At 49.3% G+C, this 137,208-nt stretch overlaps 6 protein-coding genes across 9 annotated transcripts; 3 read left to right on the forward strand and 3 right to left on the reverse strand.

Moving 5' to 3' along the window:
- The first annotated feature begins 1,544 nt into the window (after positions 1 to 1,544).
- Positions 1,545 to 72,209, forward strand: WDTC1 (WD and tetratricopeptide repeats 1). Of its 3 annotated transcripts, XM_065877464.1 has the most exons (16): positions 1,545 to 1,759; positions 20,223 to 20,370; positions 21,768 to 21,851; positions 52,778 to 52,824; positions 53,268 to 53,379; positions 56,154 to 56,341; positions 58,768 to 58,950; positions 60,089 to 60,183; positions 60,516 to 60,631; positions 61,961 to 62,036; positions 62,620 to 62,728; positions 63,523 to 63,696; positions 66,848 to 67,083; positions 68,500 to 68,680; positions 69,621 to 69,813; positions 71,244 to 72,209. In XM_065877464.1, exons 2-16 carry the CDS (start codon positions 20,323 to 20,325, stop codon positions 71,439 to 71,441), a joined length of 2,040 nt encoding a protein of 679 aa, XP_065733536.1. In that variant the 5' UTR covers positions 1,545 to 1,759; positions 20,223 to 20,322; the 3' UTR covers positions 71,442 to 72,209. The 3 variants fall into 3 exon arrangements, with proteins under 3 accessions (XP_065733536.1, XP_065733546.1, XP_065733557.1); XM_065877474.1 differs by lacking the exon at positions 1,545 to 1,759 and having other exon boundaries at positions 20,323 to 20,370; positions 62,623 to 62,728; positions 71,244 to 71,441; XM_065877485.1 differs by lacking the exon at positions 1,545 to 1,759 and having other exon boundaries at positions 20,323 to 20,370; positions 69,679 to 69,813; positions 71,244 to 71,313.
- Positions 72,210 to 81,889: 9,680 nt separating this feature from the next.
- Positions 81,890 to 92,890, forward strand: TMEM222 (transmembrane protein 222). The gene is made up of 6 exons (XM_065893190.1): positions 81,890 to 82,089; positions 88,380 to 88,464; positions 89,764 to 89,795; positions 91,291 to 91,387; positions 91,472 to 91,602; positions 92,803 to 92,890. Exons 1-6 carry the CDS (start codon positions 81,890 to 81,892, stop codon positions 92,888 to 92,890), a joined length of 633 nt encoding a protein of 210 aa, XP_065749262.1.
- A 4,626-nt stretch (positions 92,891 to 97,516) lies between these two features.
- On the forward strand, positions 97,517 to 105,924 carry SYTL1 (synaptotagmin like 1). 2 transcript variants are annotated; one of them, XM_065885385.1, is made up of 15 exons: positions 97,517 to 97,601; positions 99,762 to 99,990; positions 100,973 to 101,121; positions 101,344 to 101,416; positions 101,498 to 101,543; positions 101,954 to 102,023; positions 102,269 to 102,369; positions 102,524 to 102,637; positions 102,875 to 103,041; positions 103,314 to 103,410; positions 103,752 to 103,910; positions 104,186 to 104,264; positions 104,388 to 104,487; positions 105,280 to 105,485; positions 105,693 to 105,924. In XM_065885385.1, exons 2-15 carry the CDS (start codon positions 99,800 to 99,802, stop codon positions 105,830 to 105,832), a joined length of 1,692 nt encoding a protein of 563 aa, XP_065741457.1. In that variant the 5' UTR covers positions 97,517 to 97,601; positions 99,762 to 99,799; the 3' UTR covers positions 105,833 to 105,924. The 2 variants fall into 2 exon arrangements, with proteins under 2 accessions (XP_065741457.1, XP_065741464.1); XM_065885392.1 differs by lacking the exon at positions 97,517 to 97,601 and having other exon boundaries at positions 99,800 to 99,990; positions 101,990 to 102,023.
- A 383-nt stretch (positions 105,925 to 106,307) lies between these two features.
- Positions 106,308 to 117,434, reverse strand: MAP3K6 (mitogen-activated protein kinase kinase kinase 6). The gene is made up of 29 exons (XM_065874864.1): positions 117,092 to 117,434; positions 115,577 to 115,716; positions 115,465 to 115,488; positions 115,006 to 115,196; positions 114,721 to 114,889; positions 114,230 to 114,336; positions 113,637 to 113,807; positions 113,424 to 113,536; positions 112,868 to 113,027; positions 112,499 to 112,661; positions 112,315 to 112,422; positions 112,144 to 112,193; positions 111,959 to 112,054; positions 111,719 to 111,806; positions 111,504 to 111,637; positions 110,973 to 111,100; positions 110,599 to 110,735; positions 110,173 to 110,278; positions 109,527 to 109,684; positions 109,231 to 109,423; positions 108,987 to 109,125; positions 108,496 to 108,685; positions 108,181 to 108,357; positions 107,800 to 107,905; positions 107,358 to 107,526; positions 107,155 to 107,267; positions 106,988 to 107,061; positions 106,621 to 106,697; positions 106,308 to 106,398 (listed from the first exon to the last, which is right to left on the reverse strand). The coding sequence occupies exons 1-29, from the start codon at positions 117,432 to 117,434 to the stop codon at positions 106,308 to 106,310; spliced, it is 3,915 nt and encodes a 1,304-aa protein (XP_065730936.1).
- Positions 117,435 to 119,565: 2,131 nt separating this feature from the next.
- On the reverse strand, positions 119,566 to 124,312 carry FCN3 (ficolin 3). The gene is given in 9 exon segments (XM_065876354.1): positions 119,566 to 119,798; positions 119,989 to 119,993; positions 120,841 to 120,973; positions 121,080 to 121,209; positions 122,324 to 122,448; positions 122,671 to 122,703; positions 122,933 to 122,977; positions 123,324 to 123,419; positions 124,207 to 124,312. Coding segments are annotated over 9 exon segments (906 nt in total).
- A 3,414-nt stretch (positions 124,313 to 127,726) lies between these two features.
- CD164L2 (CD164 molecule like 2) lies at positions 127,727 to 130,819 on the reverse strand. The gene is made up of 5 exons (XM_065894434.1): positions 130,732 to 130,819; positions 130,141 to 130,308; positions 129,969 to 130,040; positions 129,432 to 129,480; positions 127,727 to 127,871 (listed from the first exon to the last, which is right to left on the reverse strand). Exons 1-5 carry the CDS (start codon positions 130,817 to 130,819, stop codon positions 127,727 to 127,729), a joined length of 522 nt encoding a protein of 173 aa, XP_065750506.1.
- Positions 130,820 to 137,208: the final 6,389 nt, after the last annotated feature.

Genomic DNA, 137,208 nt, shown 5'->3' on the forward strand with positions numbered 1-137,208 from the left:
AAGCTAAGTACGTGTATACAGTTCTTACTGAGGGTAGGTGCTGCCTGGTTCTCACTGGAGGGACAGGTAATGTTCAAAAGCTCAGACTCTAGGGCTATCCTGGTGGCGCAGTGGTTGAGAGTCCGCCTGCCGATGCAGGGGACACGGGTTCGTGCCCCGGTCTGGGAACGTCCCACATGTCGCGGAGCGGCTAGGCCCGTGAGCCATGGCCGCTGAGCCTGCGCGTCCGGAGCCTGCGTGTCCGGCCCGCGTACCGCAAAAAAAAAAAAAAAAAAAAAAAGCTCAGACTCTAGAGTCAGGCAGATGTGGGTTTGAATCTCAAATTGGTTCCTTATCAGCTATGTGACCCTGGGCAAGTTGCTTTTTAACTCTTTTATGCCTCAGCTTCCTCTACAGCAAAAATAGACATAGTAATATTAGAGTACCTATCTAAGGAACTCTACTCAGCACAGGACTGACATAGTAAGTACACGCTCAACAAAAGCAAATTATGATTATCTGACAGATGACACCCTGTGGGTGAGCGACAAGTTTCCATTCTCAAAAGATGACCATGTCTTCCTTTTCTGACTCAAGGCTCCTCATGGGTGGGGCCTGGTCTCTTCCTACAGAAGTTAGGCATGATAACTCCCTTGTGACCTTGGGAACTTCCTTAGAGAGGAATTGTCTCCTGCATCAGCCTTGGGACCGCACAAGGCTGGAACGGGCTCTCTTTTTCAGAGGTGGGACCAGCAGTCTCAGATGGAACTTTCTCCCAACAAACTGAGTGTTCCCAGAGTGTGTGTGTGTGTGGCTGGCTCCCCTCCAGGCCACCCGGTGTAGACTGATTATCTTTTATGCTCTTCCTTCAGGCCGGGAAGCCAAGAGTGAGGAATGTACCACTTCAGCAGCCCCCCAGAGCAGGAAGAAGTAAGGTGAGACTTGGCTCTGGGGTGACCCTGGGGCCCCAGCCTGAAGAGTCCCCAATTAAGGGGCTCTGAGGGAGTCTTGAGGAGGCTCTTAGGAGACTGTGTCGGACTCTGGGGGCAATGGGTGAGGGGAGTGTCCCAGAAGCGACAGGAGGGAGCATTTTACGCGCACATAGGGTGGAAGGTGCGTCCGGGTAACTAATGGCAACTGGGCGGGGTGAGCCCGCGCTGCGGGAGCTCTTCGACGGAGAAAAACTACGACTCCCAGGTTGCTCCAGGCTTAGCCCGGCTTTTCCGCCCGCCCACTGGCTGCCGGTCTGGCGAGCGGCGAAGCGGATTGGCCGCGGCCATGCGGGGCTCCCCGACTAGCAGGTTAGTGGGCGCCGCCGGCAGCAGACGTTGACCAGGAGCGGGGGGTGGAGGGGCCCCTGATCGCCATTCTGGAAACGGCCGGGCGCTGTCTCTGTAGCGTAGCCGCTGGCTGTGAGGCGCGGGGCGGGGGCGGAGACTGCGTGGCGCAGGCGCGGTGCTGGGCTTCTCCTGGGTCCCCAGACAGCTGGAGGAGATAAACAGAGGAGGAGGAGGGAGGGGAGTGCGTGTGTGAGAGCGCGCGAGGGAGTGTGAGTGTGTGTGAGCGCGGGTGTGAGGCGGTGCGCAGGGGCGGGCGGAGGCGCTGTCCGGCCCCGGCCAGGCGCCAGGCAGGGAGCATGGGAAGGGGCTAGAGCTGCCCGGGCCCTCCAGCCCCCTCCCCGGGATCCGCGCCCCCCCTCCGGGGAGAGGGGCCGGGCCCCCCGGACGGACATGGGCTCCTGAAGTTGCGCCGCCACCGGTCCTGGGAAGAGGCCTGACAGGTACGGGTAGCCGCCGCCCCCTGCTCTCCGCTGGCGCCGAGGCGAGGACCGGCTCCGGCAGCCTCGGCACACGGGCCGCCAGCTCTGGGCCGGCCCCAGCCCTGCCGGCCCGGGGGCCTGGACCCGTCCGCCTAAGGGCTCCGGGGTGTCCCGAGAAGGGGCAGGCCTCGCCGGGTCGGAGGGCAGAGTGGGCCGGGGGCGGGGTGGGGACGGAGGGCTGGCAGGGACGTGGAGGGAAGGCTCTGGGAGTTTGGGGAGGCTCTTCCGAGGGAGAGGTGGAAGTCGTCCCATCACGGGACTTTTTTGCGGAGTTTTTGTTTGACATCTGATCTGGCGCGGGTCTCAGGAAGAAGGGGGCAGGTGGAAGTGTCGGGAGGGCAACGTTGACCTGACCTGCTCTCTCTTAGTTTCCATCTGTGTGTGTGTGTGTGTGTGTGTATGTGTGTCCGTCCCCGTGTCCAGTCCAGGCTTCTGGCAGCCGCAGATGCCTTCAGTGGCCCATCCTGGCACCAAACTGAACTCTGCCGAGGTATTTCCACCAGGCGACTGTAGCGCCCGTACAAAGGGCCTTTACTTGGGAACTGGCTATTCAGTACCCACTTCAAAGGGCAAATGGGAAGTGTGGAGTAGGAGAGAGACTGCGACCCAGCAGGATCCAATTCTCGTTGCTGAAAGCTGCAGTGAGACGCCCCCTTGCCAGCCAGGTTGAATTCGCATAGTGCCCTCTGGCTCTCTCTTCTGCAGGTGTACTACTAGGGTCTCTAGAAAAGAGGCATCGGGATTTATGACTAATGTCTAACAACCTAATTTGACTATTTCCTCCAAAGGCCTTTCCTTCTATGACTTTCTTTAACTTCCTGAGGTAGTGGTAAAGCAACTTTAAAAAGTTTTCCTCTCAAGTTAGTGAGTTTAAAAGCCTGGTAGTGTGGATGTAGCTTCCCCATTCTTCCCAAAGATGGGGTGGATGATCAGGGCAAAGTGGCAGTTAAGTCTTCCCTTTTAATAAAGCCTGAAACAGTTTTGAGAAGAAGATTATTATTCTGAGGTCACCTCCTGACTCAAAGGCATTATGAAATCCCCACCTAGGGCACAGGTATGCCCCGTGGCCTCACTAAGCTTTTCTGTACATTGCAGTCCTCCTTGAGTGGCCAGTCTGTGTTCACTAAGTTGAAGGAACTACTAAAGGATATTTTTGGTTTGAATTCTGGCTGCTGCTTCTTTGTAATTATATTTTTAAAGGGATTGAATTGAATCTTGGCTATTGAGCATAGTGATAACCAGATCCTCTATCACAGGCCAAGGAGTAATTAGTAGGGCTCCTTTGGGCCGAGTCTAAGACTAACAATGGATTTTTTCATTGCAGTTTGTTGTATTTCATCGGCAGGTGGGAAACAACCTTTTCTGCCATAGTTTGTGATCATGCTGCTTAATTCTGGAGTCCAGCTGTCCTTCCCTCTTAACCTCTTTGGGGACACTTATGTTCAAGTCACATCCCACTTTGTAGAAGCAGTGCTTTGGGTCAACTCTGAAGAGTAACTGAACAACAATTCATATTTCTGCCTGGGACTCCTTCCCTTGGGGTCACTGAAGGAAAGAGAATATGTATAGTGATTGTGGTGATGGTGTTAACGTTGACGATTTGCCAGTTTTAAAGTTGTGAAACAGCTGACAGTTTTTCTAGCTGGTAAGAACTCATGGGACATCCTATGGAGGGTATTTTCACGCATGTGGGCTTCAGAATCTGGAAGGATACAACTGAAGAAGCCCTCTGCTAAAATCTGTGGCTCTTGAGGGGCCAACTGCTGGGAAGACCCAAAAGTGTGACTTTAATTATTCTTCAATTATTTTTATTTTTCTTCTCTCCTTTTTGAATTAAGGAGTATAGCCCACGTGTGCAGTCCTGGGTCTCAGAGAGGGAGTCATAGACAACGTGTAATGTGGTGATACTTAACCTTTTCTTTTGGGCCACTGGTTTAATGATCCATTCTATTTCCTTTCTTCTTTTATCCTCACCTTTCCAGATTCTCCACTGCATCTTTGGGCTGCCAAACCCATATAATTCTTAGGCTGTGCTTTCTTCTCAGCTGTCTAATAAGCTCTTCAAAAACCCAAGCCCTGACAATTGCCATCAGAAACCAGTCCCTTGGTGTTACATTTAATTCTGGCTAATTTACTTTGAGGGATATTTACTAACTGGAATACATCCTAAAAAGTGACTGACATTTATTGAGGGCCTGGTATATGTCACGCTCTGTGCTAGGTAGTGTTCTTACTTTATCTAATTTAACCTTCATGACTACCATGTGAAGTGAAAGTTTTTCCTATTATACGTATGAAGACACAGGTTCAGAGAGGTAAAATAACTTGCTTAAGGTCACACAGCTAGTAAGTGAAAGGATCAGAATTCAGACCCAGGTCTGTCTCCTCAGGGACTGTGACACTTGAGCAAGGGCTGAAAGGACCAAAGCTAAGAGCCTGGGGGAACACATACTTGAAGAACTGTCTTTGGAAAAGGAACTGGACTTTCTCTGTGTGATTCTGCAAGGCAGCACTAGGATCAAAGGATGGAAATTCCAAGAGGGTAGATGTTGGCTTGACAGGAGAGAATTTGGCTTTCTAAAAACACAATGGGCTGCCTTGTGGGGGAGTGAGTTACCCATCATTGGAGGTATTCAAGCAGAGGCTTTGCCACTTCTTATCAAGGATATGGTAGAGGAGTTCATACTTATGTAGTTAAATTGAACTGAGGTTTTTTTTCAGTATTTTAAACTCTGTTATTATATTAAATTCTTGTCATTTTGATCTGTAAAAATCTAATATGTATTGAATACCTACTTTGTGCCTGGCACTTGCTGAACACTTTTCCTACAATATTTCATTTAATCTTCAGAAGTCCCCTGAGGTAAGTATTATCACTATTTCCACTTTACAAATGAGGAAACTGAGGGTCCAGAAAGTTGAAAAATATGCTGGAGGTTACACAGCTAGTAGTAGTAGGGCTGATATTTGAACCTATGTCTGCACCTTCTTAGCTGTGTAACCTAGAGTAAAGCACATGTTCTCTCTGAGCTATACTTTCCTCATATGTGAAATGAGCACCTACATTACAGTGGGTATATAAGGACTAAATGATGTAATACATGCTTTTCACTAGATCTCATCTTTTGCCCCCAAGAGCCTGGGTTTGGGGGTAAAGGGGTGCCACTTTGGTTTCTTCAGGTTGAATTCAGGCCTGACTGAAACCCTGAGAGTCCTGGGGTTCATTCTTGGTGCTATTAGTAACAGCTGCTGACTCCACAAAGGGCTTTGTGGCATTAGTAACTAATACCTTAAAAACTTGAGGCCTGAATAAGAGGAGTATTCAGCCAACAGGTTGGAGTATTGGAGGCAGTGTCAGAAGCTGTGTGGAAAGAAAATTCTCACCCTATTGTAGAATCAGATTCAGGGATCACTGTTTGCATTTTTATATTTAATGTCTTATTTTAGGGTGAACAAGGTCACAACTGCTAGAGCTGTGACAGAGCGGGATGCCAAGAATAATAACCCTTAATCCTCCCTGTAGCCATCTGGGGAGGTATTAACCCCATTTTCTTGGGGAAGGGAGCAGAGCAGGATCAGTCCTTGCCCAGGTAGCTATCTACAAGCTCTCTAGAGACAGTGTTAGGATCAGGACCTTGGTAAAATTTTGTCCTTGTTCATAACCCCCAGATTCTGTTTTCGGAAAGCATAAAACTGTGCTTATTCCTGAACCTTTTAGAGAGCCTTTATCAGAATGGGAGGCAGGCGTTTCTGGTCAGGGAGCTTCATCAGTTGAGGCCTGAGTGTTTGGGTGCCAGTGGCTTACCTGGTTCCCTCTTGAGTCAGACATCTGGATGTAACACAGCTGCAAATGAATCAGAAAGGAAGCATTTCCAAATTGATTGGCTTAGTTTTCCTTGACCTTTCTGCTAGGAGTAAAGCTAGGGGGCAAAACTTAAAAGGCTCCCCTTGAAAAGGTACTTTGAGTTGTGGCAGGATTTGGAAAGCTGCAAGTTAAAGGCAAAATGCAAGACTGTGGATGCTCTTGAATACATTGAGAAAGGATAGCATTATCAGAATATGCCTCCATTTCTCTTTCTGTTCCCTTCCATTACCTTAAAGTAATTGTGGCCCTAGGAGAAGGCAGATAAATTATCTATGATCACTGAAAAGTAAAGCTCTGAAAACATCAGGAAAATTTTTCACAAAACCCAAATTGCGATACAGAACCATACAGGCAGAGAAGACATCCAGGTGAGTTTTCATCCAGAGCCTCCCACAAGTGAAGCATTTCTTAGGATGGCCTTCCACAGAGAAAGCTTCAGTCAGCCCCATATGGAATCATTTAAGCCAGGAGCCTCAAAGATGGCAGAGAACTTTTCCAAAGATGCTTTGCCGATGGGCTTGTCCTACCATCCACACCTTTCTCAGATGATGTCCTTGTGCCAACTTAGTCCATGACCCTGAAATGCAATCTTTAAATTTGTGTTTGAGACCAGCAGAGTCAAGGTGATTTTGATTCCTTAGCCTAACCCTAAGAAACGGTAAGAGACAAAGTTTCTATTGGGGAAGACTGCTTGGATGTGGTCTGATTAAAGATAATAGTAGTAACTCTTTTTTAGTGGCCAACAGCCTGGGTCCTGGAGTTAAGCTATCTAGTTTGACTCTTCATTTAATTACTGTAACTTTGGGCAAGTTAACTTCTCCATGCCTCAGATCCTTCATCTATAAAATGAGGATAATAGTAGTACCTGTCTCACAGGGCTGTTATGAGGAGTCTGTCAGATAACACTTGTAAAATGTTTAGAATGTTCAATAAATATTATTTACTATGCTCAGTGTCAGGCATTTTACATATGTGGCTCTTCCATTCCTCATCAGTCTGTGAAGGTAGGCTTTATCATCCCTGTTTTGTTTTTTTTTTCCGGTACAAGGGCCTCTCACTGTTGTGGCCTCTCCCGTTGCGGAGCACAGGCTCCGGACGCGCAGGCTCAGCGGCCATGGCTCAGGGGCCCAGCCGCTCCGTGCGTGGCATGTGGAATTTTCCCGGACCGGGGCACAAACCCGTGTCCCCTGCATCGGCAGGCGGACTCTCAACCACTGCGCCACCAGGGAAGCCCAATCCCTGTTTTTCTTTTAATTAATTAATTATTTATTTATTTTTGGCTGCTCCAGGTCTTAGTTGTGGCAAGCGAGATCTTCGTTGCAGCATGTTTAGTTGAGGCATGCGGGATCTTTAGTTCTGGCATGCAGACTCTTAGTTGAGGCAAGCGAGATCTTCGTTGCAGCATGTTTAGTTGAGGCATGCGGGATCTTTAGTTCTGGCATGCAGACTCTTAGTTGAGGCATACATGTGGGATCTAGTTCCCCGACCAGGGATCAAACCTGGGCCCCCTGCATTGGCAGCGTGGAGTCTTACCCATTGGACCACCAGGGAAGTCCCATCATCTCTGTTTTATAGATTGGGAAACTGAGGTTTAGAAATGCTGTCACACAGAAAGTAGGTGGCAGAACTGGATTGAACTTTAGGTCTGTCGGACTCCACAGCCCAACTCTTTTTATTTTATTATACTAGTTCCAATTACCTTTATGCATTGGAAGTGCTTTTTTTTTTTTCCTATAGGATTGCTTCAGTAGGAAAACCATCGCAAATAGAGTGAAGGGAAACTTGCATACATCTTTTGCATAATTCAGAATGTTGAAAGGGGGTCAGCTGTCACTCAATGGGAGCACCTCCCTGCAGTGGTAGGCAGCAAGTCCAGAGGAAAGAGAATACAGATGACTTGGGTTCCATCTCCACTCTACTGCTGCCTAGCAGTGTGTCCTTAGAATTATGGGATAAGGGCATTGGAACGGGTTTTGCAGCTCATCTCAGAGTCTACCTCTCATTTTACAGATGGGTAAATAGGCTGAGGGAATGAAATGTCATACTCAGAGTCACACAGCCAGTTAGAGGCAGATCTTGGCCTGGAGCACAAGACCCTAATCCTGGTTTAGTGCTTCTTCCTCAGTACCACATAGCATTGTGCTTCAGTTCTCCTTTGTTAAATGGGGATGATAATAACTTTCGAGCTTCCTCACAAGATTGTTGTGAGGTTCAAATGAAAAGCATGAACAAAAGCATTCTGATAGGGATAAAATACTGTTTGTATGCAAGGTAGTCATGCTGTTATTCATTCAGCCAGTATTTATTGGTACCTGCTAAGCCCACATCACTCCTTGGGGACCCAGGAGGATCAATAGATGAATCAGATGAAGAGCTGGCCCTCAGGATGCTTTTAGTCTTTTAAGGAAGAGAAGCCACATAAATAACTACTGTTCAAGTTAGGAGACAGATGAAGGAAAGGGTGAGAACTAAATTTTCTTTTCATAAGTTGTCATTTTGAGGTCGAGAAAAGAAGAAGGTGTTTTGGGACTTTTCCTCCTTTACAATTGAGATATAATTTACTTACCATAAAACCTACCCTCTTAATGTGTGCAAATCTACGCTTTTTATTATATTTACAAAGTTGTGCAACCATCACCAATATCTAATTCTGGAACATTTTCATCACCCCCCAAAAGAAACCCATACCCTTTAGCTATCACTGCCTACCCCCAATCATCCCATCTTCTCCCTCAACACTAGACAACCACTGATCTACTTTCTGTCTCTATAGCTTTTTCTATTCTTGACATTTCATATAAATGGATTCATACAATATGTGGCCTTTTGGGACTGGCTTCTTTCCCTTAACACAATGCTTTCAAGTTTCATCCATGTTATGGATGAATCAGTACTTCATTCCTTTTTTCATTCCTTAATTCCTTGATTCAGCATGAATCAGTACTTCATTCCTTTTTATGGAAGAATAATATTCCATATATGGATATACCATATTTTATTTATCCATTGATGGACATTTCAGTTGTTTCTACTTTGGGGATATTATAAACAATGCTGCTATGAGTGTTCATGTACAAGTTTTCATGCGGACATAGGTTTTCATTTCTCTTGGAGTAGATACCTAGGAGTAAAATTTCTGGGTCATATGGTCACTCTAAGTTTAACTTTTTGAGAGGCGGCTTTTCTTAAATGATTTTTTCTTATTGAAAATAATACTGTCACTCACACTTAGTATTTACAGTGTGCCAGTTATCCCATGTAATCCTCACAACAGCCCTGAGGTAGGTACAACCATTATCTCTGTGTAACAGTTGAAAAAACAGCCAGTGTTTCTTGAATTATCATGTGCCAGGTATTGTGCTAAGTGTTTTACAATGCATTACCTCATTAATGCTCCCAATAACCCTGTGAGATAGATATTATTACATATACCTATATAGCAGGTAAAAACAAAAATAAAACCAAAAACCCAGGAGCTTAAAAGTAAACAGTTTGGGGGCTTCCCTGGTGGCGCACTGGTTGAGAGTCCGCCTGCCGATGCAGGGGACACGGGTTCGTGCCCCGGTCTGGGAAGATCCCACATGCCGCGGAGCGGCTAGGCCCGTGAGCCATGGCCGCCGAGCCTGCGCATCCGGAGCCTGTGCTCCGCAACGGGAGAGGCCACAACAGTGAGAGGCCCTTGTACCACACACACACAAAAAAAGTAAACAGTATTGCCCAAGAACGCAACCTAGTGTGTGGTTGAGCCAGATTCAAACTCAAGTTTCTTTCCATCCAAAGCTAGTTTCTAATGACTATTTCCACATTAACACAAAACAATAAAACTTAACAGTAGAATACTTGGAAAATACACAGGAACAGAAAGAAAAATATATCGCCTGTTGTCCTACCAGAGACATGACCACTGGCTAACAATTTTGGTGCATATCCTTCTTGTTATAGCATTACATATGTACATTTTTTGGTTTGTATTTCTTCCCCCAAGGCTGGGATGGCTATATATATGTCTTAAACCTAATTTTTAAACTAAAATGGTTAATGGTTTTTCCATTTCATTAAGCAGTCTTCCATGTTTTGAATGACTCTATAATAGGAAAAAAAGTGGCGTTTTTTGCCGCATCATGAGGCTCGTGGAAACTTCGTTCCCCAACCAGGAATCGAACCCGGTGCCCCGGCAGTAGAAGCGCGGAGTCCTAACCATTGGATGGCCAGGGAATTCCCGGAAAGAAAGATTTTTAAAAGGGCTTTATTAGAGAGAATTCCAAATGTATACAAAGTAGAAGAGTATAATAAACCGCCATGTACTCATCATCCTATCTCAATAACTGTCAACATCCATGGCTAACGGGCCCAGCCGCTCCGCGGCATGTGGGATCTTCCCGGACCGGGGCACGAACCCGTGTCCCCTGAATCGGCAGGCGGACTCTCAACCACTGCGCCACCAGGAAAGCCCCCCATCCTGCCATTCTTGTTTCACCTATACCTCCCCTGCTTTCCACCCACTCATTCTATTTTTTAGGTGAAATTTAGAAACATGAAAACACACTAATCTTGGTTGTATAATTTTAACAAATGGATATACCCATGTGAACATACCTCCAATATCCGTGAAATCATATTCCCATCAATATATAGAGAGCCTTCTATCACTCTAGAAAGTTCTCTGGTGTACTTTTCTTGCCAATCTCCACACACCCAGGCAACATTTCTGATTTTTTTTAAACTATACTTTGCCTGTTTTAGAACTTCATATAGATGGAATCATACAGTATGTACTTTACGTCTGGCTTCTGTTGCTCAGGATCTAAGAGATTCTTCCATGTTGTTGTCTGTATTAGTAGTTCCTTTTTTTTTTTTTTTTCTGTACGTGGGCGTCTCACTGTTGTGGCCTCTCCCGTTGCGGAGCACAGGCTCTGGAAGCGTAGGCTCAGTGGCCATGGCTCACGGACCTAGCCGCTCCGCGGCATGTGGGATCTTCCCGGACCGGGGCACGAACCCGTGTCCCCTGCATCGGCAGGCGGGCTGTCAACCACTGCGCCACCAGGGAATCCCTCCTTTTTTCTTTTATATAATAACTTTGTTGGGATATAATCCGTATGCCATATAATTCATACATTTAAAGTATACAATTCATTGGTTTTTAGTAGACTCAGATGTGCAACGATCACCACAGTCAATTTTAGAACATACTTATCACCTCAAGAAGAAACTCCAAACCACAGTGAAATACGACTTCACATCCACGAAGATGGCTATAATTAAAAAAAAAAAAAAAGTGTTGGTGAGGGTGTGGAGAAAGTGGAACCCTTATACATTGGCTGGTGAGACTGTAAAATGGTGCAGCTACTATGGAAAACCGTTTGGCGATTCCTCAGATAGTTAAACATAGAATTACCATATGACCCGGCAATTCCACTCCTAGGTATATACCCCAAAGAATTGCAAACAAGTACTCAGAGACTTGTACATGAATGTTTATAGCAGCACTATTCACAATAGATGAATGGATAAACACAATGTGGCATAGCAGTGCAATGGAATAGTACTCAACCATAAAAAGGAACGAAGTACTGATACGTGCTGCAACGTGGATGAACCTCAAAACATTATAATACGTGAAAGAGGTCAGACACAAAAAGGCCACAAATTGTAGGATTCCATTTATATGAAAAACCTAGAATAGATAAATCCATAGATACAGAAAGTAAATTAGTAGTTGCCAGGTGCTGGGGGGAGGAGGGAATAGGGAATGACTGCTTAATGGGTATGAGGTTTTCTTTTGGGTTGATGGAAATGTTTTGGAATTAGCTAGAGGGGGTGGTCCCACAACATTGTGAATGTACTAAATATCACTGAATTGTACACTTTAAATGGTTAATTTTACGTTACGTGAGTTTCAATTCAATTAAAAAAAAAGGAAACATATCCTTTAGTTATCACCCCTCTACCTCCTGTCCCCTCCAGCCCCAAGAAATCACAAATGTACTTTCTATTTCTATAGATTTGCCTATTCTGGACTTTTTATATAAATGGACTTATATGATATGTGGGCTTCTTTCACTTAGCATAATGTCTTCAAGTTTCATCCATGTTGTAGACATGTCTCAGTACTTCATTCCTTTTTCTGGCCAAATAACATTTGATTGTATGGATAAACCACCTTTTGTTTATCCATTGATCAGTTGATGGACATTTTGGTGGTTTTTACCTGTTACCTATTGTGAATAATGTTACTATGTGCATTCTTGTACACGTTTTCTTATGGAGTTTCTTTGTTTTGTTTTGTTTTGTTTTGCTTACTGGTACGCAGGCCTCTCACTGTTGTGGCCTCTCCCGTTGCGGAGCACAGGCTCCGGACGCGCAGGCTCGGCAGCCAGGGTTCACGGGCCCATCCGCTCCGCGGCATGTGGGATCTTCCCAGACGGGGGTACGAACCCGTGTGCCCTGCATCGGCAGGCGGTCTCTCAACCACTGCGCCACCAGGAACGCCCGAGTTTCTTTGTTTTTAACAAAGTCACTTTTTTTTCCTCCTGACCTTGCATTTCAAAGCTAGCAGAGGTGATAAAGACATCCTATTCTCTGTGTCCCACCATCTGCAGTGGAATCCTGAGTGTCAGCTTTGTTTCTCTGGTAGGGAATGAAATATGGAAGAAATGTTGTAACCATGCCAGTGAGTATAGATGACAGGAGTTATCAGGTCTTAGTAGAATTCAGGTTTGGTGGAAGTCTATTAAGCACCTACCACGATCCAGGTATATATTTTGTACTTTCATATATATTTCATCATTTATTCCTTACAAAGATCCATTGAAGTAGGTTAGTATCCCTATTTTACAAATGAGGAAATTGAAACTCAGAAACATTAAGTAACTTGCACAACTACGGAGCTGAAATTCAGGCCCAGGTGCCTAAGTATTTCAAGTCTGCTTCTCTTTCTGCTGCGTTAGCCAGAGCCTAAACAAGGACTATGGCACACCTGAAATGGGTGGTTCCTCATGTTTGTTTGGATATTACCAATTCAATCCTTGGTTCTAGATGAGTAATCTTCTCCAGATGTACTTTCTTCTAGGGTTTGTTAACCTTAGGCTCTTATATTACTGGTACCCTTTTCATTTTGAAGTACGAGATTAATTCCTCCACATTTAACTGTTAGTTGAATTTTATTAGCTTCCTTTGTAACTATACAAAGATGTGCCCATTGAAGAAAGTTTCCCAGTAGCCTAAGTTAAAAGTTTGTGGTTAATCATTACAAAAATGCAAATCAAAACTACAATGAGACATCATCTCACACCGGTCAGAATGGCCATCATCAAAAAATCTAGAAATAATAAATGCTGGAGAGGGTGTGGAGAAAAAGGAACATTCTTGCACTGTTGGTGGGAATGTAAATTGAATGGAGAACAGTATGGAGGTTCCTTAAAAAACTAAAAATAGGACTACCATACGACCCAGCAATCCCACTACTGGGCATATGCCCTGAGAAAACCATAATTCAAAGAGTTATGTACCAAAATGTTCATTGCAGCTCTGTTTACAGTAGCCAGGACATGGAAGCAACCTAAGTGTCCATCAACAGATGAATGGATAAAGAAGATGTGGCACATATATACAATGGAATATTACTCAGCCATAAAAAGAAACGTAATTGAGTTATTTGTAGTGAGATGGATGGACCTAGAGTCTGTCATACAGAGTGAAGTGAGTCAGAAAGAGAAAAACTACCGTATGCTAACATATATATATGGAATCTAAGAAAGAAAGAAAAAGGTCATGAAGAACCTAGCGGCAAGATGGGAATAAAGACACAGACCTACTAGAGAATGGACTTGAGGATATGGGGAGGGGGAAGGGTGGGCTGTGACAAAGTGAGAGAGTGGCATGGACATATATACACAACTAAAATAGATAGCTAGTGGGAGGTAGCCGCATAGCACAGGGAGATCAGCTCGGTGCTTTGTGACCACCTGGAGGGGTGGGATAGGGAGGGTGGGAGGGAGGGAGATGCAAGAGGGAAGAGATATGGGAACATATGTATAACTGATTCACTTTGTTATAAAGCAGAAACTAACACACCATTGTAACACAATTATACTCCAATAAAGATGTTAAAAAAAAAAGTTTGTGGAAGGGATGGTGTTAAGTTCTAGGCATTTTAGAGCTCTGGGAATAGAATACCTTTTAGAAGGTGTAACATCTGCATAGCAGCTCATATTTTCTTTATAACATTAAATCAGGGCTTCCCTGGTGGCACAGTAGTTGAGAGTGCGCCTGCTGATGCAGGGGGCACGGGTTCGTACCCCCGTCTGGGAAGATCCCACATGCCGTGGAGCGGCTGGGCCCGTGAGCCATGGCCGCTGAGCCTGCGTGTCCGGAGCCTGTGCTCTGCAAAACATTAAATCATATCTTTTCCTTTGTGCCTTAGGTATTTTTATATTTCTCATATTCCTGACTCCTAGAAGCTGGCTTCCTTCTTCCTCTTTTCCATTTAGTATCAGCTAGAGTTTGCCTGCAATATCCTGAATTACAAGTAAATGCCATTCCTAAACCTTTGTATTCTAGCTAGAGGAAGTTTTTATTGAGCTTTCACGTTCTGCCAGCAAATTAGCCCTCAGTGTTATTAGAGCTTTAAGTGTGAAAATCAGGGTTTATTCATTAACTGTGCTATCCTTAGGATGAAGAAGATACATTAAAAGTTGCTTGTTGTCTGGGAATTCCCTGGTGCTCCAGTGGTTAGGACTCGGCACTTTCACTGTGGTGGCCAGGGTTCAATTCCTGGTTGGGAAACTAAGATCCCGCAAGGCATGTGACTCAGCCAAAAAAAAAGTTGCTTGTGGTCTGTTAAAGTCCTTATTCTTCATTATTGACTTCCCAGTTGTCTGTCTAGCTCTACTGTTATATGTTTAGTTTGTTTCCCCTACTGTCATTTTTGTGCTCTCTTCTAAGATGTATGAATAAATGAGTATAAATAAAATTTAATTTATTATTCCATGTTGTTCCTTCTGAATTTACTGTCCTAGCTATTCATTTTGGTCATTTGGTTAAATTAGCCTTTTTCAGTCCCTCTTTGGAGCTCTGATTACAGTAGCCTTGGTGCCATTGATATACAATTAATGACAACTATATTGTGTGCTCTTGAAGAGTCGGGTCTGTGTTCGGCTTGTTCTTTGCTGTATTTTCAAAGTTTAGCATAGTGCCTGGCAAAATAGGCATTGAAATTTTTACCTTATGGATTCCTTTTTTTTTTTTTTTTTTTTTTTTTTAATTTGGCTGCATCAGGTCTTAGTTGAGGCATGCGAACTCTTCCTTGTGGCATGCGAACTTTCAGTTGCGGCATGTGGGATCCAGTTCCCTGACCAGGGATTGAACCCGGGCCCCCTGCATTGGGAGCACAGAGTCTTGGCCACTGGACCACCAGGGAAGTCCCCACCTTATGGATTCTTGAAGTCACTTATTTCTGTCTTTTTGCCCCTCAGCAGAACTGACTGAGCATTATGTAATTTGCATACTGCACCAGAGATAGAAATCCCCTTGATGTAGTCTTTTCTAGTGTTTAATCATATATAATATATATAACTTCCTTTTGCCAATTCCAGTCTTTCATTCGTATCATTTCATATTTATGAGTTCTTTATAGAATTGACTATTTCCTAACCTTCCTTAAAATAATGCTTTTAAAATTTGACCATGGGGCTTCCCTGGTGGCGCAGTGGTTGAGAGTCCGCCTGCCGATGCAGGGGACACAGGTTTGTGCCCCGGTCCGGGAGGATCCCACATGCCGCGGAGCAGCTGGGCCCATGAGCCATGGCCACTGAGCCTGCGCGTCCGCAGCCTCTGCTCCGCAGAGGGAGAGGCCACAACGGTAAGAGGCCCAAGTACCGCAAGAAAAAAAAAAAAATTTTTGACCATGATTAAATCTAATATTCAAATAACTTTAATTTATTGCTCTGATTATTTGTATTTGAGAGACTTTGGACTGAAGTATGAAACTAGTTATGCCCCCTGTATATTTGAGCGTATTTCTCTCCTGAGGTGAGCCTTTTAAATAATCTCTGCTTAGAAGTGTTTCCAGTTATGCTTGCCTGCCTCTAAAAGTTTGTGGAAAGGCACTGTTGCCCTTAAGAGAGGAGAGGGTGGGCTGTGCTCCAGAATGAGCCATCTTCCAGTGTGCTATCATTTCTTCTCAGGATGGGAATGGAAATGTTTACCAAAATACCAACTGAGCAGTAGTTGTGTTAAATTTGACATTTGGGGTTTTAAACCTCTGCCTACCAGTCTGATATTGTTTTAAATCCCAGTTTCCATTTTATCATTTACCTGAATTGTAGTGGTTTTTGCTAGCCTGGTTTCTCTGCTTTTACCTCCCTTGTTCCTTTTAGTATTTCCAAGCCACACACCAATATTAGCGAAAGTCCCTTGCCTTTGTTTTTTTATTTTTTTCTTTTATGTTTGGCCTCGCCATGCGGCTTGTGGGATCTTAGTTCCCCCACCAGGAATTGAACCCGTGCCCTCAGCAGTGAAAGCGCCGAGTCCTAACCGCTGGACTGCCAAGGAATTCCCTAAAGTCCCTTGCCTTTGATTCTTTGCTTTCTTAGTATAGGTACTATATCTTTCATCTCATTATTCCCTTGTGTCAAGCACAGTGCTTGGTGCTTGGTAAAAACTCAGTTTATGTTTTAAGAAAAATAATGAATGAGTAGTGACAAATTAGTTGGCTCTTTTGGGGATTCTCGTAGTGATCATTACTCTAGGAAATTACATACTGTAGTAATTTATTCATATATACTTAGTAATTAAGAGTATCCATACAGTTCTAGGTTTGAGTCCCAGCTCCACCTCCAGTTTACTAGCTGTGTGACATTGTGGAAATTGTCTCACATCTATGACTCTATTTCTTCATCTATAAAACGATAGTAGCATCTACCATACAAGCTTTTTGAACTAATCTTAGCACTAGTTGTCTCTCTCCTCAGAAGTGTATCCCCCTAGTTCTTCGCGATTTCTTGTCATTCACGGTTCAGCTTAAATGTCATCTTCTCAGAGGGCCCCTCTGTATCAGGCAGGATTTGTAGTTGTAAGCAACAGAAACCAATTCTGAAAGGATATTAGGGAAACTCACAAAATATCAGAGACGGCCACAGAGCAGGCTTGAAGAATGGGCTGCAACAAGGGAAACTGGTTAGCATCCAGGACCCACAGCCAGAATGATTCACGGAACCAGTCCATGAGGTCACTGCTGCCACTTATATAGCTTACACCACCGCCAGCTGACTGGACCTTAATGGCAATTATAGCACCTCTTCCTGCCAGCATGGACTTTCCATGATCCTCTGATTCGTTGACAGCAGATCCCAATTAAGGTCTGGGGCTCATGTGTCTGTTGGCATAGCCTGGGCCATATGCACACACTGCAGGTGTAAGGGAGCCTCAGAAAGAGAATCTTGACTCCACCATTCTCACTTCATAGTGAGAGGGCGCTCTGCCTCCCGCCAGACTCGTTAGATGGGGAGTTCCCAAAATACAGGAAGGGAGTTCACGTGCTGAGCAGCCAGAAAACTCCAAAATACACTATATCTTCTTTGACTTCAAGTCTAAAAGTAGCCCATCAATCACTCTCTGATCAACTTGTTTTATTTTCATCATAGCTCTTTTCACTACTGGATATCTTCTTATTTTATTTGTATTATTATTTGTTATCTATCCCCTCCTGCTAGAATATAGGTACCATGAGCGTAAGGAACTTGCCTATTTTGTTCACTGCTGTATCTCCTGGACCCGGAATAGTACCTGGCATATAGTAGAAGCTTCTTGTGTTCACCTGTTAAATGAATAAATTAATGAATGAATAAATATAAAGCACTTAGCACAATTCCTGGTACATAGTAAGTACATAATATTTGGCAACTTACTATTTCTTAGCAGATAAAAGTATTTATATTCTTTTCAAAATAAAATTAAAGAAAAAACTTTATACTTACATTATTTTATTTGACCTTCTCAGTAATCTTCCAAGGAAAAGGTGTTGGGAGTAAAAAATGAGCCTTTTTCTGGTGAAGCATGCATGGCCCATTCAGTGTTTGTACCAATGCTTCCTGTGCCTGTGAGTCACAGGAATGAGGGCTTACTTAGAGAGATTAAGAGACCTGACCAAGGCCACATCACTGGCCTTACTTTTTTTTTTTTTTTTTTTGCGGTACGCGGGCCTCTCACTGTTGTGGCCTCTCCCGTTGCACAGCACAGGCTCCGGACGCGCAGGCTCAGCGGCCATGGCTCACGGGCCCAGCCACTCCGCGGCACGTGGGATCTTCCTGGACCAGGGCACAAACCCGTGTCCCCTGCATCAGCAGGCGAACCCTCAACCACTGCACTACCAGGGAAGCCCACTGGTCTTACTTTATATCAGATATACTCACTGACTTTGGTGTTTTCCATTGTAATAAGCCTCACCCCATATTATTGGTGATTGTGGGGCAATTACTGTTATTGTTTTGGCTTTGACCATTATATCACAGATCAGAGCCATAAACACAATTGCAGGCCAATGCTTAATTTATGTCAGTTTGTTCAAATTCATAATTTTAATTTGATGGCCAAGGGCCCCTGGAAAAGCTATTGTGGAATTGTAGTTTTCAGATGGCATCCCTGGATGTTCTTGGTGCTTGTAGGTTTTGTGAGCCTAAATAGTGCCAGTGACTTCCATATATCCCTGTTAATGCTCCCTAAGATGCAATGCTGGGTGACTTCCACACTGTAAGGGAAGGTTCTTGCCCTTTTAAGAGCTTTTAATCCCAAAATAGACCATGGAGGCATAAGCCCTAAAGAACTCGAGCTGAATGGGAACATCTAATCAGGCAGCAAGTTTTTTATAGTCCCACTGTGTGCCTAGCACTAAAGGAAAAAAAAATCTGAGATAACATAGTGTTTATAAATAGAGTCTCCTTTTGTGGTTAAATGCCAAAAGGGAAGGAAGGCGTCTGCTCACAGCTCAGGTGGAGAAGGTTTGGTTTTCGGAGGGTGTGCTAGGAATCTGCAGGAGGCCAGCTGGAGGAAAGCCGGGGCCAGGAGATCCAGAAGTGGCCTCGGGAGGTCCTGTTGACTTGGGAGGGTTAGCAGGCCTGATGAGCCTTACGAGCCATCATTAGAGGGCCATCATGGAGAAGGAAGACTAGACCTCCTGTGTGACTTCAGAGATAGAAACAGGACCAAAAGGTGGACATAACAGGAGGCAGAACTTTCTTTTAAAACATAGTGGTTTAAAATGTAAAATAGATAGCTAGTGGGAAGCAGCCGCATAGTACAGGGAGATCAGCGGTGCTTTGTGACCACCTAGAGGGATAGGGAGGGTGGGAGGGAGGGAGACGCAAGAGGGAAGAGATATGGGGGTATATGTATATGTATAACTGACTCACTTTGTTATAAAGCAGAAACTAACACACCATCGTAAAGCAATTATACTCCAATAAAGATGTTCAAAAAAAACCCCCAAAAACAGTGGTTTATTTTTTTCTCTAGTGGTTTTTTTTTCTGATTGTAAAATAAAATTAATGTGCTTTTATAGAAAAAATTTGAAAACATCAAAAAGTAGAAGGAAAAAAATCAGTCATACTATTTATTATCCAAAGATGGCAATTGTTATTTTTTATATTTCCTTTTTTAAACATAGCTGTGATAATAGTGTTTACTGCAAAAGCAAAATATAAACATTTGACGTGATGTAAGCATTTTTCCTTCATAAGTAGCATTTCTAATGCTACATAATATCATATGGCTATACATTATTTAGCCACTCCTCTATCATTGCAAACTTGGGTGGTTTTATTTTTTTTGCTTTTACAAACTCGGTGATGAATATGTTTCAGTATGGAACTTTTTTATTTCTCATATTTTGTGCTTTCTTATGGCAAATTATCAGAAATGAGATGACTAGGTCTTTCTAACAGAGTTGTATAATAAAGGAATAGTTTGCTTAAGAAGTTCTGAGTCTGAAAGCCTACATATCAGGGTATTGAAGAAGGATTTCTTTATGTTGGACATGGTCACCATTACATTTCCTGTCCGCTCTTTGATTCTGTGACTCTGTTAGAGGGTTGAATGTTCTGTTTGTGATACTGATTTGGCTTTGGGGAGAGCCAGGCTGAAGGTCAAGGATTTTGAAGCATAATTAAAAGTTTCAGACTGGTTGCCACAGATGCATACTAAGCAAGTGAAACTTGACATCTTTCTTGCTGTATGCCTTGTTCTTACTTTGGGATGTGCTTCCGTCTTCCTTCATACTCATATCCACACACACACACCCATTTTCTAGAGAAGCACACATGACTGACTCCTTTAGTGTTTGTTCCAGTACTTCCTGTGGCTGTGAATCCTTGTCTCTCCACCCCCCAACCCCCTTCACCCTCCAGAGGTTCTTCAACACTATGGAGCAGGGCCAGCACACCATGTCATAAATCACAGGCAATAGCCAGTTTACTGGGTGGGCTGGTGGGCTATTTTAGGGGTGGAATCAGGGCCCTGAAGCCACCTTACTCCATCCTCCAAGGTTTGATGATTTTTTTCCCCCAGGTAATTAAATGTGTGTCTTGTGGACCTGGGCTTGGCTGGAATGCTCAAGGGTCCTGAAGATCCTTCTATAGCTTCCTTCTGTTGAATCCATTAAGAGAAGATGGCAAAAGTCAACATAACTAGAGACCTCATCTGTAGGCAGATAAAGGTAAGCAACCCAGACCTATGAACCAGAGCATGAGGTCCTTTTTCCCCACAGATTCATGTTATAGCTGAATAAACTGAGGACTAGAGTCTGTGACTTGCCATTAACTAATTAATGGCAGACACAGGACTAGAACCAAGGTCTCTTGACTCTGGTCTTCTTTTATCCAAGAACATGGAATCATGGAGACTCTGCTATCCAAGCACTTGTACCTGGGCTGCTGAGATTGATGGAGTCTGGTGGAGGAGGGGAGCATGTATGTGCACATCTGTGGAGGAGGCGGGGGGTGCAGCAGAAGTAAATAGAGCTTCTTCACGTTGCTCTGGCTGCTCAGCTGTACATATAACAGAACCTGGGGGAGTCTTAATCCCAGTTTAGCTTAGACTCTTTCTTCTCTTCTTTGAGGGTCTCCTATACCAAAGCCTGCACCTTTTCTCTGCAGTTTGTACCTGGAAGACACTCCAATACTGTGAGATGAATAGATGACTGGGCAGTCAAGCTCATTTAGTGAGGTAGCCCAGGCTTTGTCAGGGAAGCCCTCAGTAAAGGAGCACGGGGGTTCAATGGAGGAGATTCAACCAAGACAAGATGTGCTTTTGAAGTAAGAAGCCCAGGCTGGGCTCAGGGGCTTAATCTCACCACTGCCCTAATTAACTACCTATAAGACTTTAGTCACTTTGCCTTTCTGTGCCTCAGTTTTCTGTTGTTAAATGATAATAATGTCTGTCTGCCTGCAGGCTGATCTTGAGAATGAAATCCGAAAGAACCTGAGAAAGTTCTTTGTAAAGGTTAAGCGCCAAAAATCTTTTAAAAATTAAGTGGCATGCAGCATAAGCTGTGGTCACCATCCAGAAGGATTGGTGACACTTATGCCTTTACATGAGCCATGTACCTCGTGCACGTTAGTCTGTGTTTTGTATATTTTCCCCTGCATCCCTGAATCCTTTTGCAGCTTTGTCCATTTGTGGGGGGTTTTGTGTGTGATTTCATTAGACTGGGTGGCCCCAAGGGCAAGGACCAGTTCCTAGAGGCACAGAATCATAGAATTGGAGGGACCATGCAAGTTATTTTTCTCCTTTATATATACCCCACAATATGTGTCCTAAAGATGATGCCCACCTTCTCTAACCTATGTATGGAAACATTCCCTATTTGTTGTTTCAATTTTTTTTTTTTTTTGGTAACCCAACAATTACAACTTAGTGCTTAATTATATCCTCTCTTCTATCGATATTATTCTCTAATCCCTGCCCAAGTATACTGTAAGCTCCTGCAGGCCAATTTCTTGTTCTCTTTTCTAGCTCCTGTGGGGCCCAGCACAATGCTGCATATGTAATAGGAACATAGTAAATCATGTTAAATCGAATCAATGAATCTATGAGTTTGTTTCTGTTCCCCAGGAGCGGGGTGCCCTGAGCTTTGAGCGGCGCTACCATGTCACTGACCCCTTTATCAGACGGCTGGGCCTGGAAGCAGAGCTGCAGGTAAGAGATCCAATTTGCACCCTAGATGCAGATGACTGGCTCTCCATTCTCTGCCTGCAGAGAATCCTCTTTGCACTATTCAAGGCATAAACAGTTTTTCTCTGCAGGTCATACCTGAAGGTTACTTCTCCTTTACAGCGGTTTTATTAGGCACATAAATCTGAATCAAGATTAGTGATTGACATGGTCACACAGAAATTGTTTTATTGTCATATTATTTCCTTTGTGCTTGGAAAAAGACTATTGAATTTCATACCACTGTTTTTACTATTGGCTTGGACAGTAAAGATTCTTACCTTTGTATAGGAATTTAGAGTTTACAAAGTGTTTTCACACACACACACACTTGCATTTTAGCTTCAAAGAAATGCTGTGGGTGGTATATAGGAAATAGGTATTTAAAAAAAGGTTTAGAAAAACCAAGCACCTTGTCCAATGTTGTCCTGTCCAATCCAGGGGGAGTCAGGCCTACTGTCCAGATGTTCAGCTTTTTAGTTCTGTCTGACACAGAAACGCTCCCCAATGTTAGCTCCATTCCCTTTCCTTCCTCAGAACTGTGTTTTGAATCCAACTTTTAGCTGTCCTCTCCAACTAAGTGTCATCTGCAGGTTGAATAAGAATTCTCTTTGGTTCCTTCACGTTAATGTTTGTAAGTAATTGTGTTGATCTTAGAAAAAGACTAGAAAGAAATTCATTGCCTACTAACAGTGTTATCTCGAGTTAATGAAATTATAGATGATTGTTATTGCTTTCTTTTCATTATAAACTTTTATCCGTTATAAAATATAACTACATTAATAGTAATATGGAAAAGATAAGTAAAAATTACTTGTTATTCCCCCCTCCCTAGTATAATTACTATGTATATACTTCCTTTTATCTTTTGCATATTTTTACATAATTGTAATCATACTTTACATTGAATTTTGTATCTTTTTTATAATAATCCTCTTCTCCATGTTACCAAGTGGTATTCACAACTTTCACTTAAAATTTTTTTTCTGATTATATAAGTAGTAACTATCATAGTAGAAAATATGGAATCGACAGAAAAATATAGAGAAGAAAACAAAATCACTTTTAATTCTACCATCCAGAGATAAACATTGTTAATGTTTGGTATATTACTTTCATGTATTATGAAGCAGAATGCTAGTTAAGAGATGGGCATTAGAGCTGAATAAATTTAGTTTCAAGACCTATCTTCTCTACAGCTATATAGCCTTGTTCAAGTTACCCTTAGTTTCCTGATCTGTAAAATGGATCAATAACTGAGAATTGTTGTGATGATTAAATGAGATGATTTTTGAAGTGCTTAATACAATGCCTGGATCATATAGCTAGTTCAGTAAATAACAATTATTATTATGTCTTCCAGTTTTTTTCATGCTTATGTAATTTTTTTCTGCAGAGTGGAGCTCATACCATTTACACAGTTTGATAAACCCTTTTATACTTTTATGTCATTATTGTTTCCCCATACCTCTAAAAAGTCTTTGAAAACATGATTTTGTAAATATATTGTATTATTTATCCTTTACTCTATTTTTTTGAATTTCTTTCCATATTTCCTTGAAACATAAAGTGCATCCCTTTAGTGCAGTTGGAGGTGGGGCATGGAAGGTTTTACCTCCAAGGGGACATTTGGCAATGTCCAAACAGTTTTGGCTATGAAAACTGAAAGGGCACTACTGGCATATAATGAATAGAGTATAGGGATGCTGCTAAACATTCTACAGTCATAGTACAACAAAGAATGTGCAACAAAGAATTATGCAGTGCCCAATGCCAATAACGCCGAGGTTGAGAAACCCTGCTCTGGTGGATGCTGAGTGGACAGTTGAAGGCTGGTCTTCTCCTTTTAGCTGTGCCTCCACCCAACCCATATTGTCTCTACTATCTCTTCCTGGTTTTATAACTTTGTCCACAACAGACTTGGAAACCTCTGTGAACACAAAACAGGATTCTAGCTATTATTTCCAAAGATTTGGCACTCAAATACAAAAATATGTTAAGGTGGATGCACTGTCTGAATTTGCACTTGGCTGAAGGCCACCTTAGCCGGGACCTACGGTAACAGTGCACAGTATGAAGGAATGCCCACAGGTTTAGGTGTTAAAACAAAGACCTAGTTTGGACTTCCCTGGTGGTGCAGTGGTTAAGAATCCGCCTGCCAATGCACAGGACCCAGGTTCGAGCCCTGGTCTAGGAAGATCCCACATGCCGTGGAGCATCTAAGCCCATGTGCCACAACTACTGAGCCTGTGTTTTAGAGCCCATGAGCCACAACTACTGAGCCCATGCACGTAGAGCCCACGCTCCGCGATAAGAGAAGCCATTGCATTGAGAAGCCCGCGCACCAGTATGAAGAGTAACCCCCACTCGCCACAACTAGAGAAAGCCCGTGTGCAGCAACAAAGACCCAACAGAGACCTAGTTTAAATCCCAGCTTTGCCACCTGTGAGGCTTAGAGAAGTGAGAGCAGATGGAAAGAAGACTGGGAGAAAAATAGGTTTGTGAGAGAATCGGGGTTGGACCTGTAAAGTTTGAAAGCCTGTTGGATAGCTTTGTGGAGATGTCAGGTGGGCAGTTGATGGTCCTAATCAGGGGAGAGCTCTGGACTATAGGGAGAAATCCGGAGACTTCAGCGATCCATGGAGCCTTAGAGAACAGGGTCCAAGACCTAGCTCTGGAGGTACTCCAGCTTTCAGAAATTGATTACAAGCTAAGGAGATAAAAAAAGTTAACCACGAAAGAGAGTCAGTGAAGTAGAATGGAAACAAAACCAGGAGAGTGTAAGGAGAGTATTTCAAGAAAAGAGTGGTCAGTTCTACTCAATGCTTCTGAGAGGTTGAATAAGTGAGGACAAAACAGTGACTGTGATCTTGACTAGAGCAGTTTTATTGGAGTGGTGAGAATAGATACTAAATTGGAGGGGTTGAGAAGTGAATTGGAGGTGAAGGAGTACGACAGCAAGTAGACAACTCTCTATTTTAAAAAAATTTTTTAGAGAATTCCCTGGCAGTCCAGTGTTTAAGACTCGGCGCTTTCACTGCATGGGCCTGGGTTTGATCCCTGGTTGGGAAACTAAGATCTCACAAGCCACACGGTGTAAGAAAAAAATAAAAACTTTTTTAAAGAGGGTGATGAAAATTTATTTAGTCAGTTATTACAAACTTTTCCCCTAGATGAAAGGAAAGATAGGATGTAAGCAGTAAAAAGGGTAAACTGTTGCAGGAAGGGGGACCCCTTTCCAGGGCTCAAGATTGGGGTCTTATCTAACACTCAGGAATGAATTGTCCAAGGAGACACACATGCTGACAAAGCAAGAGACTTTGTATTGGGAAGGGGTGCCTGGGTGGAGAGCAGTAGGGTAAGGGAACCCAGGAGAACTGCTCTGCCACGTGGCTCACAGTCTCAGGTTTTATGGTGTTGGGTTAGTTTCCAGGTTGTCTCTGGCCAATCATTCTGACTCAGGGTCCTTCCTGGTGGTGTGAGCATCACTCAGGCAAGATGGGTTCCAGTGTGAAGGATTCTGGGAGGTTGGTAGGACATATGGACTGGCGTCTCCTCTCTCCTTTTGACTTCTGAATTCTTCCGGTTGGTGGTAGCTTGTTCCATGTTCTTTACCAGGATCTCCTGCTGTAAGATAACTCATGCAGCTGGTTACTATTGCCCCTGGCCAGGGTGGGTGGTTTTGGTCAGTGATTCCCCTAACAAAACTGTAAAAGATATCTTCTCTTGCTTTTCTACATCTACTTCTCACCTTTCTTTCTTCAGCTAACTACCTGGGCAGCTGACTTGCACAGATGTATCAATAGTCTCTCTTGTCATCTATCTTCTTGTTGGCTTTAACCAATGAGGAATCATTTCAGGAGATTGGAAGAAGAAGGACAGCTTTTTTTATTCCCCTCGCTGCCATCCTTCAGAATCACTTTATTTTGGTTTTGTTTTTGTTTTTGTTTTCCAGCTTTATTGAGTTGTGTAGACAGTTCTTGAAAGACCTCGTTTACAAAAGGAAGCAGAGAAATGGGGCAGTAGCTGGAGGGGCCTTTGGGATCAAAGGAGGGATTTGTAAGAATGGGAAGAGGGCTTCCCTGGTGGCGCAGTGGTTGAGAGTTTGCCTGCCGATGCAGGGGACACGGGTTCGTGCCCCAGTCCGGGAAGATCCCATATGCCACGGCGGCTGGGCCCGTGAGAGGCCCGCATACCGCAAAAAAAAAAAAAAAAAAAAACAACGGGAAGAAATACTAGAGGTTGTTTGTATGTTGATGAGAGAGAAGGTGGTTGCTGATAAAGGATTAGGACAGAATAACTGAAGGAACCACATCTTAGGGAAGGTTGGAGGGGATAGGATTTAGAGTTGAAGCAGAGGGCTTGACCTTTGATAAGTGCGAAAACATTTCTATCATTGTTACAGGGTCCAGTGGGTTTGGCAAAAAAAGAAGCATAGACTGGGATAAAAACTGGAAAGTCATTGTAATAGTCTGTAGTAGCAGTTCTCAAAGTGTGGTCTGCAGACCCCTGGGGATCCCCATGACCTCTTCAAGGGAATTCATGAGGTCAAAACTACTTTCATAGTAATACTAAGACATTATTTGCAAAACAAAACTAAAAAAAAAAAACAACTAATTCATTTAAAAATTTGCGAAAAAAAGTGGTAAAACTACTGTCATTTTAGCGTGAATCAAGGCAAGTAGCATCAAAGTCATTGAATTATTTACCCCATGCATTTGCAGTGACCCCCCCAAAAAAAAAGCCAGTCTTACTTAAAATGTCCTTGATTTTTACATCAATAAAATAATACAATAAAACTTATTAATTTAAAATTTCAACCCTTAAATACAGATCTCTTCAGTATTCTTTATTATGAGGTGGGAAGAATCCATAAAGTACTGCTGCTGCGTACTGAACTCTGGTGGTTTTCTTGAGGAAAAGCAGTTGTTCAATTGTTTTGAGTTGCAAGCTCAACTGGACATTTTTTTCATGGAACACCATCTGAAAGAATGGCTAGCAGATGAAAACTGGTTATTCAATTATGGGTATTTGGCAGACATTTTCTCTGAAATGAATGAAGTAAACTATCACTTCAAGAAGAACAACTGACAGTATTTGTTGCCAAGGATAAAATTTGAGCTTTAAAGCAAAGGAAAAAAAAAAAAAGAATATAGGAAAACTTGTATCTGCCACCATGAGCTTGATAGCCTCTCAGTACTTCTTAAAAGTCTTTTTGATGAGATCTGTAGTGATATTAACAAATGTCAACTTTATTTTGTTGTTCAAATTCAGTGAGTCCTGTTTTTTTTTAAATAAATTTATTTATTTATTTTTGGCCGCATTAGGTCTTCGTTGCTACACGCGGGTTTTCTTTAGTTGCATCCAGCGGGGGCTACTCTTCGCTGTGGTGCGTGGGCTTCTCATTGCAGTGGCTTCTCTTGTTGTGGAGCACAGGCTCTAGATGCATAGGCTTCAGTAGTTGTGGCACGCTGGCTCAGTAGTTGTTGCACACAGGCTTAGTTGCTCCACAGCACGTGGGATCTTCCCGGACCAGGGCTCGAACCCATGTCCCCTGCATTGGCAGGTGGCTTCTTAACCACTGTGCAACCAGGGAAGCCCCATAAGTCACTGTTTTGAAAACAAAGTCATACATCTGTAAAAGACCCAGGCCTAATGTAAAATCAACTAATGTTTGTTTTTGTTTTGTTTTTTTAATTTTTGGCTGCGTTGGGTCCTCGTTGCTGCACGTTGTGGTGCTCAGGCTTCTCACTGCAGTGGCTTCTCTTGTTGCAGAGCACAGGCTCAAGGCGCGCGGGCTTCAGTAGTTGTGGCACATTTGCTCGGTAGTTGTGGCTCACGGGCTGTAGAGCGCAGGCTCAGTAGTTGTGGTGCACAGGCTTAGTCGCTCCACGGCATGTGGGAATCTTCCTGGACCAGGGCTGAAACCCATGTCCCCTGCATTGGCAGGCGGATTCTTAACCACTGCACCACCAGGGAAGTCCGCAACCAATGTATTTTAATGTAGCAGGATACCAACAGCTCATTCATGTGGTTTCAGATTCCACATTGTAACATTAAGAAACCGTTACTTGTCCAGTTTTGGTGTAGTATCAAAGAAGGATACCTACAATAATCTGAAAAGGCCGTTAAAATACTGCTCCCTAGTCCAACTATAATACTTATCTTTATGAGGGTGGATTTTCTTCATGTACTTCAACCAAAATAACATCTTGCAACAAACTGAATACAAAAGTAGATATGAGAACCCAGTCATCTTCCATTAAGCTAGACAAAAGAGTTTTGCAAAAATGTAAAGCAATGCCATTCTTCTCATTAAATTCTTTTGTCTTGGAAAATATAGTTAATTTTTATTTGAAATGTGTTAGCTTATCTTTTTATTATTTGTTTAAATGAAATTAATTTTATTTTCATTAAATTAAAGTTATAATTAATAATGTTAATTTTAAATGAAGTTAATATTTCAGTTTTTATTTCTAATATGGCAGATACTGATAACCTATATTAAAAAATTCTTTGGGCTCCTCAGTAATTTTTAAAAGTGTAAAGCGGTCTTGAGACTAAAAATTTGTGAACCAGTGGTCTATAGAGCCATGAAACTGGATGACTGGATAATATCACTGGGGAAAAAAGTAGGAGGAGAGAGAAGGCCAAAGACCAAGAACCGAGGTGTTTCAGCATTTAGAGATTATCTGTTTCTTCTCTTCCTCTACCCAGAGGAGACAGAAAGAATAGCATAGAGGTGGCAAAACATGGTATTATGGAAGCCAAGGAGGAGGAAAATTCAACGATACTGATTTCTTACAATCCTGATCTCAAAAGGCTATCTCATTTCCCTCTTTCCTAGTTGGAGGTTGGAGGAGATACCTTTTTTTGACACCCTCACCCCCCCACTATAGTAATAAAAGTGCCATTATAAGCCATATCACCATGGATAAGCCCTTTAACTTCTAGGATCTATTTTCTCATCTGTAAAATAATGTACACATCCTGTTTGTGTCTTAGTTTTAAGAGGAGGAATAAATAAGTTATTTTATGTATGTAAGGTACTTAGCACGGAGCTAAGTAAAATTGTAAAAATTCATGGTACTCAAATATTAGCTACGGTTATTGTTGTCGTTATTTATAGAAAGCTTTTTAAAGTTTCCTGAGATGCTGATTTGATGGCGTCCAGCTTTTTAAAATGCTTTACGGTCATTTTCTTCCCTTGTTTTATTTCCCACGCATTGTCACATATGGACCCCATTTCGGTTAACAAGAGTTGACTTTTGGCATTAAGATGAGGTGATATAATAAGGGTTGGGGGATGGGATAAAAGAGGTAAAATCAACAGTAAAAACTCCTGCCTTTTTGTGGTTATTGATTATAATGTTTTCCTCTATATTATCTGGGGGAACTTTTTCCCTGGATTTCCTAATTTACTACTTTGTATAGTTTTGAAAAATGCAAAATGAAACTTAAAGAGAACTCCTAGAATATAGTACTAAACATTTAGTAGAGGCTCACTAAAAGCCTGTTGGTGTGATTGGCTTTTAAAATTTTCTGTATTAAAATTAGCTTAAAAGTTTAAAAAGATTGTCTACTTTCCACTCTTTTTCCCAGCCACCAAATTCACTTTCCTGGAATCAACTAACATATTCAATTTCAGTATCCTTCCAGAGAAATTTTATGCATTTTTATGCAAAATTTTATGTAAAAATTCTCACCTTTTCTCACAAATGTTAGCCTAACATATTTACTGCTTTGTACCTTACTTTTGAATTTAAAAATATACTTTCATGATTTTACCACATCAGTACATAAAGATGTTTCTTTCGTCCTTCCTTCCTCTCTTTCTTTCTTTTCTTTCCTTTCTTTCTTTCCTGCGTCAGGTCTTCCTTGCTGCACGCTGGCTTTCTCTAGTTGCAGCGAATGGGGGCTACTCCCGTTGCGGTGCACGGGCTTCTTATTGCAGTGGCTTCTCTTGTTGCGGAGCACGGGCTCTAGGTGCGTGGGCTTCAGTAGTTGTGGCACACGGGCTCTAGAGCGCAGGCTTAGTAGTTGTGGCGCACGGGCTTAGTTGCTCCGTGGCATGTGGGATCTTCCCGGACCAGGGCTCAAACCCGTGTCCCCTGCATTGGCAGGCGGATCCTTAACCACTGTGCCTTCAGGGAAGCCCAATATGTTTCTAATATCTAATTCTTTCATGGCTTCAGAGTATTGTGTTGTATGAGTGTACCATAATTTATTTAAATTTTCCCTGTTGATGGATATGTCGATTACTTACAGTCTTTTGTACGTACAGTGTTATTCCTTGCAACATTCCTTGGCATATGTGGGTGTATATTTTTAGAATAAATACCTACAAATGGAATTAGTAGTCAGAGAGTATATCCATCTGTGATTTTAATAAATATTAACAAAATTGTCTTTCATGGAGTTTGTACCAATTTATACTCTCATCACACTTCTTCAATCTTAAACATAGTGTTCAACAAACATTTGTTCTCTCCCCAGCCCCAACCTCTTCTCCCTCACATGTCCATCATTATTCTGAGAAATTTCACAGATGAGTGAAACATAATATGCCAGAGAGATCTCAACTTGACTTCCTAAGAGAAATGTAGTCTAGGCTGATACCTGAAAGATGGATGGGAGGAGCTAGGTAGATTTGGGGGAGATAGGGAGAGAAAAAAATCCTAGGCTGGGGGAATAGCATATGAGTGATGCAAGAGAGAGTAGAGGGTAATTGGTTCAAGAGAACAGATGGTCCCAGGATACAAGTGGAAGAAGGATGATAAGTGAGGTTGATGAGGTTGGGATGTTCATAATGAAGGATGTTGTAAGCTGTGTTGAAGACTGTTGATTTTATCTTAAGGGCAGTGGAGAGCTATCAGGTGGTCTTTACCATGTGAGAAATATGATCACAGTTAAGGTTTTTGTTTTTTTAATTAAAATTGGCTTCAAAATGAAGATTGCAGAAGTTTAAAATGTGGACAGCTAGACCACTTAAGAGATGGTGTCAGTGATTCCGGAAGAGGTGATTGGTTACTTGAACCTAGGTAATGGTAATTTGGATGGAGAGAAGTCAGTGAAGTTGAAAGACATTTAAGAGGTAGAATTAACAGAATTCTTAGTGACTGAATGTGGAAAGTTAGGAAAAGAGAGGAGTCAAGGATGAAAGTTAAGTTTCTATTTGGCAGGGTAAATGGTAGTATCATTCACAGAGTTAGGGAGCACTGGAGAAGGAATAAGTTTGAAGGAAAAGATGATAAGCTTGGTTATGGATGTTCTGGAGCCATAGGCCCATGTGTTGTCTAGTGCTTTCTAGGCAGGTAGTTGGAATACTTGGGTCTGAGCTTAGGAATGAGGTACACACCGGAGATGTTGATTTGGGAGCAGTGAGCAGCATATACATTGGAACAACGAAAGTGAGTTGTGATTGCCTTCGAGGAGTGTGTATAGTAGGAAGAAAGCCTAGGATAGAGCCATAAGCAACAACAGTATAAGGGCCAGGTGGACAAAGAGTTTGCAAAGGGTATCAAGAAAGAGCAACTAGAGGAGTAGGAAGGAAAACAGGGTGATGCCACAGAACCCAGAAGAAGAAAGTTTCATTGAAGACGAAGTGGTCAGCACTATCAAATACCGCTGGGGACCAAGTAAGATAAGGACTGAGAAGTATCCCTTTGATTTAGAGCAAGGAAGCCATCATGGTCACCTTGGCAAGGGCCATTTTTGTGGTATAGCTAGAAGTGGGTTGAGGAATTATTGGGAAGTGAGGAAGTAAAAATACCCAATATAGACTACTCTTTCAGTATGGCTATGAAGGGGAAGAGAACTGGAAGGCCACAGCTAGATGTGGATTTGGCATCAAGGGAGGACTTTTTAGATTAGAGAAACTTGAGCATGTTTAATCCCAAGGGGAAAGAATCAGTAGAGAAAGGGAAAGTTGAAGATACAGGAAAGCTAAAAGATCATGTGGGGAAAAAAAAAAAAAAAAAAAAAAAAAGATCATGTGGGGTTCGGATTTTGTCAGATGAAGGTTGCAAGAGAATGACTGTAGTAATGAATCATGGATTTTTAGGTGGATGAGAAGGAAGTAAAGACATGAGGTAGCATGTAAGGAGAGAACAGAGTGACTGACTGGACTTAGAGGACTTGTTGAGGATAAGAATCATTGAGGAATGATACATATTCTCTTTTTTCACTTAACTAATATATCTTGAAAATCACTCATCAGTTCATAGAGTTCTTTTTTTTTTTTTGGCCTCACTGCACAGCTTGTGGGATCTTAGTTCCCTGACCAGGGATAGAACCCAGGCCCACAGCAGTGAAAGCGCTGAGTCCTAACCACTGGACCGCCAGGGAATTCTCCACAGAGTTCTTTTTCACAGCTGCATAGTAGTCTCGTGTGTTAATAAAACAAGATTAATCAGTGAATCTCCCATGTATGGGCTCTTAGAGTTATTTCTAATAGTTTGTAATTACAACGTCATAATGAATAACCTTGTACATATGTATTTTAGTATTGCTAGAGATATATCTTCAGCGTAAAAACCTAGAAGTGGGAGTGCTGGCCAAAGAGTAAATGTATATATGTGGTTTTGTTAGATATTGCCAAATTTCCCTCCGTGGGAGTTGCACCATTTTGCCTTCCTGGTAGCAGTGCCTGAGAGTGCCTGTTTCTCCACAGCTCACCGACAGACTAGGGGGTTAAGCTTTTGAATTTTTTTACCATTCTAAAAGATGAAAAATGGTATCTCAGTAGAGTTTTAAATTACATTTCTCTTATGAGTGAAATAGAATATCTTTTTCATATATTTAAGGGCTGTTTTAATATAATTTTGCCAAGTTTGGTGTAACAAAGGAGGGAGAGTAAGAATTTTTATATGTACCTGCATATTTTTACAAACACAAGCATAGAATGGATAAGCAGAAACTAATGAAGTTGGTCACCTCTAGGGGACAGAAGGCATAAAGTGGAGAGGTAGAGAAAAGGGAATAACCCTTCTGGACCTTTTTGTAGAGTTTTTAATTTTATAACCACTTTGAGGTTTTACACATTCAAAAAGTAAAATTAAGTCAGCAGAGATGGGGAAAGGGCTGCCAACTAACTCAAGTAATTTTCGACACAGTACTTTGCCTATAAATATTCTTTGTATATATTTTAAAGACAAGCTAAAGAAATCTTGATTGAACTCTAGTTAGTAAACTTGTCATTTGTAGAGGTATTCCTATAGCAATTCTGTAACTATCAGTATTTTGTGTGTGTTGTAGGATTGAGCAAATGAGTAAATATATCAGTGTTGTTGGGATAAATTTATCAGTTAATATATAATAAATATATTTATAATATTGATATAATATACCAATGATGTTCCCTTCTCACTATGGGAGAAGGGAAATTCAAATATGGAATAGGCAACAGAAGAACTCTGAACCATTGGGTTGGAATTAGCAGTATCTCTGTGAATTCATGGTTGTTTGTTTGTTTTGGCTGTGCCACATGGCTTGTGGGATCTTAGTTCCCCAACCAGGGATTGAACATGGGTCCCAGCAGTGAAAGCTCTGAGTCCTAACCAGTGGACCGCCAGGGGATTCCTGAATTCATGGTTTAAAAATACATATATCTAATATAAATTTATATATTATTTCCAGCTCTGTCTTCTGAAAGGGTCCAGAAGCAATGATACCTCAATAGCCATGAGTTACTGGTTTCTAAATACCATTCCCCACTAGAAAGAACCAGGGGTCCTTGGAGGAATAACTGATTCAGGTCTGGGACAGCGAGTGTACGAGATGAGCCTACAACATCTTGTGGCAGAAGATCAACAGAAAGTAAAGAAAGAAAAATGACAGGAACATATCATAAGGACACAGAAGCCAGCTTGAAAGGCATGCTACTGGCCAAACCCATGACAATTTGAGCATCAGGATGAATAATGACAATAATGAATTAAAACCCACTGAATTAAAAAATACCTGATTTTGCACTGGTAAGAGAGAGAGGGAGAGAAAGAAGGGGTGGGGAGAGAGAAAAGCACTTCATTCTAGTAGATTGCTGACCACTAAATGAAGAAATGATAAAGTTGGAAAAAATCACCATTTTATAACTGTCACACCACATCATACCAGTAATTGATTCAGGCAAGAATAATCAATGAATGATTGAACCATTGGGTGAAAACTTGATGGTGGACAGGATGTTTGCACAATGTAGAAGTATTTCCTCACAGATAGCAAAGGGGAAAATAGTAACATTAGAGTGGAGAAACCTGGTAGATACCACCTTAACCTCAGGTGACACCTGATAGTGTGCACTGAGGAGGACACAAAATCACCTAGGTGGTATTTCTGTCAAAATGCATTATCTAAAACTAATCATGAGGAAATAATCCGACAAATCCAAACTGAGAGACATTTCTCCAGAACAGCTGACATATTCTTGAGAAATGTCAATGTCGTAAAAAACAAAGGACTGAGGAACTGTTCCAGATTAAAGGAGACTAAAAAGAAAATGGCAGCTAAATGCAGTGTGTGATCCTGGATTGGATCCTAGATCAGCAAAATCAAAGGGGTAATATTGGGACAGTGGTGAAATGTGAATATAGACTGTATATTGAATAATAATTGTGTCAGTGTCAAATTTCCTGACACTGAAATTTAAGTATGTAAAGGGTCTTGAGGTCTGTAACTTATTCTCAAATGGTTCAAGAAAAAAGTGTGTGTGTGTGTGTGTGTGTGTGTGTGTGTGTGTGTGTGTGTGTAGAGAGAGAGAGAGAGAGAGAGAAAGAAGAGAGGGGGGAGAAAAAGAAATGTTAGCAGTTAATGAAATAGGGGAAAGGTATATATGGGTGTTTTTGTACTATTCTTGTACCTTTTTATATGTTTGAAATTGTTTCAAAATAGAGAGTTAAAAATGTTCATTAAGAAAATATAAAGAAGTGTTGTGGTGGCAGCAACTGAGTAAGAGAGCCTGAAGGGAGGTTGAGATTAGAGGATTTAAGTTTAATGTTGATTAGGGTAATTCTAAGGTGTTCTGGTATATAGACCAAACCACTTCTCTGTGTTCCTTGGACACCTTTGCTGAGCATTTCACATCCCCCTTTAGTTATATGTGCTAGCTCATCTTGTCTCAGTGAGTTTTATTGCCATAACCAGACAAGAGCCAAATATCCTGGGATTTCAGTTTGTGGCCTGCAGTCCTCACTTTGGAGGCAGGTGGTACTTGCTTTCAACATCCCTAGGGTTTTCAAAGTCCACCTTAAAGTTCTAATCTCACTTTGATCCATTCTGTTTCTTCCACTTGTGGATTTCTTGGCATAGTGTTAGGCATTAACACTGAGAGGTAGAGAGAGGGAGAGGAAAGTAACCTCACTTTACAAATAAGGAGAGTAAAACAGCACTTGCAAGGTCACATAAGTGGTAAAGATAAGATTAATAAGATTTATTTCAGGGGGGACTTCCCTGGTGGCGCAATAGTTGAGAGTCCACCTGCCGATGCAGGGGACACGGGTTCGTACCCCGGTCCGGGAAGATCCCACATGCCGCGGAACGGCTGGGCCCGTGAGCCATGGCCGCTGAGCCTGCGCGTCCGGAGCCTGTGTTCCGCAGCGGGAGAGGCCACAACAGTGAGAAGTCCGCGTACTGCAAAAAAAAAAAAAAAAGAAAAGAAAAGAAAAAAGATTTATTTCAGGCCTGTCTGGCTTTAGAGTTCACATTCTTTCCACCTCAACCATGTGTCTACTTTTTTAAAGGGCTTAACAAATAGTTCTTGGCTTGGTGGGTTTATTCTCTTGCCTTATTAGTTTTCTTAATATTGTCCTTAAACGAGTTGAAAACATTATATGTCCCACCTTCACAACTGGCTTGATGGCTTTTTTGTTTCTTGTATAATTTGAGCATAAATTCACTAGAAACAAGTCATATCAAACTAGATTGGTTTTCTTTTTTAATATAATTAGTATGGTAGACCAGGGCAGTTTCATAATGTAACCTGATTCTAACAAAGACTTGTCAGAGTTTTATTACAATATCAGTTGAGAGAAGTAAATTAGATAACAAGTTCATCAAATAGCCTGTAAGAAACAGATGGAGCAGAGATCTGACTTTGTGAGAGATTTCAAGAACTATCCTTTAGATCAGGGGTCAGCAAATTATGACTTGCAGGCCAAATCCAGCTTGCCACCTGTTTGTTGACTTAGTTTTTTAAGTTCATTTTTATTTTATGTAAGTGTACAATTCAGCATTTTTTTGTTTTTTGTTTTGTTTTAGTATATTCACGAAGTTGTACAACTATCACCATTACCTAACTCCTGACATTTTCATCACCCCAAAATTGAAACCCTTTTAGCAGTTACTCCCCATCCCCTACCCCTGGCTCCACTCCTGGCAACCACTAATCTATTTTCTGTCTCTATGGATTTTCCTATTCTGGACACTTCATATAAATGTAGCTTTTTGTATCTGACTTCCTTCACTTAATATGATAATTTCAAGATTTATCTATGTTGTAGCATGAATCATACTTCATTCCTTTTTATGGCCAAATAACATTCCATTCTATAGCTATACCACATTTTGTTTATCCACTCATCAGTTAGTGGACATTTTGCTTGTTTCCACTTTTTGGCTATTATGAATACTGCTGCTATGAACAATTTGTGTAAAAAATTTTGTATGGACATATGTTGTCAGTTCTCTTAGTTATATACCTAAGAGTGGAATTGCTGTGTCATATGGCAACTCTAGGTTTAATTTTTTGAGGAACTGCCAAACTGTTTTTCTTTTTTTTTTTTTCTTTTTTGCCAAACTGTTTTTCAAAGTGGCACCACCATTTTACATTCCCACCAGAAACATACAAGGGTTCCAGTTTCTCCATACCCTTACCAATACTTATTATCTGTCTTTTTTTATTATAGTCATCCTAGTGGGTGTGATGTGGTATTTCATTGTGGTCTTGATTTGCATTTCCCTAATGACTAATGATGTTGAGCTTCTTTTCATGTGCTTATTGGCCATTTGTATATCTTCTTCTCTGGAGGAATGTCTATTCAGATCCTTTGCCCATTTTTAAATTGTTATTTATCATTTTATCATTGAGTCATAAGAGTTCTTTGTATGTTCTAGATAATAAACACTTATCAGATATGTGATTTGAAATTTTCTCTCTCATTCTGTGGGTTTTTTTCAGTTTCTTGAGAGTGCTTTTGACACACAAATTTTTAATTTTCATGAAGTTCAAATTATTTTTTTTCTTTTGTCACTTATGCTTTTGGTGTCATATTTAAGAAACCATTGCGTAATACAAGGTCACAAAAATTTACACCTGTGTTTTCTTCTAAAAGTTTTATAGTTTTAGATCTTATGTGTACATCTTTGATCCATTTTGGGTTAATTTTTATATATGGTGTCATGTAGAGGCCCAGCTTCATTCTTTTGCATGTGCATATTGTTATTACAGCACCATTTGTTGAAAAGACTATTCTTTCTTTCATTGAATTGTCTTGGCACTCTTGTCAGAAATCAGTTAACCTTACATAAATGTAAGGGTTTATTTGTGAACTTGTTACTCTATCCCATTGATCTAAATTTCTGTCCTTTATGTCAGTACCACATTGTTTTGATTACTGTAGCTTTGTAGTAATTTTTGAAATTGGGAAGTGAGTTTTCTAACTTTGTTTTCTTTTTCAAGATTGTTTTGGCTATTTTGGGTCCCTTGTATTTACATATGAGGTTTATGTTCAGCTTGTGAATTTCTTCAGAGAAGGCAGATGGGATTTTGATAGGGATTGGGTTGAATCTATAGCAGCTTATTTTTATAAATAAAATTTTATTGGAACACAGCCACACTCATTCATTTATGTATTGTCTATGGCTGCCTTAGTAATTCAACAGCAGAATTGAGTAGTTATAACAGAGACCATATGGCCTGCAAAGCCCAAAATATTTACTGTCTGGCTCTTTACAGAAAAAGTGCCAACCTCTGCTTGAGATGATGGAGTAAACTTATGCTCTGAAGCACCAGAGGGCAGAACCTGGGAGTCTTTCATTAATTCAGTCATACGTTCAAGCGTATATTGAGTGCCTACAATATGCCAGAAATGTTCTAGACTCTGGGAGATGGATATAGCAGAAAATAAGACAACACAGTTCCTGGCCTCATGAAGCTTCTTGCTATGGCCTATATGACACCCTTAGAATATTGCCTCTAGTCACCTCCCTGAGCTTATCTTGCCTTACTCAGTCCCTTTTATCACTATGTTCTAGCCACACTGGCCTTCATTCTGTATCTACAGCATACCAAGCCCGTTCCTACCTTTGTACTTTTTCTTTCCTGTGCCTGGCATGCTTTTCCTTCTCAGCATTCAAATTTCTCCTCAAACATAGCTATATCAGAGAGGCTTTCCCTGACCACTGTATCTAAAGTATAACCTGTCACCATGTTTTATTTTCTACATAGGGTTTATCACTATCTGAACTCATTTTATTGATTCCTGTGCTTATTTTTTTTCTCTCCCCCACCACTAGAGTTCTCTATCTTATTTAGCACTGTAGCCTTTGCGTGTATAAGAGTGCCTAACATATAAAAAATAAAAATAAAATCAGTCAATCAAATAAAAAGATTGAATGAATAAAGAGAATTTGCAGGGATAGACCGCAGATATAGGTCAGCATAAGGAAAAACTTTCTGACATGAGTTATGGTTGTTGACTTGCCCCACTATATTTAAACTTAGATTTTTAGCTAGAACATATAGAAGTTGAAATATATTTTAAATCATTCCTTTTCATGACTTCTAGGAGGATTTTTCCTTCCCCAGTAATCATAGTTCACATCAGGCTATACTTTAAGTCTTGAATTATCATGGTGCAAGGGAAAGAACATACTTGGATTTGATTTCCAGTTTTGCTACTCAGCTATCACAGTGCTTTACGACTATTGAATTGGTTCCCACAACAACCCTATGAGGTTATGTATATTATCTCCTTTTTTAGAGATATAAAACCTGAAGCACAGAGAGGTTAAAGAACTTGCTCAAGGAAACACAGCTTGTGAACATGAAAACACATTAACTGTCCTTTATGGACAGTTTAATGGATTTTGAAGGGTAATTATGTGAAGCAATTAGGACAGGGCCTGACACATAGTAAGCTAAGTTTTAGTTATTCTTGTTACTCTTATTGCTCCATTTAGTAATTCTAAGGCACACTAAAATTTGAGAAACCATTGAACTAAGTTAAAGAAGCAACAAAAGGATGTTATGGAAATGTCTGGGTATTCTGATCATTCTGCCTTTAAGATAACTATCAAATCATTAAGTGAATGGAGAGCAAGTGAAGAATTCTCGAGTTTTATTTGCCTTCAGGACTCACTCCATTCTGTCATATTACAACTATGTAATCTCAATACATGCTAATAAACACGTGTATTGTGAAGTTTAAATGAATTGATATACGCAACAGCTTAGCACTTACCCTGGCATTTAGTAGATGCTTAATTAATGTTTGCTGGATTTTCATCTAAATCTTCCCTGCTCAGACTCATATTCACACTGTCAAGGAGTTATAGAGAAGCACATGGCCATCTGTTTCCTCTCTTTCCGAGTTGACATTTCCTGTGGAGGGTCCACTGAACATCTCTAACTCTCATGCTCTTTGGCATTGATCTTTTCAGTGGAACTTCATTATACAAACGTTTAGGTCTGAAGTCAGTGGGTATGTTAAACATGTATGTGGTTTGGGTTGCAGTTAAGAGAGGGCCCTTACATGTATCCATGCAAACTGGGCCACAGTTATCTCCAAGCTAGACTATGTCCTCAAAGGTCGTTTAAGCTTGCTCTTAAAGCCTGATGCTCCTGTCTTCTTGGTTTTTTTGGTACCTCTCTCCTTCTTCTTTTATGGTAGACCTTAGTCTCATGTCACCATAGACATGGACCTGTCTTTGTTTATTCTACTGTCTATTCCCTTTTCTCCCAGTGCCTTATACCTAATGGGTGTGGAATAAATGAGTTGTCCGTTTGGTCAATGCTTAGGGTAACAATTTAAAAGCTGCAGAAATAACCCTTCAGAAAAAGTTAGTAAATAGGAAGGAGTCCAGTTGTTCAAGATGTATACCCTTTGTGAGTATTCTGGCCATGTGGAGGGGTCTTTGAGAGTAGGATCTGGAAGAATACACAGAGGTTGGCAAGAGAAGATACCTGAAGATGAGTTCCACGAATGGGAGCCAGCATTTACCAAAGTGTGCTAGGCACCTTGCATATATTACATCATTTGATCTCCACAGTGATCTTGTCAGGATGACATTATCATCATCTCCATTTCCCAGTGAAATATCTGAGGCTCTGGGAATCTTAAGTGACTGCCCATATACCTAGAAAGAGGCCAAGCTAGAGCTGAACCCAGACCGTTCTTTCACTTTACAATTCTGCCTCATATGTGTGACCCAGCTTCCTCTTGTAAAAGAATTGCTGTTACAATTCTGCCTCATATGCCTCATATGTGTGACCCAGCTTCCTCTTGTAAAAGAATAAATCTGGACAAAAGGATCTCCAGTCCTTTGGGTTATGCCAGGATACACATTGGTTGGCAGACTTCCTAGCTCTTTGCTTCTCTTTTCTTATTCCCTTAATGCAATGTGTCCCAACTTTTTCCCCTATCAAGAATGACTTTTATTATTTTTTTCCCTGTAGGTCCTACATTTTGATAGATTGTTGTCTCCTAAATTGTATTAATTAATAATGTTTCTTATTTTAATATACTTCTCCACACCGTGACTGCTCAGCAGAGCTCCTGAGTAGCATTGGCTATACCTAACGTTACAACACAGATTGTATATATTTCCAGTCAAATGCAAAAAATCATGACTTTCTGCCTAGTCTGGGTTGCCCAGTCACCTGTAAATGTTCTTTTCCCACTGGACTTTTTTTTTTTTTTTTTTTTTGCAGTACGCAGACCTCTCACTGTTGTGGCCTCTCCCGTTGCGGAGCACAGGCTCCGGACGCGCAGGCTCAGCGGCCACAGCTCATGGGCCCGCAGCATGTGGGATCTTCCCGGACCGGGGCACGAACCTGTGTCCCCTGCATCGGCAGGCGGACTCTCAACCACTGCGCCACCAGGGAAGCCCCCACTGGACTTTTAAAATACATCAACTCGGGACTTCCCTGGCGGTCCAGTGGTTAAGAATCTGCACTTCCAATGCAAGGGGCACGGCTTCGATCTCTGGTCAAGAAACTAAGATCCCACATACTGCATGGCACAGCCAATAAATAAATAAATAAATAATAAAATAAAATACATCAACTCACCAAAATTGGAACTGATCTAAGTGTACAACACTAAGGTAGAGATGAATATAGTTTAACCTTTGGAGGAATATTCTATAACCATTTGAAGTGATGCTTATGAGATCATAATAACATGGGGAAAGGCTAAAACCTCATCAGCTCCTCCAGAGGACAGGAGATGTGTCTGTCTGACTCAGTTGTATCTCTCTGATCCAGTACAGTACTGGCAGGCACATAGCAGGCGTTTAAGTTTTGAGGGAAATACCCCGAAATTTACAAAGCCAAAATGGAGCTTCCCTGGTGGCGCAGTGGTTAAGGATCCGCCTGCCAATGCAGGGGACACGGGTTTGAGCCCTTGTCTGGGAAGATCCCACATGCGCCACAACTACTTAGCCTGTGCTCTAGAGCCCATGTGCCACAACTACTGAAGCCTGCACGCCTACAGCCCATGCTCTGCAAAATAGAAGCCACCACAATGAGAAGCCCACGCACCGCAACGAAGAATAGCCCCTGCTCGCCACAACTAGAGAAAGCCCGCGCAGCAACGAAGACCCAACAATGCAGCCAAAAATAAAAATAAATAAATTTAAAAAATTTTTAAAGTAGATTGTAAAATAATATTTCAAAATTAATTAATTAATTAATTAATTAATTAAAAAGGCAATATGACACCATGGTTAAGAGCCAAGCTCTGGAATCTGTCAGACATGAATTCACATTCTTACTATGCTGTTTATACAGTATGGGGTATTAACCTTTTCCTCATCTGAAAAATGAGAATAGTAGTGGTGTTTCCATCACAAGGTAGTTGTAAAGTTTAACTCAAAGCATAAATGAAGGGCACAATATTGTTGCTGGTAGATGGTGAGATAGCGCTTATTATATATCAGCTACCACTATCACTATTATTATTACTCCCTTGTTTCTTCCCTCTCTTTATTGAGGTATGATATACATAAAAATAAAGTGCATAGGTCTCAAGTGTTAAGTTAGATGAGTTTTGGCACTTGAGTAACTACCACCCACGACAAGATAGAGAATACTTCCATCACCCTGGAAGTTCCCATGGTGCCCTTTCCAGTCAACACTCCTACCTCAGAGCAACCACATTTTGGCTTCTGTCTCCATAGATTAGTTTTGCCTGTTCATATACTTTCTGTAAATGGAATTATATAGTATACATATTTTTGTGTTTGGCTTCTTTTGCTTATCATAACGTTTTTTGAGTTTCATCCACGTGGTTGCATGTATCTATGGGTAGTTGCTTTTTATTTCTGAGTAGGATTACACTGTATGAATACACTACTTTTGTGTATTCATTCTCCTGTTGATGATCATTTGGGTTATTTCCAGTGTGGGGCTTTAAAAATTAAAGCATCTATGGATATTCTTATACCAGTCTTTAGATGGACAAATGTTTTCATTTCCCTTAAGTAAATACCTAAGGAATGGAATTGCTGGGTCATAGGGTAGATATAAGCTTAACTTTATATCAGACTTACAAACAGTTCTCTGAAGTGATGGCAGCAGTGAGATCTCTTTTTAATACAGGTGGGAATAAGGGTGACATTTGAGGTAATCCAGCACAGCCAGAGAAATGCTTTGGAGTCATATGGACCTGGGTTCCTATCCGGGCTCTGGTGTTTACAATTTGTGTGACCCTGGCTAAGTTACTTAATATCTCTGAGACTTGGTCTCACCTGTAAAAAGGGAGTGATAATGAGATCAGGTATATTAATAGCTAGTATTCTACCTAGCAGCGGCATGCCAAATTGGGGGCAGTAGTGCAGGCTTGTAAGGGGGTGCATGGTCTGTAAGGAATTTAAAAGCAGTTAGAAAACCACCTAAAAGTCCATTTGCTTTTTATCATTTTGCACCTACAATTCTAATCAGTGTCAGTGGTAAAATGCTTCTCCCTGCCTCCTTTTCCTCCTGTATACCATGCTACCTAGAAATTTATAGGAACTTATAATAAATAGTAACTATAATCAATATTTAATAAAGTTAAGCAGGAAGTAAGGGGTTGTAATTTTTAACTTAAGTGAGATTTGTAGCTTTTATTCCAGGTACTTTCTCTGTGCACTTTCTGTTTTCTCCAGATCCCTGGTGTGGAAGGCTCACCCTAAGTAGAAACATTTCCTGGGTTCCAGGGAGGCACACAGAGGTCTATTCCTCTTTAGGAGCCATCTGTAAACAGTCCCTCCTCTCTGTTCCTTTAAAGTTTGAGGTTTTCTCCCCTTTTTACCCAGTGTTTAATTCTGATATGTCATAGGCATATTTTCTTCCATTGTATTTGTCAACGTAATTATAGATCGTGTACCTAATCGAAGCCAGCCTTATTTATCAAGGCCAAAACAAATCCTCTTAAATAGTCTGTGCCTTGTAAATTAGCTTCCCAAACATACATTCTAACTTATGGAGCCCTTTATTAATGTTTTTTGTCAATAGTTACTTTGTATTTATGTAGAATCTGGTTTGGGCTTTCTCTCTACACTTTCTCCAACTTACCTGCCTCTGAGCTATTTTTTACTATGTAAAAATGAATCATATGTATCATATTTGTCTACCGTGGCTTGTCTTCTGTACTTTGGATGGGCTACTGATTTGAGGACAAATACAGTAATTCTGGAAGCATTAATACATTTCAGACAGTGCTTAAGAGCCTGAGCTCTTGAGTTAAAATGCTTCCTGATACCACTACTAGCTGTGCCACATTAGCCATGTCTAACATGTGTGTGGGGGGGGGTTGTTTGTTTGTTTGTTTACACCACCAAACAACTCTCTGTTACCAGGTGGGTTCCCTACGATGTAACTCAATTCTGACAGTATCTACCTGGAGATAGCATCAGATCCCACAGGTTAAGGGTTCAGTCCTACAAGGCTGCCCTGCTGTTCCCTACCCCCAACACCTACTTCAGATGGCAGTGGCAAATCCAGGTTGTCACCTGTGCTTTGGACCCACTGGCTATAGATTAGAGGTTCCAAACACCTTCTTTGGTTCAACTAATTTGCTAAAGTGACTCACAGAACTCAGAGAAACATTTTACTTACTAGATTACCGATTTATTATAAAAGGATATAATTGAGGAACAGCCAGATAAAAGAGCTGCATAGGGCAAGGTATATGGGAAGGGGTGCATAGCTTCCATGCCCTGTCTGAGCATGCCACTCTCCCCAAATCTCCACATGTGTACCAACACAGAAGCTCTCTGAACCCTGTCCTTTTTGGGTTTTCTTCACATTGGCATGGTTGATTAAATCATTGACCATTGGTGATCAGTTCAACCTCCAGCCCCTCTCCCCTCCCTGGAAGTCAGGGAGGTGGGACTGAAATTTCCCGCCCTCCAATCATATGTTTGGTTCTCCATCCTTAGGTGCTTTCCAAAAATCACTTCATTAACATAAACCTCAGGCGTTAGTTGAAAGAGGTTTGTTATGAATATCACGAAACCTTTATCACTCTTATTACTTAGGAAATTCCAAGGGTTTTAGGAACTCTGTGCCAGAAGTAAGAATGAAGACTAAATATATCTTTCTTAAGTATAAATATATATATAAATCACAGTATCACAGCAGATTACCTAACCTCTCTGAGCGTTGTTTTTCTTATCCATGAAATGAGTAATGATACCTGTTTCTTTTTTTTTTTGACATTCACATTGTATTTCTAGAATATAGATGATCATTCAAGTTAGAAGTTAGTTAATTTTTTTTAATTTTTTAATTTAATTTTATTTTTTTATACAGCAGGTCCTTATTAGTCATCCATTTTATACACATTAGTGTATACATGTCAACCAGTCGCCCAATTCAGCACACCACCACCACCACCCCCTGCCGCTTCCCCCCTTGGTGTCCATACGTTTGTTCTCTACATCTGTGTCTCAATTTTTGCCCTGCAAACCGATTCATCTGTACCATTTTTCTAGGTTTCACATATATGCGTTAATATGTGATATTTGTTTTTCTCTTTCTGACTTACGTCACTCTGTATGACAGTCCCTAGATCCATCCATGTCTCTACAAATGACCCAATTTCGTTCCTTTTTATGGCCGGGTAATATTCCATTGTATATATGTACCACATCTTTTTTATCCATTTGTCTGTCGATGGGCATTTAGGTTGCTTCCATGACCTGACTATTGTAAATAGTGCTGCAATGAACATTGGGGTGCATGTCTTTTTGAATTATGGTTTTCTCTGGGTATATGCCCAGTAGTGGGATTTCTGGGTCATATGTAATTCTATTTTTAGTTTTTTAAGGAACCTCCAAACTGTTCTCCATAGTGGCTGTATTAATTTACATTCCCACCAACAGTGTGAGAGGGTTCCCTTTTCTCCACACCCTCTCCAGCATTTGTTGTTTATACATTTTCTGATGATGCCCATCCTAACTGGTGTGAGGTGATACCTCATTGTAGTTCCGATTTGCATTTCTCTAATAATTAGTGATGTTGAGCAGCTTTTCATGTGCTTCTTGGCCATCTGTATGTCTTCTTTGGAGAAATATCTATTTAGGTTTTAATACTGAGCTGCATGAGCTGTTTACATATTTTGGAGATTAATCCTTTGTCTGTTGATTCGTTTGCAAATATTTTCTCCCATTTTGAGGGTTCTCTTTTCGTCTTGTTTATGTTTTCCTTTGCTGTGCAAAAGCTTTTAAGTTTCATTAGGTCCCATTGTTTATTTTTATTTTTATTTCCATTATTCTAGGAGGTGGATCAAAAAAGATCTTGCTGTGATTTATGTCAGAGTGTTCTTCCTAAGTTTTCCTCTAAGAGTTTTATAGTGTCCAGTCTTACATTTAGGTCTCTAATCCATTTTAAGTTTATTTTTGAGTATGGTGTTAGGGAGTGTTCTAATTTCATTCTTTTACATGTAGCTGTCCAGTTTTCCCAGCGCCATTTATTGAAGAGACTGTCTTTTCTCCATTGTATATCCTTGCCTCCTTTGTCATAGATTAGTTGACCATAGGTGCGTGGGTTTACCTCTGGGCTTTCTATCTTGTTCCATTGATCTATATTTCTGGGTTTGTGTCAGTACCATATTGTCTTGATTATTGTAGCTTTGTAGTGTAGTCTGAAGTCAGGGAGTCTGATTCCTCCAGCTCTGTTTTTTTCCCTCTAGACTGCTTTGGCTATTTGGAGTCTTTTGAGTCTCCATACAAATTTTAAGATTTTTTGTTCTAGTTCTGTAAAAAATGCCATTAATAATTTGATAGGGATTGCACTGAATCTGTAGATTGCTTTGGTTAGTATAGTCATTTTCACAATATTGATTCTTCCAATCCAAGAACATGGTATATCTCTCCATCTGTTGGTATCATCTTTAATTTCTTTCATCAGTGTTATAGTTTTCTGCATACAGGTCTTTTGTCTCCTTAGGTAGGTTTATTCCTAGGTATTTTATTCTTTCTGTTGCAGTGGTAAATGGGAGTATTTCCTTAATTTCTCTTTAAGATTTTTCATCATTAGTGTATAGGAATGCAAGAGATTTCTGTGCATTAATTTTGTATCCTGCAACTTTACAAAATTCATTGATTAGCTCTAGTAGTTTTCTGGTGACATCTTGAGGATTCTCTATGTATAGTATCATGTCATCTGCAAACAGTGACAGTTTTACTTCTTCTTTTCCAATTTGTATTCCTCTTATTTCTTTTTCTTCTCTGATTGCCATGGCTAGGACTTCCAAAACTATGTTGAATAATAGTGGTGAGAGTGGACACCCTTGTCTTGTTCCTGATCTTAGAGGAAATGCTTTCAGTTTTTCACCATTGAGAATAATGTTTGCTGTGGGTTTGTCGTATATGGCCTTTATTATGTTGAGATAGGTTCCCTCTATGCCCACTTTCTGGAGAGTTTTTAATTATAAATGGGTGTTGAATTTTGTCAAAAGCTTTTCCTGCATCTGTTGAGATGATCATGTGGTTTTTATTCTTCAATTTGTTAATATGGTGTATCACATTGATTGATTTGCATATATTGAAGAATCTTTGCGTCCCTGGGATAAATCCCACCTGATCATGGTGTATGATCCTTTTAATGTGTTGTTGGATTCTGTTTGCTAGTATTTTGTTGAGGATTTTTGCATCTCTATTCATGAGTGATATTGGTCTGTAATTTTCTTTTTTTGTAGTATCTTTGTCTGGTTTTGGTATCGGGGTGATGGTAGCCTCATAGAATGAGTTTGGGAGTGTTCCTTCCTCTGCAATTTTTTGGTAGAGTTTGAGAAGGATGGGTGTCAGCTCTTCTCTAAATGTTTGATAGAATTCACCTGTGAAGCCATCTGGTCCTGGACTTTTGTTTGTTTGAAGATTTTTAATGACAGTTGCAATTTCATTACTTGTGATTGGTCTGTTCATATTTTCTATTTCTTCCTGGTTCAGTCTTGGAAGGTTATGCCTTTCTAAGAATTTGTCCATTTCTTCCAGGTTGTCCATTTTATTGGCATAGAGTTGGGTGTAGTAGTCTCTTAGGATGCTTTGTATTTCTGTGGTGTCTGTTGTAACTTCTCCTTTTTCATTTCTGATTTTATTGATTTGAGTCCTCTCCCTCTTTTTCTTGATGAGTCTGGCTAATGGTTCATCAATTTTGCTTATCTTCTCAACGAACCAGCTCTTAGTTTTATTGATCTTTGCTATTGTTTCTATTTCATTTATTTCTGCTCTGATCTTGATGATTTCTTTCCCTCTGCTAACTTTGGGTTTTGTTTGTTCTTCTTTCTCTAGTTCCTTTAGGTGTAAGGTTAGATTGTTTATTTGAGATTTTTCTTGTTTCTTGAGGTAGGCTTGTATAGCTATAAACTTCCCTCTTAGAACTGCTTTTGCCATATCCTATAGGTTTTGGATTGTCGTGTTTTCATTGTCATTTGTCTCCAGGTATTTTCTGATTTCCTCTTTGATTTCTTCAGTGATCTCTTGGTTATTTAGTAATATATCGTTTAGCCTCCATGTGTTTGTGTTTTTTACATTTTTTTCCCTGTAATTGATTTCTAATCTCATAGCATTGTGGTCAGAAAAGATGCTTGATATGATTTCAATTTTCTTAAATTTACTGAGGCTTGATTTGTGACTCAAGATGTGATCTCTCCTGGAGAATGTTCCATGCACACTTGAGAAGAAAGTGTAATCTGCTGTTTTGGGATGGAATGTCCTATAAATATCAATTAACTCTATCTGGTCTATTGTGTCATTTAAAGCTTGTGTTTCCTTATTAATTTTCTGTCTGGATGATCTGTCCATTGGTGTAAGTGAGGTGTTAAAGTCCCCCACTATTATTGTGTTACTGTCGATTTCCTCTTTTTTTTTTTTTTTGCGGTACGCGGGCCTCTCACTGCCGTGGCCTCTCCCGTTGCGGAGCACAGGCTCCAGACGCGCAGGCCCAGTGGCCATGGCTCACGGGCCCAGCCAATCCGCGGCATGTGGGATCCCCCCAGACCGGGACATGAACCCACGTCTCCCACATCAGCAGGCGGACTCTCAACCACTGAGCCACCAAGGAAGCCCCAATTTCCTCTTTTATAGCTATTAGCAGTTACCTTATGTATTGAGGTGCTCCTATGTTGGGTGCATATACATTTATAATTATTATATCTTCTTCTTGGATTGATCCCTTGATCATTGTGTACTGTCCTTCCTTGTCTCTTGTAACATTCTTTATTTTAAAGTCTATTTTATCTGATATGAGTATTGCTACTCCAGCTTTCTTTTGATTTCCATTTGCATGGACTATCTTTTTCCATCCCCTCACTTTCAGTCTGTATGTGTGCCTAGGTCTGAAGTGGGTCTCTTGTAGACAGCACATATATGGGTCTTGTTTTTGTATCCATTCAGCAAGCCTGTGTCTTTTGGTTGGAGCATTTAATCCATTCACGTTTAAGGTAATTATCAATATGTATGTTCCTATTATCATTTTCTTAATTGTTTTGGGTTTGTTTTTGTAGGTCATGTTTCCCACTTAGAGAAGTTCCTTTAGCATTTGTTGTAGAGCTGGTTTGGTGGTGCTGAATTCTCTTAACTTTTGCTTGTCTGTAAAGTGTTTGATTTCTCCATCGAATCTGAATGAGATCCTTGCTGGGTAGAGTAATCTTGGTTGTAGGTTCTTCCCTTTCATCACTTTAAGTATATCATGCCACTCCCTTCGGGCTTGTAGAGTTTCTGCTGAGAAATCAGCTGTTAACCTTATGGGAGTTCCCTTGGGAACTCCTGGGGGAGTCGTTTTTCCCTTGCTGCTTTCAATAATTTTTCTTTGTCTTTAATTTTTGCCAATTTGATTACTATGTATCTCCTTGGGTTTATCCTGCCTGGGACTCTGCGCTTCCTGGACTTGGGTGGCTATTTCCTTTCCTATGTTAGGGAAGTTTTCGATTATAATCCTTCCAATATTTTCTATGGTCCTTTCTCTCTCTCTTCTCCTTCTGAGACCCCTATAATGCGAATGTTGTTGCATTTAATGTTGTCCCAGAGGTCTCTTAGGCTGTCTTCATTTCTTTTCATTCTTTTTTCTTTATTCTGTTCCACAGCAGTGAATTCCACCATTCTGTCTTCCAGGTCATTTATCTGTTCTTCTGCCTCAGTTATTCTGGTATTGATTCCTTCTAGTGTGTTTTTCATTTCAATTATTGTATTGTTCATCTCTGTTTGTTTGTTCTTTAATTCTTCTAGATCTTTGTTGAACATTTCTTGCATCTTCTCGATCTTTGCCTCCATTCTTTTTCCGAGGTCCTGGATCATCTTCACTATCATTATTCTGAATTCTTTTTCTGGAAGGTTGCCTATCTCCACTTAATTTAGTTGTTTTTCTGGGGTTTTATCTTGTTCCTTCATCTGGTACATAGCCCTCTGCCTTTTGATCTTGTCTATCTTTCTGTGAATCGATACCTGTTTCTTAAGATAATGGATGTAGAATGCTGTATTAGTTTTCTATTGCTACCACAACAAATTACCACAAACTTAGTGGCTTAAAGCAACACAATTTTATTATCTTACAGTTCTGTAGATTGGAAGTCTGACATGGGTCTCACCAGGCTAAAGTCTTGACAGGGCTATTCTCCTTCTGGAGGCTATAGAGTAGAATCCGTTTTCTTGCAATTCCCGCTTTCTAGAGATTGCTGTATTTCTTCGCTCGTGACCCCCTTCTTCCATCTTCAGAACTGGCAATAGCAGGTCAAGTCCCTTTCACACCTACATCTCTCTACTCTCTGCAGCCAGGAGAGGTTCACTGATTTTTTTTTTTTTTTTTTTTTTGATGTGGACCATTTTTAAAGTCTTTATTGAATTTGTTACAATATTGCTTCTGTTTTATGTTTTGGTTTTTTGGCCCCGAGGTATGTGGGATCTTAGCTCCCTGACCAAGGATCAAACCTGCACCCCCTGCATTGGAAGGCGAAGTCTTAACCACTGGGATGCCAGGGAAGTCCCAACGTTCACTGATTTTAAGGACTCGTGTGATTATATTGGGCTCACCTGGATAATCTAGGCTAAATTCCCACCTCGAGGATTTTAACCTTAATCATATCTGCAAAGTCCCTTTTGCCACCTACCATAACATATTCATGGGTTCCAGAGGATCAGGACATGGACGTTTGTAGGAGGGCCGTTGTTCTCCCTACCACAAGTGCAAGGTACTATGCCTCGCTCTTTGTAAACCCTCAGTAAGTGGCGCTCATTCAAGGCCCTTGGTACTCTGGGAAGTTGCAAACTGAAGACTTGAGCCCTGGGCACAAGTAATTTAAAGCCTGGTAGGAAAATGAGAGGGGTGAGGACAGAAATGATTCTGATCCAGAAAGAGTGACCAGAGTCATGTGTGGGGTGTCCACCAAGTGCTGTGGGAAAGTGAGAAGCCTCAGGTCAGTAAGTGGTCTGGCAAGTTTGAACAGAGTGAATGTGTCAGTAATGTATTTAAGTGCAGAACCCAGAAAGAAATGAGGATCAACTCAAATGAGAATCTTTATGGGACAACGGGTAAGAAGGAAGGAGAAGGCAGAGGAAAAGCCTCTTCTGCCTAGAGAGTCAGGGAATTAGATTTGTTCATGTCTCTTGATTGTTCCCACTAGTCCCCCTGGACTCACTTGTTCATTATGCAGCAGATATGTGCCAGGCACTGTACCTGGCCTAGAGGATATAGTGAACACAGTACACAGAGGCCACTTCCCTGCAGCTCAGTGTGGTGAAGCAAAATAGCCATGTCGACACAGAGCCATAATACAGTGTGACAGTAGGAGCCCACAGGAAGGATGTGCCTCCTTCCCAGATTTACAGGGTGGGAGAGGCATCTTGAGGGAAGTGCTGATAAACTGCGACCTGAAGAATGAGTTAATCAGGATGCTCTGGGCCACAGGTAACAGCCCAACTCAAGTGACCTTAAACAATCATGAGCAGACTGGCTCCTGACTGGAAGCCCAGGAGTAGGGTAGGCATCAGGGTTGGTTGCTCTGGTCACTTTGGCTCCATATTTCTGTGATTCCCTTGGCTGGGCTTTCCTCTCTCTGTTTATTTCACTCTCAGGCTGGCTACCCTCGTGGTCACAAGTCCAGGAGTCACATTAGGACACCCAGCATCCAGAGAAAGAAAGGCATCCCTTTCATAGACTCTCTCCTGAAAATGAGAAAACTCCTTTTCCACACACTCCCAGCAACTGGTCCCCTTGCATCCGATTGGGGTCACAGGCTCATTTCTGAGCCAGTACCTGTGTCCAAGTGAATGCCGTGTCCAATTTGGCTTAGATCTAAGTTCCTGAACCTATCACTGTGGAAAGGACAGTGAACTTACACATGGTCTGATTTGGGCTGGGCAGATAATGAAATGAAAATCAAGGTGCCATTAGGAATGAGGGAGGGTGAGGGAAAGAAAGAACAGAGTGTAGGAATGGAAGTGACTTGTTCTCTCCTTCTCCCATGTAAGACTTGTTTCTGCCACTTCATACCTTCTGCTTTCCATGGATTCTGTTTCCTCTTAATTCTAGATTTGCCATGACTTCTCTCCGCACATGCTTTCAACTTCAGCATCTGTCATTAACTGCCTCACTTCTCCATGTCTCTCAATTCAAATCCCCAAGCTTAACTTACCTCACTATACCAGGCTCCACCTACTTGGAAATAAGCTGCAGAAGATCTAAATATAAGATTTATTTTGTATACTGCTCTGCCCCCAGCATCTGAACAGTACCTGGCATGCAGTAAGTGCTCGATGAATTAAATATGTGCCAAATGAATGGAAGATCAGCCTTCTAGCTAATCGGCTGCCTTTCAGTCAGTTGCTCCTCTGCCGGATTTTCTGTGGCTGAGGGGGTGTCCCTTGAAGGGACTGTTGACATGTCCCCTCTAGTGGTAGGAGCAGAAATTTGTTTGGATATAACTTCTACTACTATTATCTGAACTTCAGTTTACTTTTCTGCAAAATAGGATCAATGAAATCTGCCCTTTATGGCTCAGAGGGGTTCAGTATCAAGTGAGATCATGAATATGAAGGTACTTTATATATTGTAAAATGCCAGGCAGTTTAATTCAATCCTGGTCACTCACATACGCCTGGAAAACACTGATGACGGAAAGGCTGTTTTACCTGTTCACTTCCACTTCCTGATGTTGAGTGATCCAGGAGAACCTCTAATTGACTCTCTTCTTGTCCCTCTCCATTTGCTCCCCCAGGGTCACTCAGGATGTGTCAACTGTCTGGAGTGGAATGAGAAAGGAGAGTAAGTATGAGCTCCGACACCTAGGGGGTGCTGGAGAATGGTATGGGGAGGTTGGGAGAAGGGGACTTTCCTTCCTCTTTGTAGATCTAAGGAAAAGAGTGGACCCAAGAGTGGAGACTGCTGCTCTGTGCTATGTACTTAAGTTTAGTTCATCATTATCAATACACAGTTAAACAATGAATCCCAGATAGATGGAAAGTTGAATGACCTTCCAAACCCTGTTTTTTTGATAAGCTATTGCATTTAAGGAATGATGAGAAATTCTCAGGACAAAATAGAAGAGAATCAATCACTGTTTACAAGATAACCTTATATTCTGTGACATCTACTGTTCTTCAAGTTCTGTGTAGCCTAAGTCCTTATCAACTGGGAAACATGGGATAGAGGAAGTGGGGGCAGGAACTTGAGGAGAGGTCAGAACTGTTCTTTCTCTCTACTTGCAGCTTGCTGGCCTCTGGTTCTGATGACCAGCACACGATTGTGTGGGACCCGCTGCACCATAAGAAGCTGCTTTCCATGCACACAGGACACACTGCAAATATCTTTTCTGTCAAGGTGAGCAGGATAAGCCACAAAGCAAGTGAATGGTGTGACTGGGCTGTGCACATGGTTGTGTTTGCATGTGTGTGTCCCATGTATACCCTGGGGTCACAGACATCTTTGTGATCTGAGCATCTGCTGGTGATTCCTGAAATTCCGTCTCTTTTCCATGCTCTGCTTCTTCTTTTAGAGCCAAGAGGCCAGCTCCAAATAAATTTATACTTATGTGAGTGGTGATGATGGGAGGTATGGTTCTGAGCATGAACTTCAGTAGCAGGCAGACCTGTGTTTGACTCCCTCATATGCTCCTTGGAAGCTGTGTGAACTGGGAAAATCAGCTGACCCTTCTGGGCCTGTTTACCCATCTGTAAAAAGGAAGTAGCTAAGGAAAATCCCCCACGTTAATGAATAAATGAGTAAATAAATAATTTAACTAAAAAAGGAAGTAGCAATCCACAGCGCTGATATTACAGTTCAATGAGATGATTGATTTAAAAAGCACCTGTCACAGGTGATTTTAGCTGTTCTACTTTTCATAGGAAATGAGTCTCTGATTGTTGGTCGAGGGGAGTTGAGCTGAGAAGAGGGGAGGCAGGGGACTTAAAGGACTTCAGACCTCTGAAGACCTGTTACGTGGAAGTGACATGAAACTTGTGCCTCTCGGTCCCAGAGAACAGACCTAGGAGTAGTGACTGTTAAGTTTTCAGAAGCCAGTGTAGGCCTGATGAAGGAAAGGATTGTCTAATGCTTAGAGATATTTGAAAAAGGTAAAATGGGCCTTCTGAGGATGTAGTAAATGTCCTAACACTGAGGTATTCCTCACTGGGCACTTTCATCTGCTAGGTTGAAGGCTGAAGGAAATGGCCTTTAAGTCTTTCCAGCTCTGAAATTCTGTAATGGATGTATGTGAGAGTGAGGCTGTCCTTTGGAAAGCCTCACTAATCTAAGAAATGTTTTCCTAATTAATATCAAGATGAATTACAAGATACCTGAAGAAGAAGATAGATTCAAGAGCTCAAAACCAACTTATTTCACTAATCAGAGCTTCTTTCCTAAGCTCGATGATTCTCATCTCCTGTTCCAGGGGCCAATCCTAGATGAATTTCTGTGATTTGAGAGACAGAACAATGCTGATTCACCTCTTGCATGATGAACAGAGACTGCTTTCCTCCCCTGAAAAGTGTTAGGTCCAGTTTAAATCTGTGGGGTCAGATCTGGGGAAGGGACCTAAGCTATCAGTTTGGCATCATAGAACACAAAATGTTGAGTTCAGAGACCAGAATTGGACAATGACCTTGATACTCCCTAATAGTAAGACCTTGGGCAAGGCACTTATATTCACAGACTCTCAGCCTCCTCTTCTGTTATAAAAAGGTATAGAAAAGGGTTCCTCTCTCTTCTGGTGATAAAACACCACAGATCTATTTATTTAACCCACGAGCTCCCCCTGGTGGCGTCTATAGTGTGGAACGAGTATGGCAGTGGCCACAAGCTCTTCCCAAGGGTTCTCCTGTTTATTTCTATTGCGCGTGGGGTATATGTTGTCTCCAGCCAGGATTAAAGACTACTAGTTGTTCCTAAAAATGATCAAATTCCATCTGTTTCATCTAGCCCTTATGCTGGTGAGCTATTAGAGAAGTGCATGTGGAAAGAGTGAATTGTTAAAGTCAAGTGGGGCTTTAGCTACTTAAATGCAGGAAAATGTCAACACCCTCTCCCTCACCACCCCCAGACCCCAGCACCCATTCAGCCTTGTTGTGGGCTGGGAGAAACTTTTCAACTAAGAAAAAAAGATAATTCAATCTTTCAAACTTAAGAAAGAAGAGAATAACTCAACTAACACCACACCCGAATATTTTTCTTCCTCAACACTAGGTGATAGAACTGTATATGTTTTAAAAATTATTAATCAAAATTATGTTTGTGGCTATTTTGACCTTGCCATATGTGATCTGGAATATTTTGTTCTCAACTTCATCAGAATGATGGGGTTGTCCTTTTGAATAATGGCCACATAAAGATGTATTCTTTTGATGCTCAGCCCTTCCCCAAGTTCTGACTTTTGAGCCATTTCCAGCACTTGCCATTATAAGGAGTGCTACTTGGAGCATTTCTGCATAGGTCCCTTTTTTCTTTTAGAATTACTACTCAGAAGTGGAAGTTTTAGGTCAAAAGATAGAAATAGTTTTTATGTTTCTTACCTATTGCCAGATTGTTCTCCAGAAATATTGGAACCAATTTAAAACACCCACTCCCTTATAACACTGAAAGTCCTTTTCATTTCAAGACTAATTTATTACTTAACCCCCAGGTTATTAAATAGCCATCATGAGGCATATAGGAGTCAGACAGACTTGAGTTTGAATTGACAGTCCTCCTGAATGCTAGTACCAAACCTCAATTTTTAATAGGGTTATTGTAAGTATTAATAAGATAAATTACCTGCTCAATGTCTAGCACATGGTAAATGCTTAGTAAGTGGTAACAGCTATGATTATCATCCATTCAGCTCTTACCTGGGGAAGAATCAGAGGAAGAGAGTTCCTTAGGTAGTCCAGCTTGGCATAGGTCAGGACCACTCTGGCAAAATAAAGGTGTACATCCTGATTTTGACCTCTAGGCCTACAGGCTGATGCTCGAGATCCAAAGTTTTCTTGGTGGATTGTCTTGGATGGGCTCGTTTTCTTATCTGATATGGAGAGGGGAAAAAGGTGCTACATCCAGGCTAGTCTCCTTCCGTGGCCTAGCCCCACCACCTGCCAACCTCTTCTTCAATCTCTCCCAAGCAGTTCCTGCCTCACGCTGGGGACCGCATCTTGATCACAGGGGCAGCTGACTCCAAGGTGCATGTCCACGACCTGACAGTAAAGGAGACGATCCACATGTTTGGAGACCACACAAACCGGGTGAAACGCATCGCCACGGCGCCCATGTGGCCCAACACATTCTGGAGCGCTGCTGAGGATGGGCTTATCCGGTGAGGGCCTGAGGCAGGGAGTGGGGCCCGTGCCTCCCCGGCTCCCACTCCATGTCGGTTCCCCCATCCTATCTACCCTACTGCTTCCTTCCACAGGCCTGGCTCCTTCCCTCCAACAGACTTACAGCCTCATTTGTCTGCCCAGCACAGTTATCAGTGAACAAACTCCACTGATTTACTTACCCTATTCTTCACCTTCCCCACTTCTTACCCTCTCCTGAGCAACATTCAAGCCCACTGGCTTTCTCACCATCTCAGATGCACCATCTGCCTCCTCTGGGCTTTCATACTTGCTGTTCCCTCTAACTGGTTTTCTCAGTCCCAGCTCTTTCTCAACTCTTTCTTACCCTAAGGAGACAGCTTAAGAGTCACCTCCCGAGAAGCACCTTCTCTGACCATCCTATCTAAAATAGATCCCCCACCATTGTTCTTTGTCTCCGTGCCCTAATTGTATCCTCTATAACTCTAATCACCCTCTATAGTTCTTTTATTTTATTTACTTGATGGTTTACTTTTTTGTCTGTGTCCCTCACTGAGTAGTAAACTCCCTCAGCATTTTGTCTGTCTTGTCCATGTCTTTCTTGTCCTTGGTTGTGTTCCTAGAGCCCAGCATAATACCTGGCACATAGAGGCACTTGATACATTTCCCTTGAACAGTCGCTCAATGGGCATATTCCTGGGAGGGGGATAGCCAGCCAGAAGTGGTTAAGTGGACTCTCCCCCTTTTCACTGGCCTATATCGTCACACCTTTGCCCCTACTTCCCTTCTTCTTAAAATGGTCTCATTGCCTTTCTTTAGCTCCTTTCTTCACATATAACCTTAGAACTTTTTCCTTATCTCCACAATCTGCTTTAATATCCTTCCTTGAGATGCTATGGGACTTTGTGCCCTCTTCCCTGTTACAGAGGAAGAGGGGTGTCTAAGTCATACATGAACTAGAACTCAGATCAAGTCAAGTCCTCCCTCTGTCACTCAGTGTCTGGGGCAAATCACTTCACCCCCCGGACCTCAGTTTCCTCATCTATAAAATGGGAATTATCATAATATCTCTTTTGTCGGCCTGAGCATTAAAGTTGAGATAGTGCCCGTAAACCTTTAGCCACAGTACTTAGCAGACACAATGCACTTGGTCGGTGGCGGGTCCAACTCTCTGTTGCGCTGGTTGACCCTGACTGACTAGACTGTGCCAGGGCAGCAGGTAGGGGCTAAGCACCTAGGGCATGGGGCAGGAGCCTAAGCACTTAGGGGCAGGCACAGCCAGGGGAGGAGTCCTAGCAGAAGGTGAACACAAGCTGGCCTTCCAGAATAGACAGGATTTGGATGGGCAAGGAAAAGCAGAGTGGACTCCCCAGCTTGAGCAGTCTGTGAAGGCATGGGTAAACGTGCCACATACAGGACACAGTTCTGAGGCTGTAACTGACCCACACTTAGAAAACTGAGTAGCAAGGTTGGAGAGGTATATGAAATCATGTCTTGAAAACCAGACTGAGTAGTTTGATAGAAGTAAACTCATGCTAAAAGTATTGAGGAATCTCTGCAATTTTTTGAGCAAGAAAGTGATGCAACAAAAACAATATTTTAGGAAGAGCAATCTGGTGAGGATGGCTTAGAAAGATAAGTGAACAATGAAGAAATTATTGGAGATGTTTAGGTGGAGGTGGGTGAGCACATGAATGATGCCCTCGCCATTCTCTGCATGTGCCTGTGTCCCAGCATCAAAGCCGTTCCCCAGTAGGAGTGTGCTGACGCTGGGTGGATGTTTTGGCCTGACCTTTACCACCCGGATGGGACTTGGGCTTGTCCTGGCAGTTGCTGTTTCTAGGTAGCTCTTAGATGATCTCCAGATTTTCTTTTCTGTCACCTCTATACTTCTTTCATCTCCTGCAAGAAACTAGGTTAAGAATAGAATTATTCTTAATCAAGGATCAGAGCAGAGGGGTTAAAATGCAGTCTTTCCAGCTCTGCACTATCTCAGCGCTGCACTTACTGCAGTGTCGTCCAGGCAAGTTATTTAGCTTCTTTGAACTTCTAGTGGTACCTAGGGATGGTGTGAGAATTTAATTAGATAATACATGTATAACACTTGGGAACAATACTGGACACAAAGCAATTTCTCACTAACTGTTAGTAGTCAGTAGTAATAGTACTTAGTAACAATAATATTGATATCTGTTTAAAAAAAAAAGGGGGGGTTAGTAGTATCTACCTTAAAGAGTTATGTTAGAATAAAACAGAATGTGTGTGAAGCCGACTACAAGTGCCTGGCACACAGTGGGCACTCAAGAAATGGGAGTAGTTTTTGACATTCTTATTATTTACAAACAGGTTCAAAGCCACTCCCAATTCCTTTGCATTTGGGCCTTGGCTTCTCCCCTGCCTTCCACCCACGGACACAACCCCCAACCCCCTGTGTCCTCTCTCACAGCCAGTATGACCTTCGGGAGAACAGCAAACACTCGGAGGTGCTGATTGACCTGACAGAGTACTGTGGCCAGCTGGTAGAGGCCAAGTGCCTCACCGTCAACCCCCAGGACAACAACTGCCTGGCAGTGGGGGCCAGCGGGCCCTTTGTGAGGCTCTATGACATTCGCATGATCCATAACCACAGGTATGAATAGCGCGGCCTCCTGTGGGCAAGGGAACCTGGAACCTGCTGCCCCTTTCCCTCATTGCCATGCCCTCTTCTTTTTGAGGTGGGTTGTTTTTGCTTTTTTTTTTACATTTTTTATTTCTTTAATGTATCTATTTTATTTATTTATTTGTGGCTGCATTGGGTCTTCGTTGCTGCGTGTGGGCTTTCTCTAGTTGTGACGAGCGGGGGCTACTCTTCGTTGCGGCACGCGGGCTTATTGCGGTGGCTTCTCTTGTTGCGGAGCACAGGCTCTAGGCATGCGGGCTCAGTAGTTGCGGCTCGCGGGCTCTAGAGCACAGGCTCAGTAGTTGTGGCGCACGGGCTTAGTTGCTTCGTGGCATGTGGGATCTTCCCAGACCAGGGCTCCAACCCATGTCCCCTGCATTGGCAGGCAGATTCTTAACCACTGTGCCACCAGGGAAGCCCTGCGGTGGGTTTTTGTAATTTTGTGATTCTTTTTTAAAAACTTTAATCCATGCTTATTTTGGAAAATATGAAAAGTATATTAAAGAAATTACCCATACTCCATTACCTGAAAGAAATCACTGTATATGGTATTTTCTGCTTGTTCTTTCACTATGAGTGTGTGTACAGAGTTATAATCTTATACATGTAATTCCTTTATTTGTACATATAATTCTACTTTATTCTTTTTTTTTTTTAAACAAAAGTAGAATATACTCAGAATCTCCACAGAAGTCCCAGACCTGAGCGGCTCCGCCAGCCTGGGTTTTCAGTGGACTCCTGGGACAAGTGCAGAAACTTCCGGCCTGCATTACTTTCATTTGTGGATTTGGGTGACCACTATTGCTCTGCACACACTGCATGACTTAGGGCGGGCCTTGAGCTTTTAGCTTCCTCATCTGTAAAATGGGAGTAATAGGGTGGCCATGAACCAAGACAAGTAGGCGGGACCTACTTATAAAGCACTATAATATATGTGTCCACAGCTGTCTAGTTGGTGGACCTTTGGCAGTGCTGAGATAAGGAAGAAAGGTACCTCCTCCTGTATCTCTCCAGGGTATACACTTGGGTTTTTCTCCAGGAAGTGTGGTATGGTCTAGCCAGGAGTACTGTTAGGCCTTATAACCTATATGGTTTGCCTTCCCACCAGAAAGAGCATGAAGCAGAGCCCTTCAGCAGGTGTGCACACCTTCTGTGACCGGCAGAAGCCCCTTCCGGATGGTGCAGCCCAGTATTACGTAGCAGGTAGGGCTCAGCCCAACTCTGGCCCTAAACTCTTGGCAGGGTGCTGATTGTCTGTGGGGCAGTGCAAGGAGGCGGCATGGCATGGTGACCCAGAGCAAGGGGTTTAGAATCAGACAGACCTGGGCTTTGATGACTGTCAGTGACCAGCTATCATATAACCTTTGGTAAATTACTTACCCTTGAGGAGTCTTAATTTCTCTTCTGTAAAATGGGGTTGTAATGACTCAGTGAGATAAAGCATATAACACAGTTGGCCCAGTTCATAGAGTAAGGGCTCAACATTGGGAGGGATTGGAAGCCTCACACTGGGGTAACAGGGCTGTCCCCTGCAGGTCACCTGCCAGTGAAGCTGCCCGACTACAACAACCGTCTGAGAGTGCTGGTCGCCACCTATGTGACCTTCAGCCCCAATGGCACGGAGCTGCTGGTCAACATGGGAGGAGAGCAGGTATGGACGGCAGCCCAACGTGGCTCTGCCCTTCCCCCTCCCACCCTCACATCCAGCAGCCAGGGCTGTGTACCCCACATCCCCTACCATGAGGCAGACAAGAAGCCTCATTGTAAATGACGTTACTGTGAAATGTGGAGGTGCCATGGCATCTTTGGAATTCCCAGAGAGGTGCCCTGGCCTTGAGTGTAAGGTTTAGAACTGACAGACTTGTCTTCAGATGCTGGCCTTTTGTTTACTAGCTGTGTACTGTGACTTTGAACAACTCTCTTCATTTTCCTGAACCTTGGTTTCCTCATCTTCTATTTTCCTAGGAGGAAATCCTGGGGCTCAGAGCATGCAGCCAGGCTGCAGTTTGGGGCCAGCTTTGGGAAGTGTTCTTTGATAACGGCAGGTTGCTAACCCTTCTGTTTACAATCTCTCAGTCAGGATATTTAGTAAGCCTTGCAAAAATTCATTTACTCTACAAAGTCACTGAGTACTTACTCTGGGGGTAGCATTATCATGAACGCGAGGGAAACAAACGTGAAATATGATCCATCCTAGGCTGATGGGAGCGACATGGCAAGTGAAACCGTTGATGACATTTAAAGTCAAGGTGTGATACAAGAGAAATGGGATGGAGACTAGGTGAGCCCCTGAGTTCAGAAGAGGGCTCTGGCTTCAGGTTGCTTAGCTGTCACCTGGCTTAATTAAAGGTAGCATAAAGATGAGTGGCGAGGCAGTCTAGCAGAGTGGTTCGGAGCCAGACAGACTCGGTTTTGGGTCCTGACTGTGCCACCTGCTGCTTTTATGGCCCTGGATAAATTAATTAAACTCTGAGCCTACATTTCTTCATCTGTTCAGGGGTTGATGATAATAGTACCTTTTCATGGGGGCGGGGGGGCGGTTCTAGGATGAAATGAAAAAAAGCCATATAAAACACTTAGCAGAGGTCCTGGAGCAAAGTAAGAATTCAATAAATAGTAAGTAATAATCGCTAATATTTACTGAGGGAAGTAACTAGCAGTGTTACTTTGGGCAAATTGCTTCTCTGCTCTGAGCCTTCAGTTTTCCCATCTATAACATGAGACCTCTGAGGACCTTGTCGACCTAATAAACATGTGATTCGAAGTAATGACAGTATTTCAGGCCATCCGCCCTAAGGGCCAGGAACTGGCGAGATTTTCCTGCCTGAGGTTTGCTCCGTGGAAACACCCCTCGTCCCTCACTGGATGGTTCCCTGCTCAGCACTCAGCTGTGTTCCTGGGAGCCACCCAGGCCTTGCTCACAGTCCAGCCACATTCTTGCCTCACAGTGTCCATTCTTTTCTTGACCCCTGCACTCTAGGTCTATTTGTTTGACCTGACTTACAAGCAGCGGCCGTACACCTTCCTCTTGCCTAGAAAATGCCACTCCTCAGGGGGTAAGTTCTCCCTTCCGGTATCCTTTAGGGCATCTCTGCTGGGGAGCATGAGTGTACAGCGCCTCTGCTGAGAAGCCTGCCACTTACCTTGTGCTGGCTGTGATCCTGCAAAAGGAGTAGATTCTCTGAAATAACACTGTACAGTAAGAAGGAAGGTAATATTAGGTCAGGTCTGTCAAAGGGGTTTGCGTCACAGCCCTTTTCACTTCCCTCCGAAAAAGCAGGTTCTTTCCGTGGCTTGGCTCTTGAGGGCCTGAAGTAATTGTCTTTCCCTTCTCGTCCTGGACCAGTCTCCTCATTGATTTCCTCCTGGGGCCTACAGTTGCTTTAGGCACCTCCTCACCCCCCACTCCATCCCCACCCCCAGCTAATGCCAAGTTGAAGTTGTGTCCCGCTTCAGCCAGCAGAGGGCGCACAGGCTTTTCTTTATGTCCTTGCCTGCTTTCTGGGAATAGACCTACCTTGGGGGGATAGCCCCACAATGGAACCATCAGACCCTGTGGTGGAAGCTGGAGGGCTGCTGAGGAGAAATAAGAACCTCCTCCTAAGCTGTTGCTGTTCCTTTCTGCCCACCCCCTCCCAGAAGTTCAGAATGGCAAGATGTCCACCAATGGTGTGTCCAACGGTGTGTCCAATGGCCTGCACCTTCACAGCAACGGCTTCCGGCTGCCAGAGAGTAGAGGACATGTCAGGTGAGGCCAGCCTGACTTTCCCAACCTTCCCAGCCCCAGTTACACCCCACTGGACTGGAGGGAGGGCATGTCCTGTAAACCTTCCTCCTGACCCCCACCCAGGCATACACCCCAGAGTCAGGGGACTGGGGCAAAGAGGCTTCTGGACTGTGGCTAGTGGTCCCAGTGCCACTTCTTCCTGGTAGGACTCCAGTCATGCTCAATCTGAAGCTCTGGTCCCTTGATACCAGTAGCTGGCGCCAGGACCCAGGGGCTAGCTCATCTTAGCACTGGGCTCCCTCCTATAAAGGGGTCCCACACAGACGGTCCTCCCCCATTATATTTTCTCCATTCATAGCATCTTCTAGCCTCTGTTCACTTCCAGGCCCTGTGCTGGGCTTTGGATACAGACGTGCCCAGATCCTCTAGCCCTTGAGAGAAACGTAATTATCTATAGAGAGATCCACGAGAGGCACTTGGATGGTAACGAGGTTCGGCTCAGCATGGAGGCTGTAGGTGTCAGCTACTTTCATGCCCAGGAGTTTGATTAAGAATTCCATTAAACCTGTCCAGGACAGCTTCATTTCTCCCTGTTTGTTTTTTTTTCCCCCCCACTGGCTCAGAGCATCTGGAATTGTGACCATTACCTATCACAATAACCCAGGCCAAGGATAGGAGTGGTACCCTCTTTTAGATGACAGTGCAGATCCCAGGGACCGGGAAAACCTGAGTGGCCTTCAGGCAGGGCTACAGACTTCCTGAGAGGCTCCTCTGGCCTTCCTTGGTTGGCCTGACTTGGCTCTGTTCCCTCACAGTCCCCAGGTAGAGCTGCCCCCATACCTGGAGCGTGTGAAACAGCAAGCCAATGAGGCTTTTGCCTGCCAGCAGTGGACCCAGGCCATCCAGCTTTACAGCAAGGCCGTGCAGAGGGCCCCTCACAACGCCATGCTCTACGGGAACCGAGCTGCTGCCTACATGAAGCGCAAGTGGTGAGTGGGCCTGATGGGAACGACCTGCTGAGGCATCCATGGAAGGTAGCAGTGACATCCTGCTGCCTCTTAGGGCTTCTTAGGCCCAGGCTTCTCCTCCCCACCTCCAGGTTAGTGGTGGGCAAGTGCCTGACTCATTAGTCAGGAAGCCTCAAACACCAAGAAAGCTCACAGTTAAGTGGAACGTGTTCACAAGTAGCTTCAACATGGTGCTTTGTTAGGAAGTGCTGTGACCACTGGAAGTAGGAATTGGGAGAATGGTTAATCCCCACTCTTGGAGAATTGCGCCTTGAATTGGACTTTGAAGGAGCAGTAGAATCTTGCTAGATGGAAATGAGGCATTTGGTGAATTCAGTTGGTATCTGTTTGAATTCAGTTGGTATCTGTTTGAAATGATTCTGCAGCTCCTTGACCTTGGGGCTTGCTTTCCTATGCTCTTGGACCGTTTGGACCAAACACAAACAAGATCCTAGACATCCAAAGCTGTCTGTGGGTCTTGCTGAGTTGTAGTGGCTGGTGGTAAGGGAGTAGTAGGTCCATCTCCTGAAGAACCCTTTATCTTTGGAGACCACCAGGGCCCCCGGCCCTTCTGCCTGCAGCACCAGCAGGCAGGCAGGCGGGCAGGCAGACCCCATCCCCCAGCCAGGGCCAGGACGGGAGATGGACAAAGCTGGGCCCACAGCCATTTCTGCTCCGTCTGGCATCCCTTGGCTCTGCCCAGACAGACAGGCCAGCTGGTGTGCCATCGTCTGGCTGCAACTAGTCAGGCCAGAGAGGGAAGCTTAAGAAACCCACCCAAGTCGGCAGGGTGGTGGATGGGGGTTCGGAACGATGCTGCCCCCACGGGCCTTAGCTCAGGCATCAGGAGCTTGCCAAGGGCTCAGATGGCAGCCAACCCCAGGAGACAACAGCTTTGGGGCCATCCTGAGGTGTGTTGCCCCTCTTTCCCAGCAGGTGGGTAGAATGCAGTGGTGTTCAATCAGGCTCTAGGCTAAGAGCTGTCTCATTCCTGCATTCTTGCTAAGAGAGACTGATGATTTCCCAATCCGTGGGTACCCTCACCATGTTCTCTGAATTCCTACTATGCACCAAGAACTAGGGACACAAAGTTCTGTCACTCTGAGTTCTTGTGCTCCGGAGTGCTCAGTCTCTGGACAGGGGATAAAGATGTGGACATGCTTCATCACCAAAGAGGCAGGAAGCAGTAAGTCTTTGAATGATCAGGTGAAGTGCTGTGGGCATCAGGAAAAGTTAGGTCACTTTAACTGGGGATCAGGGAAGCACCAGGAAGATGTGATGTCTGAATGGGCTTTCAGTGTCAGCAGGCTTAGAGGGAGACGCAAGGAGGAGGGGACTGTGGGGGAAGGACATTCCCAGGGAGATGAAATGGTGTGAACAAAGGCATGGGGGTGGGGGGCTGACTGAAGAGCTTGTTTGCAGAACAACAAATCCATTTGGCTGGAGCAGAGGGTTCGGGCTGGGACTGGCAGGAGATGAGTCTGTGAGGTAGCCTGGGGCCAGCCTGCGAAGGACTTGGAATGCAGAGCGGTGGCGTTTTGGCCTTGATTCAGTGGACCATGGGCAGCTTCTGAAGAGTTTTGAGCAGGAGAGGGCTGTGCTGAGGGCTGTCTTTTCAGGGAGATTGATCTGGCAGTAAGTCTGGATGGGTGAGCCCTGGGGCCAGTCTGCTCTCTCCCCAGCCCCACATGCCTGCCAGTGACCCCCAGAATGTCACATTCTGTCCCGGGCCAGTCTCCCCAGGGCTGCCATCTGCTCCTGGATGCAGTGGGAGCGGTCACCCTCTGGCACCTGGCTGCTCTCTGGTCTGGCTCTCTCCAGGAGCTCTGAGGGCCACCTTGCAGGCAGTAATTGGCTTTCCAAACAGCGCCTGCTCCTTCGTCACAGCCACCCGTTCTGACGCAGGCCGTGCCATCGAAGCACTCTGTCTCCTACCTGCCCCCACCCTGGCTGAGCTGCTTGCTCCTGGTCTGAGCATGGCCGCTCCAAGGACCAGATGCTTCCTCTGAGCGCTGTAGGAGGAGGGTCAGGAGGATAGCTCCCATGTTGGGCCTGCTCTGGCCTCGTGCAGGGGAGCTGTGAGCTGTGCCTTGGTGTCTGGCCTCGTGCGGGGGAGCTGTGAGCTGTGCCTTGGTGGAGGGAACGTCAGCTCTAGGGAGTGCTGCCTAGCACAGTTGGGTCCTAGGCCCACCTCAACCCAGCAGGAAAACAAAAAACAAAAAAAACCCCACAGCTCCCAAAGGAGAAAGGTGGGTCCTGTGACCCACCTGGCTCTCCAGATAAGAGGTGGGAACTGGTCTGTGGAGCTGGGGGAAGGTGTATTTTCTATTCCGGCACAGGGTGGGAGAAGGAGGGGCTTTTTCTTTGGCCCCTCCCCACCCCCCCAAAACCATTCCCACTTCCCCATATTCCTGCTTTGGGAGTTTGGAGAAGTCAGTGTGGATGATTTGGAGCTCCTGGTGTATGCCCGCCCCCCCACCCCGCCATCAGCTTCCAGAGGACTGACTCTGCCAGACTGTCAGGCCCCATCCTCCAGCCCTGGGAGGTAGAGGCCACAGCTGCTGTGGATCAGTCAGCCAGGACAGAGGGGGGTCTGGCTGAGGGCTTGCTGCCCGCTGGTCAGACCCTGAGTCCCCAGCCTGGCCCTTCTGGCTTCCCCGGAGCACAGAACTGTCCTTGAGGGCCCCCCGCCTTGGACATGGCTTTGAAGGCCAGCCGGGGGGATTTGAGGAGGTGGATAGAGGAAGGGAGAAGGAGAGCTTGGGGAGCCTGAGGCGGGCAAGATGCCAGGCCTTCTGCTGCAGAGCTGCGGGTGCCTGGGGTGAGTGGGTGCGCAGTTGCACGCTGTGTCCAGCAGAGGGCAGCCGGACACTGGTTTTGGCCTCACACCCACCTCCCACCCTCTACCTACCCTGCCAAGACCTCGGGGCTCCTGGCTTACCTCCTTAACGTAGTCTGTCTCCTGGGGAGCAAGGCCTGGGCTGAGCCAGGATTCTCTTCATCCCCAAGTACCCTTGCCCTGAGATCTCTCAACGGTGGGCTGGGGTGGACGCGTGAAGCGCAGGAGACGGAATGGGGACTCCCTGCTTGCCGCGTGGCCCCACCTCCAAGCCTCGTTGCCCTGCCTTCCCAGGGATGGTGACCACTACGATGCTCTGAGGGACTGCCTCAAGGCCATCTCCCTAAACCCATGCCATCTGAAGGCGCACTTCCGCCTGGCCCGATGCCTCTTTGAGCTCAAGTACGTGGCTGAGGCCCTGGAGTGCCTGGATGATTTCAAAGGGAAGTTCCCGGAGCAGGCCCATAGCAGCGCTTGTGACGCACTGGGACGCGACATCACGGCCGCCCTCTTCTCCAAAAATGATGGTGGTGAGTCGGCACTGAGGCGGGGTTGCTGTCACTCTATCTATTTGCGGTGCTACAATGACATTCTGGAGAGGACATAGTTCTGAGATAGGAGAGGCCTAGGCTTACGTACTGGTTGAGAAGCCACATGACTTGGAGACAGTCACTTGGTCTCTCTGAGACAAGGATTAGCAATAACATGTTTAAGGCACCTGGCGTATTCCCCTGGGACTCAGGATAGGGGTCAGCTGAGCCCAGTGTGCCTCGCAGGTCATTCTCTTCTGCTCACAGACAGGGCCTTGGCCATTCCATTGGGATCTGAATTCGGGGTAGCTGGCTGGGGTGCACTTGCTCCAGTTTGCCTGGGTGCAAAAGAAACAGCAGCACAGGGCAGTAGAAATGCCTTGGGCACAGGTGTGGAGCCTCAGTTCCAATCTCAGCTCTGCCATGTGAAACCATGTGACCTTGGGCAAAGCACAGCCTCTCCGAACCTGCTGCCTACCTGCAGAGAGCATTTGAGGCCCTGCCCAGCTCAGCTGGTGGCACTGGAGAGTAAACTAGGTAGTTGTGTGGTCTACAAACATGAGAGGGGAGCTCACTGAGGGCAGACATGGATCTTCCCTGTCTCCTTTGCAGTTTACTAACCACGGGTTGATTCGTTAGTCTGAACAGTGCCTGGCACTGTGCTGGGTCCTGGGAATATATCTGGCACAAGTCAGATGGAATTTCTGTGTTCATGAGTCTGTAGCCTAGTGAAGGAACCAAGCGATGGAGGAATAAAGAATGCCCTGCGGCCCTGCTAGGCTGCAGGTGTGGTGGGGAGGGCTTGATGGCAGCCTGGGGTTCTTGAGGAAGAGACATTCAGGCTGAGACCTTGAGGATGCAGAGGAAGAGTTAACTAGATGCAGAGTGTAGCTGTGGGAGGTGAAGAGTTCGCCCTGAAGCAGGCAGGAACAAGGCACTAAGGAGACAGGCAGGATTTTACCCAAGGCACCTAACCGATTAGTACCTCATTTGGATCCATGATAACTTGTCTGCTAGAGAGGGAGGGCTTGGACCTTACTGCCTTCAGAGCTATGGATCTATTTAGAAAAATCACCCCCTCGAGGCTCTCTTGGCAGTGCTTTACCCTCCCCTCCCTGCCTCTCGCATCCACAGAAACAGACCTTGGGTCTGTGCATCCTTGGGGCTTCCAGACGTTATTCAGGGACCTAAGCCAAGGCCCTCTTGGCATCAGAGGTCTCCTCTTGAACACTCTCAAGGCCAGGATCCAAAGATACTTCTTTCTCATAGTTGTTCCCAGTTTTCCAGGGAAGAGGTAGAGACGGGTAGCCCTACATTGCTTACTGCTTGGACCGAAAACCGGCTCAAGGGTGGGGAAAAGGCGGGGGAGGCGAGAGAGGGACAGGACTCTCACCTTTCCTTGTTCTCTGCCCTCAGACGAGAAGAAGGGAGCTGGTGGTGGTGGCAGCGGCCCCGTCCGCCTCCGCAGCACGAGCCGCAAGGACTCCATCTCAGAGGACGAGATGGTGCTGCGGGAGCGAAGCTACGACTATCAGTTCCGCTACTGTGGCCACTGCAATACCACCACAGACATCAAGGAGGCCAATTTCTTTGGCAGGTCTGAGGCCCTGAAGAGGAGGAGGGCACAGCCCAGTTGGCAGCAGGAGGTTGGGGTGGGGGTGGGGGGCATGGGGACACAATGCTTTCAGAAAAGTCTCACATCCCAGCTCTGCCTTTGTACCCTTGGGCAAATGGCTTCATCTCTGTGGGTCTCAGTTTGTTCACCTCTGAAATGAAACCGGCCCTCCCCACTCAAGGGGCCGTAACAAGGGCTAATGAGGTGACCCAGAAAGCATCCAGTGCAGCACCTGGACTCTTCCTTACCCGCACCTCCTGCTCCCCGTGCGCCCACGTGCCAGAGCTTGGGTTCTGTATCTGGTTGCTTGGAGCCTTGGGCAGGCACCCTCATAGGCTGTCAGTCTTGGCAATCTTTTGTGCCTAGAACTGTGCCCCCAGTACTGAGGGACCTAGCCCATGTCTCAGACACCATCACCCCCAACCCTCCTTTGTAGATGCTGTACTTTCTTTGGGTAGGCGAGATTCACGAATGTGAATTAAGAATCTCCGTCAAGATCCCTTCTAAATGTCGATGGTGTGTCAGGGGCAGACGTGCTGTAGGATTTCAGGGTCTGGATCCAGGAAGGCTAGGACTACTGAGGGAAGGCTTAGGCAGGAGTGTTCCCAGAGACCTAAGAGATGCACCATCTGGTCCTGGCACCCAGGGTGCTTATAATGTACTTTGGGGGAGAGTAAGTAGGAGAGACCTAGGCAGTCCCTGACCCTGAGTTTAAGAGAACAGTTGAACTGTGACACCGCTCTGCAGTGTGGAGAGAATTACCGTGTGCATGGGAGTTCCGAGTCAGGTAAAGACCCCAGAGTTCGGGGGGCCGAGCGGCTCCAGACTTCCCTGCTCTCCCTTTCCCTAAGCCATGCAGCCTCTGCTTGAGGCCACAGGGCAGTACCCCACCTGACCTCCCTGCCCTTTGCCCCCCCGCCAGCAACGCTCAATACATCGTCAGTGGCTCTGATGATGGCTCCTTCTTCATCTGGGAAAAGGAGACCACCAACCTGGTCCGCGTGCTCCAGGGGGACGAGTCCATCGTCAACTGCCTGCAGCCGCACCCCAGCTACTGCTTCTTGGCCACCAGCGGCATCGACCCCGTTGTGCGGCTGTGGAACCCCCGGCCAGAGGTGAGGGTGTGGCAGGGTGGCAGATGCCAGACAGGAAGTTAGGGATGGACCCTACACGAGGCCTCCAGCTGAGCCCATGAGCATTGGGAAGGGCAGTGAGTCACACAGAGGCTAGGAGCTGCTAGGATGAGTGAGCTCTCACCCCAGGGCCCCAGGCTGCATCAGGGTGGGAGCCAGCAAGCTCTGAAAGCTCCACATGAAGTGGGCAGTTCCAGGGGCAAGACTTGTCTCCTGCCTTCCAGAGGCATATCCTCGAGCCAGCTGGCACAGGTGAGGCTCACATATGGGAAACAGCAACCAAGGACTGGGTGCGGGAGGGCAGGGAGGGAACCAGATCAACTCCAACACCACTTCATGAGAACAGTACCTCAGAGGCTCCCTAGGTACCCTGCCCCTCGTATACCACTGCCTTGTGTCCCCCAGAAGCTGTGCGGAGGCCTGTCCCTCAGTCACACGAGAAGTATGTAGGTTTTAGAGTCTGATGGGCCTAAGTTTGAATCCTGGTCCCTCCACTTACTGCCTGAGGGACTCAACCATCTCTGATCCAGGTTTTTACCATCTGTACATTGGAATGGGAATGACATTACCACCTCAGAAGGTTGCTTTGAGGATTAAAGAAGTGATGCCTATCGTGTGTCCGGCCCACAGGGACACTTAGGACGGTGTGGTAGTCAGTGTGGGTAGTCAGGTGGGCTGGCCCCTTGCCCTCTGCCCCACCTCCTCCCCCTTCCCAGCTGGCAAAACAGAAGTCAAGAGCTGTGTCTAATTTTCTATGAATTTTAAAGAGAGAAACCCTATAGGACCCTTCCTTGGGGGGAGAGGAAAAGGAGGATAAAGGAATCCTCTTTGGGAGTGGCAACAAAAGAGTGGGGTGGGGGGAGTTATATCTGTGCTCCCACCTCAGGTATATAGTTTGTGTGCCCAGCATATCCTGGTGTGAATCCTCCCTCATTTATGTCCATGTATGCCACCCCCATATATATAACCCAACGTGGTGTGCTCCCCGTATATGTCTTGATGTGGTATGTCCTCGTCATTTTCCAGCGTGGGGTCTCCAGTGTATACCCTGCTATGTGTATTCCCCCCAGTTTATATCCCAGTGTGTTGTGTCTCCTCCAAGTGTATATTACCACGTGCCCCCCAACCCCAATATGTACAACCCCGTGTGGTGTGTCATCTCCCTCACATACAGCCTGGTGTGTGTGTGTGTGTGTGTGTGTGTGTGTGTGTGCGCGCGCACAGGCCCGTCTGTGTGTATGTTTGTCCCATACATATCCCAGGATGCATTCCCCTCTATGCGTGGACACAACATGGATATACCCATATACATCTCCTGGTATGTACCTACCCTCTCCATACGTATAGCTCAGTCTGTGTGTGTGTCTCCCCTGCACATATATCCCAGTAGTATGTGTGCCTCCCCCCCACAGAGTGAAGACCTCACAGGCCGAGTTGTGGAGGACATGGAGGGTGCTTCCCAGGCCAACCAGCGGCGCATGAATGCGGACCCGTTGGAGGTGATGCTGCTCAACATGGGCTATCGGATCACAGGCCTGAGCAGTGCGGGTGCTGGGGCCTCTGACGATGAGGACAGCTCCGAGGGCCAGGTGCAGTGCCGGCCCAGCTAGGCCCTCCTAGCCCTGTTCCCCAGCCCCTGCTACCGGCTGGGTCCTCCGCCCCTGGGCAGGAGGTCAGGGGGTTCTGTTTTGGTTTGTCTTCCCCTTCCCCCCATTTTTTCCTTTTCCCTGTTTTGTTAGTTTGGCATTGGGGGTGGGGATTGCTACAACTTGCTGGCTTTTGGACTTTTGGGCAATTGCCCCTCGACTGGCCCCAGCCCTGAGCAGAAGAGCAGGAGAAGCCCCTCCATAGGCCCACCACCACCTTGCACTTCCGTGTCCCTGGAGGGCTCCGGCCTGCCTCGAGTGGGGAGGCAAGGGCTCAAGCTGTCTTCAAGGACTGCCCTACCCTTCAGTTGGCAGCAGAAAGGGGAGTGGAATTCCCAGTCCATAAGGGCTAGCCTTGACCTGTTACCATTCTTGCTTCTGGTGGGCAAGGCTAGCTCCCTCCTGGTCTTCAGGGAAGGTTCTGAAAAAGCATAGGGTGCCCCCTTCCTTGCAGAGCCATTCTGTCAGGGTGGAAACAGAAGTAAGGATGGGAGCCCTGGAGGGGCAAGGTCAAGCCACTGCTTACTTGCAGTACAGCGTCCCTGCCCTCCTCCCAGGCACTGGCTCTGGGTCCTGCACCTGCCCTCACTGGCCACCCCTGGAGGCTTAGCCTTTCCCAAGGGCCCTGGCAGTGTGGGGCACCACACCATTCCCCACCCATCTGTGCCAGCCCTTCTGCACTCTGGAGGGCCACTCTTCCTTCGGGCGCTCTTCAGCCTCACTGTGACCTTTCTGCCAGAGCTCCCAGCCAGGCCTCCTCTTGCTGAGATGGCACTCCCTGCTAGGAGCCTTCCAGGCCCTCCGTGCCCTCCCTCCCATCCCACATGCTGAGCCGCCACAAAGACCAAAGAAGTGATGGCTTTTCTCTGTCCCCTGCTGCTCTGGGGGGAGGGGGTGGGTCTCCTGAGCCACTCGGATGGGGAAGTCCCTAACTCAGCCCCCCTCCCTCCTCAGCAGCCTGAGCTTTACACTGGATGCAGCGGTCACCCCACCACTCACCAGACCTCCCTCTTTGCCCCCTTGGCTCTCAGCTCAGGAGCTGCTCCCGTAGTTGGTTCATCCTTCCTCCCCTCTCCCTCTTCACTCCCCTCAGGGCTCACTTGGCTCCAGCTCTCCAGCTGCAGCCTCTGGGGAGAAGCAGCCTCCCTCGCTCCCTCCCTCCCTCCCTCCCTCCACCCTGACTCTGCCAGGTGCCTCCTCTCGGCCAGGCTTCAGAAAAGCCCTGTAGACAGCAGGGCCATGTTAAAAGCTTTTTCACAGTTTTGAGAAGATGAGGGGTGGGAGTGGGGGGTGGTGAGGATAGTGGTGGGGGTCTGGCACCATCTCGTCATTGCTTTAATCCCAGCAACACAGGTGGCAGCCTCTCGCCCTTCCTCTCCCCCCGTCCCTCTTCCCACCCCTCTCTTCTAGCTTGGTAATGAAGTATATTTATTGGTGAAGGAAACAGCTGCTGCTGCTTCTCCTGCTGCTGGGACTTGCTCCCCTGTCTCTTCTCCACGACCTTTCTCCAGCCGGGAGGGGAGAGCGGGAGTACTGGGGCTGGGCCCTGGGGCCCAAGGACTAGCAGGGGCCCCTTTGCTTTCCTGTGTTCGAGCCACCCGCCATTTCCTCTGTCCCTGCCTCCTGCCTGCCCAGCCTGGGCCCTGCCGTGTGGAGAGACACATAAGCCTTACTGTCCTCTGGGGGCAGGAGCCGAGCCTTTTTGTTGCTCCGCTCCCAGGAGAGTGAGGGTGACGCAATTGATTAAAACCATTTTGTTCTAGGTGTGGCTGGTGGCATTTGTGGGGTGCAAATGCGTCTTGGGATCAAAGTGAGAGTATCTCACCTCTGTAGCTCTGTGACTTTGAGTAACCACACCTCTACTGGGTAGAAGAGGGCCTGCCTTGGAGGGTCACCAGCCTAGCAGGGCCAAGTGCAGAGCCCGGCACTGGTGGCTGTGATTTGCAGTAATAATCAGCTTTCACTCTCTGGGCTGTTTTCTCATCTGTAAAATAAGGAGGTTGAAGTCTTAGCGGTTTTTCAAACTTTTAAAATCACAACCCAAACAAGAAATACATATTTCACATTGTGACCCAAGATACCCACGCTAATTTGTATGTATATACTGAACATAAGTTTTACACAGTAATACGCTTGCTACATGCAATGTGTTCTGTTTACCATTCTGTTAAGGAGAAAAGAATGCTGACTATAACCCACTACGTTGATTTCACAACCTGCAGTCTCTTGATGGGCCCTGGATTAGAGGATTTCTTAGACCAGAGGTTCCCAAACTTTCTCAGCTCACTGAACCATTAGTGTCTCAGTAGTTTTTTCAGGGACCCCCTAAGCCAAAAGAAATACCTAACATTTCAATGTGTTAGTTAAGCCCGGATCACTTAAGAAGAATTTATGTCCTACCAAGTTAGTCATTTAAAAAATTAATACATGTAAGTTAGAGGAAACTATCTTTATTTCATTCTTGAAGAAGTACAATAACTAATGGAATCTGTGTGCTGTGGGGTGCTGTAAAGCTTTGTCAGGCTTGCTAATCAGATCGGACCGCACCACCCTCATTTCCTGTCCCACATTGACCTTCATATCACAGCAACCGCTAAAAACCCAGCTTCTCAAAGATGACGTAATCAAAGGAGTGTAGTGCAATCTAATGATAAAACGCTGAACCACCTTGAGCTAGTGGTCCTCTCGGTAGCCAACAGATGCTGAGTAACTCTAAATTTGTAATATCCTACTGTGCTCCTGTGACTGCTGTGGCACCCTAAGGTGCCCTGACGCACAGTTTGGGAACTGTGGTTCAACACTGGGGGAACAACAGTTTCACTGGTGAGATTTTGTGATTATTCTGTTTGTGCATTTGGAGAGAACCAGGCTGAGGCCCGCAGGGTATACCCAGTTTAGCACCGGAGACAGAAAGGGAAGAGGTCCTGTCAGAGCACAAGGGCGATGTTCTGAAGCAGGTGCTTATCATTCCTCTGTGTTCCCAAATCGAAATCTGCAGAAGCTTCTTCAGGACATTTACGGACCAGGCAAGGAAGGGACGACGTACGAGGCCAAGGGAGTAGGGCGTAGTCTCAGGTGCCCTCATGGACCCTGAGTGATTCAGTTAAGCTGCATTGTAGAGGGTGGAGTGGCCCATGGACTCCAGGGGCAGCCAAACTGTGGAGGACTCCTGTGCTTGATGAGGGAGTGTAGGCTTGATCCTGTAAGCAAGGAGGAGCCATTGGAAGACTTTACGAGGGGCTCCATTCCATTTGGAATTGGTACTTTTTTTTTTTCGGTACACGGGCCTCTCACTGTTGTGGTCTCTCCCGTTGCGGAGCACAGGCTCCAGACGCGCAGGCTCAGCGGCCATGGCTCACGGGCCCAGCCGCTCCGCATGTGGGATCTTCCCAGACTGGGGCACGAACCCGTGTCCCCTGCATCAGCAGGGGGACTCTCAACCACTGCGCCACCAGGGAAGCCCTGGAATTGGTACTTTTTTATTAATAGACTATTTTTTTTTTAAGAGCAGTTTTAGGCTTACAGAATATTGAAAAGATAGTACAGGGAGTCCCATATACCCCTCTCTCCCTGGTTTAGTTTCTCCTATTATTAACATCTTGCATTAGTGTGGTACATTTGTTACAATTAATGAACTGATATTGATACATTATTATTAACTAAAGTCCATAGTTTACACCAGGGTTCATTCTTTGTATTGTACAGTTGTATGGGTTTTGACACACGCATAATGTCCTGTACCCACATTGTCAAAAAATAGTTGCACTGCCCTAAAAATCCCCTGTGCTCCACCTATTCAGCCCTCACCAGCACACACACACACACACACACACACACACACAAACAAAAGGGAAGAAGAAAAAAGGTACTGAGTACTTAGGAATAAACCTAGCAAAATATGTACAAGATATTTATGAGGAAAACTATAAAATTATGATGAGAAAAATCAAGGGAAATCAGAATAAGTGAAGAGATATTCCATGCTCATAAATAGGAAGACTCAATACTATTAGATGTCATTTCTTCCCAACTTGGTCCATAGCTTCAATGAAATCTCAATCAAAATCGCAACAAATTATTTTGTGACTATCAACAGACTGATTCTAACGTTTATATGGAGAGACAAAGACCCAGAATAACCAACACAAATAACAAAGAGGAAGAGCAATGTCAGAGGACTGACCCTACCCAGCCTCAAGACTTATCATAAAGCTCCAATAACCAAGACAGGGTGTCATTAGCAAAGGAACAGACAAATGAGTGGAATGAATTAGAGAACCCAGAAGTAGATCCACACAAATATGGTGAACTGATCTCTGACAGAAGAGCAGAATCAATTCAGTGGAGAAAGGAAAGTCTTTTAAAAAAAGTAGTGCTAGAAGAACTGGACATCTACATGCAAAAAATACATATATATATATATATATAAACACTGACTTTACACCATTCACAAAAATTAACTCAAAATGGATCACAGAACTAAATGTAAAACACAAATCAATAAAACTTCTAGAAGATAACATGGGAGAAAATCTAGGTGACCTTGGGTTCAGCAGTGAGTATTTAGATACAACATAAAAAGCACAACCCATGAAAAAAAAAATTGATAAATTGGACTTCATCAAAAACTTCTGCTCTACGAAATCACTGTTAAGAGAATGAAAAAGACAAGCCAAGGATTGAGAGGAAATATAAGAATTCTTACAAGTCAACAATATGAAACAAGCAACCCAATTAAAAAAAGGGCAAAAGATCTGAATAGTCACCTCACCGAAGAGGACATACAGGTGACTAACAAGCACACGGAAGATGACCAGCATTATGTCGCTAGGGAATTACAAATTAAACCAACAGTGAGATACCACCCCACACCTATTAGGATGGTGATACCAAATGCTGACAAGGATGTGAAGCAACAGGAACTCATTCAGTGCTGGGGAGGATGCAAAATGGTAACAGTCTGGCAGTTTCTTACACAGTTAGATAGTCTTATCATAGGATCCAGCAATTGCTGTACTTGGAATTTACCCGAATGAGTTGAAAATGTATGTCCATGCACAGACCTGTACATGAATGTTTACAGCAGCTTTATGAATAATTGCCAAAAACGAAGCAACCAAGAAGTCCTTCAAAAAGTGAATGGAGAAACAAATGGGTACAGCCATACAGCGGAATATTACTCAGTGAAATGAGCCATCAAGCCACAAAGCCATGGAGGAAACTCAAGTGCATATTGCTTAGTGAAAGAAGCCAATCTGAAAGCCATACTGCATGATTCCAACTATATGACATTCTAGGAAAAGCAAAACTATAGACAGTAAAAAGGTCTGTGGTGCTCCATTTTAGTGTGTTTCCACATGTGACTCAGCCCTGCTGACAGGGAGCCTGGGGCTCGGTGAGATAAGCCTGTGTAGTGAATGTGTAGCAAAACAGACATTAGAATTGCAACCCCTGTGTTTGTGGTGGGCAGGTGTGGCCCTGTGGCCCCAGGGGCCTGCTGCGGGTCTCTGTGCTAAGGAACATGCTGAAATGCATTTGCAGAACTTAAAAGGTGATGAGAGATCAGCTCAGAGGATCCCAGCCCTGGCTATACATCAGAACCACCCAGAATACTCTGAGAACTACAAATAGGGACAATGAGTTCCAAAGAGGGGCAGGAAGAGGGAATGGACTGCCTAAAACCCAAGTTATTAGAAGCAAAACCAGGACTGGATCTCTAATCTCTGATCCCTGGTCCAGTTCTTTAAGAATCTTATTTAATGTCATGATATTTTTTGGGTTCCTATTGGCCTAGCACTGGCTTAATGACAATGCATGCAACAGATTAGTCCCTGCCCTCCTGGTGCCTCCACATTATCTGGAAGATGTGGGTAGCAAATATGGGGGTTGCACACGGTCCCTGAACGTTAGATTTCACTAGAAATCTTGAGCCTTGCTCCATACATTCTGCCGTGGAGTGCCCCACTGCGTGCCAGGCTCTGTGTCTGATGGACATGATGGCAGGCGTGAGACACTCTGTTGTTCAGCCATGTTCTGCCTCCTGCACCCGAGCCACTTCTTGATATATGTATAAAATAGGTCCTGGTCCTAGTGATGCCACAGTTTGCACCTTTTTTATGATGATTTACAGAATCTCAGGTCTCGTCCTCATCGCTCTTTAATGGCCCTAAAGGGGGTCACCAGCAGAGATAGCCCAGGGTTAAGGTGCAGAACCCCAACTCTATCTAATTTATGCTTAGATCTTGGGAAAGTTCCTGAACCTTTCTGGGCTCATTTTTCTCATTGGGAAAATGGGTGCCATGATACCTGCTCTGGTTACTTCACTGCATCGTAAGAAGGCCCCACATCACAGTGAGAGGATGCGCATCAAAGTGCTTAAGTGGTTAAGAGTCCTGTGATGGTGATGAGTGGTCTGAATTGCTGTAACAGGCAACACTGAGTGTTCATATTGGGCCAGGAGCTGTTCAGCTATAGCCTATCAAATAAACTTTACAAGAACTTTGCAATCTTCGTTTCCCATTTTAGGGATGAGGAAATTGATACCCTGACAGGTTCGGTTACTTTCCTAAGGTCTGACAACCACTGACAAAGCTAAGGGTCAATACTGGGCTTGCCGGCTGGAGTTCATATGCTTAACCACCGTGCTTTACTGCCCACCTAGGTGCAGAACACTTAGATTCTGGTCCTAGCTGTGCTTTCTAATTTGTTGGGTAAGTCTGCCCACCTATAAAATGGAATGGAGACGAAAGTCATTTTGTAAAACTCTGATGTCTAAAGGGTCAGAGGGTCTGTTCTCAAATGGTTTCTTGCATTGTATCGGCCCCAGCGGTCCCCTCCCCACCACAGAAAGGTTTGGAGCCATCCAGGAAGACAGTTTAGGGCTTAATGGGGGGAATCCAATGGAGCAGAAGCAGAAAGCCTGCAGAAGAGAGGACACACACACATGCATACTGCGTCACACCCAGCAGCTCCTCCAACCTGCGCTGTGATCGCCCCAGGCTCAGCCCTGCTTCCCTGGATTACTGATTGAGGTGATTCTTCACCAGAGCCATTAAGGTGACCCATCTGTGGTCATCAGATAGCTCTGATCTCATTCCCTGAGCACTTCCTATCTACCGGGTGCCATTCTGACTACAAGGTCCAATGGATCCAGTCAGTCCCCTTCTCAAGGAGTTTGCTGTCTCCTGGGGAAGACAGACATGTAAACAGCTAATGCTAATGCAAGTACACATGAATATGCAATAGGCAGAAACAGGCTTCGTGCTCTGGGAGCAAAGAGAGAGGATTTGCTGGAAACCCTGAAAGTGGTGTAGAGAGTAGGGGAAGGGTGAGAGTAGGGGAAGGAACTCTACTGAAGGAACAGTGTGAGCAAAGACATGAGGTATGAAGTGCAGGGCTCTTTCTCTGAAGGGCAAACAGGGCAGTGAGGTTAAATCCAAGCAAGTCCCAAGGGAGAGAGAGAGATGAGGATGGAAAAGAAGGTTGGGGGTTGGGGCCAGACCATGGGGGCCTTGAATGCCAGGATGAGGAGTGAGGCGGCCTGTGGAAGGAAGTATGTGAGCCCTGGGGACTTTTACATGGGGCCAACTGTGGGGGTGTCCTGACTCATACCAAGAGAGGACGTGCCCTGAGTTCACCCTTCAAACAAGCAGCATCTTACCCTTGAAGCTTTCCCAGCTTGACTGCTTCCAGCTCTGCCATCCTTCCCTCCCCCAGCCAGTCCTATAAGTGGATCCAGATGGTCATTCCTATTTTAGGTCGGGGTGTGTGTTGGGGGAGGGGTGGCTATGAGCTCTATCAATCGTTTCCTGAGCTCTGTTAGAGGAGCTTCTTCCAGGACCCTGCTGTGATCCTCTGAGCCTGGAAGGGACTGTTAGTCTTTGATGGAGATTTCCCATCTGTCTGTGGGTGATAGGGGTGGCAGCAGCACAGGAGGCAAGGGCACAGGCCAGGGAAGCTTTAACATTGGGTAAGAGAACCTAGGTGACATGTACATGTGGGAGGGGGTCCTGTGAACGGGCTGCGAAGGGGAACAAGCCTGGGAGAGAGGCTCCAGAGGAGTCAGAGAAAGAGCTGGTTTCTCCCTCCAGGTACCTGGCCCTCCTCATGCCCCTGCTTCTGCAGCTGCCTAGGCCAAGGAGCTAGGGCTCTCTGGTCAGATCCTACTGAGCACTGTGCCTACCAACATCCATAGGTCCCTTAAAAATCTTGGGGCACTGCAAGGTAGCAGCTGACAAGCTAGGTTCCTGCTCTCAGACTGTCTATAGCTAGCATATGATACATACCAAGCTTATAACTATTTGCCATTCATTCAGTTTAGCAAATATTAAGCAAATGCTATGTGCCAGACACTACTAGGCATTGGGTTTACAAAAGTGAACAAGACAAACACAGTGTCTGCCCTCAAGGAGTTTCCAGCCTAGTAGGGGAGTCCAACAATACACAGCCACAAATGTGCTACAAAGGAAAAGAACAAGGTGTTCCAGGGGGAGATTCACAGGAGCTTTCCAATTTAGATAGGGAAGCCAAGGAAGAGCTCTCTGAGAAAGTGACATTTAATCTGCTACTTGAAGGATGAATGAACGTTACCCAGTTTTGGAGGGAGAAAGGGCATTTCAGGCAGAAGGGAACAGTGTGTGCCACGTCCATGGGGTATACAAGAGCATGGCACATGAGAGGAACTGAAAAGAGGCTGTAGGACAGTGAACAAGTTAATTTTTTAAAAAAGGGCATGATGCAGGGCCTTGTAAGCATGGTATATTTGTGTTTTATCCAAAGTACAATGGGAAACCACTGAAGGTTGTCAGATTAAATGTGGTACTTGTGTTAGTACAACCAAATTTGTGGCAGGCCCTAAGAAAGACTGACTTTGGTTGTGTATTCATCCCTACAAACAATAAATGTTTAAAGGGCACCCACCAGCCCTCTGCTAGAATTATGGGTTGACAGTGATGGCAGAGGAATGTCTAAGGTATAGACCTTCCTTGAAGACCCTCCAGAAGAGATGGGACAGCTATAGTGATTGAATCAAGATGTTATTTATTCATTCAACAAACAGGCACTGCACACTTAATCTATTCCATACATGTGCCAGATGCTGGTTGTTGCCCATCAAGGATCACACACATGGGTCACAGGAGAGGCATAAACATACTCAAAGAATTTTGAGTGGGTTAGAATCATTTTCAGCTGTGATATCTGTGAGGCCTTTATAAAACATCCAGTCGTTCTGTAAATCAGTAAACATCTAGTGGGCATCTGCTCTGCACTAGGAACAGTGCTAGCTACTGAAATTAAGGAACTTAGAGTTCCATAACAGAGATAGACATACCCCTCCAAAATGCATTAAAATATTAGGTTCTAAAAACAGAAGAGCAGGCTTTCTATAGATCAGTGTTGAGGAAGGGTAATTCAACGGAAGAAAAACCTTCCCCAAAAGGCATATCTCCCACCTTCCTCAGCGGATTTATCCATACCTCCCACTAGCATGATTTTTAGCTGCTGCCTTCCTTCTTTGTCCCCCCATTTTCCCTTCCCACACCAGCAGATTCCATTTTCTTTGTCTATCTTGGCATCCGTAAAAAAGCCCAAAGAATCTAAGATTTGAGCCTGGCTTCTTTATAGTGTGTGATCTCAGACAATTACTTTAACTTCCCTGAGCCTCAGTTTTCCCATTTGTACAATGAAGGGATCGGATCACATCTAAGGTTTGTGATTTACTCCAGCCACGGTGATATTCACACTCCTGCACACTGCTCTGCAAGGCCTTTCTTTCTTTGCACGGCTGCACGCATCCCTCCAGCCCCATCCCCGAGCCACCTGGCAAACATCAAGGCTCAGCTCAAATATCTTCAGGCAAGTTTCCCCTATTTCTGCACACACGCCACACATTGTTTTAGTCTATCCTTCCTTTACGCTACCACTACCTCGCAAGAGACCACAGAATGAAAAAGGGAGAGAGACTTGGGTTTGAGTCATGGCCACTTACCTCACCTCTTAAGCCTCAGTTTCTCACTTGTAACTTGAGGGAAATACCTAAATTCGCACGTCTGAGCGGTTTATGGGGATTAAAACAATGTATGTCAAGTCAAGTGCGTGGCACCTAAGTCGCGCTCAATAAATGGAGACTGTACCACACCTCTTAGGAGCCCTCAGCGTACTGAATTACAGAGTTCTAGGTCAGTCTCCCGCGCTAGACTGCGCGCTGCCTGAGGGCATCCCTTTCGCTGCGGTTCAGTACTAGCGCGAACCCCCGAGGCTGGCGGGCGCAGAAGGAGGTGGGCCGGGCCAAGAAGGACGCGGCTCCTATTCCCGGCGGGAAGGCCAAGCCTGGCGGACCCCACCTTCCGGAAGTGACGCCACCAAGCGACCGGCGCTGCATCAGGGGCAGGCCGGAGCGGGGCGCGCGCAGCATGGCGGAAGCGGAAGGGAGTTCGCCACTCCTGTTGCCGCCGTCGCCGCTGCCACCCCCGCCCGGGATGGCGGAAGTGGAGGCGCCGACGGCGGCCGAGACGGACAAGAAGCAGTTTGGCTGTGCTGGCGGCGGCGTCATGGACGTGGAGCGGAGCCGCTTTCCTTACTGCGTGGTGTGGACTCCCATACCGGTGCTCACGTGAGTCTCCTCCGGCGTCCGCCCGGGGACTGGGAGAGCCGGGCCCGCGTGGCGTCCTCCGGCGGCCCGGGGCCAGCCTCCTGCCCCGACACACAGCAAACCCTTCCCACGGGTCCGGGGTTCACCAGTACCCCGCCACCCGCGCGGTGCGAGCTCTGCTGGTGAATGGGACAAGCTCCCCTCCCTCATTACACCTGGTCTGATCTGAGAGAAAGACAGTTGTTGACCGCGGAAAGGTACTGAGGCTGGGAAGCTAAGGACCTGTGGGCGTACAGAAAAGGGGCCCCTAACTGGGTGTGAGAGAGACATCTTCATTCACTCACTGGCTTATTCATTCGTTAAACAAATGATTGCTGGTCACTTCCTATACGCAAGACGTCCTGCTGGGTCTGGAGGCAAGAGTGGGAGTTTGATTGGGACCACACCAACTCCTGGGATGTCGTCATTGGAAGGGCCCCCAGAGATCTGGGAGTCCAGTCCTTTGTCTCACAGATGAGGCTGAAGATCACACACCATCTCAGTTGCAAAGCGCATTTAGGTCCCAGGCTGTCTGCCTTCCAGACCAGGGTTCTTTCTATGGCATCAGCCTTTGTCAGAAGAGTAAGCAGGTGCTCCAAAACTGCTGGCGCCTTTTAGCAAGGAGCTTGGGGACGAGGGAGGGGGGAGTAGGGAGCTGGTTTGCCCTCGTGCTTCAGCCTTGACAGCTGATAATAACCACTCCTCACAGTGCTGGACAGTTGGCCAAGCTCTTTCACACCCATTTCCTCTGAATTCCACAACCACTTTCTAAGGCAGGAATTATATTCTCGGATGATGAATTTGTACCATTAAATGTCTTGATCATGTTCACATGACAGTAAGCAAAAGCATCCCAAACTCCGTTTTCTGACTCCATAACTTGCTCTCGTTCGACTACATCCTGTCCCCTCTCACCTGACGAATAGATTTGTTCCCTGTATCAAAAACAGCCAAGTGGTGTGGAGAAGGGATCATTTTTGTCCTTATATGTTGCTGATCCTAAAATGAGCTTAATTCTTGTATTATGTTAAGATACTTAAGTTGTTCTGTTTTCAAATGCTTATGCATTTGTTTAAGAACACCCAAGTCTTGGACTTCCCTGGTGGCGCAGTGGTGGCGCAGTGGTTAAGAATCTGCCTGCCGATGCAGGGGACACGGGTTCAATCCCTGGTCCGGGAAGATCCCACATGCCGTGGAGCAACTAAGCCCATGCGCCACAACTACTGAACCTGTGCTCTAGAGCCGGGAACCTAGCTACTGAGCTCACATGCCTTGAGCCCAGACTCTGCAACAAAGAGACATCACTGCAAACAAAGAGTAGCCCCCACTCACCGCAACTAAAGAAAGCCTGTGCGCAGCAACGAAGACCCGACGCGGCCAAAAATAAACAAATAAATAAGTAAGTAAATAAATGTATAATTTTAAAAAAGAACATCCAAGTCTGAGTCCTTTCAAAATAAAAATTTTAAGAAAGTGTTTTCATTGATTAATTCAGTATTCTTTTTTTTTTTTTTAATAAATTTATTTATTTTTAGCTGTGTTGGGTCTTCGTTGTGGCGCACGGGCTTCTCACTGCAATGGCTTCTCTTGTTGCGGAGCACGGGCTCTAGGTGCACAGGCTTCAGTAGTTGTGGCTCACGGGCTCCGTAGTTGTGGCACACGGGCTTAGTTGCTCCACAGCATGTGGGATCTTCCCAGACCAGGGCTCAAACCCGTGTCCCCTGCATTGGCAGGCGGATTCTTAACCACTGCGCCACCAGGGGAGTCTCTCAGTATTCTTTTTAACACACCTGCTAAGTGACTCCTATGTGCCTAGAGTAGTTCTAGGTGATAAGAATATACAGTGGTGAGTAAAGCAGGTATGATCCTTGTTCGCACAGAGTTTAAATCATGGTGGAAGGAGATAGACAGTAAACAAGTAAACTAAAAAGAACTGTTAGTGAATCGTGCTATGAAGAAAGTAAAATGTTAATGTGAGAATAACTGGGAGGGAATGTATTGGTTTTGATAAAGCCTGTCTTGTTATCCCAAGATCTCTTTGGTTTTTCCCTGTTCTCAAAAACACGTTTGTGGAGTCCTCTGCTCTTTGGAGAGCTGGTAGCAACATTGAGTGGAGGCACCACGATCCCCAGTCATCTGGGCCAGAAGCAGCACACACCCCATTTCTATGCAGATCTATTTACAGGTGTTCATAAGATGAATAAGGCCTGCTGCCCCATCAGAAGGCTCATGTTCCCATCAAAGGACTCGCCTCCAGCAGGAGAGAGAGAGACAGGTGAACTCACCATTGTAGTACATTGTGGTGATTGCTGACCTAGAATGCAGAGCTAGGAATAGATGTGGCACAAGGAACTGTCGTTCATTTTGGAGGTGGTGAGGGTGGATCAGAGAGGAGGAAACTGAATCCAGAGATCTGTCTGTCCCCTCAGAAGTGTTGATAATTCTGCATGAAAAGCCAGATAACAACTATTGCTACTACTAAAACCAGCAAAGATGGGATACTTACTCTGTTCTGGGCTCTGTTCTAAACATTTTATATTCACTGTCTCATTCAGTCCTTTTATCAGTGTAATGAAAATAGGTACTGTCATCCTCATTTTATAGATGAGGAAATAAAGGTTAGAAGCCAGTATAGGGCTTTTTCCACTGAAATAGTCTACCTGTACCAGGTAGAGCTCCAGAGTCAATAACTCATTCATTCAATAAATAGTTCTTGAGGACCTATTATGTACTAGGTCTGAGTAGACAGTAGTCCACAAAGCAGCTTTGGAGCCTGCCTTCATGGAGCTTCCAGACTGACAAATACTTTGAGAGTTTCTTCTCTGGGGCTTCCCCAGGCGCAGACTTCTGTTGTCTCCAGCCTTTATTCTACTTCCGGGGAAGCCGTGGTATGTGGAGTATTGGTCAAACCCAGACCTTCTCCCCGACCAGATGAAAGGAATTGAGGGTGGGAGGGGGAGAATGGGTCTTGAGATTAGGGCCTGAGAAGCCAGAGGAGCTACTTTCCCATAGTTCTGAGTGTCCATCCTGTGGCCGCTATGAGTCTAAAGCAACTTAGTGTACACCAGCCAGTCCAGCCAATCAGATAGCAGGTATTTATTGTACGCCTCATGGTAACAACATTGGGCAACTACCAAGTGCAGGGAAGTGTCATAAGCATTTTGCAGGCATATCCTGTTTGATCCTCACAGTCGCCCCCCATTGAGGTCGTCGTCATCATTGTTCACCTCTCACTGACAGATGGGAGTGAGTGCCTGCCCCAAACAGTCAAGACTCAACCCAGGTCTGACCTCAGAGCCTGACTCCACTCTTAAATGCATGATATTCATTCATGCATCATTTAGTCAGTGACTGCTTAGCTGCAGCTGTGTGCCAGGCACTGCCCTGGGGGCTACTGCAATCAATAAGAGAAAATCCCTGCTGTCTCAGAGTTTACATACTAGAGGGGAAAGGCAGTAACCATATAAGTAAACAAGATGATTGCAGATAACGGTAGATACTATGACGAAATTAAAGCAGAGTCATGGGATCTGGGGTGCCTGGGGTTGTGTGTGCCTACTCTAGAAGGCACTGTCAAGGGAAACCTCCAAAGTTGACCGTTGAGCTGAGGCCTAAATGATGAGAAGCAGCCAGCTATGTGAAGCTCTAGAAGAGTGTCTGGGACGAAGGCAAATGTAAAAAAAAACCATTGAGGTGGGAGGATTTGGTGTGTCTGACGAACCAGAATTGGGCAGTGTAGCTAGAGAGAAGAGTGAGGTGACTTCAAGGAATAAGTAGGGCCAGACTGTTGGAAGGAGTTTGGAGTATAAGTGTAATAGGAAGCCCGTAATGGATGTTAAAGCAAGGGAATGACAGAATCTGGATCATGTTCTTAAAAGACCAGTCTGGGGAATTCCCTGGCCATCCAGTAAGGTTGGGACTCGGCGCTTACGCTGCCGGGGGGCCAGCTTCAATCCCTGGTCCGGGAACAGATCCCACAAGCCATGCAGCACAGCCAAAAGCAAAAAGACCACTCTGGCCCCACCATTCTTCCAGGTGCTCAAGCTGCAGACCTGGAAGAGCTCTATCCTATCGTCATAAAACTGCCCGGTCTTCCTTTTGAAGATCTTCTCAAGACATCTGCTTCTCACCTGACCAGTACTCTGGTCACGATCACCATCTTCTCTTGCCAGTATTCCAGAACAGCCTCTGGACTCCTGTCTCCCTCCCATTCTCCAGGCACACGCAGCACTTTGCTGCCTTGGAGTTTTGCTTTCTGCCTGTCAACATCCTGTGCTTTCACAGGTCAAGGTTAAAAGTTACCTCCTGTGTGAAGTCTTTGCTGACTCTGCCCCAGCCCCGTGTAATTGTTTCTTTGGGCTATATCTCTGTGGCTTTTGCCTCCACCTCCCAGCAGGCAGCCTTCAAATCAGCAGGTGGCTGCTGGCCCTGGGAGTCCTTTTTTCTTTTTTTCCCTGTGAGTCCTTCTTAAACTGGATCAGTCTCTCCAGCACCTAGTTCCTGTAGAGCCATGGTTCTCAGACTACAGACAGATCCGGAGTTCCTTTGTGTTTTGCATATCGGGGTCCAGCTGAGATTTGGGTTTTTCTAAATGCCCATGGCTTTTAAAAATTCAAACTTTCGACTTCCCTGTTGGCGCAGTGGTTAAGAATCCACCTGCCAATGCAGGGGACACGGGTTCTATCTCTGGTCCAGGAAGATCCCACATGCCGCGGAGCAACTGAAGCCTGTGCGCCACAACTACTGAGCCTGCACTCCAAGGCCTGCGAGCCACAACTACTGAGCCTGTGTGCCGCAACTACTGAAGCCCGTGTGCCTAGAGCCAGTGCTCCTCAACAAGAGAAGCCACCACGATGAGAAGCCCGCACACCACAACAAAAAGGTAGTCCCCGCTCGCCACAACTAGAGAAAGCCCACGTGCAGCAACAACGACTGAACACAGCCAATAAAAATAAAAATTAGAATTAAAAACAAATCAAACTTTCAGTTCCTGGAATGCATCATGCTTTTGTCCTGATCTCTACCCTTGCACACATTGTTTCTTCATCATTTCCTCACACACACACACACCACACACACACGCTGGTTTAAGTGCCCCCCAACACTTTTTTTAAAACTTTTTAAGGCTTTTTTTTTTTTTTTTTTTGCTGTACGTGGGCCTCTCACTGTTGTGGCCTCTCCCATTGCGGAGCACAGGCTCCGGATACGCAGGCTCAGTGGCCATGGCTCACGGGCCCAGCCGCTCCGTGGCATGTGGGATCTTCCCGGACCGGGGCACGGACCCGTGTCCCCTGCATCGGCAGGTGGACTGTCAACCACTGCGCCACCGGGAAAGCCCTAAAAAACTTTTTAATTGAGGTATAACATAAAGTGTAAAAATCTTAAGTATACGGCTCAATGAATTTTGCATGTGTGTGCACTCATGTCACCCAGGTCAAGAGAAAGGATGTTTTCAGTATCCGTTGGGCTCCCTTGTGCCAGTCAGTTCTGCCACAGAAATAACCCCTCTTCTGCCCTCCAGCACAATAGAATAGTTTTGCCTTTTCTGGAACTTCACATAAACAGAATAATATGCATGCACTTTTGTGTAAGTTTTCTTTTACTCTGCCTCGTATATGTGAGAATCCATGTTGTGCGTAGCAGTTCATTATTTTTCATTGTTACCTACTATTTCACTGTATGACTATACCCCAGTTTACTTACCCGCTTTACTATTGTTGGACATTTGGATTATTTCTAGGTTTTTTTAATCAACTTTATTGAGATATAATTCACATACAATAAAGTGCATACATTTTGAGTGTGTGGTTCAGTGAATTTTGACAACTGTTGTTTCCAGCTATTTTTTAATAAAGGTGCTGTGAACATTCTTGTCCGCGGCTTTGGTGGACACAAGCATTCGTTTCTGTTGGGTGTATGCTCTGAAGTGGAATTGCTGAGGTAGAGGGTGTGGTACCAGTTTTCGAAAGCTGTGGAAACTCTCCCAGCAGCAGTGAGAAGAGCGTTCCAGTGGCTCCGCCTCCTCTCCACACTCAGCGTTGCCGTCCTTTGAGTTTAGCTGTTCTGTGGGCTGCGCCGATTCCCGGCTCTGCTGTTCCCTTGCACTTGCCCCACTTCTGTACTTCCCCTCCCGCTGCCGCCACCCTGATGGACACTTACCACACAACGTTATATTCATATGCTGTCACTCTGGATGGAGTGTTCCCAGCGTCTGTCTGACCACCTGAAAGACACCCACAAGCTCTGCCCTTTCCCTGTCCTTTTTTTCACAGGTGGTTTTTCCCCATCATTGGCCACATGGGCATCTGCACATCCACAGGAGTCATTCGGGACTTTGCTGGCCCCTACTTCGTGTCGGTGAGTCCCCATTCTGCCCCCCTCTGGAGGGTTCCAGGGCTCAAGTGGAAAGCGAGCCTATCTTGCCCACAGGCAGCCTTCCTGTCTCCCCAATATGCAGGAGAATGCAGACGCCATGCAGTCCTGGTCCGGCCCTCTGCTTCTCACCAGTGTTTGACCCCTTTCCCCTTTCTCTCGCCTCCGGGACAGGCCAGGAGGGCAGTGTGGCCAGGATTCTTAAGTAACTGACCCAGCCCTTTGCCCACCCCGGGGGTACCAAGACATGGGTAGGGTTAGAGGCAAGAGTGGAGAGTCAGACCATCCTGGTTCCTTGGTCCAGGAACCACGTGTCTGGACCTTCAGAAGGTGGGAGTCACAAGGCGGGGGCACAGGGGAGGCTGACGTGGTTCCCTGGGTGTGGCCATGGAGAAGAGGGGGCGGGCCTTCTAGAATGAAGCAGCTGTGTTCTCAGGTCTGTTCCCTGGGGATGTGCCCGAGATAGGGCAGGAGGCTTGCTCCAGATGAGCAGGCAGCATCCTGCCTGTTTCGAGGTTGCAGCTTCCTCTCCGTCAGAGGCTGGGATGAATGGGTGTGGTGGCGCCAACCTGCTTATGTTCACGTTTGTCGTGATCATCTTAACACCACAAAGGTCTCTCGTACCCATTACTTTCACTGTCATATACGTGTATGATAATTCATCTTTGACCAGCTCTGTCAGCAGATTCTGAACCCAGAATCTGTCCCTTTGTAACTCCTGTACCCCACATCTTGTGTGGCAGGTCTAGGACTTGGCTAAAACATCCCCCTCGTAGCAGGCCTCTTGAGGCCCAACCGCTGTGTCTACCCCACTCACCCCAACCCACCCCACATCCTGCTTTGACTGCAGTCACACTGCCAGATTCTGTGTGGGCCACCACTGTTGGGTCAGGAGGTCAGAGGTTGTCCTCATTCACACCACGAAGGAGACCACTCCCCTGTGGACAAAGACCAGAGATTGACCAGAGAACCTGGAGAAAACAAGGCCCAGAGAGGGTGAGAGAATTACTTGGCAGCCACAGAGAGAGGCAGTCATGGCTGTACCCCAAGTCTTTGGTCTCCGGGTTCAGTGCTCTGTGCACTCCTGCCACACTGCCTTCTTCACACAGAAGAGCTGCTGCTGGCCCTTCAGATATCCCGCCAACCCCAGAGCAGGGCCCGGGCTCCACTTCTGCCCACCCACCTTACCTCCTTCTAAGTCACGACACTTCCACCACCAACCCAGGTCTGTCTGCTGGGCTGGATGCGGGCTCCCCACTGACCTCTGCTCTTGTCCCTCAACAGGAAGACAACATGGCCTTCGGGAAGCCTGCCAAGTAAGTGATGAACATCCGTGTGATTGGCCCTAGAGCCAGGTTCCTCCTACCTGGAGCAGCAGGCCAGGCCTTCTGGGGCACAGCAGGAGCCAGCAGCCTGAGGATGGGGTGAAGGGGGGCAGCCAGGGTCTACCAGAGCATCTGACCTTGTACCACACATCTACTCCAGTCCCTGGCTGGGTCCTTTATCCACAGGCCATCTAGGCCTTGCCTCAGCCCTGCAAGGTCGTGTTTTCAGCTCCTTCCTTCGGAAAGGTGAAGATAAGGAAGGGACTTGGTCAAGATCACACAGGAAGTGGCAGAGCTGGGACTCACATGCAGGTCTGTCTCACTGCAAAACCTGGACTCTTTCTCCTGCCCCTCAAGGAACATGCACACCATTTAAGGTGTGAGGGAGGCATGGTTTGGAACTCTGCTGGAAAGTTCTGGTTGGAGAGAATAAAGGCAGTTTAGTCTCTCCTGGAGCTATTGCTGGTTTGCATGGGATTTGGGGACTTCATTTTTTCTGTCTTGGGGGCCCACCTCAGTTGTGGTGACAGTGCCTCAGTCTTCAGTCTGCTCAGAACAGCATCAGATGCTCTGTTGCCCAAGGCAGCATCCAGGAGGGTGGAGCCCAAGGAGGAGTTGGTGTCCCACACAGCATGGGCGGCCTGGAGCTGGGCTCTCCAAACCCTGCTGACTCCCTCAGGCAGTTGGAGATGTGAGCCAGGGGCCTCTGGTCTGGGTGTCTGCTGCAAGACTGCTCCTCAGCGAGAGTTGTACGGACACCCGTTTCCAGGCAGGAACCCCTGAGCAGCTGAAGTCCCGGCCACGGTGGTTTCTCACTGGTCCAGTCTGTAGGCTCCTCTGTCAAGCCATTCCCCACATAGCAGCCAGAGGGCTCTCTGACCTCCCAGTGCCCCCTGGCCCAGACCCTTTGGGGTGTCACCCGGCTTGAGGTTCACAGACTTGAGCTCCACCAGCTATTCTCCCATTCACCCTAGTCTCCCATGTGGGGAGATGGGGAGAATGCTTTCTGACGGGTGAACTCCTCAGGATACCTTCAAGTCCCCCAGAACGTGGCCCCCCCTGCATCTCCAGCCTCACCTTCCAACATCCCTCACCCCGTTCTTCCCTCTGAATCCCCCAGCAGTGCCCAGTTTCTTAATTTCTGGTACACACTGCACAGTCCTGTGCCTCTTTCTCTGTTCAAACTGTTCCCTCTCCCTAGAATATTCACTCCCATTCTGCGCCTGGCTAATCCTTCCTCCTTCACACTGGACTCGTGTGTCACCCCCAGGAAGCCCCTCACGCCCCCACTGAGTGAGTTCATGTCCTCCCCGGGACCCACATGGCGGTGGGCATGTCACACTGTTCGGTTGTCTGCTGTGTGGCCCTTCCTGGACCTGCCTCGCCCCTGTAGCCTCAGCACCCTGCTCAGGGCCCTGCACAGAGCAGGCGTCAGGGGACGTCCGCGGAGCTGAGCCAGTGCCCAGAACCCCTTCTCCCCCCTCAGGTACTGGAAGCTGGACCCTGCTCAGGTATATGCTAGCGGGCCCAATGCGTGGGACACGGCTGTGCACGACGCTTCTGAGGAGTACAAGCACCGCATGGTAGGTGGGCTGCTCCTGAGGGCGGGAACGAGGGTGGGAGGTTTCCCGCAGCCCATCCTGACCCAGCCCATCCTGCATCTCCAGCACAGTCTCTGCTGTGACAACTGCCACTCACATGTGGCCTTGGCCCTGAACCTGATGCGCTACAACAACAGCACCAACTGGAACATGGTGACTCTCTGCTTCTTCTGCCTGCTGTATGGGAAGTACGTCAGGTGCGCTGCCTGTCCCCCTGGCCGCTGCCACCCTCCCCAGGGCCGCTCTCCCACGGATCCCAACGGGGCCATTTCTGGGGTCCTTCAGCCAGCAGGGACAAAGCAGGAAAACAACTAGCTGAGCTCCTGGTGGAGAGGGCGGTGCTGTCTGAAGCCCAGCTCTGTCCCTTGTAGCTGAGCTCCTGGTGGAGAGGGCGGTGCTGTCTGAAGCCCAGCTCCGCCCCTTGCTCACTGTGAGATCTTGGGTAGCTGCCTTGGCCTCTCTGAGCTGCAACTGTCCCTGGTAAAATGGAGATAATGATTCTGGCTCCTCAGGGATGCTGCGTGTGTACAGAGCCCTGTGCTCAGGTCCAGTGAACAGGTGGACCCTCAGAAGAGGATGGGTGACCCCATAGGGTCCCCTCCCAGCGTCCCTCGTCAGAGGCAGGGTTCTGGGCGGATGGGCCCCAGTGGTGGCCTGGGAGGACCTTTAAAGTCCCCGCCTCATGACTTATGAGGTCAAAGGCCTTGGTCCCAATTCACAGATAAAGGGAGCTCAGAGAGGTGGAGTGACCCTCCCACCGGGGAGCCAGCACACACCTGGGCTAACCCAGCTGCCTCTCCAGGCTTTCTTCCAGCTGTGCTCATCATTAAGAGCTTCTGAAAAGGAGATTTTCAGGGTCTTTTTTGGTCCAAAGGCTTTTAGAGGTCTCCTGGGAAGACCTTATCTGTGGTCACACAGACTGAGGCAGAGGCGGGGTTGAAGCGGGCTGAGCCACAGCCCCGTGCTAACTCTCACCGACCCCCCCCCCGCCCCCCGCCCACTGCACCGTGAGCAGAGGGCACTCCCGGCGTCCCCACCCACACTGAAGGCTTCTGGGTCCTCTCGCTGGCGACCTCTCCCCAGACACAGGGGTGATCGTGGATGGAGTCAGGAAGGCCCAGAGGGTGGACGTGTCTCCTGTACCCACCCAGCAAGGTGTCACATCTCCACCAGGAGCCTGGAACAGCCCCTGCCCAGGACCGTAGCTGGTGCTCCTCCACAGCGGGCACCAGGCCTAACCCAGTCCCTTAGTTGACTGAGTTTGGGGGTGAGGGGGGTAGCTCCAGGAGCTTCCTTGGGGGGAGCGGCCCCGTCTGGGTTTGTGGGAGGACAGTGTGCTGGACCACACGCCCACTCACTGGCCCCTTCCCTCCCATGCTCCCCTCTCTCTCCCTCAGCATCGGCGCCTTCGTGAAGACCTGGCTGCCCTTCGTCCTCCTCCTGGGCGTCATCCTAAGCGTCAGCCTGGTCTTTAACCTGCGGTGATGGCTGCCCCCTGGCCCTGGGCCCACCAGGCTCCTGAGGCGGCAGCTGCCATCACCTTTCGTTCCAGATTCTTTCTCCTCGCCCCGGAAGGCAGGGATGGGCCTGCTGGTTTTGGCCCAGGGGTCTGGGCTAAGTGGGGTAGAATAAGGGCTGAGGATGAGCATGGCGTGGAGGTGTTTGCATTTTGTGTCTCACTGGTCGCTCAGAAGCTCCCTGCCCCCTCCTTCCCAGGCTTGTGACTCCCACCCTTGAGGCACCCTTTGTTCATCTGTTGGAAAAGCCTTAGCTTCCCTCTAGAGCTGTGTCTGCCACTGCCTGCTGGGCTCCCTCTGCCTCAGCCCAGTGCCTGGTGGGGGAGGGAAGGATATTTGGACCCACCAGACAAGGCAGCACAGGGACCAGAGCTGGATTTGAAGCCCATTCTCCTGCCAGGACTCTGTTCCCAGGGTGGAGGTACACTAAGAAGTCTGCATAAACTCAGCCACCCTGGGGCCTTCTCCACGGGCCTCTAGAATGGTCCAGTAGGGCTGACGGGCCCCCTTCAGATGTCTGCCAGAAGCTGCACTAGGGGTAGTTTGTGCCCCGCTCCTGGCGGCCGCCAGCCCGTGCAGCCCCCTCTTCCCGCTCTCCCAGGGCCTCCAAGTACTTGGGCCCATCTCCCCCCTGCAGTTTGGGACCTGGGCTCCCCCAACCAGGCTGGAGAGTTGAGTGACACTGACGTATCCAGAGTGACCCCTGCAGATCAGAGCGATGTAACAAAGCTTGTCCTCGGCCCCGGGTACAGGCCTCACACTGGTGACGGCACCCCTTGGGTCCGAGATGTCGGGGGGCCGTCGGAACATCCAGCGCCATCAGGGAGCTGAATGGGAGCTGTCTCCTCCCACCTCCCACGGCTCCCCCTTCTCTTCAAGTTGTGGGACAGGCCTGTGCTGCCCCCCTCACCCCTGCTCCACGGATTCCTTTGTGCGGGGCTCCCTGGGCAGGACAATAGAGTTTTAACTCCAGACCGTGCCTGTCCTTGATTTCTCCCTTCGGTGGTCCCTGGTTTCACTGAAGACATGCGCTACCTTCAGCTCCTATCTTCGTGGTGAACTTGGGTTCCTCTGCCCCCGGCAAGGGGTCTGGTTGCCAGGGACATGGTTGGGTCCTCGTCCGGTGCCTGAAGCTTGCAGGAGCCAGCATCCCTTGGGTGTATCCTGCTCTGAGCAGGAGCGCTGCGAGTTCACGCCTCGTCCACCATCCCAAAGCTTTCTCCTTGAGGCAGGCAAATACTGAAACCCCTCCCATATTCCCTGTTGGGAAGAACTTGGCAGTAGGATTGGGAGTCAGTGCTGACAGACCAGGGCCCTGGACCCGGCCCCCACCGTATCCACTGATCACGTTGCCAAGCTCCCCGTGCTCACCCCCAGTGATCCGGTCGCTGCCCTGCTCCGTGGTGCCTCTACTCCATGGCCCTTGGGACCCCACACTCTCACTCTCCATGCATCCCACTCTACTGAGATAGGGCAGCACCTGCTCTCCAACACCCACCCACTTCTGGTCCTTTGCTTCCCACCTGTTGAAGTCATGCCCTTCCTTCTCAAGGCCCAGCTTAAAAGCCACTGCCTTGGTGAAGTCTTTCCTAACCTTGCCCTATGCCAGGTGTCACTTTAGTTGAACTAGCAAAGGATTTGGTCTCTGAATCCTGAGAGCCCTTCGTGTTCACCCTGAGGATGGCCTTGGGGACAGCTCTAGCTGCGGCCCTCAGGGCCCTGGATCAAGTGTCCGTCAGCTCATCCCAGACCCTGCGGTGCTGTGGTTTCCAAGCCTGGAGCTTCTCCAGGGCATGACAGAGGTGGCCCCTCCTCTCTTCAGAGCAATTCCATTTTCAAAAATCTGTTCTGCCTATGGGTCCACCTAAGGGTTGGGGTTAAATTCTGGTATGGAGGACACCACAGCAAAATGGACAGAAAAGCTTTAAGGCCTGTTTTCACCCAGCAGAACTTTAAAGCAGCCGTGTGGTGATGGGACATAAACAGGTACCATAAAAATCACCAAGTTACTGAGTGCTCACCATGTGCTGATAAAGTACATCATTTATCCTCGCCACAGTCCCATGAGGTAGGTGCTCTCATCCCCATTTTAAGATGAAAAAAAGCACAGAGAGGTGACGTGACCTGCTCGAGGTCACAGGGGTAGGAAGAGTGGAGCCATGTTGAAACCCAGCAGCCAGGCTCCAGAGCCCCTATTCGGAACCACCCTGCAAGGTGGCCCCACTGGAGCACACGAGGGAAAGTGGGGTGGGGCTGTGACCGACAAGAAGGGAGAGTGGGCGCTGGAGGCAAGAGAAAAGAATCTCCTTACGACAGTCCCAGGAGATGGCTGCCATTGTCCCTGCTTCATAAATGGAGAGAGTAAGGCTTACAGAGACTGTCACTGATCCAAGGCCACAGGCCATGTGGCAGAGTCAGAATTTTAACCAGGCCTGGGAACTCTTAGCCAGGGGGTGTTGCCTGGAGACCAGCCACAGTGCAGAGCATCAAGGCCCTGCAGGGATTGCGACGGGTGGGGAAGGCATTCTGCAGCTGAGGAGCTGGGAGCACAAATGGGTCTGGGTGTTGAAGGGACAGGAAGCAGAGCCCGTAGGTAGGGCTCTAAGGACGTAGGAGACAGGAAATGAGGACCAGCCAGAACTAGGCAGGGCCCTGAGGGTTGGGTTGAGAGGGCAGGCAGCCCGAAGGATGATGGACTGTCTTGGGAGGTGAGACTCCTGCTGGTTTGGAGTAGAGTTGGTAAAGGGTCAGGGGGTTCCCCTGGTTGTCTGCTGGCACCTTCCAAAGCTGAGGAATGACAGATAAAAGTGGGATGCTGAAAGGGCCCTCTGACAGCTGTGCACTGAAGGGCTGGGGCGGGGTGGGGTGCTGAGTGTGGAGGCCAGGAGACAGGGAGGAGGAGGCTTCCAGGAGAGGCTGGGCAGGGACTGAAACCTGGGCAGTGGGAGGGTGGCAGAGGTGGGGGACAGATGGGAGAGAGTCCAACGAGTGGCAGCAAGCATTAGGAGGCCTGGGGGCCAGGTCATGAGGGCTCTTCACAAAAGTGGAAACTTGGAAATAGGAGAAGGTTTCAGGTGGGGAGGACACAGAGGAGTTGGGGTTGAGAAGACAGCAGGAGAGGGGTCCAGGAGAGTCACAGAGGCAAGGACAGGAGATCAGAAAGAGGAAGGGAGTTTAGAAGCCAGAAGAATAGACAGTGAAGTTTGATGCCTTCCATGGTGAGAGCCGAGAGGTGGGAGGGTTAGAGAAGCGTCCTTGGGGAGGAGCCAGGACAGAATGATGGGAAGGGGTGAGGGTACTGTAGGCCACTCCTCTCCCAGTCCGGGAGACTTGACAGAGGAGGCGGACATCACAGTAGCCGTTCCCACAGTGGATATTCAATGGCTATTGCATCTACAAATGCCTCTGCGTATTTATTAAGGGCCGGTAGGGGTCTAACTGAACTGTGGTGAGAGCCGTCTGAGGAGGGGTTATTACCCCTATTTAATAGATGAGGGAAAAGAGGCTCAGAAAATAAGACTGACTTGCAAAAATAAACGGGGAAGGCTGGACCTTGGGCTGGGGGTGGAGGAGGGACCGTCAGGGGCTCCGAGTGGTGGTAACCTTCCGAAGCCACTTCCGATGCTGGGGAGGAGGAGTGGGGTAAGTCCACTCCTTACCCACCTCCCCTCCTGGGGGTCTGTGAGGTGCCCTCTGATCTTTAAGCCATGGTGCAGGTGGGGCAAGACAGGCAGATTGAAATGAAGCAGACTTGGGGGCATCCGGAAGCTTTGCTGTGGCCTCGGCTCATGGTCCCAAAGCAAATGTAATCCAGGGCCCAACCTATTCTCAGGGTGGGGAAGAATGCGGGAGCAGAATGGGGGGTGCTCAGAGGGGCTCCCCACGGACAGAGGGAGGGTATGGGAGCCTCACTTTGGCCCTGGAAGAATCCAGGCCTCCTCAGACAGATGGGGCCCAGGGTGGCAGAGGGGACAGAGGGCAGCTCTGCTGAGGCCAGCACTTCCTGGGAGGCATATGTGGACATGGAGGGGACTCTGTTGGCCCGGGAACACCTGGTACCTCCTATATGCCAGCTTGTGCCAAGCACTTTCATTTCCCTCAGAGGCTCTTCACACCCTGCTCCCTGCAGTTTGCACGGGAGGAAAGTGCCGCTCAGAATGGTTGAGAGACCTGCCTAAGGTCACACAGTGGCACAGCAGGAACTATTCAGGGTTGTCTGGCTGCAGTCTGCAATCCTTCCACCACCCTGGTTCTCAGAAACGTTTCTAACTTTGCTTTCAAAGCAAGTTCCTATCAGCTCCTTAGTGGGCAGGGTGGGCCTGCTACCCATTCTACAGATGGGGCAACCAAGGCTCTGAGGGGTTGGGGCCAGCTCGAGTTACAGAATAAGTCTGCAGAGGAGCTGGGGCCAAGCCCCAGGCATCTCCTACCCACCAAACCTGCTCTGGGGTTGCTGAAAGCCCAGGCCGCGCCCCTGGGGAGCCGGGAGTCCAGGTCCGGTTTTGCATCAGGCCCTGTGAGAAGGTGTTTCCTCCTCCTCAGTGGGGCAGCCACTCCGCTGGGCCGCCGGTTGAGTCAGCCTTAGGCCCTCACTGCTCTTCTTCTGGTCCCTGAAACTCAGCTGCAGGGGAGCTGGGGTTACCCGACGAAGGTGTCCCCTCCATACTGGACCCCTACAGGTAATACACCTCGGGGCCAGAGGGCCCCTGCCAGTGTCCCGAGGGGTGGGCACTGCCACCTGGTGTCCTGAGCACCCTGTAGGACCCAGGGGTCGGGGAGGTGGAACATGTCTGGGGCTGGAACAGCCAGACAGATGGACAGACCCTTGAATTGACCAATGGGTCTGTCCCGTAAGTGTTGAAACAGAGTGGGGAAGACCAGACACTGGATTCTGCCTCTGGAACCAGAGGGGACTGCAGGGAGGGGTGTGCTGCTGGGGACCCTGGGCTCAGATACCCACAGCCCAGCCCAAGCAGACCTCAGGACAAGGGCGGGGAGGGTCAGTTCTGTGGAACGTCCCTCCACCTCCATACTCATACACACACACCTGGTGGCCCCCAGGGCACCAGAGTACACACCACAACACACAGCCCAGTCACACATACACACATGCGCACACACCCCACCGCGCTGTCGCCCAGAAAGTCACAGAACATATCACACAGACGAGAGTCCCCCATGCAGCACCACACTGTGACATGGCGCCCAGACACACATGCAGTGATACAACATTCACACCCACAAAATAAACAGCCTCCCAAATCCCACGGTCTGCAGACGCCTGCTGAACAGAGACTCACAGTGGCACCGGGTAACACAGGGGCAGCCACACAGGCTCACACACCAGGCCCCAGAAGAGCCCTAAACAGTGCGTCTGCAACACCCAGGACCTGCACACAGTAGATGTTCAGGAAATGCTGTTAACATCGGTCACACAGGCATTTCCACAGTGTCACACACGACACCCGATAGAGACACCCAGTCCCCCCTGGGTGAGGGTGGGGCAGCAGGGGGAGAGGGCTCGCTTGAGGGGTTCGCTGACTCAGCTGGGAGGGCACAGAGTGCGGGCTGGCGGCAGGCACAAGCCAGGACCTGCCCGCTGAGCGTCCTCTTCCCATCTCAGCCCTGCCTGGTGCCCCGGGAGGGAGGGGACTAAAGGGGCGGGAGGAGAGGAGAGACCGCCCAGTGGGCTCAGACCACGGCTCTGCCCACGGCCCAGTCACAGGCTCCTTGCCACGTCCACACGCCCCTCGGGGCTGAGCAAATGTTTTCCTTCCGGAGTCACCGTGGTACCTTAGCTGCTTTGCAGCACTCGGCCTCCACCACCAGGTCCCACCCCAGCCAGGTCCTGGGTCAGGGCGTGGGGAACCCCTGTGGCCAGAGTAAAGGGGTCCAGGGAGGGGCTCCAGGCCAGGGGGCAGGGCTGGCAGCAGGGGCAACCTTGGGCTGGAGGCCTCCATGGGAGTAGGTGCAGCAGTTACCTCTGGGGAAGTTAGGCTGTGAGCTGGGGAGGAGGCTGCCTCAGACAGGAAGGCCAAATAGGGCAGAGCAGGGTGGAGGGAGGTGAAGGGTGGAGGGAAAGGACCCAAGTCGGGAGATTCCCGGGGCAGGGTGGTGAGCAGATATGTGTGTGCGCCTGTGTGTCTGGCTGCGTGTCCGTGTGTGTGTATTTCCCGTGTGTGCAGGTGCATGTATTTCTGCATTTAACTAGGCAGACTTTTACTAACCATCTGCTGTGTGCACAGTTCTGGCTTTGAGGATGAGGCCCTGTCCCTGACTTCAAGGAGCTCACCATCTAGTTTGGGGGATGCAGTATGTGCAAAAGTGTGTGCAATTTGTGTATATCTAAGGACAGGTCTTTGTCCCTGGACTTATTCTTGTATAGGTGAACCCAACTGTGGGTCCTTGTCTCCCGTGTGCGTGCGCCTGTGTGCAGGTTTAAGGATATGTTACGTACATCTCTTGGTCTGGACATGGATCTGGGCCTATGACTACATAGGGCCCTTTATGGGGGACTGGGTATGCACGAGCCTGTCTTTATATAGGTGTCAGTGTGCACGTGTGAGCAGGTGTGCATCTCACTGTGGGGAACTATATCTACATGTATCAGCGTGCGCATGTGCGTCTCTACATGTCTTTGAGTGTGTCCCTGAGTATGTTCATGGGTGTCGGTGTGCATGTGTCCACGAGTGCATCTCATGCCACCTTGATCTCAGCCTTCCTGGGCTTGTACCCCGCCCACCATGGGGGCGGTGTATATTTGGGCAGAAAAGGCAATTGGCTCCAGGATGTGCCCTGTATATGGGCAGGCCTTTACCTGACCCTTGCTCTGCCCACAGGGAGCCACGTGTGCCCAGCCTGGGCGCTGCCCCAGCTGATGCCCCAGAGGGGCCACCCATCTCAAAAGGGGCTCTGGTCCCTGCCTGGCCTCCTCATGGCACATGAGCCACAGCCTGAGGCTGATGGGCTATTGGATCTCAGCTTCCTGACAGAGGAGGAGCAAGAGGCTATTGCCAAGGTCCTGAAGCGAGATGCCCGCCTGCGCCAGCTGGAGGAGGGACGGGTCAGGTAAGGCAGAGTAAGGGAGCCCCAGAGGAAGGGGCCTCAGCCACTGGGGGGCTTGGGTGACTCCCACCCTCTCCCCTACCAACGTGCAGCCTGTCAGATATCTGGGTAGGTCTTGTTTTTGCCCACTGGTCCACTCCACCCTTGGCCAGCTCAGTTCATCACCTCTCTCAGGGTGGCTGCACCAGCTCCCTCGCCGGCCTCCCTGCCTCCGGGCTCGCCCTTTCTGGCCCACCCTCCATGCTGCAGCTGGGACTCTCCAGATCTGTCTTTAATATCCTCTCCTGAAACCTCACATGGTTCCTCGGCATCTCCTGTCAGGGGCAAGCTCCGAAGCGTGGTCCACAGGCCTCCCTGGTTGGACCCTGCCAGCCTCTTCCACCAGTAAGCCTCACCCCCTGACACACATACACAGAATGTCCACTACAGCCACTTGGGTGCTCCACAGGTCCCCGAACACACCCTTCGCTTTTATGATGTTTCTCCTGCCTGGAAGAGCACAATGGCAGAGCAGCATGGGACTTACAAGTAGTGTTTGGGGACAGACAGACAACTCCTAGCTTGTAACCTTGGACCTCCCCAGTACCACTCTCCTCACCTGTAAAATGGAGCTAACGAGCCCTACCTCAGAGAATTAGGGAGGATTATACACAGTCATTTAATGAATGATAACTATTTTTCTTCTCTACCTGGAGAACTCCAATTTGTCATTTAAGAGCAATTCACATGTCACCTCCTCTGGGAAGCCCTCCAGTATTCTCACAGGCAAAGCTGGCCCTCTTACATACATCATGGCTCTACCTCACTATAGTGTACTTGTCCATTCTGGACTCAGTCTCCCCACCAACCTGAGCTCCTCCAAAGCAGGGATCAAGTCTGATTGGCTGTTGTACCCCCGGCCCCAGGTACAGGGCCTGGCACAGGGTGGGTGGCAATAACGTTGATTGCATGAGTGGTGACAGCCACGCCCTCCCCCATCCTCCAGCAAGCTCCGGACATCGCTGGCAGACCCTGGGCAGCTGAAGATCCTTACAGGGGACTGGTTCCAGGAAGCACGCTTCCAGCGGCACCACCACGCCCACCTTGGCTCTGACCTTGTTCGTGCCTCCATCCGCAGGAAGAAGGGCTCCAGGGGTGAGAGGAGCTCCCCAGAGTGGGGCACGCCTTGGGCAGCCCAGGTCACCGGGTGTATGTGGACAAGGACAGAGGGCCCCTGGTTTCAGTTCCAGCTGCCCCTGGCACTGTGTGACTTTGGGTGGGCACCACCCCTCCATGGGCTACAGGAGGTGGGTGGGCATCTCCAAGGGCCAGACATCCTGAGAAGAGAGTTTCACAGAACCTCTCACCTGGGTGCAGGAGACCAGGCTCAGGGCAGCGATGGGGAGGCACAGGCTGCTGGGAAAGAGACCGAAGAGGCACTGGAGCCCAGGTGAGGAGGCATGGCAGGGAGTGGAGGGTGCCTCCCAGTCACCTGGGGCCCATCTCTGACTATACCTCTCCCTCCTCCCAGGCTCCCCATGGACGAGGCCCCCCAAGAGAGGTTCAGCGAGGCTGAGGTGAGTAATGAATGACTGAATGGGCTAATGAATGAATGTACAGTGTCCCTGGCATGGAGGTGGGATGTGCTGGGGAAGAGCCCAGCCTGAGAATTAGGAGACCCTGGCCTGGGCCTCTGTCATCCTCCTCTGTCAAATGGGGGTGTGGGCCCATCCTCTAAGGGAAACTCTGAATTGGTTACTAGGGGTGGACTGAGCTGGGTGAGGTCCAAGACTCAGATGCCACCAATGGGACCCTGGGAGTTAGGTAGGGCAGGCCCTGAAGTGTGAAGGGGTGTAAAGTACAGGCCAGACTTGTCCTGCAGCTGGTTGCCAGCTCTGCCCTGAGGGCAGTGCAGAATCTGAAGCTGGAACCTCTGACCCCTTCACCACTGGCCCCCTCTGTGACTTCTACCCCTTGCTTCTTTCAGGGACCTGATTTCCCCTCACCATATGTCCCCCCAAAGGCTTCAGATCATGAGGGGCCCCAGGCCCAAGAAGGTGAGTGGGAAGGTGTGTGTTGGGGGCACAGAGAAGTTGCGGGGATCAGAGGCAGCTCTAAGTGACCCCAGCCACCTGTGTTCACCTTCCTCATCCTGCTTAGGGGGCGGGTAGGTGTGGTCTCCACCGGAGACCGCAGGGCAGCACTGGGGTCTGAATGGGGGTTGTCAGCCAGTCCCTCCAAATTTGCTCAGGGGCGGGGCGGGCTGGGGAGGGGCTCGCTGAGCTGTTTGTGCCCCTCCCAGCCCCTGGCCCCGGGGGCGTTCAGGCCTTCGCCGCAGAGGAGGCTGACCCTGAGCTGGAGCCTCCGTCGAGGGGAGAGGAGCCGCAGCCCCCGCCTGCCCAGGTAGGCGGGAGCGGCCCGCGGCTGCTCTCAAGACCCGGAGTGGACTCTGGGCGGGGAGTGCAGCTGCGCGAGGCTGCGAGCGGTCCGGGACCGAGAGCGGTCGCGGGAGGGGCGGGGGGTTAGGGGGCGCCCCCGTCATTTACCTCCTCCTCAGACCCAGGAGGCGTCCGAGATCCTGGAGAATGGGGAGGAGGCCCCGGGGCCCGACCTGTCACTCGACCGCGTGCTCAGCAGCAGCTCCTCCACGCCCAGCCTCAACTCCTCCACGGTGAGGGGGTGAGGGAGAAGGCCTGGAGTGGGGGTGGGGTGCGCCTCCCCTCCCCGCATCCCGAGGCGTTGCCCCTGCATGACCCCTCCCTTGACCCCCGGACCTGACACTCCAGCCTCCAGGCAAGCTACCTCACTTTACCTCCCTCCCCTCCCATCTGAACTCTCCGCGCTCCCCTTCCCCGGCCCCGACGTGAGCCCCGCAGCCCGCCCTGACCTCCCCGCCCTCCGCCCGCAGCTGAGCAGCAGCCGAACGAGCCTGTCCGGGGAGGCGGAGGCGGGCGCGGTGCAGGTGCGCGGCTCCCTGTACTTCGCGCTGCGCTACGAGCCTGGTGCCGCCCAGCTGCGCGTGCACGTGATCCAGTGCCAGGGCCTGGCCGCCGCCCGGCGCCGCCGCTCCGACCCGTGAGTGTCTGACCCCGCGAGGAGGGGCGCTAGGGAGCCGCTCTCACTGCCCAACCCCACCGCTTTTCTTGGCCTCAGTTTCCTCATCTTCAAAATGGGAATAACGTTCTTGGTAGACGCGGGAGCTGGGTGAGGTAACTCCTGTAAAGCGCTGCACGAGGCCTGGCACGCGAAGCTGCGTTCCCGGCTGTGGCTGGGAAGTAGGCGCTGGAAGGGGCTGGAGGGGTAAAGGGGTCCCCCTTCACCTCCGGTCCTCACCTGCCCCGCTCCAGCTACGTCAAAAGCAAACTCCTCCCGGATAAGCAGAGCAAGCGCAAGACCTCAGTGAAGAAACGGAATCTGAACCCGGTCTTCAACGAGACTCTCTGGGTGAGGCCGCGACGCCAGGGCGGGCCCCCATTAAGGAACCGAACGCCCCTTCCTGCGGGGACCGGGTGTCGGGGGCAGCCATGGTGTCGTCATTGTCGGTCGTTCCAGTCCTCCATTCTAGGGGAGGAACGGCAGGGAGGCCCTCGCATTAACGCGCTCTCCAACATGTCAGTCTAGAGGTGGGCGCGGCGCTAGTCCAGACCCCCATCAATACCCGTCCGGGGTTCCCCAGGATTCCTTCCAGCAAGGAGCGTGGTAGGATAAGCCCCAGCCAACACTCCCGCAACACTGAGGCCGGGGCCATCGACGCTGCTTCATTAAAGCATACCTCCTGTCCCCAGTACTCTGTCCCGCAGGCCGAGCTCCGGGGACGCGTGCTGAGCCTGTCCGTGTGGCACCGCGAAAGCCTGGGTCGCAACATCTTTCTGGGCGAAGTCGAAGTGCCCCTGGACACGTGGGACTGGGACTCCGAGCCCACCTGGCTCCCCCTGCAGCCCCGGGTGAGCAGCTGGCCCGCGCGGGTAGACCTGCGGCGCAGATCTCCCGCCTTTACCGCACAGGTCTTTCCCCCAGTCCCCGTCAGCCTCGAAACCTTAGGGCCCCATGCAGAGGTCTGTCCCTGACTGCCGGTGGCAGGGCTCTCGGATTCCCCAGGCCGTTCTCTCGGCAGCCCCCTCCAAGACCCCGCCCCGTCGGTGTCTGGAGACTCCGCTCCCTTCCGGCCCCTTTTCCCTAGGACTTTGTCCCCACCCCCTGACGAGCCCGCCTCTCGCAGGTCCCGCCCTCTCCCGACGACCTTCCCAGCCGCGGACTGCTCTCTCTGTCCCTCAAGTACGTGCCCGCTGGCTCTGAGGGTGAGTGACCGCCGGCGAGAGGCCAAGCTGGACAGGCCTTGAGAGGCGGGGAATCTCTGTCCCGCAAGGGTGAGGGACAAGTGTCTGTCCTTGGGGCAGGGCCTGAGCCGAGCCTCTTCGCAGGCGCAGGACTGCCCTCGAGTGGGGAGCTGCACTTCTGGGTGAAGGAAGCTCAGGACCTCGTGCCTCTGCGCCCAGGATCCCTGGATACCTACATACAATGGTGAGGGGCATCGGTACTTCCCCGCCTCCCTTCCCTTCTCATGCAGTGGAGCTCCCCACCTTCAACAAACCCCTTCTGATCACCCACCCTTGATTCCCCACTCTGGGCTTTGACCGCTGAGCAGAGGTGGAGGGGACAGCTTGAGCCAAGGCCTGGAGTCAGGAGAGTTGAGGACTCCTCTGAGCAGCTGCATTTCAGTGACTGGAGCATAGGACTTGTTGGAGAGCTGAGGCTGAGACCTGGGAGGTCTCAGGGAAAGCCAGGCTGTGGGGTTTGGTCCTGAACTTGCAGTTCAGTGGTTTTGAAAGTAAGCACCGGAGGAATTCTAGGGGTGCCTCCAGGTGCTGTCCCACCCTCAGAGAGTAAAATAGAGGCAGGCCAGTGAGGTTCTGAGTCCCCAGCCTTGATGCAACAAAAGACATTGTTTTTCTTTTAGGTTTTGTACTTCTGAGTAATATTTTTGTCTTGCAGAAAGGGCTCCAAGGCTTTAAAAAGTTTGGAAACTACTTCTGGGGGGCTGTGAAGGGGACTGAGCTGAGAAGTAGCAGAACTGCATTTCAGAGACATTACTCTGGGGTCCTGTGAATAGGTGTTGTAACTTTTAAAGGCAGGAGATCTGAGAGGAGGTTGGCGCAAAGGTCCCAGGATACTGAGGGTTTGAGGCCAGTTCTCAGGCAGGAGCCAGAGGACATGGACATTATGAGGAAGTATGGGTAGGACTCGGTGACTGGTTGGTTCTGGGGAGGGTGAGGGGGTGGCCACTTGACGCCAGCCCACTCCCCCCCCCCACAGTTTGGTGCTGCCTGATGACAGCCAGGCCAGCCGCCAACGGACAAGGGTGGTGCGACGCAGCCTCAGCCCCACGTTCAATCACACCATGGTTTATGATGGCTTCGGTCCTGCTGACCTGCGCCAGGCCTGTGCTGAGCTCTCTCTCTGGGACCATGGGCCCCTGGCCAGTCGCCAGCTGGGGGGCACACGCCTCAGCCTGGGCACCGGTGAGTGGGGCAGAGCCCTGGGGGGACCCGATGCTAGGAGGCAGGGGCTTGACATGTGGCCCTGGGCACTTCTCTGTCCTTTCCTGAGCTTTGGTGTCCACGGAGAACATGAGGGCGATAGTGCGTGATCTGGGAACAGGCAGGTGTTCCTTGGGACCTGGGGTGTCCAGTGTGACGTGTCTTCCACCCCTGCCCGCCCACATCTAGGCAGCAGCTATGGGCTCCAGGTGCCCTGGATGGACTCCACACCTGAGGAGAGGCAGCTGTGGCAGACCCTTCTGGAGCGGCCATGTGAGTGGGTGCATGGCCTTCTGCCCCTCAGAACCAACCTGGCCCCCAGGACATAGCTGCCCTACAAGCCCTACAAAACCCCTCTTTCTGGACCCCCATCTCACGGCCTGCCCTTGGCTAAAGTCAATAAAGTCTATTCTGAGGGCAACAAGGGGCTGATGTCGGCTTGAGGGTGGGAGTGTGGGGAGGGCAGTGATAGCAGGGAAGTGAAGAGGGCCAGATGAAGGAACTTTGGACTCAGACATGAAGACTTTAGGGAGCTGGTCCTAGGACTCCTCCCCATACTTCAGACATCACCAAGGCCCAAGGGTACAAAAGTATTGTTTAATAGACTGCCTGCCGGCACTCCGTGTGAGCTTGAGGCACCTCTCTGGTTGGTTCCCCCCACTGGGGCTAGGCTTGGGCCCTACCCTGCCCCCCACCCACCTGGCCTCCTCCAGTTGCCCCTGGGTCCTGGGGCAGGTGTGTCAGAAGCCTCTGTGTTTCCTGCATTCATCCATCCTTGGGTCTGGCCTCCCGTCTCTGATGTCCTCATTCAGCCTCCCGCGGGCCAGGGGTAACTGGCGTGGACTTTGCTCGCCGTGCCAAGATGGCTCTCCAGATGCGGCATATCATCCCTCCCCTGGGGGCACCAGGCTCAATGAGGCTCAGGCAGAAGAAGGCCCTGGGCTCTCTCTCTGGTACCCACTGTCTGCCTGATGCCCCCTCTGTCCCCAAGGGACCCTAGGGTCCCTATAGTTTTCAGAGAGGAACCCAGGCAGGCCTGTAACTAGGGGGGTGGTGTCACGATCTGGCCAGCATGAGGCCATATGTGTGGGTTATCCCTCAAGGGCCCAGGACATACCTGATGTGTGTGTAGATGAGGTCATCTCTAGTGGCACAGGTCAGTAAGGCATGGAGGGTGAAGCTGTGGTTCAGTAGCTAGTTGTGGACAAAGACACATACACAGAAACAGGGAGGGGTAAAATCAGAGACAGATGGGTCCAGAGACCCAGGAACTAGCTCTGTTCTACTACCAACATGCTAGGACAGATCACACTCCTTGCTGGGCCTCAGTTTTCTCATCTGTCCAATGGGAGGCATATACAAAGTGCTAATTCAGTATTGAGATTCTCTGCATCAGAGGGAGAAAGTGAGAAGAGCTGAAAGATGGGCATAGTTGGAGTCTTTGGTTGGTGGGGGTCAGGGACTGCCAATACTCGCCCCCTCACCGTCCGGATGGTGCCTGAATCCACATTCAGTTCCTGTAGCCACCGCACCAGGCCATGGTCCACTGTGAGAGCAGCTGTCAGGGAGAAAGCTGGTGAACCCAAGGATGCCTCTGCCAAGAAGCGGCCTCACACCCACCATTCGAGCTCTCCAGACTGCTCCCACTCACCTGGGGGCTCTGAGGCCAGGGCCCAGGTCCTGGCCTCCCCACTGACGCACTGTAGGGTTAGCTGCACCAGGGCCTGGCACTCCCGTTCCTTCTCAGCCAGGACATCTCGTAGCCTGGTAGAAGGCAGAAGGCAATAGAATGGAGGGGGCGTAGGTAGGGGTGAAGCTCCTGCAGAGGCTATGGGCGAGTCCCAGAAGCTGTACCTATCGGTCTCTGCTCGCAAGAGGCCCAGCTGCACCATCAAAGGTGGGGTTCCCTGCTCGGGTTCCCCTGGGAGCGGGCTCCGCCGGACTGGGGTCTCCTGCTGCTTCTGCTGGGACTCTTCTTTATTGGATTCCTCCGACTTCGGTGGGACTGCCTCCTTCTCCGCCTCTGCCAATCCGAGTGGGGTGAACTCAGGCAGGGCGAGAATGCCCATTTAGGACCCCAGACATCGGCAGAGGACGCGGGGCTCTGGGCACGGGCTAGGCAGTGTCAGCCTGGGAGATATCCATTTGGTTACGCCATCCCCCTGCTTGGCGCTGGGTCAAGCCAGGGCCTCGCTGACCACGCCCCTACCGGCCCTATTTGTGTTCGCCACACCCCCAAGGATCACATCCTCGCCCCGCAGGCAGGCAGGCAGGCAGGCTCCAGTCCCCCACCCACCTGGGGCCAGAACAGCCAGGGCTGCCAGCACAGCGCGGCTGAGCAGCGAGTCCAGCACGAACATCCAGTGTGGGCGGATCTGGCGCCTGTGGAGGATCTGCTTCACCTGGAGCAGGAGGAAGGGTGCGGCTGAGACTGCTGAGCTTCAGAGATGGGGCTTGAGTTGGAAAGGCCTAGAAAGTCTTCTATCGGAGGCAAGTGGGGTGGGCGGGCTTGGGATCAGAGGAGGGGCTGAGAAGCTAGGACTGCGCCGATGTCCCTTTCCCGATGGTTCTATCGGCGAAGACATGGAATCTTGCAACATCAAGTCCTTGTACATTCCCAAGCATGGGGAGCTCACTACCTCTTATTGGGCAGCCCTAACTGAGAAAGCTCCCTCACCGCATCCGGGAAGGCGAAGAGCGGTCCTTGCAGAATCTCGGGCCCAAAGCCCTGGGCCCGAAGCTGCCCTTGCAGCTCCTGCAGCTCCTGGGCCAGCTGCCGGCGGTTGGGAGTGTGGATGTGCGCCCTGAGGCAGCGCAGTAGCTGTTCCACATGATTCCTCCCCAGATGGGAACCCTGAGGAAGAAGAGAAGGTCATCAGCGAGTATTCCCGCCTGAGCTGGGGGAGATGCTGGTGGGAGGGTGCGGGGCGCGGTGGGGTGGGGAGCGGAGGGACGGGGGAGGCCTTCAGCAGGAGTCCTGTCGGTGCTTGACCAGCAGGGGGGGCCGGGGTGAGCCGCCCACCTGTTCCTGCTCCAGGCACAGACTCTCTGCCAGGGCCTGTAGCTCCTGCTCCAGTACCGTTGCCAACATGGCCCGGCGCTTGCTCTCTTGGTGCAGGAGGCTCAGCCCCGAGCTCTCCTCAGGGGACGCGGGCTCCTCGGCCCCAGGCTCCTCAGGCACCCTGGGTGCAGTGAAGAGCGGCTGTTGGAGGGTGGGCGGCAACACCATCCCGCCACCTCCACCCCAGAGTTTGAATCCTGGCTTTTACTTTTATGCCCACCTCACAGGGACAAAAGAGATGAGCTCAGTCAGCATTGAGAGGGCACAACAAGTATAAGTAAGAGCATTTGGGAGGAGGGCACCAAATGCCATCCTTACAAGTGGTCAAAGTGCCCAAGTCCCCAAGGAGGGCTTTTTCTGGAGGGAGCGTACCAGGACAAAACCAGATGAAGCAAACCCACCCCAGGACCCTGGGTTCTTACCGGAGCTGGCTGGTGTCCCCATAACTGAGCCAGCGCTTGGGGGGACTGGGAGGGTGCTGAGAGGGTGCCTGAGGCCGCGGGAATGTCTGGGACTGGGAGGTCAAGTCAGCTAAAGGAGTGGGGCTGGCGGAAGGGGCGTCTGAGGGAGGGACAAGGCTGTCACACGGGGCCCCCTGAGCCCTCTCACCTCCACAGCTCCTCTGCCCTCACCCCAGCGTGCCCACTCCCTCCACCCACTTGGTACCTGAGGACCTTAGAGCATACTGGGGGGAGCCGGGGTTGCGGCTCCTCTTCCCAGGTTGCAGGAAGGGGTCCTCCAGCAGTGCTTGGGCACTGGCTCGGAGGCGTGGATCTGGCTCAAAAGTTCGGAGGAGGAAGGCTTGAGCCTCGGCTGACAGAGAACTGGGCATTGGTGGGTGCACCTTGTACATGCCCACCTGGGAAGAGGGCAGGGAGGGGACACAAGGGACAAGTTTAGAGGTGTTCAGGGCCCAGTCTGTCCCCACCCCACCTCATAAGCCAGGCCGTGAGGGCTCTCACCTGAAACATGGCAGCCTGCGGGCTCCCCAGCTCGTGGAAGGGTGGGCGACCTGTGGCCATCTCGATAACAGTGCAGCCCAATGACCAGATGTCCGCCGCCTTCCCATACCCTCGTGGGCCCTGGTCAATGATTTCTGGGGCCATATACTGTAGGGTCCCTAGGACAGGAGCAGTAGCAATAATGGGCATCTGGGCTTTGCCGCTGTGGGGGTGGCAGGGGGCTCTGTCATCCTCTGGCCGCCTGCATTCACCCTGAACTTTAGTATCCAGAACAGTTCCTACCACCTCCCCTGGTCATCAGACATCTATCCTGAGTCTCCTCACCCATCTCAGGCTCTGTCACGTTCGTGGGCTCCATCGTCCACAGTAGGTGCCATCATCTAACCTGGATTGCATCATCCTCTTTGACCTTTGGCCCGCATCAACACTTCTGGGCTCCGTTTCAGGGACTAAACTCAATGTCATCAGCTATCCAAGCTCCAGTTCTAGATTCTATCACCTAACCCCTGGCTCAATCACCTGCCCCGGGTTCCATCCCCCATTAGGACTCTAACTCCATGCCCAGGAGAAACAGCATTCCCTGGAAGGTCCCAAGAGTTCTCTGCCCCACGTCAGCAACCCCATTCACCACCCCACCCCCTGTTACCTGCGAAGGTCTCAGTGCAGGGTGTGATGCCGGCTAGTCGCTTGGAGGTACCGAAGTCGGAAATCTTGAGCAGCCCGCTGAAGGTGTTGATCAGTACATTGTCCCCCTGAGTAGAGTGGACATTGTGCTCAGCAGACATCAGGCTGGGCTCCTGGTGCCAGAACTGGACTCTATCCCGAGACCCTGACTCCTGGGACTCCCGGCCTTACCGTGCCTCTGTCAACCTCCTCCCCCTGCCATCCCACTTATCCCCCTCTGGAAGTTAGCTTCAGATCTGAACTTCTTGCCTTCTCTAGGGAACCTTCTTGATGAATTCCCCAACCCTTTGCAAAGGGTCTGTCCACTTAGTCTAAACTGTCAGCCTCTGTCTGGGGCCATATCTCTTCCTCCCCACTCCCCACCAGGGTGAGCCAGCTACACGCTGACCTTGATATCTCGATGCACGATGCAGTTGTCGTGCAGGTAGCTGAGTCCCTGCAGGATCTGGCGGATGTAGAAACTGATGGTGCTCTCGTTGTCCTGCAGGGGTCCCCACACTGACCGCAGCAAGGAGGACAGGCTGCCTGGGAAGATGAGTCCAAGGTCATAATTGGCACCCACTTACTCCAGCGCACAGCTCTGCTCAAAGGCCAGGCCATGGCCCAGACTCCATCACCCAACTGCACTGCCTCAGCTAATTCTGGGCTACACTACCCACACACGCTAGGGTTCATTTTCCCGGAGGGTTCTCCACCCCTGCTTGGCTCCAGCCCCATGCCCCACAACTCCAGTTCCATTCCCGTCCCACACAGGGCAGGAACCTCCAGGCACTTCCTCCATGAAGATCTTGAGGTAGCCGCCCTGACTGGCTGAGCCCAGATAGCGCACGATGTTCTTGTGGCGCAGGCGTTTGTGCAGAGCGATCTCTTCATGCAGTGGCTGAGAGAACCTGGGGGCAGGTAGGGAGTAAAGAACAGGCCAGCTTGGGGCAGAGATGCTTACCCAACTCCAGCGCCAGCAAGGCAGGCCCCCAGGATCTGCCCCGCCCACCAGCACCCCCGCCCCTGACCTTCCGCAACTTAATCACCCAGCCCACATGCCCTCCAGACCACAGCCCGCCCTCCGGGTCCCTGCAGTTCTGCGCACAGGCCTGGGCCCACTGGGCTCGTACTCTCGCTTCTGTGAGCCAGCGCACTCGGCTCGACCACTTGGGCATCCGCGTCGCCCCCGCCTGCAGTCCCGCCCACAGGACCCTCTCAACTCGCGGTCCCGCCCATTTGACCCGCCCACCTGGTCCCCCAGCCCCCCACCCCGTGCCCTGAGCCCCGCCCGCGTGGCCTCAGGTCCCAAACCTGCTGTCCCGCTCCGGGATCTCCTTGATGGCGATGCGCACCCGCGTGCGCCGATCACGGCCGGCGTACACCACCCCGTAGGTGCCCTTGCCCAGCACCAGCCGCTCTCCCGACTCCGTGTACTCATAATCAAACTGGGGGGCGGGTGAGATGCGGGGTTCAGCTGGGCCCTCAGCCCTTCCCCCTCCTCAAGCTCCCAGCAACCCCTTCCTCACCTCCAATACCTCCCCTCCGCCCTCCGCCTCCTCTGCGGCCGCCGTGGAGTCCGGATTCTTCACCAAGGCCTGGATCAGCCCGCAGAACCTGAGGGCGGAGATCAGACTGATGGGAGGGGCACCTTGGGCGGAAACTGACCCCTTTGCCGAGAGCACCCAGGGAACATGTCCCTTCCTTTCCCTCAATACCCCGGGCACCCTTGCCCTCAGAGCACCCCGACCCCGAAGGGCTGCGCGCACCACTGGCAGTGCCCTCCGCTGGGGAAGCACAGCTGGACGTCCTGAGCCGGGGGAAGCGCGTAGAGGAAGCAGCAGCGCTCGTCTCGATTCGACACGCTGGAAGGGATGAAGAACCCCAGTGAGCCGGGCAGCCCAGCAGCGCCGCCCCCGCCCCCATCCGACCTCCCCCAGGTCTCCCCTCTCACCTGACACCGCTGATGGAGGCCACCGGGAAGGTCCAGCTGGAGGGAACGTCCTGTGAGAAGAAAAAGGTCCAAGAGGGGTGTGGGGACCGGGAGAGGGGTCTGGGGATGGGGGAAAGGCTGGAGAGAAGGGGTGCATAGATGTGAATGGGGGTGACTCACCGGCGATATCACCTGCTTACCGGGCTCCAGCAGGCTCACCGTCACTGTGCTCACCGGGTTGGTACCCTGAGCCTCCAGCCTGGCCGGTAGAAGCACCTTATTCATCTCCAGGACCAGCACCTGCAGATGACAGGGGAGAGGGGCTGGTCAAAAGGGGCCTGCCCCTCTCCCAGGTCCCACACCCCACGGGCCTCACCAAGCACTGCTCCCCTTGGGGAGAAGTCATCTTGAGTGGCTGGCAGGACTGTAGCAAAAAGTGGAGCCAGAAGTGGGCGTGGTGTGGGGTTTCTCCAGGAGGCTCTAGTGTGGGTCTGAAGTGCTGGTACAGCAGGAAGGTTTCCATCACAGACACCAGGTACCTGCAGACACAACCTTGTCCTCAACTCAGCCCAGGCACCAGCTAGCACTGCCAGGGAGAGTAGACTGGCTTGGATGCAGCCAGAATGTGGCCATTGGGTGCCATGGGCACTGGTCTGAAAGAGGTTCAGACTAGAAGCCACTGGATATAGGTGCAGAAGCTGACAGACCAGGCCAGCCCAGGACCACCACAGAAGGGGCCACCTACCATATGGGGGCATTGAGCTTGTACAGCTGCTCTGCAGCCAGTGCCACCTGCGTGAGGTCATTGACAAGGATCTGAGCTCCCAGGTAGAAGCCAACATCCCAGTAATACTGCATCTTCTCCACACAGCCTTTTCGGGCCAGCAGGCAGCCCAGCTTCATGCCTGGGAGGGAGGGGCATGGGTTGTACTGAATGTGATTACAACTTTGGGCAAAGCCCAGGTGTAGGCCACAAAATTCATGTGGGCAGGAACATAGAAATGGCTAAAAACTTAGGTGTGGCCAGATCTCAGGTGGGAGTAGGAGCTCAGGCACAGGTAAGGGTTTGGGAACAAGTGTACGTAGAACTCAGTGTGTAAGGAACACAGGTGTGAGCTTACGAACAGCTATGGGCTCAAGGGCTCACGAGGGCCCAGGACCGGGGTGGGTTCAGGCAGAACAGGTCCGAAAGGGGATGTGGTCGGCCTCAGCTCCAGCCCAGTGTCTTCTCTCCCTGCCCTCTCCCCAGGCCCCTCTGAGCTCCTGTGGGTAGGGGATAGGGGTGCAGGATTGGGGTTCACCTATGAGCCGGAGCTCCTTGGAGTCCTCAAAGCGCTGCCCAGCGGCAATGAGAAGCACAGCTGCATTGATGCCCGAGTGGAGGCTGGGCTCTACATCAAAAGCCTTGCGATACCTGGGGTAAGGGTGGGGGGACACGGGACTGGACCGATGCCCACAGCCTCATTCCTCATCCCTCTAGCTCAGCCCACTGTCCACTCGTTTGGGCCCCTTACCAGTGATAGGCCTGCTCCCGGTGCCCAGCATCCTGGAAGCCGGAGCTGAAGAACATGTCCTTATAGATACGGCCACACATGCAATATAGGTCAGGTGCCACTGAGCCCTCAAACTGTACCAGTGGCAGCAGCACAGCCAGTGCCTTCTCCCGGTCCCCAGGCCTGTTCCTCCTAGGGGAAGGGGAAGAAGGCTGGGAACCCACTTGATGGCCCTGCCTCCACTCTCTGTCTAGGAACCCCCAGACCCTAAACAGCAGGGACCCTTCCAAGGGCCTGACAGTCATGAACCCAGAATAGCAGTGACTCTGGTCAGCTCTGATCTTTCTAGAGGTAGCAATCCCAGATGGAAGTGACTTCTAGCTGCAGTGACTCTGAGAAGCAGTGACCTTGGATAGCTGTGACCACTCCAAGGGCAGCGCCACCACCCCACCCCACCCTGGGCAGCAAGAACAGAACAATAGGGACCATTTGACATCAGTGTGACCTTGGTCAGCAAATTCCCTGAACAGCAGTGATTGCAGACAGCAATGACTTTGCACAGCAGAGACCCATGTTCCCACATGCTGCGACCTGAGCCTTGCTCTGCTACCCACCGGTTGAGGGCAAATGTGTAGTGGAAGCAGACATTGTGCTGCTCAGCCACGTCACAGGTGGGCAAGGCCTGCAGCGTCTCCACCAGCTCAATGATGGCTGAGTAGTCCTGCAGGAGGGAATAGCATGCCCTGGCCTGTTGGCCTCTCGTGGGTCCCATCGGCCCACAGACCCTGAGGTAAACCTTGAGCTGGGGTCCCCTCTCACCGCGACACCCCATCTTCCCACCCACCATCCTCTGCACACCTCCTTCAGGCCCAGCGGGTAGTGTAGACACCACACCTTACACGGTGAACCCACTGTGTGCCCCAGCCTCCCAGCTGCCCTGGGAGACAAGATCGTCCCCTATTACAGACGAGGAAACCGAGGCTCAGAGACGTCAGATAATTTGTTCAAAGCCACCAGTGAGCAAGTGAGTCCAGGAGCTGGACTCGGGCTTGTCCGACACTGAATGCCGCTGCCCTCACTGCCCGCCTCTCTGAGCACCACACACCTGCACATCACGGTAGGAGAGCAGCAGGTTGATGATGATGTCAGGGCTGAGCAGCTCTACGCTGTCCAGTCTCCGCTGCAGGCGAGCCAGCTCCTGCCGCAGCTGCTGCCCGCTGAACCGCTCCCGCGCCTGCCGGATGTCCTGCCGAATGGTCTCCCGGAAATAGCCACTAACGTCCACGGCAGGGGAGGGGGGGAGAGAGAATGGCCGGGCTCGCCCTTCAGCCCCAGCCCCCTGTACCCTCACCAGCCTCCTCCTGGTACACCTGCTGAGGGCCCCCATTACCAGGAGTCCGTGGGCGTGGTCTCCAGCAGGCGGGCAAGCCGGCCCACCAGGGGTGTGAGCAGCACCTCGGTGCCCACCCCAGCCTGTACCAGGCCGTCAGCCAGGCCCCTCAGGAGGCCCGCATCTCCACATAGCACCCGACCAGTGGCTGTCACCACATAGGGGATCAGCGTGTAGCTGCCAACGCAATCCTGGTAGGAGGGAGGTGGGAATCAGTGGAGGTCAGTACCAGGTTAGAGAGGGGCAGTGAGGGGGTCAGAGATCAGCACCAGTGGGGACTAAAATAGCAGGGAAGGGGCACCCTTCATGAAGGGAGACCACAGGGAACAAAGGGTCACATGGATGTCAGGGGGCACTAGGGAGGTCAGAGAGGAATGAGGAGGCCAGGAAAGATAGTGGAGGTCAGAGGTCATAATGGAGGTCAAAGGGCACATTGGAGTAGGGGTGGTTTCTGCTCACCGAGTTCTTCTGGAAAATGTCCTCCTGCGGGGGACAGACATTCAGATACTGGTGTTCTGAGTAGGGCCACCCCAGCTTTGTGCCGGCCCCCACCAGCCCGCTGGCCACCTACCCGCAGGGCCTGCAGGTCAGGGAGGTCGGCCTGGGAGCAGAGGAGCACGTTGTTGGTCATGCTGAAGCTCTCCCGCACACCCAGGTGGTAGAACAGGGAGGGCTGCGCCAGGGAGCTGCTCACCTCCAGCACCACCACATCTGCGGGCACACAGGTGGGGGCCCTGAGCCCTGAAGCCCAGCTTGTGGGGAAGGAGCCTGGGGATCCATCCTGGCTCAACCTGCCTTCCCATTGTGACTCCAGCAGGGCCTCAGTTTCCCCCTTTTAGGGTCCCTCTGGCTCATACAGAAATTATATCTATAGTATTGCAAGGAAAGGAGTGGAGCTCCCCGGGCTATGACTCACATCCCACTGTTCAGAGCCTGCGGACACTGGGCACAGAGAAGGGGAGGCTGTGCACCAGTCTGGAGCCTGTTCCAGGCCATCTGAGAGGCAGGAGTTGTGCAAAGATAAAAGTCCCCTTCCCTGGGTTCTCAACCCAGTCTCTTGAAAGGGGCTGGCACAAGCAGTGTGCTGTGTGTATACACATGTGTATACACACATGCCCTGTGTGTGTACAAACACTGTGCCTCTGTGTGTGTGTGTGTGTGTATGTGTGTGTGTGTGTGTGTGTGCAGCTTGCTTTGTCTGTATCTCTGTGTGTGATACTGTCTGCGACAGTTTATGTGAATCAAGATATGTACGATTTGTGAGTCTGTGACTCTGTGTGTCTCTGTCCTCAAGGTCGAGTCAGCCTTCATTTTTAGGCTGAGGTTTTATGGACATCCTGCAAGTACGGTTCCTGGACTCTTGGATGAACAAATAAGTATCGGGGGCGGGGCGTCCGGGATGGCGAGAGGGCGGGGTGACCCGCGCGGGAATAGCCGCCTTCTGGTCCCGCCCCCGAACGACCCTGCTCCGCCTCCAACCACCCCCCCACCCCTCCGCAAGCTCGGCGCATTCTCTCGGAACTACTGGGGTCTCATAACCCAAGCTCCCTCGCCTAGAATCCAGTGCAGTTGGGCAGTTGGTCCCCTTCACTTCTCTTTCTGCCTCTCCAGCCGGATCCTCGGAGGTAGTATGCTAGGACCCCTGAATTCCAGGCCCACATGTTACGGCTCCTTTCCCCAGTCCAAGTTCCACCTCCCAGGATTCTCCGTCATGAGATCCGTGCGAGATCATCCCGAGGCTGAGTTCTCCAATCCCACTCCTGAGATACCACACCCTGCCCCGCTCCCAGCCTCTCCCTAGGCACGGTGACGACTCCAGAGTGCTTAAGCTCCAGCCCTGAACCACGAGCCAGGCCTGGATCCGCTAAATCCCTGCCCGAGTCCGGCCGTGCTCCAGATCCCCTAAACTCCACTTTTATCACGGCCCCGCCTCGAGCCCCTAGACTTTAGCTCACTTTATGCCCGCATAGCCCCCTACACCCCACACCTCGGGATCTCCCGGGAGTCGCCAAGCCACGCCCCTTCGGCTCCTCCCCAGACCCTAAGCCCCGCCCCAGCGCCCCGCCCCGCCCCCAGGAGCGCTCACCCGCGTTGTAGAAGGAATCGAGCGCTGAGGTGTCTCCCAGCGCCAGGGTCCCAAAAGGCAGGCTGCGCAGCTGAGGTCGTGGCCGCGGTCCGGGGAGCTGCGCGCAGGCCTCACGCAGGCAGCGCAGAGGCAGCGGCTCCGCCTCGGCTCCAGTCTCGGGTTCCGCCAAGTGCTGCGTCTCCCGGGTCAACACGTATACCACGCTAAGCGGCCGGCTTCTCGCGCAGCCCCGGCCCGGGGACGCCGCGAGCGGCCGGCCCCGGCTCAGCGCCTCGGCCAGCGGGTCCTGCCAGCAGCTGCCGGCGCACTCCGCGGCTCCGGACCTCAGGCACTGCCCCGCCATGCGGGGGCGCTCGGGCGTCGGGCGCCGGGCTTTGGGCACCCAGGGCGGGACAGGAGCCAGAGACAACAGATACCGGGATCTCGGGATCGGGAATCAGGTCAGGATCGGGAATCTCCTACGGGATCTGAAGATCTGGAGATCTGGAGATCCGGAGTCCGGCCGGAGGTCCCGTTTGGGAATCTGGTGTCCAGGGCGAAATCCGGCCTCTGACTTGTAAGGTCCTGAGGATCTGAAATCGGGGATTGGGGTCCAGGGAATCTTGGGCATCCGGTGATCCGCGACTCAGAGTCACGTGGGGGAATCCCGAGAATCGGTCAGGCAGTGCTCACCACCCGGATTCCGCAGGAGAGCGCGAGCAGTCACTCTCTCCTGCCCTCACATGTATACGGGCCGGGCCCAGCCCTTTCCTGGACGACAGGGAAAGCTCCACCCTCGGCCCTGGGGCAGCACCGCTCCCTAGCGGCCTGGGACTCGGCCTCTTCCCTCCCTCCTCTCCCGCCACAACCGCTGAGACAGGCCGCTTCCGGAACAGCCTGTGCCCCTGTGCACGCCAACCACTGTGGACTGCTCACAGCAGGCACTCGTAAGATGTGTGTCCAGGGGACTTCTCTGGTGGTCCAGTGGCTGAGACTCCGCACTACCAATGTAGGGGGCCCAGGTTTGATCCCTGGTCAGGGAACGAGATCCCACATGCCACAACTAAGAGTTCGCATGCCACAACTAAAAGATCCCACATGCCGCAAAGAAGAGTTAAATAAATATATATAAAAAATATATATAAATAGATAAATAAATATATATATATAAATAAATATACACACACACACACACACACACACGTGTGTGTGTGTGCCCAGGCCAGGGCTAAGGAAGGCAGAGGTGGGAATTGCAGATTGCAGGCCCTGCCCCCTGCGGGGCCTGTTGAAAGAAAGGATCTCCAGAGACATTAGTGTGTGTAGAACACAGCATAGAGTGCCACGAAGAGTGCCTGTCCTCCGGGTCCCTGCTGTGCAGGCTGGGAGGGACTAGAGACTGGGGGAAGACTGGTCCTCAGCCTGCCAGGAGCATGGGACTTGGCATCTGAGCCCGGTCCTTTGCACTTTTGCCAGGGGGCTGCTTTTCCCGTAACCCAATCTGCCGTGGAGCCCTTCTGATCTATGACCTCCACCTAGAACATAACCATGGAACCTGAGAAGAATCCCCATGCAAACGTTTCTCTACTACCTGGAGAACGCCAGAAACCCCAGCCCTTGGGCTACAACAGCTTCCCAGCTCCAATCCCCAAGAATCCCTAACCTTCTAGTGTGAATTAGTGAGGCAGCAGCCTGGTATAAACTTCAGTGAACTCGGAAATCAGGAACTGGGGACTTAGAGAGGTTGAGTAATTTGTTCAAGATAACCCATCTACATGACAGAGCAGGATGCAAGCCCAGGACTATCTGTCAGGCTCAGAGATCAGACTCTTAACTATTGCTCTAACACTTTCTAGAATGTGACACTGGCAAATTAACTAACTGCTCAGTAAATGCCAGTTCAGTACTGCTGTTTCACTGCCTTGTTGCCCCATGGAAGAAAAATGTACCTGCCTTGGTTTGACTGAGTTCAAACTAATCCCTAATGGGACAGGCAAGAAGGAGCAAAGAATGAGAACTTGACTTACAACAGAGCCTGGAAAAGAGACAACATAGAAGGGACAAGGAGGGGGCAACAGAGAGAGTGAGATAGCTGTGCAATTCCCACCACAAAACCATCCACTTGTAGGACCCAGGGGGCCCAAGAGTATTCTCAGTGGATGTCTGAATCCTTCCAAGTCCACCACTCAATGCTCCTCTGGCCTTGGCTTGCACACCTCTTGGGATGGAAGCCTCACTACCTTTTGAGGCCGATTCGTCCGTCTTCCTGACTGGAAGGAATATCTTCCTTGAATGGAACTGAAACCTGTGCCCTGCTCTGCCCTTGTGAGTTTTTCCCAATAACTGGAAGAGGTCTGCAAGCCAGGAAAGGGTTAAAGTGATTTTCTTTTTTTTAACATGGACAGAGGAGCAAAGATGGTTAGCAATGGGGAGGGGTAGCCGAGGGTCCAGAAACTGTACGGGAGAGATGAGATAACCCTGCTTGTTGCCAGGATGCCCTAGCAAAGCATTATGTGAACCCTGTGGTAAGGGTGGCCCACGCCACAGTCTGAGGCCCAGTCAATGTCATAGTTACGGGCAGTGGCTTCGGACATCCAGTGGCGCCCGTTGAGATTGGACTGATAGCAGGATCTGAAACACCAGGCACCACGGACAGTCACCTCGCAGCTGCTCTCGCTTGTATCATGGTTGGTGTCATAGGTGGTAAAGGGCTTCCTGCCGTGCGTGGAAGCTCAGGGAGTCCCCTGGCAGGAAGGGGATGAGAGGCACCTAGGTGCCAGCACCATGCCTGGCACCCTTGGAGAGATGATCTCACAGGAGCCTCAGAGCAATGGTGAGGTGGATGTTTTCAGCCCCCATGAGAAAACAGCAGTGCCAAGGAGCCAGGGTGTTTGCCCAAGGCTACACAGGGGCACTGGGACTTGAGCTCAGGACTGTGGCTCCAAAGCCACTGGCTCCTCCCCCTACCTTTTCCCCTCCCAGAATCCTCAGCTTCCCTCTTGCTCCTTTGTCTCCTCCCAGCTCCCATCTGCAGCCTGAGCAACTGCGCCAGGGAGAGCTGGGAGGGATTTCTCAGATGCCTGGGCAGGAAAGGGGGCTCCCCTGAGGCACCTCCTCATAACCGCTTCCCTCTTTCAGATTTCTCCTTAACAGTTGGTGTTTCTTTGAAAAAAGCCTTCTCTGGTTCCTCTTCCAAAGCATATAATGCTGGGGACTTCCCTGGTGGTCCAGTGGTTAAGACTCCACACTACCAATGCAGGGGGCCCGGGTTCGATTTCTGGTCAGGGAACTAGATCCCACACGCATGCCGCAACTAAAGATCCCACACGCGGCAATGAAGATCCCACATGCCGCAACTAAGAACTGGCAGAGCCTAAATAAATAAATGAATGAATAAGTATTTAAAAAAAAAGGCAGATAATGCTAACACTCAACAGAGCCTCAGAGTCTCCCACACCCTCCCTCCCTGCCTCCTTACCCATTTTACAGGGGAGGAAACTGAGGCTCTGACCCAGAAGGGACTTGCCCAAGGTCACATAGTTAGTAAATGACAGAGCTGGACTTTTAAACTCAGGATTGTTTGCCTCCAGAGCCCAGCTTCTTCACTCCTACACCACCCTGTCTCACGACTGCCATTTTTCAGATGAGGAAACTGAGGCCCACAGAGGGGAAGGAGTTGTCCTGGGTCATTCTTGGAGGCCGTGGCAGCCCTGGGAAAGAACCCAGCCTCCCTCACCTTCTTTGCCTACTCCAGGGTCCCACTGTAGGCTCGCTCACCTGCAGTGCCCTCTGAGAACCTGCCCAGCACTAGCTGGGTAGTGACCTGCCTCCCCAAAGAGGCCCCACAGTGAGCAAAGGTGCGGTTGCCTTTAAAGTCCTCCACCTCCACCCGCAGCTCCCAGGTACCTGGGGGACAGGGAGGCAGAGACGGAGGAATCCTCAGATCCCAGGTGGGAAGTCAGAATGCCAGGGGAATGCTCCTCCAGCTCCCTGGACCCTACTGAGAACCTACTCTGGAGAGTAAGCTGGGGCAAATTCTCATTATCCAGCCAGAATTCAGACTCCTGGCTCCCAAGACCTGCTTTGTAGAAGGACCAAGAGCAGAAGAAATCCACGGAACAATCCTGTCACCGCTGGAATAGCTAGGGAGGCAGAGAAGGCTAGCACGGCAGCCATTACTCCAGGCTGAGCATGGGATGAGGAGAAGCAGGGGGCAGAGGCAGCTGAGAATGGATGCACTGTGGGGGGTAGGTGGACAGGCACCCCCTCTTTGGATTGGGGGCCTGTTGATAAAGTGTGAGTCCAAGTGAGCCTTGCCTGTGAATATGCTGATGAGCTCTACACACACTTATTACCTTTTACTGACTCTCAACTTCACACTGCAGCCTCGAAAGCCCTGGGGGAAATGAAATGAGAGAAACATCGTCCCTGTCCTCGGGAGACGGTCAGTCCAGTTGGGGGTCAGATTCAAAATAACCTGTTTTAATTTACTATCATAAGAACCAAGATATTGGAGCAGAGAAGTCACCTCCAGAGGCCCACCCAGCCTTACCCTGATGCTCCCTCCCAACTCCACTTTCCTCTTCAAGCCAAGCAGACCCCAGGCCCTGCAGAGTTTCTCTCCTAAATGTCTTTCCGTCTAAGAGCCTCTACTTCCATTTTTGCCACTGCCCACTCTCTTCTCCTGCCCCGACCCCTGCAGTTGTCCTAACCTGTGTCCCTACCTGCAGTCTGGTCCCCACTCAATGCATCTGCCAGTGTGTAGCCTGAGTCTTCTTTCTAAAACATGTCTGACCTGGTCCCTCCTCTGCTTAAAACTCTTCCATGGCTCCCCACTGCCCTCCACACTCCTCAGTGGGTCATTCAGTGCCCTCTGTGAACTGGTCTTTTCAGGGGCCCTCAGTCCATTCTTGACCCACAGCAGTAGACCTCAGCCAACCACTCCACCTGCTCTCAGCTGATTCATACAGTCCCCCACACCCTCTTGTACTCTCCTGCCTCCTTACATTTGTCTTTCCCCCTACCTGGAATGCCCTTCTGCACCTCATCTATCTCGAGAACTTCTACACAGCCTTCAAGGCCCTCTCAAATGGCATCTCCTCTGTGAAGCCTTCTCAGACTTCATTCCTTAGTGAGTTATGCTTAGGGGATGCCTTGGCTCTGGTAGGCTCTGGCTCCCCCTAGGGGCCAAGGGGAAGAAGTGCCCACTGGGTCTGACTTCTGAGTCCCTTCTCTCCCGGACACTCGCTCACCAGCCAGCCCCCCGTTTGTGATGTCCACATCACAAAAGACTGGGAAGGCTCGGCCCTCGGGTAGGCACAGATGGTACCAGCTGCTCAAGGTGGCACCCCGGCTCAGCAGCTCCTGGCAGCTCCTGGGGCCTGGGGAAGGGGAGATGGACTGAGGGGGGCCCCCAAGTTACTCCCCACCCCCCACCCCCCTCACAGGCAATGGAACAGGCCAAGTGTGGGACCCAGGAGCCCTCTTGATTCCTTTGGACCCCTGAAGAGGGGTTCCAAGGTGCGCTGGGTGACACCTGGGGTCCACAAACACCCCAGCACCAACTGACTCCAAGTGCCTGGCTCCTGTGAAAGCGGCCTCACTCTCCTGGCCCCGGAGCAGGTTCGCTGAATCTCCTGCCCCAGGGAAAGATGAGTGCTGGCTCTTGAGGTCTGAGTACCTCCAAGGGAATGCCCATTAACCACCAGCGGGGAGGGTGCCCAGGCCCTTCTAATTCTCCCCACTCCTCCCAGCCTTCCACCCCCTCTGCAGGAGAGAAATCATAGCCAATTCCTGAATGGCAGCCAAGCAGAGGCAGGGACAGAGCAAAGAAAGACGAGGAGACCTCTGGCCGCACATACTCACCAGGCTCACCCTTGGGGCCCATCTTGCCTGGTGGTCCAAGTTGCCCTGAAATCCCAAGGCAGAGATGCATTACATCCCACCCCATGTCAGGGGCCAAAAAGCAACGAGGGATTTGGAGCCAGAAATCAAATCCCAGCTGCAGCCTTTCCTGGCTCTGTGAATGTGGGCAAACTGCTTATCCTCTCTGAGCCTCACTTTCCCCCTAGCAAAATGGGGGTGGTACCACCTACCTCACAGGATCAATCTTCGGATGCTGGGCATCCAGCCTGGAGCCTGGCACGCAGTAGGTTCCTTGCCCTTTTGTCATGGGCTCTCAGCACAGACTGTAACTGCTGCACCCCGTCCTCCCCAGCTTGCCCCAGGTCCCTGCCTGCTCCACGGCATCTCTCACCTTGAGGACCTGGCACTCCCTTCTCCCCAGAACTTCCTGGGGCTCCAGGACAACTGGGCAGGAGGACAACTTTGCTGGCTTCCAGTTCCCTGGGTTCTGCAGGGAGACATGGGGCTGGGTGGGCACAGGATGGGCATGGGGGGAGTGGGCATTTCTCTCCCAGACCCCTCTGCACTTCTGTTTTCACCCCCCAGATTCTAGCTGTCAGGACACTGGCCTCAGGAGCTGGCAAGGTTTTTCACCATTTGCATCTATTTGCATACGTTTTTGTGCAGAGCCCAGATTATCAAACTCCCACACTGCTCCTTGAGGCTAGTGAGCCTGGCTGGGAGAAGGATACCTAGGGAGGGAATGAGGGCAGATGGGTACGGGGGGTGCCCTAGGCCTCTACCTGGGCAGCTGGGGCATCCTGGCTTCTCAGGTGGGCTCCCCAAACAAGAGGAGCAAAAGGGAGAGTGGGGTCCATAGTGGGCCCACCTTGCTGGAGCCCCTGAGGGAGGGTGCCAGTTTATAAGGGGCCAGGCTGGTGAGAGGACATGAAACAAGACTTCCTCCTGTTGTCCCTCCCCAGGGACACCCCACCCAGGCTGGAACCAGCAGAAGGTGGGGGCATTTCCTTCCTCAGCCCTGGAGAGAATGGGCATAATCCCTGCCTGCTCCAACCAGGATGGAGTCCAACTTCTGCTCCTGGCCTCTAGGGCTCTGCAGCCATCTCTTCAGACTTCGGGATTCACATAGGGTTTTTCTACCTTTGAACTTTAGCTAAGTCTTTGCCTTCCATCCGGAAGCCTCCTCCTCTTCTCCTCCTGTGAAGCTCCGCCCATCCATGAAGGTCCGGCCCTAATGCCATCTCCACCAGGAATCCTTCTCTGATCCTTGTCACCGGTGTCAGGAATGACCGCTGCTACCGTCTGTTGGGCACCTACTGCATCCCACGAGTCATGCTGGGTGCGGTACGTTACCTCCCATCGTGACACAGCCCCCGTCATGGTCGTTATTACTGGCCCTGGGTTATAGGCTGGTACATAGCAGGTGCTCAGTTAATGTTGGTTAAATGAATGAATAAAAATGGAGAAACGGGCCCAGAGACAGGACATGATTTGTGTTCTCTCTGGCACTTATATGCCATAGATTTTGCCCAAGCCCATGTTCCCCGCCCCCCTTAGCAAGGTGACTTCATGCCCACCCTCAGGTCCACTGAGAAGCCCCTGGCAGTGCCTAGAAAACAGCTGCTAATATAGGCCATCGAATGGGCAGACCGTGCAGGGCAGGCATGGAGGCTGGGAGGCCAGTGAAGAGGCAGCAGCCTTGGTCCAGATGTGAGTGGTGAGGTCTGAGCTGGAGAGGGACCTCCGGTGATAGGGGAGGGGAGGAGAGGAAAGGCTCATTCATTCATTCACTCATTCATTCCTTCATCAAACCCTCCCTGAGGGCCTCCTTTTTCCAGGCCCAGTGCTTGTGGGGGTGGGGAAGGCTGAGGTTCAAGAGGGTGTAGGGAAGGTAGAGGCCAAGTTTGCCAGACAAGATGGATCCACGAGATGGACGCTGAGACTCTGCAATTCCGATTCTAGGAATCTGTCCTCCCTACTCTCTCCCACAGGTGTGCCAAGATCTGCAGACAAGCCCCTTTACCGTGATGCTGTTTATGATAAAGTGGAAATGACCCAGCTGCACAGGGAGAGCATGCAGGCAAATAAATCACCACCATCTGTACAAGTCACAGGGCAAATGTGATCTATAATGAAAGGGGCAACATTGCAGAACAATAGGGAAAGCACGCTCCCACTCTGTATCTTAAAAACGCTAAATGTGTGTTGTGAATTCACAGAAAAAGGTCTGACACATCCTGTTAAGCAGTTATTTCTGGGGAGTGGGACCGGGGGAGAGGGATTCTCGCTCTTTATATAAACTTCTGTGTAGTCCTCTTGTTCCTTACAGGCATTTACTTTTTTGGGGGCGGGGGGGCACACGGCTTATGGGATCCTAGTTCCCCAAACAGGGATCAAACCCGTGCCCTCTGCAGCGGAAGTGTGCAGCCCTAACCACTGGACCACCAGGGAATTCCCGGCATTTACTAATTTTGAAAAAGAAAACATTCAATAGAGAAATTTCCTTAACTGGGTGGAAAGCCAGAAAGATATAGGGGCATTTCCTCCCTTGGCCTGGGAGGAATGGGCATTATCCCAGCCAGGATTAAGTGCTGGGTGGAGAAGCCAAGGGAGGGTGACCCAGGCAGGAGAAACTGTGTGTGCAGGGGCTTGAAGAAGAGAGAGCAAGGCAGGCTGGGTAACACAGATGCAAGGAGCTGGAGGGGAGGCTAAAGGGGGGGCTGATGTCTGAAAGGAGGGGGATGTTGATGGAAGTGAGCATGGAGGGGAGGGACACGGAGGTGGACTGTGTTTGGCATTGTCCATGGTGGTGCGATGTCTAGGCAGGTGAGCCCTCTATGAGGCCAAGGAGTAGCTGGAACTCCCTGTGGAGCCCAGGGGCCCTAAAGCCCTTCCAGCTGCAGCCAGAGACCCTGCACGGAGACTAGGCCTGGGGCAAGAAGAGGTGCAGGTGGCTGACCACAGGCTGCCCAGCTGGAAGGGTGGATGGATGTCCTGGAATGAAGTGGATGGAGCACATGCACCTGCTCTGAAACTTCCCCATATCCCACAAAGATGGGACCGCTGTTACCCAACTTTACAGACGAGGAAACTGAGGCCAAGAGCTGTTCAATTAACTTGTTCCCATTCACACAGAGAAGTCAGGCTCCACAGGCTGAACTTTCACCCATGACTCTCTATTGCTTCTCAGCTTCCTAGGGCAGTCATGGGACTAAATCAGATACTGATGTTAGACTCTCAGCCACATGCCTGGTTTCCAGCAAGTACCCCATTGATAGGAGATGTTAATTAGTCAGGGAAGACTTCTGGGCCCAAGGATGGGGGGTAAAGAGGGGGAGGTGGGCACAGTTGGAGCTTTCCAGAAGGGCCTGCTCAAGGAAGGCCAGAAGTACCCTGTGGAGGGTCCCGGGGGCACCTCCACCTTGGCACTGGGGCAGAGACCCAACTTTAGAAGGCAAAAGAGCCTGGAGATGCCTCTGCAGAGGAGTTCTGAAGTTCTGCTCATTCTAGAGTCAGAAAAACCTGGATTCAAATCCCAGCCCTGCCCCATTCCACTCTGTGCGATCTTAAGCAGGTGTGCTTACCTTTCTGCGTCTCCGTACCCTTATCTATAAAGTGGTGGAGGAGGCGATTAAACACATGTAAGAAATAAAAATATTTTTTGTTTTGGCTGTGCCATGCAGCTTGTGGGATCTTAGTTCCCCAACCAGGGATTGAACCCGGCCCCAGAAGTAAAAGCGCTGAGTCCTAACCACTGGACCACCAGGGGAATTCCCGCAAATAAACATATTTTAAAAGATGACAGTATCAGTTCAAGTAAGAATTTCCATTAAGGAGAGGACAGTGGCCTTACCCCCACCCTATCCAATCCACACACAGCCCAAGACATGAGACATAAAACACAGTGCTGGAAAGAGCTCCTTTATTTGGGGGCAGTGTCCAGGCCAGGTTGATGGGAGGAGGCAGGCTCCAGACCTAGTACCAGGCAGGGGGCCCCACAGGGATGATGGATGAGACAGGAGGTGGTTGAAGGATGCTCTCATCTGCAGGTACCAGGCCCAGACAGGAGGGGATGTCAGGTATTGGGCACCGAGCCTGCTCGGTGCCCACAGGGGCCAGAATTTGGTGACCACAGTTTCTCCCACCCCTAGTGCCCACAAGCGGGTCAAGAGGGCAGCCTCTTCATCCTTTTTCCCCTGAGTGTGGAATCCAGGCCTGAAGGGGGTCAGATTCTGCAGAGGCCAGACAGAGAGGGCACTCAGGGCAGTGGCCCCACCTCAGCCAGGCCAAGGACACCCACCCTCAGAGAGCAGGCGGTGGTCAAAAGAGCAAACACTTTAATGGAGGCTGCAGCGATCCGCCCCACAGCACACATGGGGCCACAGCACACGGGGGCCTCAGAGCAGCTCCCCTTCTCAGAGGAAAACCAAACCGCACACAGGGCCCAGGCTCCTGCCCGTGGCCACAGAGCTGCAGGCCGAAGGCTGCCTGTGCTGTCACCTACTGGTTCTCCTCCCTGCTGGCAGCATGAGGGGACAGAGACAGGTGGGCTCAGTTGGGCTCGCAGACGCCAGGCCCAGGCTGAGTCCTGCCCCAGCCAACACCCAGCAGAGAGAACCCCACAGCTGGAGGAGGGAGAAGGGGTGTGGCTCACATGGGGGAGGCTGGGAGGGACTCATCGCCCCTAAGGCTGCCCCATGGGGAAGACAACGCATCAGCGCTGACAGGGACCTGAGGGGCAAGAGAGGGGGGCGGGCGGGCGGGCAGTGAGCTGGGACTCGGCGGGCTAGGTACTCACAGTGTCTGGTAGGTGCTGTCCTTGGCCTTGAGGAAGCGCAAGACAAAGAAGGCCACTGCCTGCAGGCTCAGCACCAGCACGACGCCGCCGATGAAGCTGGCCCCATCAAAGCCAGGGCCGTGGGCCTCAGGGACCGAAGGGCTCTCTGCAGGGTGGAGGTCACAGCAGGCCGCTGTGCGCCAGGAGCCGAGCCCCACCCCAATACCCGGCACAGGTCATCCGGAGGCCCCAGTCCTCACTATGGGAGCCTTGAGTGGCAGGCTCAGAAGTCCAACCCAGACCCCGTGGGCAGTTGGCAAGTGCCTGCGGGGAGGGCCAGCGCCTGGCTGGGGAGACAGGGCCTTGGCTCGGCCCTGGCTCTGCTGCCGAGCTGCTCGGTGGCTTGATGCCTCTTACACCCTCTGAGCCTCCTGATGGCAGGGACCAGATGGTGACTGAGCTCCCTGCCAGCCTCCCTCTTCCACAGGGGCCCAACAGGGTGAGGACAGACCCAGAACTTGGACATCCACACCCGCTTCAGCTCAGAGTCGCTCTCAGCCTTGGGTCTCGGGGTTTGAAGCCCAGATACAGATGCTGTGGTCTCCTTTCAGGACTCCTAAGTCCCGAGACCCTGGAGTCACCCAATGCCAGAGCCCTTACTTAGGGAGGGAAGGAGCAGAGGAAGAAGTGGAGGCCCACACCCTACCAAGTAGATAAATGAAGACTTGATGATGTACGTCAGAGGGAGAAGCCAGGCTCTGAGTACCAGGCCTGTCCAAAGTCACCCCACAGTTAGGGCATAGCCAGACTCACACAGCATCCCCTGACCCTTTCCCCTGCCCCCGCCCTGTGGCCCACGGTTGCCAGGACGTCTGGGTGGCTCCCAGCTGTGCCACGTTAGCCATCAACTCCCACCAGGGATTCAATTTCAGGCCCTGGGCCAGGTGCCCAGAGCAGGGCAGGGCAGGGATGGTGGTGGAAGATCATTCTGGGGCAGTGAAAGGGGCCCAGTTGGGAGCTGGGTCCACCTCCCAGAGGGAGTAGCTTGTGGAAGGGGGGTCTGAGACTATGAAGGGCAAAGGGTAGTCCCAGCTGCAGCTCAGGGAGCCCCAGAGAAGGGCACTGGGGAAAGAGGAGCAGAAGAGGGAAGAAATAAGCTGTACAACACTGATCTGGGGCTCAAGCCGGAGGGAGCTGAGCCATCAATAATTCAGCCCCTAAGATCACATTTCTGGCTTTAATTAACCAAGAGCCTCTTCAGCCATCCTTGCCAAGCCTGCTGACCTCCAGGCCCTGAGGGGCAGTGGGAACCAAGGGGTGGGGCTCTTGCCTCTGTTCTGCCAGGAACCTGCTTTGTGACCCTCTCTGGGCCTGGACGTTGCAGCAGGTAGTCACTGAGGACAACTTGGCAACCTGAGCCATACACCCTCAGCACCAAGTAGGTCTGGAGGGGGTCATCCTGAGTTCTCTGGTGTTGGGAGAAGGGATGGGAACCATCATTTCTTGATCACCTTCTATGCATCAGAAATTGAACTAGGTGCTATACATCTTCTCATAAAATCCTCACAGCAACTTTGTGAAGTATTATCCAACTCACTTTACAGATGTGGAAACAGGCTCAGAGGGAGAAATCACAGGGCTGAGGTCACAGATCTCGTCAGTGCCTGAGCCCAGCTCTGTCTTTCCCTGCACCTCTAGACCTCCCATTCCCCCAGATAGTACCTACCTGTTGTGATGGTCTTCGGTTCATAAGTGGGATGGTGGTGCACAGCTGAAGAGACAGGGAATCCATAATAATCCAGATCCCCAACCCCAATTCCCATCAAGACCCCAACCCAGGCCCACCCAACACACTTTCAAGCCTTAGTTCACACAGTTCCTTCCACCAGATGTGCCCTCTTTCCACTCTACATTTAAGTGTCATCTCTGATGCCACCTCCTCCAGGAAGCCCTCCCCCCATTCCCTTCTGAACTTCCGAAGTCCTCACTATGGTTTAAAATAGAATAGCTAGCTCCCCCATCCTCTCTACATGCTTGTCCTAGATCCTCTGGCTGCACCAATTTACAGAGGAGGAAACAGGCCAGAGAGGGGAAGGGACTTCTCAGAGAGCTAAAGGCAGAACTGAAACTGGACCCCGGTGTTCGTGGGCATAGTCTACTCTCTGGAAGAGGCCAATTCCATATTGGAGGCAGGCTCTGACTGGGGACACCTCAGCCCCTTCCCTCCAACTTGACTTAGGCCAGCAGGAGCCCCCTTACCTGGACATGACTCTGAGCGGTTGTAGACAGAGCAACCTTCCTTGACCACCTCAGCTTGGGCCACACAGTGTCCTGGCGGGAGAAGGTTCAGGAAAGAGGTTTAGGGGGTGGGGCCAAGGCCTTGGTGTTCATAACTGGGGGCACTAAACTTGGGGAGGGCCTGACTCCATACCTGGCTCCTCCGGCTGACACTGCTCCCACACGCAGCCAGTGAGGTTGTGTGCTCTGTTCCCTTCCACACAATGCTCACAGAGCTTCAGCTGTTTGCAGGCCCCTCGGACAGCTGGCCAGATGTTCATGCGGAGAAGGGCTCCCCGCCCAAACCCCCGAGCTCCTTTACCTGGGAGTGGCATGGGTGCAGCACTTTGAACCCAAGCTACAGCCCCCCTTCCCCACTTCGGTGGATCTCACCCCTCTGCACACATACACTCACCTAGATCCCCCAAGCCCCTCTGCCCACATGCAGTTTCCACAAACACATGGTTACACACACCAAGAACCTCCCTGACACTCACACAGAGCACCCTCCCTTTGCATACATCGGGAGCTAACCCCCCATACACCTAGGGCCGCTTCACTTCCATACACCTGAAGCTCCCTCACACCTGGCGCCTATATGTACACACAGGAATCCACACACAGATGGAGTCCCCTTCTGCCCACCCCAGGAGCCCCGCACACATGTGGAAAACTCCCCTCCCGCCCCCCAACCCCCGACTGCTCCTGGCAGGCGGCTGGATGAAGGGTGAAGGGCACGCGTTACCAGCTACAACGAGCTGGGCACACAGGAGGAGGCAGCAGCAGCCGCCACACAGCGCAGCCCGTAAGGCGCGGGGTCCCGGCGCGGCCATGGCGCGGAGGCGGAGCCTGGGGGTCGGGGTCCGCGGAGCGCTGGTGTGGCGCGTCCCTTCTGGACTCGGCTCCGCCGGGGTGTAGGGAGCGAGACCCGGGCAACCTGGGCGAGGCCAGGTGGGCGTGGCTCTGGCAGGGAAGGGGCTAGTGACGCCACCAGGTGGGGCGGGGTTTTGTGGTCTGAGGCGGGGTCAGGTAGGGCGTGGGTAGTGGGCGCGGCCTGGTGGGGGCGGGGTTCGGGGATCTGAGGCGGGGCTCCTGCAAAAGGAGGCGGAGTCCAGGACCGGTAGCCGGCCAGGTCGCTGGATTCTCGCACCCTCAGTTTCACGAAAACTCTGCTGCATTATTATCCCTACTTCACAGGTAGGGAAACTGAGGCTCAGAAAAAGTGAGTGACTAGTCGGGGGTCACAGAGTTAGTGGCAAAATCTGGATTTGAAGCAAAGTCACTTTCCTGACTTCCGGGCTTGCGTCAAGGGCGTCCTCCAACCAGGCCCCAGGACCGCGAGGATCAGCCTCCAGGCTCTGGCAGCCCACCTCGCTTCACCCGTTGCACCCTCCTCTCTTCTGCCCCTCAACACACCGCGTCTACCTCTGACCCACCACATCCCCTCTGGCCAAGTCGGCGGTCTCATTGTTACTGGGACAAGTGGGCCTTTCCACAGCCTTCCTCTCTGCCTCTTCTGGTTCTTCTCTCTCTGCAGCCACTTCTCAGATTCCTTAGAATACACCTCCTCTTCCTCTTCCCCCATCCTCCATTCTCCCCTTTCCCCACCCCTCCCCTCTCCTTCTTCCCCTTCTCTACTCCTCCTTTTCCTCCTTCCCCCTCTTCATCTCCGGTGGCCCAGTTCAGTCCTGAGCTCTATTTCTCCTGTCCTGGGGTCATCTCATCCATTACTCTGCCATCAGTTCCCAACTGAAAGCCAACGAGTCCCATATCTCCATCTCCAGCCTAGTGCTCGCTCCCCAGCTGCCACACCTGTAACTAACAATACATAATTAACAACTATTAACGACTTACTACTAGCAGAATGTACATTCTACTAAGCAGTTTTACTTGCAGCTTCTCTTCTGATGTCCTCAACTACCCTCTAAGCATGGGTTTTGTTATCTCCAGTTTGCAGGCCTCTAGTAAAATCACTTGCTCAGGGGCACACAGGAGGGGGGCCCAGGATGTGGACCCAGAATCCAGTGAGGTCAGAGGCTACTCTCCCCTCTGCTATGCCTCCTGAGGGTCCATCTGCTTCCTGGGCACCTCTACCTGAGTGTGCCTCAGGCCCCTGAAACTGCCCTGTCTCTCTTCCCCACTCAGGGAGGCCCCTTCATTCCCCCTGGCACCTGATTGGAAACCATGGTCTCATCCTCACTCCCTCCATCTCAGCCCCCAGACTTTAGTCCTGCAGATTCTGCCTCTACGTCTCTCCTGTGTCCTGCTCCCTCATCTTCCCTTTGCTGGCCTCACACTGCCTCTCAGCCTCCAGGACCCTCCCAGCTCAGCCCTCACAGTGCAGGGCTGTCCTGAAAACATGGATTCAACCATGAAACAATTTTCAATTCAGCTTGGCCTTCACAGCCCTGTGATTCATGGCTCTAGAAGTCTTTAGAAGTCTTGTGCTCACCCCAAAATTTTCTTACCCTCTGAGAAAATAGAACAGCCTTTCCCCCAACACACACCCTCTTTTGTACCTCCTTGCCTTTATCCTATAGTTGTTCTCTCTCCTGGAGGGTCCTCCTCCTCTCCTGACTACATGTGTCTGGCAAACTAATCCTTCAGGACAATGCAAAATGGGCACCGTCTGCAGGAAGCCCTCTGTGACTGTCGTGGAGCAAGGCTGAGCTGCTGTGGCACTTGTCCCAGGTGGTAGATCCAAATCCGTCTGATTTCCCGCACCCAAGCCCTTATCCCCTCACCATCTCTTGCCTTGGTGACTGCAGTGGCCTCCTGGTAGGGCTTCTGCTTCTGCTCCCTACCTCCAGTCTGTTCTCCACTCAGCAGCCAGAGCAATCCTTTGAAAATGTAAGTCAAATCGTACCATTCCCATGTTTAAGCCACCAATGGCTCACTGCTCTCCAATACTAGCATGATCTACCCCTGCCTACCTCTCTGAGCTCAACTCCTACTCTCCCCATGGCTCCTTTGGCTCCAGACACACTAGCCTCCTCTCTGTTCCTCAACCACATCAACTCTTTTCCTCGTAAGACTTGGTACCTGCTGTGCCCTCTCCGTGAAACTCTTCTATCCTCTCTTCAACTGACTTGCTCCATGACTTCCCAACTTCAAACAGGTCTCCTGGTTATTCTACATCATCGTGCCTCCTTTTTGTCCTTCAGAACACGTATCAACTGTATAATTAATTACTCATTTGTTTCTTAGGCTATAAGTGAGTTCCAGGAAGGCAGGGACCATGTTTATCTTCATCTGTAGTTAACTCCCCGCACACATAAAAGCTAAGCAGGTGGTTATCAAATAACCATACTGTACCATCTTGTGACTGTGTACATGTTTGCCTGTCTCACTGGTCTGTGAGACCCTCAAGGGATCCCTACTTAGTATCATATTAAGTTTTTATTTGTAGATTGTCCATCTCCCCATCAGAATGGAAGCTCCATGAAGAAGGCAGAGATTTTTGTTCATTGCTGTATCCTCTGTGCCTAGAATGGTGCCTGGCAAATAGTATATGCTCAATAAATATTTATTGAATGTTCAAAATGCAGGGATATGGCCACATCATCTTTCTGTCTGCAGCACCCTCTCAAACCCAAGCCCAGGGGAACTGTCAGTGAATATTGGCCAAATGAATGAGTCAGTGCTAAGAATGTGTGCGCTGATGATGCCCAGATTCTTGGGGCTTGGACAAGGAGCTTGTGTAGACGGTATCTGTGTCTCTCTCACACACACCTCCCTCCAGAGCCTAGGCCCATAGGATTCTGCAGATTGGTGGAGAGAAGGTAAGAAGTCTTACCTGGAGGTGAGCCCTCACAGCCATCTGGTGGTCACCTGGGGAACTGCAAGTACTATCAGCCCTAGTTCAACTTCACTCCCAGCCCCTTCTGAGGAGATGGTGACATCTAGGCTAGAATGAAGACACACTGGATTTGGTTGCAGATGGAATGGCTTCAGATCCCAGCTCTGCCATTTACTGTGCAATTTGGGGCAAGTCCCTGGCTTCTCTAGGCTTCATCTGTGAAATGGGGATTCAGGACTCTTGTAAGTACTGGGCTCTCATCTGGCACCTGGTAGGTGGGAAGGACTGGAGGCGGGTGTCAGTGATGGGAAGGAATCAAGGAGGCAGGGCAGAGGGCATGAGTAGGAGAGAAGAGGAAGGGCTGCCCCTTCCTCTAGACAGCAGATCTTTGGGGAAAGGAGACCTGGTTGGCAGCGATAGCCTCAATTGTCCTGTTGACACGGGGCAGTTTTGGAGCATGAGGGAGAGTATTCACGTGAAAATCCACAGCCCCACTTGAGTCTCTTAGGTCTCCGGCGTTTCTCATGGTTAGAAATATCAGCGCACTCTTTTCCTCCCCGGCTGGCTGAGGATCGTCTCCATCATGAATGACACCGTACCTCTCCGGATCAGGAAGTTCTGGCCAACCAACTACTTCAGTGGAAACATGGTCATTGATGTGCTTCACCCTGGAAGGGCAACAGTGTCCAAGACAGACATTTGGGGAAAAGTAGCCAAAATCTACAAGACCACATGAGACGTCATCTTTATACTTGGAGTCAGAACCCATTTTGGTGGTGACAAGACAACTGGCTTGGGCATGATTTACGATTCCTTGGGTTATGCAAGGAAAAGTAAACCAACACAACCCTGCAAGACATGGCCTGCCTGAGAAGAAAAAGAACTCAAGGAAGCAGCGTATGAAATGCGAGAATAGAATGAGGGAGGTCGGGGGACCACAAGGACCAGTGTTGCTGCTGGCAAAAGGAAGAAGTAAAGATTCTGCAGGGACTTTATCTGTGGTGATATTGCCTATTTTTCATGAGAGGATTAATAAACTGTGAAAACACAGAAAAGACCACTGCTGCTCAGAATAGAAGATAGTCTCTCATACACCCTTTCTTTCTTTCTCCCTTTCTTCTTTCCTTCCTTCCTTCCTTCCTCTCTGTCTCTCTCTTCCTCTCTTTCTTTCTTTCTTCCATGTGCTTGCAGCATCTTTGTTCCCCGACCAGGAATGGAACCCGTGCCCCCTGCAGTGGGAGCACAGAGTCCTAACCACTGGACGGCCAGGAAATTACCTCTCATACACTCTTTCATGCCAACCTCCCAACAGCCTTCACCCTTCTCTGAGACCAACTGGACAGTTGTTGGGACCCGGCTCTGACTGGGGAGAAAGTGAATACCTGGGTTCTGGGGTGCTAATGCCCCTGTATTCTCTCTGATGCCCCCACCTTCCTTGACACCGTGCGTATTACTACTGTCTCTCTGTTTTCCTTCTCTTTCTCTAGATGCTGCTTTTTGTTTAATCATCCAGTCAGCAAGTATTTATTGAACACTTACTCCATGCCAGGCATTGTTCTCCAGCACTGAACAGAACAAAGTCTGTTCAGTCCTGGTGGGGCTGACACGTACTTTTTTAGAAAAGAATAAATTTAGAATTTCAGGAGTGCTAAGTGCTCTGAAGGATAATAAATCAAGGAAAGAGCAGAGAGTGATGGGAGGGGAGTGGTAATCTAGGGTAGAGGGCAGGAAAGCCTGCTCCTGAAGAAGTGACTTGGGTTCCGTGCCTGGAATGAGGTGAAGGGGTTCCAGGCAGAGGGAACAGCCAGTGCAAAGGCCCAGGAGCGGCAATATTCTCATCCACAGTCTGTGCTCTCAATGGCAGGGTTCCCTGGGGCTCCTCCTCACTCTCTGCTCCCTCCCCTGGGTGATGTCATCTACCCCTTGAACCTGCACATCTAGGCCTCCCAGGTGTCCTCCTCCTGCCAGATGTATTGGCAGCCAGCGCAGCCAGTGTTGCTAATGTGCCAGGCCCCTCCCAACAATCCCATGAAGAAGATACTAGCATTGCCTCTATCTTATAGATGAGTCAATCTAGGCACAGAGAGCCTAAGACACTCACCCAAAGTCACGCAGCTAGAAAATGGAGGAACTGGGATTTGAAACCAGTCTACACTCCTGACCACACCACCTGCTAAACACCCCAAACTCACCATGTCCAGCCTGAAGTGCATGATCTGCCCCAGCCCTGACCCTATCCTCTCCCCATGTACCTGCCACCGCCTGTCACCTCCTTCTCCCTGCCCTACACTGACTGTGGGAGCTGCAGTGGTTCTGTGTTGCAGGGAGAAGTTGGTGGGGCCTGCGATCTGGGCCGCCGCAGTCTCCTCAAGCCCTAACCTGGTCCCTGCCCCCCATCCCCATCCCACAGGCCTGGTTGATTCCAGTGAGGATCAAAGCTAGAGACAGAGGGAGGAGGAGCAGCCAGTTCCCCTCCCCCAGAACTGGCCATACCTGTCACATCTGGAGAAGTCAGCTGAGAGAGGTTCCCTGGGGACAGGCAGGGTTGGGGAAGAGGGAGCTCCTTCTCCATGCCCTACCCTGCCAGGGTGTCTAAGATGGGAGGTCGAGAGGGGCCTGCCCTGGGGACTGAGCTGCTAGGTTTCCTGCTTCCAAGTTCCTCCCGGCTCCCCCACTCCTGCTGCTCTGGGGAAGTGCCCCTTACCACCACCCTGCTGGCTTTCCAGATCCTTGAATAAATAATTTAGGTTTTGAAATCTTGCCAGGCCCACTCCTCCCATGCTGTGAGGGCGCTATTGGGCTGACATGATTGACGTCACCCAACTCCTTATGCCAGCCCCAGCATCACGAGGACCTGCCCTGGCAGCAACTTACCTGCCTGGTCACTGTCAGTCCAGACCCTCTACCCTGTCCTACTCACCCTGGGGTCCACTCACCACAGTCACCTGGTATCTTCATTCCAGGACCCTACAACCCTCATCACAGCCTTGTCACTTCAGCACTTGTGACAGGGTCACGGTGACCTGAAGTCCTATCACCTGGACACTCCATCTTCCCTTTCCTTTGCCACCGCCTTTTGCCACCCTGCAATCCCTGAACCCCATCATGCCACAGAATCACCCTGACACTGCTATGGTTGCCCTGGGGGCTTCCCTCTCTACCTCAGCGTCCCACTGCCACCACCCCCCAAGATCCTGTCACCCTGATCATACCGTCACTGCCACCCACCTCCCTGTTCCCTCATGCTCCTGTCACCATCACCTCAGGGCCGTTTCGTCTTGGCAACCCCTGCCATCCTCACCGGGGACGCCCATTCAGCCCCATCACTCGGTTCCGTCACCTGAATTCCATCAGCCTTTGCCACCCGAGAGTCCCATCACCCCACAGTCTATCCGCGTTCCCTTTCCGCTCCCCCTACACATC

This window comes from Phocoena phocoena, chromosome 1 (assembly GCF_963924675.1).
Source record: "Phocoena phocoena chromosome 1, mPhoPho1.1, whole genome shotgun sequence".
Taxonomy (NCBI): domain Eukaryota; kingdom Metazoa; phylum Chordata; class Mammalia; order Artiodactyla; family Phocoenidae; genus Phocoena; species Phocoena phocoena.

Excerpts from the sequence above, each read along its gene's own strand:
- SYTL1 (XM_065885385.1), top strand. The coding sequence starts at position 99,800 with ATGCCCCAGAGGGGCCACCCATCTCAAAAGGGGCTCTGGTCCCTGCCT. Across the intron at positions 101,122-101,343 it reads CAGGAAGAAGGGCTCCAGGG|GAGACCAGGCTCAGGGCAGC; the intron begins GTGAGAGGAGCT and ends ACCTGGGTGCAG. Across the intron at positions 104,265-104,387 it reads CGTGCCCGCTGGCTCTGAGG|GCGCAGGACTGCCCTCGAGT; the intron begins GTGAGTGACCGC and ends GCCTCTTCGCAG.
- WDTC1 (XM_065877464.1), top strand. The coding sequence starts at position 20,323 with ATGGCAAAAGTCAACATAACTAGAGACCTCATCTGTAGGCAGATAAAG. Across the intron at positions 53,380-56,153 it reads CAAATATCTTTTCTGTCAAG|TTCCTGCCTCACGCTGGGGA; the intron begins GTGAGCAGGATA and ends TCTCCCAAGCAG. Across the intron at positions 67,084-68,499 it reads CTTCTCCAAAAATGATGGTG|ACGAGAAGAAGGGAGCTGGT; the intron begins GTGAGTCGGCAC and ends CTCTGCCCTCAG.
- TMEM222 (XM_065893190.1), top strand. The coding sequence starts at position 81,890 with ATGGCGGAAGCGGAAGGGAGTTCGCCACTCCTGTTGCCGCCGTCGCCG. Across the intron at positions 88,465-89,763 it reads CTGGCCCCTACTTCGTGTCG|GAAGACAACATGGCCTTCGG; the intron begins GTGAGTCCCCAT and ends GTCCCTCAACAG. Across the intron at positions 89,796-91,290 it reads GCCTTCGGGAAGCCTGCCAA|GTACTGGAAGCTGGACCCTG; the intron begins GTAAGTGATGAA and ends CTCCCCCCTCAG.
- CD164L2 (XM_065894434.1), bottom strand. The coding sequence starts at position 130,819 with ATGGCCGCGCCGGGACCCCGCGCCTTACGGGCTGCGCTGTGTGGCGGC. Across the intron at positions 130,309-130,731 it reads TGCCCAGCTCGTTGTAGCTG|GTAAAGGAGCTCGGGGGTTT; the intron begins GTAACGCGTGCC and ends TGCCACTCCCAG. Across the intron at positions 127,872-129,431 it reads AAGACCATCACAACAGGTAG|CCCTTCGGTCCCTGAGGCCC; the intron begins GTACTATCTGGG and ends CCCTGCAGAGAG.
- MAP3K6 (XM_065874864.1), bottom strand. The coding sequence starts at position 117,434 with ATGGCGGGGCAGTGCCTGAGGTCCGGAGCCGCGGAGTGCGCCGGCAGC. Across the intron at positions 108,358-108,495 it reads CACCCCGGCCCCCCCTGCTG|GGTTCCCATCTGGGGAGGAA; the intron begins GTCAAGCACCGA and ends CTTCTTCCTCAG. Across the intron at positions 107,906-108,180 it reads TCTTCGCCTTCCCGGATGCG|GTGAAGCAGATCCTCCACAG; the intron begins GTGAGGGAGCTT and ends CTCCTGCTCCAG.